We start from the raw sequence: 129168 nt of genomic DNA, 5'->3' as shown, positions 1-129168 counted from the left end.
TTCCCTCCCCGTCCCTTCAGCCTGGCCTCCATTCTTCAAGGAGGTGTTGTTGTGTCTGGAGATGCTGCCTTCTCAGAGGTCTTTACCCCTCTTCTCCTCCAGGCAACTCTGCTCAGTTTCTCCCTCATCCTCTCTAATTTTATTAATTTGGGCCTTCTCCCTGTTTCTTTAGATTCTTTGGTTAAGGGTTTGTCAATCTTGTCTTTTTAAAGAACCACCTTTTCATTTCATTGATTCTGTGTTTTTTTTTTCTTTTAGTCTCCATGTCATTAGTTTCTTTATTATTTCATTCCACCTACTAACCTTAGATTTGGCTTGCTCTTGTTTATCTAAGTTGCTGAGTGTTATTTATGAGAAATAAATTTTATTGCTTGACATAAAAACTGTATATGTTTCTGAGACACCATGTGATGGTTTGATATATGTGGCTAATCTCACTATTTGGACTTGTAGGACAATGGGATCCTCTCAGTTGATTATTTTTTCCACCAACCATGTGGAGAAAAAGTATACAATGCTCAGAAGACTAATGAAGAATTAGGGGAGTCAGGCCATGGACCAATAGTGGATCATGGAGCCAGTCAGGTATACACAGTCTTGGTAGCCAAACATAACACAACTTGCCAGCCTTTTCTTTTCAGTTTGCTCTTACTTTAACTTGGCAGTCTTTTATCCAATTTATCAAGCACATTAGCTAGAAATAATTGATACAAATCAAACTATGGCTTTAAACTGCTAGTGGTAGAATTTAGACCTGATAAGTTTTTAAAAAAAAAATAAGAGAAGATAACATGACCTAAGAAACTTGGAATTGCTAGAACTTATAACTGCAGAAGATAATGAAACTCAATTTGGAGAAAAAAAAACAGAAATGAGAGAAAGAGAAAAACCTATATTTGAAGATGACACGATCTTATATAGAGAAAGCTGTAAAGAATTTACACAAAATCTAAGAGAACTAATAAGCTCAGCAAGATTGCAGGAGACAAGATCATGATACAGAAATTAGTTGTGACAATAATTTGAAAATAAAATTAAGAAAACAATTCCATGTTCAATAACATGAAAAAGAATAAAATACTTTGGAATCTAATAAAAAGAAGTTTCCAACTTGTACACTGGAAATCTGAGAACATGCTTACGGAAGTTAAGGAGGACATAAATAACTGGAAAGGCATTGCAATAGTTTGCATGTGCTAGAAGCTTGGTCCCCAGTGTGGCCAGGTTGCAGTGCTGGATCTGTTAAGAGGTGGGACCTATCTGGGCGCCAGTGGCTCACACCTGTAAACCTAGCTTCTCACGAGGCAGAGATCAGAAAGATCACAGTTCAAAGCCAGCCCGGGCAAACTGTTGGCGAGACCCTATCTGGAAAACACCCTTCACAAAAATAGGCCCAGTGGAATGGTTCAAGGTGTAGGCCCTGAGTTCAAGCCCCAGTACTTGGAGGGGGGAAAAAAAGAAAGAGGTGGGACGTAGTGGCAGGTCATGGAGACATCTTGGGATTAACAGTGGTGTCAAGAGGTTAGTTTGCTAGGACATGCAAGAGTGGGTTATTAGGAAATGACATCATCCCATGTGCTTAGCCCCTTATACATGTGTCTGCTTCCGTTTCTGCTTCTCCACCATGCTGTCATGCAGCCAATGGGCACTGTGACAGTGCTTTTTGGACCCTCTTGCCATCAGAATCATGAGCCAAATAAACCTCTTTTCTCCCTAAGGTACCCAGCTTCAGGAGGTTATGTGTGTAGCTCAGTGGTGGAGCACTTGCTAACATCCATGAAGCTTGGATTTGATCCTTAGCACCACATACATAAAAAGTACCCAGCTGCAGATATTTTGTTATAGTAAAACATAGCTGCTACTTTAACCAATTGCGGCTGCAGCTCTTTCACCAAGTAAGCTGGATAAAGCATGCTTTTCCTTCTTGGATTTTACATTTCAGAAGTACTTGTTTCTGACGCTTTTTGCCATGATTTCATCTTGTAAACCTGAATTTTATTTGGAGTATGCCCAGTTCATGTTTAAATGACAGTTCCTTAACAAGAGAAAGAAAAATTCTGCTTCATTTTTCCTCTGTTACCAGAAACCACAATGGGTGTACATATGTTAAATATATTCTTACAAATGTCCAGGTCATGTTTACCAGCTGGAATTCTCTTACTTACTGTGTGGGTATTTTGCATTGAGATATTTGATCAAGACATTAATATGAGTGAAAGGTCGTTGACTGAAGACGAATTTGAGATCCACTAAAATTAATTATGTTTGTCCTTCTGGGGGCTGTGGAAGCTTCATATTTTCCTTGGACATCATTAGACGTCTTAGCTCTTGAAGTACAACTTTAATGCTATGTGAATTGTGCCACTTTGCTAACTTTGGTCCGTGCATCCACCCGAAAGAGGAGGAAGAGTATAATTAACTCCAAGTTTAAAGTACTGTGGAACCACAGCAGATGTAGTGGAACTCGCCTGTAATCCTGGAAGTCAGGAGGCAGAGGCAGGAGGATCACAAGTTTGAGGTCAGCCTGGGCTACAGGCAGTCTCAAAAACAAAAATGAAAAGAAAGTATTATGGAACCAACTATTAAAAAATACTTTAATAAGATTGTAATACTAGGAAATTACAAATTCAAAAAATATTCTATGAAATACAGGTTCATAATACTATAACACTTAGGAAAATATTCCTTCTTTAATAGAAATTTGCTAAAAATTGGGTTTTTTTTTGTGTGTATGTTTTTCTGTATTTTTCAACAAACATATGGTGAACTTTGGTCATCAGACCAATGGAATAAAATTGAAGACCCGTACAGCTCCAGCCATGTGAGTCTCTGCAAAGGAGCCAAACACGTACACTGGAGAAAAGAGAAGAAAGTACAGTGAAGGAAACCAAAAACTTGAATGTGGTTGATATGCTCACTGTAGAGGAGTGAATATAGTAATGTTAAATTGGCCAAGGCCACCATGGGAAGGGGACTAGGGAGTAGTGAAGGGATCTGGTAGAGATGAACCAATTTGGATTATAATACATATGTGCATGGAAACAACACAAGGAATCTCCCTGTATAGCTATCCTTATCTCAAACTAGCAAAAACACCATGTTTCTCTTATCTTTTACATTTTTTCTTCTACAAAATTGGAAAACAGGAAGGTGGAACAGGTTCTGCCAGGTGGCAGTGGGGGGTGGTGGGGGCTGGGGAGGGGCTGGGAGAGATAGGGGGTTTGCATTGGGGGTGGGGGGGAGGGGGGAGGTGGCACAAATAATATATACAGGTGTAAGTAAATGCAAAAATGGTATCTATTGAAACTGTTCCAGGAATTGGGGGAGGGTGAAAGAAGCACTGGAGGGGTGAATTCAAGTGTGATATAGTTGATAGATTGTAAGAACTTTTGTACATGCCACAATGTACCTCCACCCAGTTGTTTGTGAGTTCCATTTTGTCTGTCAACTCTAAATCTATTGATTTTTCTTCTGCTTTGGGTCATATTTTCCTTTCCCATGCAAAGCAATTTTTGTTGTATGGTAATGTTATGGATTTTTACATGTTAAAAAATGTGTTAGGTTTTGCTGCATAGCTTTAAAGATTACAGCAGTTCGTTCTGGCACACACAGTACAGCTGGATTCTTTTGAAAGTTGTTTTATATTTTTTCTTGGGAAAGTTCAGAGCAGCCTTAATTATAGGGCTAATTACTCTGTCCTAAAATTTCCAGTCACTTTAGCCTCTTTACACTCTTATATGTTTCTTCTCAACTCAGTCAAAATTTCATTTCTGTTTGATTCACACTCTGTCTGCTACAGCCTACAAACTGCCTAGAGAGTAAGCAGGTACAATCACCAGACTTCCTTGCCTCTTCTGTTTTCAGAGTCACTCTCAGGCTGCCTGTTGTCCAGTCTATGAACACTTGTTTCATATATTTTGTCTGCTTTTCTAATTCCTCTGGTATTTAATCTTTGGGGAGAGGAAGAGTGATATGTGGGGCTTTGGAAGGAGCTGATCTGTCTGGGCACTAACCAACAATAACAATTGTCTGTGCTGCAGCAGGGGTGGGAGGCCTCCTTTTGTGCCAGGCGGGGAAAATCTTGTGTTTCTGGTTTCCTTGAGAAAGATTTTTCTTTGAGCATATTTTGGAGCTCTCTCCTCACCTGTGGGGATGTCACTAAGCTGGGTTGATACTTTGGGTAAGAATAGCTGACTTTGCTCTGTTCTGTATTTTCTTTGAAGCGAGCTCAGAAGGTGCTATGCTGGCAAAAAAAGGAGGTATATCACCCCGTTCTGGGAATTCAGTGTGCTCTGAATTTGAAGTGCCTATGGGTCTTGCAGTCAGATGTCTTGTAGGCAATTGGATATGTGGTTGAGCATAGTGGGCAGGGTGGATGACTGATAAGAATGAAGCCCTTGAGGCAGAGTCTGGCATGAAGTTGAGATAATGAACAGATAAGTTAAGGGATTTCATTGGAAAATAATTCTAAACACTGGGACAAATTCACACACAAGCAAAATTAATTGCATTATGAGTTAATTGTTCCTTGGCTACCATTGCTTAATTTACTAATGAAATCTTGTATTGATTTTTGCATATAACAATGCTGTGAACTTCTTTTAAAATAAAAGGTATGCAGATCAAAGATGAGGAAGGTTGAAATAATTTTTCATAAGATGAGTAGCATTTTGTTGATTGGTTGCTAAGAAGTGGTTATACCTGTTATTATGGGTACAATTAATACTGCTTGTACTATTCAGCCAGAGAAATATCTAATTACCAAGAGGTTATATAAAGAAATATAAGTAGCATGAAAGATATTATACTAAGGAATAAAGAAATTGGTTTTGATATACAGGAAAGGAAAATTTGATGCTGATCTGACTTCATAACATTATGAATTTTATTATAGAAGATATTAGCAATTTCTATTAACATTTATACATGACCTTAATTTCAAAAAATGTTTTTTAAATAGATATAAAAGAACTAGTGTAAATTCATATAAATTTGGTATAATAGAGGCTTTCATCTGTTACCAAAAGAGAAGCAAATCAACATAATTTCTATTCATATTAAATCAGTTTGCCTCTGCACTTGAGAACTTCATGATGAAAAAGTGATCAATTGCCTTAGGGCCAACTCTACTTGCTATGAATGAACTGTATTGATTATGAAACAAACATTCAAAGAAGTTTCAAATGTCAGACTATTCCAGTGTGATTCTCACAGATAATTTAGAAGTCAGGTGGATAAACCAAGTTAAAAAAATCTGCTGAAAGGACATTTAGAATTTTATGGGAATGGAGCATATTCAAAGCTTGAAATGTTCTCTCTGGAGAAGGGAGAATGTTAGAAATCTAATTCATATGACAGGGCTACTTCTCTGTTATCTAATTGAATAGTGTGGATGACTTTTTTTCTTTAAAGATGAGTTAAGTTTTTAGTGCAGTATAAAAGATGTCAAGAAACTTGGATTTTAGCCTGCTTTGCCTTTAACCATGTATAGAACACTAGAGTATTTAATAACCTTTATGGATTTAGTTAGAAATGCTAAGAATAGCATTTACTTATACAATAAATCTCTATTGAACACCTAATACTTAATATAGACTGTTTGACTTCTGAGGATACAATGATGAGCAAGACAGATAAAACCTTGTTCCTTTAAAATGCTTACATTCTAGTTGGGAGGGGAGAGACAGAGAATAAACACATTAGCAAAAATTATAATATGAAATGATAAGTACTATGAGAAAATATAAGATGATGGCCAAGGAAGGCTTTTCTGAGGAAGTAATTTTTCTGCTGAGATGATAAAGAGGAAGCCATTCAAAAATTTGATAGAACAACTTTTCATATAGAACAAATCCGAAAGCTCTGCTGCAAGATCGAGTTTGCAGTGTGTGAATGAATATGGTAAGTAAAAGGGAGGGAAGGGAAGGAGAGAACAAGTAAGTAGGTCCTTTCTCCCCACTGGATTTTTAAGCAACAGCTCATTGAAGTATTATTGCTGAATGATAATTTTCCGGGGCCTGACTCCTAGCTTCTGGTTGTCCTTAGTTTGTGGTATTCTTTACATGGCATTCATCTCCAAGTGTCTGGGTCCAAATTTCCTCTTTTTTATCAGGACACCAATCACTGGACAGGGCCTACTCTACTCCAGTGTGACTTCCTCTTACCCAATTAACATCTGTGATAGCAGGGACTAGGACTACACGTGTGAATTTTTGGGTACATTGATACGATGTCCTGTGTCACAATCAAGATAACAGATTGTTCACCCCCAACGTTTGCTCTGCCCCTTGACAACCCCTCTCTCCTGCCCAGATGTACCTTTTTCCATCCCTAGACGATCATTAGTCTGCTTTCTGTTTTATGATTGATTTGTATTTTCTATGAATTGAATCATATGGTATGCACATGTCTTTTGGCTCTGGTTTTTCTTACATAGAATAATTTTCTGAAATTCATCCATGTCATTGCTGTTAATGGTTTACTTCTTTTTACTGAAGACAAATATCCTATTATATTATATGCTGTGATCTGTTGTTAATCACCCTGTTAATCACCTGTGAATGACTTTTAGATTTTTTCCAGTTTTAAAATCTATTAAAAATAAAGGTTCTATGAATGTGTACAATTACATAAGTGGACATATCCTTTTATTTCTCTTGGATGAATACTTAGGGGTGGAATGGCTGGGCTAAATGGTATGTGTATATTTAAACTTTTTAAGAGACTGGTTAACTGACAAACTGGTTTACCACTTTATAGTCTCATCTGCGGTAGGTGGAAATTTCAATGGTGCCACGTCCAAGCTAACACTCTGTATTGTCCATTTAAAAACCTTAGGCACTCTAATTTTTGTGCAGTTATGTCTTGAGTCTTTAATTTCAATATCCCTAAGACAAATGTTGAACATTTTTAATTTATTTACTTTCCATATATGGTTTGCTGAAATGTCTATTCAAATCTTTTGCTCACTTTTCAAATGGGATTTTTCTTTATTGAGTTTTAAGAGTTCTTTATTTATTCCATATACAAGTTATTTTCTATGTGGCTTGTGAATATTTTCTCCCAGTCTGTAGAATGTCTTTTTGTTCTCTTAAAACTGTCTTTGGAACCCAGTCTCTCTTGTGTTGTTCTTACTTTTCCTTTAGGTGATCCGTCCTTTCCTTGATTTCTGTATAGGACTCTGTATCTTGAGCTGTGGTGTTACTTTTGTTCATGTTTTCTTTCTTTTTTTTTAAATTAAGTCTCTGGTTGAATCCTTGCAATGCACATTGAATAAATAACATTTCGGTTGTTTTTATAAAAAAAAAAAAATCTCTTTAGAAGTTCTTAATTGTGATGAAGTCTAATTTATCATTTTTAAAGAAAGAAATTGTGCTTTTGGTATAGTTTCTAAGAAATTCTTGCCGTATCAAAGTTTTGACCAACAAAATTTTTACTCGATGCTTTTTTCAAGTCAATATTTAAAGATGTTGCAAGGAATGAATTAAAGTTCTGTCTATCTATCAATCTATCTACCTATCTATCCATCCATCTATCATCTGTCTATCTTCTATCTACTTATTTTTATACATGGCTAAGGGCTCCAGTACATTAGTTGAAAACACTCTTTATTCTCTACCTAATTGCATTTTCACCTTTGAAAACAGTTTGGCTTTAATGAATGGTTTTCTGACTCTATTCTGTTCCATCAATTGTCTTAACACTGTCTTGACACCATGTTAATTGCTATAGTTGTGTAATAAGTTTTGAAATCAGCGTCTTGAAAGCCCTCCAACTTTTACTTTTCTTTTCTTAAGATTTTTTGGCTGTTTTATGTCATTTGCATATGAGTATGAACCTTGAAAACAGCTTGTCAAACACTACATAAAAGCCTTCTAGAACTTTAACTGGGACTATCTGTGGATAAATTTGGGAAAAACTGAAATCTCAACAATGAGTGTTTTGATTCTTGAACTTGGTACATCTTCCCATTTATTTACCTATTCTTTAATTTCTCTTAGGAATATCTTATAATTTCCAGTGCAGTGTCTTACACATATTTTGCCAGACACATTCCTGAGTATTTCCTATTTACTATTGATATTATAAAGAAATCTTTTTTAAATTTCAAAATATGACTTTAAAAACCTGTGATGTTATATGTAGAAATACAGTCTACTTTTTTTCATCTTTTTTATACTTTTATTAGTATGTGTACTTTTTTTTCTTTTATTCATATGTACATGCAATGTTTGGGTCATTTCTCCCCCCTTCCCCCTAACCCTCCTTAGCCCCCCTAACCCTCCTTAGCCCCCCCAACCCCCTTTTTCTCCCCTGCCTACCCCACACTACCAGGCAGAAACTATTTTGCCCTTGTCTCTAATTTTGTTGAAGAGAGAGTATAAGCTATAATAGGAAGGACCAAGGGATTTTGCTAGTTGAGATAAGGATAGCTATATAGGGAGTTGACTCACATTAATTTCCTGTGCATGTGTGTTACCTTCTAAGTTAATTCTTCTCGAACTAACCTTTTCTCTAGTTCCTGGTCTCCTTCTCCTATTGCCCTCAGTTGCTTTAAAGTATCTGCTTTAGTTTTTCTATGTTGAGGGCAACAAATGCTATCTAGTTTTTTGGGTGTCTTACCTATCCTCATATCTCCCTTGTGTGCTCTCGCTTCATCATGTGATCAAAGTCCAATCCCATTGTTGTGTTTGCCCTTGATCTAATGTCCACATATGAGGGAGAACATACGATTTTTGGTCTTTTGGGCCAGGCTAACCTCACTCAGAATGATGTTCTCCAATTCCATCCATTTACCAGCGAATGATAACATTTCGTTCTTCTTCATGGGGATCTTATTGTGATAATTCCATACATGTGTACAGTGTACCTTGAATATGTTCATCCCCCATTATATTTCCATTCTCCCTTCTTCAAACAATGGTGAGTTTTGATCATAATGCTCTCTCTCTCTCTATGTATATATGCATTCATACATATACACACACATATATATATACACACATATATATACACACACATATATACACACATAGATATACACACACATAGATATACAAATGTATAGTGAACTTTGGCCCTCTTCATCCCTCAGCATGCTATCCTTTTTCCCTCCTCCTTTTGCTGATATCACCTTAGATAGTCCCTCATATGCATTCATATCCCACTACCATCATCATTGACATCATTTTAGGTCTAGGTTCCACAAATGTGTGATCACATGTGAGCTTGGCACATATAGATATACATACATGTATGTGCATGGTATCTCTATATCTCTATATCTATATCTGTACACACACCATATGTTCTTTGTTCATTTGTAGATTGTTGGGCACCTTCACTGTTTTTGCCATCTGTTTCTGAAGTCTGACTATCATGAAGAAAGCTGCAGTGAACATGGGCTTGCAGGTTCTCTCTTGTATATACATTTACACTCCTCTGTGCATTTACCCTAGTGGTATGGCAGGGTCATAAGATAAGTTTATTTTTAATTTTTTGAGGAACCTCCGTACTGACTTCCATAGTGGTTGCACAGTTTACAGGCTCATCAGCAATGGATGAGGGCTTCTCTGCAACCCCCCCAGCCACCACATCCTCACCAACATTTGCTTTTTAATCTCACTGATTTCCCTTTTGTCATTATTTCCTTTCCTGTGTTTATCATGGATTTAATTTTTTCTTTTCCAGTTTCGTTATTGGCACAAATTAATTGTATGAAGGGGTTTCACTGTGATATTTACATACATATATATGATGTACTTTGATCAAATTCACCCTGCTGTTACTTTTTCTTAACTGCCCTCTTTCCTGTTCCCATTTTAGTGGTTTTTAGTGGGTTTCTTTATGCCATTTTCACACATGTATGTGATGGACTTTGATCATACTCACCCCGTTACCCTCTTCTATACCCCTCCCTCCTCATGCTCTTTCTTCACCAAACGGACCCCCTTTTTCAATCATGTCATATGCTATTATTACTTCTCCCCCTCCTTCTCTCCCCCTTCTTCTCTCCCCCTCCTGCCTCTCCTCTTCCTTCTCCTCCCCCTCCCTCTTCTCCTTCTTCTTCTTCTTCTTCTTCTTCTTCTTCTGCTTCTTCTTCTTCTTCTTCTTCTTCTTCTTCTTCTTCTTCTTCTTCAGATCTAGACTCCACATGTGGGAGAAAACGATCAACACTTATCTCTCTGAGCTTGGCTTATCTTGTTCAGTGTGATGACCCGTTTCCTGCAAATGACATAATTTTATTCTTCCTTATAGCTGAATAACACTCCTTTGTGTCTATGTTGCACATTTTCATTATCTGTTCATTAGTTGACGAGCACCTAGGCTGAGTCCATAACTTGGCTATTATGAGTACTGCTGCCATAAGCCTGGGAGTACAGGTGTCTTGATTGTACGTTGCTTTACGTTTCTTCAGACATATGCCCAAGGGTGGTATAGCTGGGTCATATGCTAGTTCTATTTTTAGTTTATTTGGGGAACTTCCATACTAACTGCAATAGTGACTGGGCTAGTTCACATTGCCTCCAACAGTGTATAAGGGGGCCTCTGCATCCTAGCCATGATTTGTTGTTTGTTTTCTTGATGATAGCAATTTTGACTGGGATGAGATGGAATCTCAATGATGTCTTGATTTGCATTTCTTTTATGGCTATTTTTCTTTTTTTGCAGTGCTGGGGATTGAACCCAGGGCTTAGCTCATGCTAAGCAAGCTATGTGCCCAGCCCATGGCTAGTTTTCTTCATGTATTTTTTATTATCATATAATAGTTACACAAGGGATACATTGTGATATTTACATATGTGCTTACAATATATCTTAGTTATATTTGCCCCCTCCATTGTTCTCTCTTCTCCTTCTTAGAACAACTTCAACAGTTTTCATTATTCTATATATTTCTATATATAGAATATATGAATATATATGAATATATATTCATATATTCTATATGGTAGATATATATAAATATATATACCATATTTTATTGTCCATTTTTACTTCTTTTGAGGTCTGTTCATTTACCAATTTATTAATTGGATTATTAGTTATTTTGTTGTTCAATTTGTTAAGGGTTATCAGTGTAGTTTCTCACTACTGGACTTAGGCTATCTGATAGCCAGACTTTTCCCTGCATGCTCAGGACCCCAGCACCACTCAGAGGAAAACTAGCTGGAGTTTCTTATATCTCCTTGTTTATAGGTTGCTGTTATATGTGGGTCGAGGTTGGAGCTGGTCAGGGGTCATTTGTCCACTTCTGTGCTGCTTCCACCTTAGAAGCTTCCCTTGTTTCCATACTGGAAGCTACTGCTGAATACGTGGAGCTTTTTAGTCTATATGTCAGGCAGATTCCCACTTGCTGAAAGGCTCCCCACATGTGCCCCCAGGGGTGCATTTTAGTGTTCCACAAATGTACCTGAGAGTGGGGGAAATAAACAGAACACTGAACTCTGCACTGGTGGTAAAGAACTAAGGGACTCAGGTGCTCTGCCTCTAGGTCTAAGTTCTTTCAGACCCTTCCTAGCAGTTCAGCACTGGAAGGAGGTCCCTGGGGATATCATGTGGGTCCCATGTCCCGTGCACAGAGCTCCCAGCCCCACCTGGCAGCAAGCCTGCCCAGCCAACAGATAGCTCCTAAATGCTGAGCACTCTGCTAGCCATGGACTTGGTGATATTTCTTCAGTGATCCTCAGGCAATGGTACTCACTCTCACCAGAGAGGCAGGGCCACTGGTCACATGCCCTTCACTTCCCAGTGGGTCCATGTCAGATCTTCTCCGTCTCCACAACCCTCTCTCATTGAGGTTGTCTACCACCCTAACCCAGTGGCAGGTTTTTCCAAGAGTGCCCCAGAATAGCAGGGGCAAACCCCCACTGTCAGCAGGCAGCTCCTGGTGCTGGAGTATTCCACCAGTTGTGGCTTCGGTGCTCTGCTTCCACAGTGATCCTCAGACACTTAAATTTGTTCTAACCAAGGAGGGCAGTGCCACCGGCCACCAGCCCCTTTGCTTTCTGAGCTTCTGTGTGCTTAAACTTTTCTGTGGGCCCATATCAGACTCTCCCCCTCTCCACAACTACCTCTCATGGCTGTCTCTCTCCTAGACACCATAGCTAGGTGTCCTAAGACTGCCTGAGCTTCAATTATTTGTCATTTTTAGGTCCCCAGGGTTGGGTCCCATTTCAAATCCTACTGTCAGCAGGCTCTGCAGCTAGCCAGCAGCTCCTAGACCCTGAATTCTCTGCTCAGTGCTATTTCTGAAATAATCCTCAGGCAATGAAACTTGTTCTTATCAGGTAGGGCATGACCACCAACCAACAGGCCCCTTGTTCCCAAGCTCTTAGTGACTGCTTAAGCTTTGTAGCATGCTCACATCAAACCCTCTCCCTCTCCATGACTGCTTCTCGTGGCACTTCCCTCCTGAATACTGTGCTTGGGTGTTCCAGGATTCCCTGAGCTGTGATTATGTCTTGCTTTTTTTGTCAGTACTGGTTTTGAGCTCAGGGCCTTGTACTTTCTAGACAGATGCTGTATCTCTTGAGCCATGCTCCCAAGCCCTGTTCCTTGTTTTTCAAGTTCTCAGAGTATCTCAGTCTCAAACAGTAAGCCTCTTTCAAGATGGCACCTTGCCACAGCTTTCTGAGATACAGGGAGTGAAAGATTGTCTTGTCTGATGCTACCTAGGACTGGAAGAAGGTATGGGCTTGTCCTGTAGCTAGTTCTGCCAGTCTGTCATGAAGGCCACCTAGCTTACCTTGTGGTGGAGGGTTTGGCTTCGCTTCCCCACAGGAGAGTTGGGGCTGGACCTGCAAACTATTTCCTACTTTACACTATCTCTGTTCTATTTCACTGTACTTTTCAGCTGTCCTGTCTCTCTTTCCTAGTTTCAGCACCTTTTCTACCCAAACTGATAATGTTTTTTTATTTGCTTCATCTGACTTCCCCTTTCTTTTTCTGACTTCTTTTGATTGAGCATATTTTATAATTTTATTTCATCTATTACTGTTTGTTGTTATTTTAATAATTACTTTAAGGCTTATATTATATACTTTTGACTTAGTAATGGTCTACCTTTAGCTGATATTATATTACTTTACATAGAGTATAAGAACTTATAACAGCATACCTCCTTATCTTCCCTCTTGAGCATTGTGATTCAATAATTTACTTCTTCATATACTATAATCCCTATATTATTACTTTCTCTTTTAATATTCAATTTAATATTCAATAATTTTTAAAAGAAATTTAACTAATGATGCAGAAATATTTTATTTCCTCACATAATTACCACTTCCCCTTCATTCCTTTGTGTAGATTTGGATTTTCCACCTGGTACCATTTCTTCCTATTTGCAGAGAAGGTCCGTGGATGGTAAATTCTCTCAGATTTGTGCATGTTTGTATAACTCTACATTTTCTTTCATTTTTGGAAGATAATTTTTGCTGAGTGAAGAATTCTGGATTAACAGATTTTTCTTTCAGCACTTTAAATATGATGGTCCACTGTCGTCAGGCTTGTATTCAGATCCAGCTAGAAACCAGCTGTCATCTTTATCTTTTTTTTCCTAAATTATGCCTACTTTTTCTGGTTTCTTGTAAGAGTTTTTTCCTTCTTGCTGATGTTAAGCAATTTGATTATGACTTGTCTTGGCTTGGCTTACTTTGTAATTCTGATGCTTGAGTTTCATTGGGCTTTGAAGTCCTGATTTAGAATTTTCATAATGTTTGCAAACTTTTCTACCATTATGTCTTCAAATAGTTTTCTATGTTCCCTCAAATTTCTTATATATTTGGAATTTTGAAGTTCTTTAAAACTCACTGAGCTCAGTTCATTTTTTGGTTATTTTCCCTGTGCATTTCATTTATAATTATTTGTACTGCCATGTCTTCAACTTTGCTGATGTTTTCTTTGCAGTGTCTAATTTGTTCAATCTAACTGAACATTGTTGTTTTCATCTTTAGAAATTAAATTTGGTCTTTTATGTCCCCATGTCTGTACATGCTTAATTTTTTTCTCTAGGTCCTTGAATATATGGAAATCAGTTGTGGTACCTAATTGTTATTCTTATGCATTAGTTCTATTATCATTTGTGAATGACCCATTTTCTCTCCATGATGAATTGTATTTTCATGTTTCTTTGTATGCCCAAAGATTTTTTTATTGAGTGACACTTATTAGATTATACCTTGTTTGGGTTCTGGGTATTGCTGTAATCCTATAAATATTCTTCAGCTTTGTTATGTGATTCAGTTACATCACTTGGAAACAGTTGATGCTTTTAACTATTGCTTTTAAGCTTTGCTATAAAGGACTAGGAGGGCATTTAATCAGAGGCTATTTTCCTCACAATTGAAGCAAAAACCATTCTGAATACTATCTCATTTTCCATAAATTAAGAATTTTTCACTATTGTAGGCTGGAAAAGACCCCATGCCTTATCCTGTGTGAGTCTAAGATTGTTCTCTTTAATCTATTCAGGGATTTCTTTCCCTATTCTCAGATAGTTTCCTCACATGCATAAGTTGATCAGTTTTAGTTAAATACTCAGAGAGGTCTTCTGCAAATCTCTAGAATTTTCTCTCTGCACAACTCTGTCATCGCCAATATTATTCTATATGAGCTCTAGCTGCCTGGGTTCCATGGATTCCTGGGTCCATGTCCTCAGGCTGGCAGTAGTTCTGGCCTTTGCCTTAGTATCTCTCTTTTATCATGGCCAGGCTTTCTCCTGGCAGTAAAGAGGCACTCCCTTATTTGTTTTACATCTCTCTGGAATCACTTTTTACAAACTGATATCCAGTATGTATAGAATGATTATTTTATATTTGTCCTGCTTTATAGTTATTTTAGGTGGGAGAATAAATCTGGGTCAGATGTAAAAGCTCAATCTTTATGGATTCCTTTAATAGCAAGGATCATATACCTGAGTGCAAAAGCAGTGTGTTCTCAGGTAAATCATGAAAGACAAATAGGGCTTATGTGAGTTGAAGCATGCGCTGAGGGAGACACACATATCAGTGAGTGCTTATACTATATGTGCACATAAGTATACAGCTCACTGCTCTGTCTAACTCACTCACTCACTCTACCTATCGTCTACCTATGTGTGTCACCGGGTTATTCTAAGTCCACTAGAGATGAGTTCTTCAATTAATGCTGTAAGCAACAGAGGCATGAATTCCAGTATAAAGAAACACTTGACATTCCCCAAGTTATCATACTCTTGTGTTAAAATATCTTGCCTAACCTCTTAAAGCAAGGTTAAGCTTGACACCCTCTTTCCACTTTCCCTAGTTTCAGAATTCTCTTACTGCATACTAACTCATATTCCCAAGATTTAGGGGTCCCTGGATTGCCTATTCTTGGTTTATATCTGTTAAATTTTGCCTGAGGATGCCTCTGTACTATTTGTCCCTACTTAATGAATTATGATCTAATTTAGTATTCTTTTGTAACAAATTACTAAGTCTTAGCCTGTCACACCAGCCAAGCTTCAATCATGGCAGCCAACTGATCAGAACATATTCCTGCAGAGATACACTGAGCTGAGGCAATGGAGCTGTTTCTGTACCTTACTTCTACCTTTTGTCCATAAATGCTGCCTGCTTATGTTGTGTTGTTGAGTTGTCTGGACCTCTACTGGCTCTGAGGGCTGCCTGGTTTTGTGAATCATTCTTTGCTCACTACATATATTTTTTTACTAAAGTTTTTCTTTAACATATCCCAGACTGTGCCTTGACTTCTCCATCATTTTTCTCCAGGGAAACTCACTTATGCCAGGCATCATAAGTGTCATTAATAACCTGTAAGAATATCTATGATTTATTGAGCATTTACGATATGCCAGGGTTTCTGTATATTTTTTCCAATTCTCTTAAAACCACTGACCATGAGGAAAGCCTTGAGGAATCAGGGAAGGCTTTGCCAAAGTAGTGTTTTCCCAGGTGAGGCATGGCAAGAGGATCAGGCAAGCATTACAACAGAGGGAATGAAATATGGAGAAGCTTAGAGGCAAGAAACAATTGACTAATTTGAGATGCTCAGTTCAGTTTGGCCAAAAACACAAAGTGGAGAAAGGGTGTGGCTCAAAGACAGAGAGGGGGTGGGAAGTGGGGAAAGGTGAAACTGGAGAGGTAAACACATCACAAGGGGCTTTGCAAATGATATTAAGGAGTTGGAACTTTTTTCCTGAGGGCAATTTGGAAATGCCTATTACTTTAGTTTCAGTGAAAAGTGGTTTAAAGGAGCAAAATTGAAATATAGTTATGGAGATGGATAAAAGTATACATTGGTTCCAAAATTCAATAATTATGCATGTTCTCCCTCAATCATTTGTGCATTCAACCAATACATTGACTGCTAGATACCAGGCACTGTGAAAAATATTTGTTAAAAATATGTTGCAGTATTATAAATTAACTACCATTTATTGAATTCTTATTACATGTCAGCCACTTATATAAGTGCCTTAAATAGAAACATGGATAGTCCTTTTTTTTCTTTTGAGATAGGGTCTTGCTGAGATAGGGTCTTGAACTCATGATCCTTTTGCCTCAGTCTCCTGAGTGCTGGGAGTACAGGTATGCTCTACCGCCATTGGCTGATAGCACTGGTTAGTGGGAGAGAAAACTGAAGTAAACAGAGGCAAGGATGCCACTGGCATACAGCTAATTAATGGGAAAGCCAGAATTTGATCTCTAGTTAGTTTGACATCACGCTGGATTTAGCCATGCTATTTAAACAAGTGTTATTTCACTCATGTAAGTTGTACTTAATATATTTTAAAATCCGAAGAAAAAATAAAATATTTTGAGCTAATTAAAAAATTTTAATCAGCAACACATGGGCCAGTTGCCCTACATTTCCAGAAAGAAGTTACCTTGCTTTGTAGGTGAGGAATAATTTTATATATTTTTACAATAAACAATGAGATAAAATTTGGAGGATTCAAACTCCAAACAAATTTTCATTCCCAAGACTTACTTACATGACGTTAAGGTGGTTTTGTTTCTTGTTGTTTTTTTCCCCATTCTGTGTCTATCCTTTATTAATATTTGTTAATATTAATAAAAGAATATATTTTAAAGCATAATTTTATTTTGAAATAGGAGAGAGGAAAATGCATAGTGCAATAATGTCAGCGTTTCCAGGGGGAAGATATTGTGAACTTGTTTGTCTAAACACATTTTATTTGGGGTTTAGTATGAATTTTCAATAGATGTCTTCAGATAAGAAAGCAGCAATTCAATGCAATTATATAAACAAGAAGATCAGAGGGGAATTATCCTGAAGGGTATAAAATGAACCTCGATTCTGGGTCATCACAGCAGCAGCTCACCAATGCAAAGGAAGGTAGGTGTTTGGACTGAGACGGAGCTGTAAATGAAATGTGCTTATTTGAATTTACTTTCATTTACACAGTGTAGCGTTTATTTAAAATTGCAAATGCTGAGAGATACTTTTCTTTAATAGGCTATAAAATTTTAAATTATTGCTTCGACTTTTTCAGTAGTGGGAGAAGGTGAGTGAATCATGACCATCAGGCAAGAGACAGAGTCAACCAGATTCCTAACGGAGGGTGGTTGATGTGCATGGCTTTCTCCTGTTTGCATTTGCTTAAATGTTTTTAATCACTTCAATAATCTGTTTATTAAATATTCTCAATTATTAATGGCCATCCTTGATTTAATTATTCTTCTGGGAAATCTTACAGTAAATTCAGTTTTGAGTACCTACAGAGGTAATATACTCTGTATCAAAAGATGATTTTAGTTGTTTAATAGTGAAATCCACATACCCATTAAATACATTTTGCTGTCTAGAAAGACAGACTGATTTAGTGAGGTTCCAGGATTGCTCATAGGCAATTGATTCCTTTCATGATACAGTAAGGAATTTTGAGAGAGAAGACTGGTGCAGAAAATCAGCAGAACAGAGAGAAATATGTCCATTATGAATGAAAGTAGACTAAAAAGGAATGGAGAAAAAGTGGAGAAAGAGGCAGAACATATCTTGGGGTAAGGAAAAACACTGGATGTAGGGACATATATGGTCATGTTTCTGAAGAAGGCATCTCTCATTACTTATGTCCTGCCTGAAATCATGCCCTCTAAAATTATGATCTGAGAAGAGACAATTAAGTTGCAGAGATGAAAAAGTTAACAATAAAGAAGAAATTGTGACAGATAGCTGGGAATAGGGAGGTATTAACTAACACTGATTTATATAGTGTTATGTAGTTACATAATTTTTTTCCACAGAGTTCCAAGTGTTTCACATTTTTTTTGGTTTTTTAATGATTTTAGGACAGTAAAGTAAATATAGAAGAGTAAAGGTACAACGATTTAAAATTTCTCAGTTACAGCAACTACAATTAAATATAGAAACAGAATTCTAGATTAGTAATTTGTAGATGAGAGATCTAACACTGATTTAGCACACAGAATCACACACAAATCGTGCTGCAAAGAACTTCAAACGTCTTTTGGTTCTAAACCTTCCTTTTGTAGATGAAGGAATCAAGGTTCAGAAAGATTATGTGGGTGAAGTTTCACTATTTACAATGATGAAGTGAAGGAGAAAGGATAGTTCTTCGTGTCCACAGTTTTATAAGTACTATGGCTTGTAATATGCACTTTTTAAAGTTTTATTTTGTACCTTAAAGTTCTATATTTATGAGAACTTCAAAAAATAGTGTCCATAGCGAACAGAGTAACAATGGAAAAAATGTATAACATGGTTTTTCATCCTGTAGTTTTGTTTTTTTTTAAGATTCAGGTATAATTGTTTCTTTCTATTTTGCAGAGGGGGAAATAAGGCCCTGACAGATTTAATATTTTTGTCAATTACTCATAGCTCAATGGGAGAATTCTGCTCTTAAGACCTAGCCAATATTCTGACTACTAGGTACACATCTGCTTTATATAGAATTGTAGAGCTAAAAGTTAAAGTGTGGGAAGTTCATTGTTTCCTATGGTGAAAACTCAAGTGGATGGCTATCTAGACAGTCAAGAACTATATGACTATGAGGGGCTACAATTTTACATAATTTTTCTAGTTGACTTTTTGTGGGACTAGGATTTGAACTCAGGATTTTGTGCTCACAAAGAAGGTGCTCAACCGCTTGAGTCACACCTCCAGTCCATTTTGCTGTGGTTATTGTGGAGGTGGGGATCTTCTTAACTATTTGCCTGGGCTGGCCTCAAACCAGGATCCTCCCAATCTCACCCTCCCAAGTGGCTAGGATTACAGGTATAATCTATCAGCACCCAGCCTTTTAAAATATAACCTTTTTTTTTTTTTTTTTTTTTGGTGAGACTGGGGTTTGAACTCAGGGCTTCACACTTGCAAAGTGGGCACTCTACTGCTTGAGCCACACCTCTAGTCCCCTGGTTAGTTTTTTCAAGATCTTGCAGAGGATTCTTTACATCTGTGGCTCTAATATAATGGAACCAACTCTATCCTGTAGAGGGAGCTCACATATGTGAAACACTTGAGAAAACCAAATTCCATGAAATTCTTATGTCTTCAGGCTGGGATTGTAGCTTAGCAGTAGCCTGGGCTGAGGCTCTGTGTTCGATTCCCAGAACTACATAAAGCAACCTAATGAAGTCACAGTAATTCTTATGTGTTTGCTTCCTAACTCAAATACCAACAAAACAAAACAAAACAAAACAAAAACCTCCGAGGAATTGCTTGATTATGCAATAATTTATTTAACCCTTCTTTCTAAAATGGCTTAGTTTACTTCCCTATCTATGCACAAATAAATATAGTAAACATAAGGAAATCTTTGATAATTATGGGCCTCCAAGTCATAATTTGGGTTCTTTCAGAGTGCATGGAACAATCTGTACTTTTATTTTTCCTGTTCATACTTGGCTGTTCCATTGGGCCATCAGCCTTGTAGGTCATGGACTCGTCATATCTATTTTGTGTCTCTCAGCCTGACTAAGAGATGCTCAATATACATTTATCCAATTTAGCTGCAGTTCTCACTCTAGGAATAAAAATAGTTGGAATGACTGCTAATCTGTAGAAGTTGACATTTAAAATAAATCCCTGGTAACTTGTGTAATGTGGTTTTCATTTTTCCTTATAAGTTTATTGAAGACAAAAATTCTGGTTAACTAAGTCCAATTGTATGAGGTTTCAGTAAACAGAAGTTTTAGAGTCTGCAACTTAAATGCTGTTGGGATATAATTGACTTGAGAAAATATTGATACTTTTTTGATGACTGAATAAAAATGTTAAGGGAATAATAATTTAATAGAATGAACAAACAACTTTGTGTTTGAAGGTAACAGTATTGCTCCATTAAGGTGTGTATTTTCTTTACGGACAATGATACTTGAGATGAAAAAAGATCCAAACACTCCTAGCTAGTTGCACAATATTAACAAAATTAAAAAACTCTTCTTAATCTTGGAGGTGATCAACCTACATCCTAAAGTCTAAAATTTGATTACCCTCTCTCAGTAGCAGAACCAAAATAATTATGTCATAACATTACCCAGATCATTGCAATAACAAATCTCCATTAAACACGCTCTACTGAGGTGCATGTTCTGTTTATGTCTGGGGCAGAGTGGACCCTCTGTGGTCTCTCATGCAGCCAAAAATATTTAATATTCCTGGTTAACCCATAATAGACTGGTCATTCTTGATCATATTGTTCTCAATGAGTCAAACTATATTCTTAAGGTGATGACTTCCATACATCTTCTGTGTAAGATAAGGTTTTCTTTGCTCCAAATGTATGTTCAACCTTAAAAGAATATTCTAAGGGCTCAGAAGGGGGACCCTAGATTTCTGAATTAGTCCCTAACACCATTGGCAATTTTAGCTAAGATTTTCTGGACTTTCTCTAGCTTCATAGTATCTTCCTTCACTGGCAATGGGTGGGATTATATGCAAGGTTAATGCATTGAGATGGTATCAAAGTTTGGGTATGCTTTTTTCTTGATTTCTGTGCCATTTCTTATTATGACCAAGATGCTTGTTGGCCTTTAAACTATTGAACAAAAGTGTTTAGAAAATTACAGTTCAGTTTTGCCCTAAGACAAAGGAAGCATTCAGTAAATGGTAGTTGTACTTATTACTGGCTGTGTGCCTGTGTTCATATATATGTATAAACTTTTCCCAAGTGTGCTTTTGAATGTCCTGAACGGATACATGTACTAGCCTCTTTAATTTTTTTCTTTGATTTAGCATGAGTGCTCTCTTCCTGATGACCGTGCTGTTTGGTCTTGTATGTGGGCAAGTAACGTCTTTTTGCATCCCAACCGAGTATACAATGTACGTCGATAGGAGGGAGTGTGCTTATTGCTTAACCGTCAACACCACCATCTGTGCCGGGTATTGCATGACACGGGTATGTCGCTCATCGCACTTCTTTTACTTGTAAATTATGTAGACCTGGAAGCATGCATCCCTGTCTAGGAAGGAAATGAGATAAATCACAACCTCATTTTCCAAACTAATAGTAATTGGCTCATTAAGAAGCAGAGCACACAGTTTACATGATTACATAGATCTACTCAGAAAAATGGGGACAGATAAATTTACGATAGTTTTAGTCCCCAGATTTAAAACTTATCTTGTCCCCATGATCAAGAAAAAAATAGAGACACATGTCACTTTTGTCTCTGTAGGATTCAGTGTAGATGTGTTAATTTGGCATTGGGGAATAGGGCTAAAGAATCCTCCTCTAGTCATATTTGTGAGGAAGGAGTAGAATTAAGTTGGTTTTGATCTGTTTCCATTACCTGTGTGTTTTCTAAAGCTGTGTCACATTAGGCTCCCTTTTCTATTCTTTCCTAGGATATCAATGGCAAGCTGTTTCTTCCCAAATACGCGCTGTCCCAGGATGTGTGCACATACAGAGACTTCATCTACAGAACTGTAGAAATACCTGGATGCCCACACCACGTTGCTCCTTATTTCTCCTACCCCGTTGCTGTAAGCTGCAAGTGTGGCCAGTGTAACACTGACAACAGTGACTGTATATATGAGGCCACCAAGACTAACTACTGCACCAAACCGCAGAAGTCCTATCTGGTGGGATTTTCTGTCTAACTGTAGTGACAATATCATTTGCAATTTGATTAAATATATTTACCTGGAATAGAATTAATAAAATATCATTGTTTCCCAGTAACTTGTGTACACTGGAGTGCGATTTCATCCATACGCATACCCACAAAGGCATTAGAGCATGTAAGCGGCTTTAGAAGAAAATATGAAAGAGCTTTTCACGATTTTCACATGAAAGAGCAGGCCACAGGTAAAATGCAGAAAGAGACATGAAATGCTAGTAAAAGGCAGCCTTGAGTGGCTTCTTCTAACAGAGGGCCAGGAGCCTTGTATCCACCCAGAAATTGAATGTGGGACTACTACAGAGTTGTGGGAAAAGGTAATGTGGTCAGAAGCTGAAGGAACACATGGCATCCGGGTGCCAGACATGCGTCTTCCAAAGGCTGGAAGTAGGACTGGAGTGGAGTTGGGGAGAAAGAACTGTGAAATCTGCCATATAATACTTTATCCTAGTCATTCACTGGATAAAACTCCACCAAAAAGTCAGTAAAGACTATGAAAACTATTTTCTTTAATTACTCTAGTGGGCTAATTGAACTATGCAAGTTATATCCCAAAAGGTCAATTTACAAAGCCCAGAAAAGAGGCCATGATCATTTTACATGTGGACTTCTAAATCCTTCATAGTCCTTCAAGTAATAGGAGACACTTTCCAGCATTTATACCAAAGGCAACTTGTGCTATTTTGGTTTTTGATATCATGAAACATTAGCACAGTTATGAAAGATTTGAAGGACGGGGGAGAATGCTGCGGGATTGGATGGAGTAGCCATCTCAATTCCAATCTAACTCTTCATCAATACTGAGACACTCGGTTCTGCTGAACATGCTGGGTAAATGGCTATTTTTATTTACCTTCTTTACATATACTCCTTCTTAAGAGTTCGGCTTCAACAGCTGCTTGAAGTGAGACAGACCTAGTGCTCTATAGACTTGGCCTCACAAAGACTATTTATCCTCTACTTGTCTGTTACTCGCCATCCACACTGCCAACATAAAAGTGAACGCTGATTGTCAGCAGAGCCATTTGACTTTGCTGTATCCCACAGCTGCTGGTTAGTCAGCTGAGCATCTTGCAAATGCTCGCATGGTGACAGTGCCCACAGCCAAGAGGGAGGTAGTACACATAGATTAGTATCAAATCAGTGCTTTGCCAATGGGGAGAAAATAGTTGTGCATTGCATACAAAACAGCCAGGAACCTGTATTATTTTTATCTTAATACTTGAAGTTAATACTTGCATGATCTCCAAATACTAATCTGGGGCTTAGGGTTCTCTTATCAGTTGATAACATGAACACTTAAAGCTGCGTATCATATAGAACTTTATCAAATATAGATCTTTGATTAATGAGTAAAAAAGTCTACATTTCAAACCTACCTGGCACTAACCACAAATAATTTTCATGCATTCTGAAAATTTTTTCCCCAGGGACTTGAGGTTTAGGGGAGTCCTTTATAAACAGTCCAGCTCTGAGAGATTTTAATTCCATTCTTTTTTGTCTTTATTTACTTAAATAGGCTTCCTCAACCTGTAGGGAAGAGGCCAGGCTTCGACATGGGGCCTCCTCGCTCTAGGGAAATCCAACTGGAATAGCACATGTGAATACTGTTAACTATTCTTGAAAGTGGAGTTGTCTAAGACAGAAAATCCTGAGGTCAGAGCTCAGGAATTGGGTGACCAGCTACTTGCCTCAAGTGGATCCAGACATTTGGGGACATGGGAGTGCTACTTTGAAGGGTCTTGGGTGTCCTTTAGGTTTCAGACAGGGACAATGGATACAGAGAGCTTAGAAATGAGAAGAGGAAGAAGAATCACTGCTGACAAAATAGGAGAAAGATGGAAACTGGAACTTCTGAAGTGACCTTCAAATTCAATTTAAAGTTTAAAGGAGTCAGTTATTGGCAGAGGAAGTTTAAGACTCAGTGCTTCCAGGAAAAAGCTCTCTTTCTCACTGAACTAAAAAGAGTTTTTTAAACACACACACACACACACGTATGTATAAACATAGCTGGATAAGTTTAGGGTCAGTGCAGCAGCAACCTCTTTTTCTCATGGTCAAACCCTTTAGTGAATGGGCCAGCATGGATGTACTGGAAGGTAGTAACATGGTACTTCCTGGCAACAAGAAATTCTAATAATAGAATTTTATATAAGAAATTGTTTTCTTTGTTTAAGAGACCCAAGTCTGAGTCTAAACGCCACAAAAATTCTTTTATCAAGGTAATAGCCATTCTAACTCCATTGCTTGATGTTGTGTTTTTCTCCACCCTCTTTTAAGTCCTACATATTTTCCTTATTCTTTTAAGACAATTCTGTCTTACTCTCTTTACTTCTGCTATCCTCCTGCTACCTTCTCGCTCTGTCTACTTAGTGCCTATGTCCTTTCTTCTGTTTCATGTTGATTTTCCTTGGGAGTTTTTGGCACACCTGGTTTCCATTCAAGTGGTGTGAGTGGGGCTCTTGGGGTGGACATGTATGCAGGCTCTATCAAGCTTTACTAGTTAATGACCTGATCCCTTCCAACAGAAATCAATCCTAGAACGTTTAACTGTAGGAAAGAGGAGTGCTTGGCTTGTTGGAGTTCCTGAGTCTGTAGAATGTGAGTTTGGATCCACTTCTGGCCATCTTTGGCATCTCTTGCAAATGGCCATCTTGAGAAAAAAAAAAAGAGCCAAACTAGAAGACACCAAGAGAGACTGAGGAGAGGTAGACCTACTGATATCACTGGGGCCTCATCTGAAGCCAGCCTGATCCTCAAAGAAACCTCCACTTTATTTTTCTGACACACCTGAAAAATCCTAACAAATTCAGCATCTTTACCACTAGATTCAGAAGATATTCCTGATTCCACCCTTCATCTCCTCCAGAAGGTACTCATGTATCTTTCTCTACTTCCTCTTTCTTGACCTTCTCAGTATGAAGCATCCTTCCATCTCTTTCCATCCTAAAAAGAAAAACAAAACAACCAAAAAACCCAAAAGCAAACAACCCTCTTTTAACCCTGTGCAAACTTCTAGTTATTTTTCCCATCACTCCTTGTGTTCTTATTCCACGTTTATTTTTGTGAAGAAACCCATTATACCAGCTATCCTCATTTCTCTTTTCAGTCCACTACAATTTGGCTTTCACTCCTAACTTCCCTTGAAACTATTACAGTATGGGAAACAATGGGAGCTAGTGGTCCAATATACAAGGCACCTCTTGCCTTGACCTCTCTGCTTCCCAAGGGTCTCCCAGAAGTGAAGGCCACATATCTGCATGCACAACGCAGTAGTCATGAATTTATAATTAGTCCTAATGAGGATGAAATCAACCTTTTCTCATTTTCTTCATGCTTTTTCTTTCTACCCTTCTCCAAAATGACTCGAAATCTATGCCATGGTCTTCAGCTGGCAATGGTAAGAAAGGTCTGGACTGTATTTTTCTGGGTGGTTTTGCTTGATTCTGTAAAGTGAAGATTCCAAACTTTGAAAGAAGGTCTAGAGTTTTAATAGTTTTATTTGTCTTACTGACCCTTGGTCACTAAATACAGAACATCTAAAAAAAGTTGAGTTGGTATTAATTTGACCTCAGGTGTTCTAGGAATTACACTCATTTCAGTAATCTGCAGATGGTTTCACCCTTAAAGAAATCATAACTTTCCTTTTCTGCTTAAGGAGTTAAGAAATGGAAAGTTCTGAAGGAATGCAGGCAGCTAAGCGAGACTTTCTGAGGGCAAGAAACAGATGGGAGTAAATAATTGTGAGCTTTGAACTTGCTATCACAGAGGGTTCCAAGTTTTTAAACTTGAATTTCTCAGTGGAGATTTAATCATGAGAGGTAGTGTATCTTGTTGGAGCTGGGCGCTATCACTTTTATGTGGAAGATTTCTGAGTTAGTTTTAATCCAGATTCTTTCCTGAGCTTCAGGGCCATGTATCCAATATCTATTTACACTTCCTCTTGGACATCCTGTAGCCATCTGCTACTCACATCTTCATTTCCTCCTGGGTGTCATTCTGTCCCAGCTCCCAAGTCAGAACTTGCACAACCTGGCAATTAGTCCAGGTTCCTCCTTAGCTCATCCATCATATCTAACTTCTCTCATAGGCTTTCTATTACTTCAGTTAGAAATCCTTAGGACCCTGGTCTTTGCCATGTATTCGTTCCTCACACTGAAGCTGAGTGATCTTTAAAAGTTTCAATAGCTGAGTAAAAATTTTTCTTTGAAACTCACTGTTTAAAAATGTCCCCGTGACCTCAGGACAAAGATAAGACTTCTAAATACACTTTTACAAGGCCCTTTATCTCAATAGCTCATGACAGGCCCTCCTTGAATGAATTAATGCTGTCTCTGTTTGGGGGTCTTCTTGCAGGCTTGCCCCAGAAATCTCCTTTTCTTCCTCTACCTCTACCACTTTTTGACTAGGCTAATTTGTAAGGGTTCTTCTGGATTCAGTTTAGACACACTAACATTGAAGGAACCGCTCTCCTTTGCCACTTTCCCCATGTTCAAAAAGTTATCACAGAATTCATCTCACTGTAACACACCAGAAAAGACTGCTTTTCCTCAATGTAACCTTGTCTTGGCCACATTAGCATATCAGTATTCTCATAAAGACTTTTCTCAGCATGGGCACCAGTGGCTCCTGCCTGTAATTCCAGCTCCTAGGGAGGCAGAGATCAGGAGGATCATGGTTCGAGGCCACTGTGGACAAAAAGCAAGAACCTATCTCAAAAATACCCAACACACATAAAAAAGGGCTGTGGAATGCTCAAGAGGTAGAGCGCCTGTCTAGCAAGCATGAGGCCTTCAGGTCAAATCCCAATACTGCTATCAAAAAAAAAGTTGTCCTCAGGGAAACTATATGCATAGTGGTGCAAACCTATAATTTCAGGTAACTCAGGAGGCACAGGTGGGAGGATCTTGGAGATGAGCCTGGGCAAAAAGTTAGAGAGCTCCTATCACAACAAACAAGATGAGCATGGTGGCACGTGCCTATATTCCCAGCTACTTGAGAGGCAGAGGTAAGAGGATTGTGATCTGAGGCTGTCCTGAGGCAAAAGCATGAGACCCTTTCTAAAAACCAAAGCAAAAAAAGGTCTGGGAGTAGAGCGCTTGCCTACCAAGTGCAAGGCCCTGAGTTCAAGCCCTAGTACTATAAAAAATTTATTTTCTCAGAACACGTGATAGTAATCTCAACGTAAGAAAAAAAAGAGTAGGCCAAGAAAAAAGTATACAGACTCCAGTGTAACTAATGATATCAAGTTTTTGAATTAAGGTAAAATTGGGAAATGCATCAAAAGGTATTCATTAATTCAATCCAATAAATGAATAAGTTCATGCAGATAGTTGATATCATGCAGAAGAGTCTTCAGTTTTGTTTAATATAAAACCAATTTGTAAGTAATCAAACTATCAGAGTATTAACAAAACAATTGTAATAGCTAATATTCACCAGTTTCCAGGTATACTAAGCACTTTTAACTTATTAAATAAGTTAATAACCAATATTTAATTTAATTTCTATAATTTAAATGTTGCTATTTAATATAAGTAAAAATTAATAAATTATACAAAAACCCTCAAAAAACAAATACTAAAGCTTTGGAAGGGTTTCTGGTACATTTACTTTATGAAATCAGCATAGATTGTGCTCCTCAGCATACAGGACCTGCTACTTCTGTTCTTCATGCTTTCTTTCCCTGTTTCCAAGAGCATGGGCTAGCCATCTGAGCAGTGGATTCCTGGAATGGATTTATTTTGTTGTTATAAGGATACCAAAATTAATAACATTCTATAATGGTATAATCTTTTCACTTTTAAAAAGACACCTGTAAGTCAGGGTTGGCGACTCATGCCTATTAATCCTAGCTACTCAGGAGGTAGAGACTGGATCACGGTTCAAGGTCAGCCCAGGCCAAAAGTTTGAGAGACTCCATCCCAGCAAATAAAAGCTGGCTGTGGTGGTGTGCACCTGTCATCCCACCTACATGGGAAGTGTAAATAGGAGGATAGAGGTCCAGGCTGGCCAAAGCATAAATAAACTCAAGACTCTTTTCAAAAAAGAACTAAAGCAAAAAGGTGGCTCAAGTAGTAGAGCACCTGCCTAGAGAGCACAGGTTCTGGAGGTCAAACCCAGGTACCACACCAAAAAAAGGCTGCTTGTATATAACATAGTACAAAATGAAGAATCATGCCATAAGAAAGTAGAAAGTTTTAGCCCCTAAGGGTTGGGGATATAGCTCAGTGGTACAACTGGTTGCCTAGAAAATTTTTGTCCTTACAAACAAATGCAAATCTGATTTTGATGAACGCAAACTAATACGATGCAGCTAGTTTCCTAGCTTCAAGGGGCTGAGTGCTCCCTTCCGGGGTAGGAAATGAGCTTGCAGAAACTGAAGGGCTACTATCAAAGAGGATGTCAAGGCAGCTGTGAAACAGAGGGCTGGACTGTGGTGCACCCACTGAAGTCCCAGTGGCTGCCCCCTGGGCCATGAAAATTACCTTCTGTCTGGGAGGAGCTCTTCTTTATAATCATAAACTTACTTTGGAAAGGAAAACATGCTCTCCCCCTCACTGCCATCTTCCCACCAACCCTATTCTCACCCAGCCAAATCTGTTAGTACTGTTTGCAGGGAAAGGCCAGCTTCCACTATAGCTGATGTAGGGGGACTGTACTGGGCCCTGGATTAGTTTTACAGATTGAGCCACAGATAAGAAAGGAGATTTTCTGGAGAAAAGTGGTACAATTTGGGTAAAAATATTAATGGAAATAATGTGTATTTACATAGAAATGTCACAATGAAACTCCCTGTAAAGCAATCTTAAACAAAAATGTCTTTTTTCAAAAACAGAGGACAGGAAGGCAAAACGGGTCCTGTCTGGAGGTTGGCACCAGTGGGAGAGGGGAGGATATAAGGAAAGGGTGTAGGAGTGAATATGGTGGAAATATTTTGTACTCATGTATGAAAATGGAAAAATGAGACCTGTTGAAACTGTTCCAGGAATGTGGGAGGGGGGATAAAGGAGAATGATGGAGGGGGTGAATTCAAACATGATATATTATAATAACCTTTGTTAATGTCACAATGTATCCCCAGTATGACAAATGTGATAATAAATTTTTTTTAAAAAAGAAATATAACTGTATGCAAGGAAAGTCCTTAGGGTGTTGTCTTTAAGTCTAGCTCCAATAATAACATTATAAAAAGGTTACCAGTCTATTTCATATGTTACCATATTGTTTGGGTCAACTGATAGATGGACATCTAAGTAATTTGGGTGAAGATGTGTAAAAAGATATACTAAGATTTTAAGATAACTTCAACAAGCAGTTTTAGTACATAGAAAATTTAATTTGAAATAACTTGAAATATTTCATCATTAAAAAGTTTTAATTCGGTGCCTTGGCATTAGAGGCATAAAAATGTTTGGGTCTGACCTCAAATTAGTTAAGGTAAATAAAAATAACTGAAAATTTAGGTCTATAGGTGTGTACATGTATATGTATATGTACATATAGATATCCATACATACCTACGTTCGTGTATACAAATCATATATGTATATAAACTCTAGATGTGTATTCAAGATATATATCTAGATAGATTTAAGATATATAGGGATTATATAACTATATAGACATAGCTCTCTCTATATTCTATGTATATATATCTGTGACTATACATATATGCATCTGTGTGTGTGTGTGTGGTGGAATTCTCTAATTTTACTCATGCACTTACTTTGAATAGTTTAACCCCAAAGAGATACATACTTAGAACAGATCTCTAGTCTATCACTTAAATTTTTTAAAAAAAATTATTTCTATTCTTCCATGTTTAATTACTGTGGTCTTCTTTGTTAATTCAGATGGGGAACTGGAGAGAATTCTGTCCAGCACAGACCTGAGTACACACTTGGGGCTATTTCCTATCTTCAAGCAGATGAAGGAACTAAAGCTACCAAGAAAGATGGACCGTTCTTTGCTTAAAAGATACATTTATCAACTACTGGGTACAAACATATATTTCATGAAGTTTTCTTTTCTAAAAATAATCTTTTTAGTAACTAAGGACACAGTAAAGTAGCCATGTGCAGTGAAGTGTTTAGCTTATTTCTAATTTCTGGAAAAGTTTTCTCCAAAGTTAGGAGCAGTAGCAAGGATGGTAGAGAGAGAGGTGGTGCTGTATGGGAATGAGACTCTTTCAAGCAGGTCTATCTTTCAGCAAAACGTTTTGTAGCATGGGAACACGGCACCTTCCTTCAGTGCACACCCAAAGTCTTGTGTTCCTACATGTACAGAAGTTCACGTGGGGATTTCAAGGATCCCCCTTATTTTCACTTTTGTGTGGCCTTCTAAAATGCAATTTTTAAAAAGCCCATAATTTAGTAAGTCTAACAGATTATTAAAACTGCCAAGTACGGCGATTAAGATCCTAAGTTTGGTTCTACTTATTTAAAAGCAAGTATTAAAACCAAAAAGAACCTAAACACTTTATTTTTGTAGGGACTTGCAAAGAAAGGATCTATTCATGTTGTCTGCATGTGTTTTTGTTTTCTCAACTTGTCTCAACTTCGGTTTTCTTTTAGTTTGGCAAGGATGCTCTTAAGATATTATGTGAATCGTTGAGGACTCAGTTTATTTATTTTAAGTGGTGGAAACTATAGTTTTTAATCTGTGGTGAAGAATTCTTTAGGTAATAAATAAGATAAATACAAAAACTAGGAAAATATGTAAACTCAAGTAATGAGATATTTCACAGACACAGTGCCAGTAAAAATTCTTTCCCAAAATATGCAACTCCAGACCTCTTGCTTTCCTTCTGTCCTTACCGTTGGAGAAATACAGAAGAGTTTGAGATCAAAAGCCCTTTTGAGGATGTGAGGGTTGCAGTTAGTTTAGAACAGAGTCAGAAAATGGAAGAGATGAAGCAATACTCACATGCCTTTGTAAAAGAATGAATATGCTTTTTTAAGTCATTAAAAGTTTTTTTTAGCCACCCCCCAACACTCATTTTTATAGGGCATATGATTGTCTGGGTGACTACTCTTTTCAGAGGGAGATTTTTTGGTTTTTAAATACTAGGAAAGCATGACTTATTCAAATTAGATTTTCCATGCTATATTTAGTTTTAGAGATGTGTTTAGTTCTAAAACTCTGGTTTATTGCATTCTGGGGAGAGCACGTATATTAAAAAATCCCAAGAAACCCCTATACTCAACTCAGACACAGTCAGTTTTGATGCTGAGGTCTGATTCCCCGATTCTTCTACTTGCTGCTTCCATGAACTAGAAATCCTGCAATCATTGCATGTACCTCACATTCATGGCTGAAGTCTGAGGAAATGATTGATTACCACATTTTCTGACTAGCCAAATTTGAAACATTTCTCAAAGCTTTTTATCTTTTTCTAGTAGTTAAATAGATTGTTACTCTTACATCACAAGAAATAGGAATTCCCAGCAAACAGACCCCATGATGTACAATACATACACTAGAAACACGCAGATCGCACGTAAATACGTTCTCAGTCAACATCCACTGACATTCACTCAAGGGGCACACCAGTAATAAGCCAGACATCCATACATGTGCAAATGTACAACGGACAGGAAATTATTTTAGCTCCTGTTGTCCTCTGAATATTAAGAATGAGCTGAGGCCGCTCTTGTGACATTTAGTATGAAAGCTCTAGATTGCAGTTCTCACGATGAAGTAGTTTCAAATCACATCTCGTGAGTTTCGGATGGCACAGCAAAGGACCATGCTGAAAATCATGCCAAAAATCTGAAATAGAAGGAACCACTCGTTAGTGACTTTCAAATGTGCGCTAATTGATAAAAGGTTAGTACACTGCCGAGGTGCCTGTTAATAAGTAATTATAACCAATAGCAACTGGCTATAAATGGCAATTTCAAATGTTCCTTTAAAGATGACTACGGGGCAAAGACTGCCATATTTACTCGGTTTAGGATGCATTTTCGTGTGATTACTGTTAGCAAACAAAGCTCTGTCTTAAGAAACAGAGCCAGGCTCTGCTTCTGGCTCATAGAACAGTTCTTAATAGATTGGTACACCACTGGTTTCTAAATTAGATCTCTTTTGTACATTCATTTAGAAAAACACATTCATAAATTCATGTTGTTTAAAGGTACTTAGGGTCTCAATAGTTTTCTGCTGTTAGAAAAGTTTTAGATTCTACAGTAGTGACCACACATTAAAATGTGGCCATTTCTAAAGGCAGATGATACTTCCTGTTTTATAGTTTTAACATGGCAAAAGCTGACATGTTTGAACTACGATATTTCTGACTTTCTTCTACCTCTTGGATAGTTCTTTGAGCAGGCAAATATTTGACTGAAGTCAATATTCACTTCCATGGTTTGAACAGAAGAATGCCTGAAGAGCCTTCTTCTCCTTGACTTTGCCCTACGACCCCACCGACAGCCCATAGAACTCTGTCTGTGGGATACCCTTTTATAAATGACTGTCAATGTTTATTTTTAAAAATGGGCACCATAACTCTTTGACTCTCACTTCAATCCCATCCTAATTCAGACTAGGGTCTATAAATGTTGAAGGCAACAAGGTGTGAATGGTCAGTTGTTCTGGAAGGACAGGGGTAGACATAAGGACATAGCCGGGAACAATTTCAAGTTCTAGGTGACAGAACTCAGTACCAGTGTGTGGCAGGGAAGACACCTAACGGATACTTGGTTAACTGACTACAATCTTATTTTATAAAAAACGAACTAAAGAAGAAACTCTGGGAATGCATCTTAGGCTATTTCTTCTTTCCCGTGGTTGTAAGGTTGGATGGGACTCCTACCTCATCCTGGGTGTAGTTGGAAGGGGTCCCCTCAGACACTTCTTCAGTAAGCCTGTGCTGTCATAAGTCAGGGGTGACTGCATCCAGGCTGTTCATTTGAGATTGTATTTTTGTTAGGAGGGTCTATTTGATACCTCTACTATGTAAAATATTTTCAGAGTTTTCCTTGGGGAGTTTCTGAATTGCAAACCAGGCAAGCCCCACAGCAGGCGGGGAGGGCCTGAGAGATGTCCCTGGATTTGGAGGTCTTTGGGGTATTTCCAGCCACTGCCCCACTCCTCAGGGCTCCAAAGAGAAAAGGGCAAAAGTGCTCATTGCCCCCTAAGCACCACCAATTCTTAGATTTTCTCACTGTTCTTGCATAGCCCTTGGCATAAGCTATGAGTTAATTTATACAGACAGGAAAGCAGTGCTAGCTTAGCATTAGTTATCACCACCCAACCTCTGGACAATGGGAATCACCTCTTCACTGGCCTCCAACTGCAATTTTGCCTCTCTCCAACCGTTCCTCCATCCTGCACCTTCGAAGTTTCCCCTCTCCCTAAGGATGAAGCCCACCCTTTTGGAAGTTCACACGAAAACCTCAATTATGTGGACCTGACCCCCCTCCAGGGCTATCCCTCGCCACTCCTACGATACCTGTCCATGGCTATCAGTCCTTCCCGTACACTCTCCTTCTGAACTTTTGAAGTACTGAGCCAGCTACAGAACCTTCTCATATGGCTCTCCCTCTGCCGGGATTCTGGGTTTAGGAATGCACATTACATACACAGCTAGCATTATTGAATGCTCTATGTCCCAGGCACTTCATCCAGATTCATTTGTAATAATACTTTACATGTAGTATTCCATTTAATTTTCACAACAATCTCATGAAGTTGGTGTGTTAAAACCCCAGTTGACAGACAAGGAAATTGAGGCACAGGAAGATGCATTCCTACAATCCCAAGAGTTGAATCCAGACCTTGTGATGCCAAAACTTCCCTATTAATCACTATCCTATGCTGCTTCTTCAAAGCAGAGGTAAGAGAGTCACCTGATGCTATATCATTTTGAATTACAAACTACTCACCTAGGTTAAGATTGGTGACCTTAAAGTAGGAAACTTCTTGAAATGACAAACTCAAAGTCAAAGTTCAAGCAACATTGAGATTTGTATATTTTAGAGGACTACTCTTGATGTATTCATTAGTTTTGTTCTTAGAAGATGTACTGTAAACAAATGTCTTTGCCCTGCGTGAGAATTCAATCTTAACACACTGCCATGTCAAACTTGAGGAGCAATCTGATGCAAGCCTTCATGGAGGGCAAAAAAAAAAAAAAAAAGGTACGTTCTGGAACTTTCTCACCGTGAGGCCTGCGATTCCAATACCGACAATTCCGATGAGCTGGAGCTTCATGCTGATTATGCTTTCAATTTCATTAATGCAATTCTGTTTTGGAAAAACAGTCAGGAATGAAAACTCACTGTGTGAATCATCCCTTGACTCAATCACTTCCTTCTCTACAGATCGTGAGTTAATCCAGGTCGGCTTCTGCTCAGAGGCAAACCATTCCACAAGGGTAAATCTTCCTGACAACCTTCAAGGAAAGGTGTGGTTTGAGGGAAGGGCCACCCTCTCCGTTTGCCCAGATTTTCCCGTTAAGGCCAGTGGCTGCTTCAGAGCTCTGACATCTGGCTGGTGTAAGCTACTTCTCTGGGATCTGGGGCATTTTAAAAGTTGAGGCCTCCTCTTACTTTCAGGGAAGAAAAATAAGTAAAATATCCCTCAAAGAACCATCCCTCGTTTTTAATTAAATTATATTTTGCATTTTGTATTAACATTATGTCCATTTAAGCTGTCAGTTACAGCTACTGGCGAGGAAGAAGTTTATATTAGCAAGATAATCGATTTTGGAAAAATGGCTCTAAAAATCATTTATAGTGTAAAAGAGTTTTTATTTGATTGAATTTACTATGCAAGGCAGTCTATAGCTATTAAGGAATGAAATGGTCTGTACAGGTTTAAATTAAACAGAGGAAACCCACAAATTAGGAAAGGCAGGTGTTTGGAGTAGTGGCTGCGTTGGACTGTGGATTGTTGTCCGTCTAAGAGATTCTTTAAGCTTGAGTTCAAAGGACCTTTATGAGTAGAGGAAAATTGGACAGGGAACAGAATAGATGGCTCGTAACCATTACTAGCTTCCCTCAGCTTCAGAAGCTTCTTTTTGGAGTCCTCTCAAGAAGAGGTATGATCTCGAGTCATCTGCATCCATAGGCTACTCAGATCCTTATACCTGTCACTAGTCATCTCCCTGTGACACCCACAGGAAGCCCTCACCACTCTCCTCACATTCCCTTTCCTACTTCCTGATTCAACAACCATTTCCTGAGCACCTACTTTGAGTCAGCCACTGGAATGGATGGGTGGATTGTGGAGACAATAAGTCATGGCTTCTTTTGCTTTCAGTTTAGAGAAGGAGCACACTCACACACACAAAAATTATAATACATTCTGGTAAAAGTTAGAAGCACTGCCCTAAAGGATAGTTCCCTTACATACTGGAGAATATGGAAGTCAACCTACAACACTGCTTCCAGCCTTCCTCTCCTCCACGTGGATTCCGCTACCTGTTTCAGGTAGCAAGCACACAAAAGACAAATAATGTCTCCTGTCTTCTTTTCCCCTCATCAGAGCCAGAAAGGATACCTCTCTGGCTCTGAGTCTCATCGCCTCTCATCTCTTCGGAAAGCCTGTATTGCCAGCTGCCTTCTTTCCTTCTATACACTCAATCTAAGACAAAACAAAATGGTTCTTATAAAACTGCCCACGTCCCTCCGTTCCATCTTAGTTTCTTTTTGTGAAAAATAAACTAACAAAACATACATTGGAATACATGGTTATTGAAGAAATTTGGAAAATAGATGTTAATAGAAAAAAAAAAAGAAACATCTGTACTCCCACTAAGATAGTAACTCACATTGTCTGTGAGTTTTACACAAATACTCCCACACACCTACTTCATTCTTTTTATTAAACTGTGTGCTTTTTGAACTTAACATCATACTTCGAAGATGTATCATTTCACCAAAAATTTCTTGAAACTGATTCTTCATGGTTGCAAAATGTTTCATCATATGAAGGAAACATAATTTATTTAAACAACCCCCTATTGTCACACATTAAGGAACCTATGTTTTGTTCTAATGAATAACACTGAAATGAGTACCAAAACAAATATTTCTGCCCACATTTTTTTTTTTTGGTGGCACTGGGATTTGAACTCAGGGTCTACACCTTGAACCATTCCACCAACCCTGTTTTGTGTTGGGTATTTTTGAGATAGGATCCTTGCAAACTATTTGCTTGGGCTGGCTTTGAACTGTAATGCTCCTGATCTCTGCCTCCTGAGAAAGTAGGATTACAGTCCTGTCTTCTGTCTATTTTTTATTTCTTTTCCTTAGAATAAATTCTGGGTCAAAGGGCACAAACATACTTCACACTCTAGTTCTACATAATCATTCTAATGTCTAAGTCTACTGTACTATTTTTCTGAAAATGTTCCCTTCATATCATTCTTCCCCTAACTACATGTTATTACTAAAAGGGGGAAAAAAACTGCCAATCTCACAAGTTAAACAATGGCTTCTTTTCATTTAAATCTGGTAGTAATTTTTAAGATCACTTTTAATTGCCTACCTTTTCAATGTGTTTAAGGCAACTTGGATTTCATCTTTCATAAACTCTCTTTTCATACCCTTGGCACAAAGCCAAAGCAGTTTGCATAATTACCTCTCATTTTAGAAGATGTAGCTGAGATGTCATTACCACTAGACAGCCTTCACTTGGTCCTCCAACCTCTGTTCTTCTGATATCAGTAGGTAGTGATTAAACACTAACCTGACCTCTATGGCCACACCTGGCCCCAACAACCATTTCCTCTTCCTTCCATTGTGTCTTCTCACTTGCGTCTGGTTACTCCTCCCAGTTTCCTTGTTTAGCCACAGGGTCTTATCCCAGCCTTAAATGTTGCTCCCCAGGATTCTATCCTTGTTCTTCTTTTCTTCCAAATCTCATAGGTCAAATTTATATTTATAACTTTAAGATTCCATAAATCACTGACACTTCAATCTCTCCTAAGCCACAAACCAGATTTTCCAACTGCCTATTGTATATTTCCACATGGAAAATGCCCAGCCTCTTCAAATCACCATTTTAATCACTGAACTATTTTCTTTTCTTCATTATTGGCTCCTTCTCCAGAAACCCAGCAGTGGCTTCCTGCTCCTCTGATATCTGGTTGGTCCTTAGCCCTGCAGATTTTACCTCCTCTCCATTCCTGTTGCTCAGTCCAGTTAACATCTCTTAGCCGACAAGGGGCAAGCCTCCCAATTAGTCTCCTCAAGTTCAGACTATTCTTTTCCTATCAACACTCCCCATTGCCACCAGAACAAATCCAATAAAATACAAATCCTATCCCATGTTCCACCTTCTGTGGCTCTCTGAGCTAGCAGCATCACGGCTAGACTTTTGGCTTCACAAGAGTATCTAAGACCCTTCAGGAATGGATCCTTCTTCTTGGAAGAAGTAACCTCCCCCAGGCACCTGCAGCTTTCTGCTGCTCCTTGATGCTGGCCCTACCTGAACACAAGAATGTCCACTTGCCTCCACACTTTGCCCTAACCCCCTGGTTGGACTGTCCCCTTCTCTTTTGTTGCTCCCTGAAATCCTCCTAGACATCCTAGAAAATTCTTCCTGGCACTTGAGCTTCCCACGGGCACTGGGTGGGTTCTACGGCGTTCCCACTAATGTAGCCTCAACTGAGCTCATATGTTGTTAAATGGCTCTCTTCCATTGCTCCCCAGCCAGATGTGAGCTCTTCGACAGCAGCATCTCATTCATTTCACCCAACTCAGAAGGACCCAGTAAGTGTTCAGTGATGATTCATTGAACTTACATCTCATTCATTGGAACTTACATCTCATCATCCCTTTACTGCCAAATACCTTAAAAGCATCTATATCATTGCCTCCATATTCTCACATTTCCACCTGTCTTTCCCCTGTTGTACCTGTGCTTTCCCCGATGATGTCACTGAAACTCTGTGGCAAAGGTCACTAATGATCCTCTAAGCCACTAATCCAAGATGATTTTCAATCTTCATTTACTTGTGCTCTTCCCAGTATTAGACTATTTGACTCTATTGGCAAACCACTTCATCCCTTTCCTTCCCAGACACCAGTCTGGACTCAGTCTGGGCTGTGATTTCTTCACAGCCTCTTGTTCTAGCTTCTTGTCCTCAGCCTGCCTCTTAAATGACAGCATCCTTTCTCTTTCCTTACCCTATATCCTCTCTCACTCCCATGGCTTTGGTGATTGCTGGTGTGCTGAGATTCCTACTGTCATCCTTATATCACCCCTAAGGTACCTAAAGCACAGACTTGAGCAGAGGTGAAGTTGTCACCTGCCTTTAGAATCTGCTTTTTTCACTATATTCACCTTTTTCCATGAGTGGAGCCTCTATCCATCCAATCACACAACTGAAAAATCTAGAAACCTTCACCTCCTCCCTCTCACTCACCACTCACACCCAATAAGCCACCCAGTCCTATGGATTCCTCCTCATGACCATTTCTGGAATATCTCGCTCCCTCTTCTTCCCTGCTATCTGGGATTTGCTTTAGCCCCTCATTCTCTCTTATCAGGTGACCACAGATGCCACCTAAGTGGTTTCCCTCCATTAGTCTCCAGCCTTCACTCATCAGCCCAGGTAACTCTTCCTACACTGCAAAACTGATTACGTTTCATTCCCTGCTGAAACGAATGGTGTCCTTAAACCTCCAGGTATAAGATCATGGCTTTGTCTGCCTCTTCCAAAATGTCTCTCGCCGTTCCACCTGTGCTCCCTGTTCTGCAGAACTGGAGTTTTGCACCCCGCTCCCCCGGCTGCTGTTTCTGCTGCTTTCTGGGACTGGAAAGACCTTCCTTTGTCAAAAATCAGCTCAAGGGTCCCCTTCTACATGAAGCTTCCCTAACTCTGTACAGACTTACAGCACTACAGCCCTTGACTAGTCTGTGTGGCCACTGAGGACAGGGACCGTGTCTTTTTTATAGTGTTAGTGGCTCAGTAACTGACACAGCACTTCATAAATGTATCTAGCAGCCCTCTGTCTCCCCAAAAGAGATATGGGGCAACACTCTTGGGGTACCTACCTCTGGTGCTGGACAGCTTAATACCATAAGCACATGGCATCATCACTGGCAAGTGGACCCTACCATCATCCTCCAGGGTACCAAGAGACTTTGATATGGAAGAAAGTGAGGCCCAGAATCCTCTAGGAGAGGGCCTTGCGGGATCCCTTGAAGATAGGACCTGAGCCCCTTCCTTGATGGTGTTAACCATTTCACACTAGTGTGTGTGTCTGTGTGTGTGTAGGCAGGGGGTAGTGTGGGGTGGGAATCCTAGAAGAAGCTTACCTTGTGGCCTAGAAGCTCCTTTGGGCATGTGGGTTGCACCTGTTCAGAGCTTTCTTTTCCACAGCACTGAAACTAGAGAGCCAGAAAACAGAATTTAGAGGGCAGGGATATGATTCATGGTTCAGCACTTGCCTACCAAGCACAAGACCCTGAGTTCAAACCCCAGTTCCACCAGTACCAAAGAAAGAGAGAGAGAGAGAGAGAGAGAGAGAGAGAGATGGACAGAGGCACTTTAGGACATCAGAGGCAGAAACAACAGCTATGAGTCTCGGAACTGCTGCTAAGGACTGGTGGTACCAAAGCAGCAAAGCTACAAGGCCTAAACTGCGATTTCTGGCAAGACAGCAAAGAGTCACATCAGCATGCTAGCAAAGCAAGGAAAGGCCTTCCCTAAGGCTTTCCGAGTTTTATGATAGGAAGTGACTCAAGGCAATCCAAACAAGGGGAGAAGCTAATTGACAGTGTTGGTGTAAAGCACTGCTTTTCAGACAGGAGTTAGGGCCTTTGGAGTCCTTTCAGACTGGGGGTTCTATAATTTGCTGAGAAGATAAAGTTTTGTGAGCTTTGGGGAGGGCTTGTTAACTGGGGACTGCCTGGGACAGAGAGAAGTCGCTGCAGGAAAGTCCAGGGGCCAAAATACCAGGCTTGAAGTCTGGCTAGCAAACAGGTGTCCTGCCTAGGGCTAAGACAAAGGACTGTGTGTGTTGCTTGATGTCTCTGGGGCACCTTCCAAGACATTCTTGTCATAGAGAAGAATCAGGTACCTGAAAACACTTGGTCTAAAAGTTCATAGCCACTTCTCCATATCACAGGCTGCCAGGACTCTGGCCTGGCCCATCTCCTTTGTAAGCCTTCCTGATTAACTGCATGGAGCTCCAAGCAACCCACTGATAGCACAGTGCCATGGAATGTTCCAGAAGGGATTATCAATCTCTTGCACAGTACCAGTTTGCAAAGGAGAGAGCAGAGTGGGCATTAGGGAGGCCAAGTAACTTGCTCAGGATCACAGAGCTGCTTAGAGGCAGCGAGGAATTAATTCTTCTGGTTTGAAGCCCACACTTGCTTCCATCACACCACAATGCCATGTTTAAGCCACTTATTTAGGTGGCTTTCTCTGTGTTCTTGTTTGTGCTCTTTGGTCTCTTTTGGGCAAGCGCCCTGACTTCCTCTTGTGTGCTCTGTGGTAAGCCTCTTTCTAGTCTGGGGTTCTAGGCAGACCGCAAACTACGCTGTCATCAGGGCTAAAACAGGACACTGCTGCTTCCCTTAACTGAATTTATGCTTATTTTTAATGCAGGTGATTAGAGAGAACCTGGCTGATGCATGGTCTTTAGAAGATGTGCTGTCATGGAAGAAGCAAAGTTACTCACTGCTGAGTGGAAGGTGATGAGAGTCCCATTTCCCCTTGCTCTGTCTTTAAGGTAATCACTATACGCCTCTTCATACATGGTCTGTATGTGTCGGATAGCCTGAAAAAAAAAAAAAAGGCCAGGAAAGTTGAGGGCACAGTGAGTGGGAAGTTTCAAATGTCCTCTTTTAGCCAGAGAAAATCCTTTTTTCCATACCCTTCAAAACCACTGCCTTTCTACAAGTTTATCTGTATTTTAAGATGATTCTGCACATAGGAAACAGAACATAGATTCTAGAGTTCCTAAGATGCTTTTGAGGATAAACTAACTGAGAACAGCTTTTATAGACTGGAAAGATTTTCTTTTTTTCAGAGTGGAGGTTTCAAAACCTCAGAGGGCTTCAGCACCAACTGGACCCCAGACTCCTGGGCTCCACTCCAGAGTTCTGATGCATACCTGTGTTGTGACCTATGCAATCACAGTGCCCCGCTGGTTTAAAGGTCTCAGGTCTTCTCCTGGCATAGTTTGAAAAGGTGCTCACTACCAAGGAAGACTTTATGCAGTCAAATATCGTATACAGCTTAGAGAATGCTTTCTCTCGTATAAAGGCACGTGACCCAAAATCCACAGGAATTTCAAAAGGTCTTAAGATCTAGTTTCACTTCTATACGGACCTGAATTAAAACTAACCTATAAATTCAGCCAACTACTTTAGAAAAATTCCAAAGGTGACATTTACATATTTACTTTATTTTAGTCTAAGATAAGTTCAAAACACAGGGTTAATGGCACATGAACTAATCTGAAACACGTAAGTACACTTAAGGTTCCATTCTTCTTTCTTTTTCTTTCCATTTCTATCTAACAGTGTGTTTATCAGTCTAAAAGTTCTCTTCCTCTCTGAGTTCTTCTGATAACCTATTCCAGACACGAAGAGTTGGGTGACAATTCTAAACAGTTTCATTACTGGGACACAGCAGGTCAGGCTTTAGTGTTTGATGGTGACATGGACCCTGTTCAGGCCAAGCCTTAAAGACAAATGACAGTCTAGGTTCTTCCCCATTCCTCTTACTCATGTCTATGCTCAGTTCTGTGCATGTCTAAGCTGAAAAGTTCTGCTTAAGCTGTAATTTGGATGAGTATTTGGCTTCTTAATAACATTTTTGGTATGAAATTGTCACATCTTTTGCCATAATTTAGCCATCATAAAAACTTATAAATATTTTTTACTTACTACATCCTTGCCTATAAAAGCAAATACTCCAGTGGTTACTTCAGCAGCAAATATCACCAGTAGGCAGGTAAAAAACTGTCAAGGAGAGAAAATACTAATTTCATTAATTTAATATCTTTTAAATTTATTTAGTCTCTTTGAATCTAGTTCCATTGGAAAGAAATTATGCAAGGTTGCCAGTTTGAACTGGTCTGGTAGGAAGCATTTGCCCCCTTCCTTTCCTTTCTGCAACAGCTGAGGCACTTTCATTCAGTTTGTTCATTTGTTCATTCATTCATTTACTCATTCACATATTCATTTATTAATTCATTCACTCATTCATTCATTCACCCACCCACTCACTCATTCATCCATTCACTCACTCACTCATTCATTCTTGTTTGTCCATTCATTCAGCCCTTATTTATTCTGCACCAGGTTCTGTCCTTGGTGCTGGGAATATATTGGTGAACAAGATCTCAAAATCTTTGCTATTGTATTGGGCGGGGAAAATAAAATAAATGAGTAAAAGATTAAAAAAATGAATACGGGAATTTCAGACAGTGATCTAGAAATCCCACCATGTAAGACAGTGCCTCACACCTACATGCTCTATAAGTATTTCAAGAGCAAAAATAGTTCTATAAAGAGAAAATAAGGTCAGGAGACAGAGTCACCAACAACGCCTGGGCTTGGGGAAAAGGTGTGACGAAAGCATCATGGCTGAAAGGCTTCTCTGAGGAGAGGGAGTAGATGGGAGGGGGTGTGCAGAGTCTTCTGCTGGATGGATTTCTGTTCAGGTCTTGGGTTTGTAATGATCAAACTTAGTTTAGTGGTAAGACAGAGAGATGCTTGGCCATTAAAGGAAAGAGAGAGGAATGGATGGGTGAAGAAACAAATTAGACATTTTACATAGTGAGAGATCAGGAGCAACCAGAGATTAAAAACAATCCCAAGACTGCAGTGAGTAATAAGGAATGAGAGTAATAAAACAGCTGCTTCCCACCTCCCCATGGAGAAACACAAACACTCGCTCTTTTCCTGCCCATCTCCTGCCTTCTTGTTTCTCTTAAGCTACATCAGCACTGGCTGGATAGCAGTTAACTGAAATTATTTCATTTCTTTTTAAATGGAGGCTGCTGGTTAAAATAAGTCTCAAGAGGGATGTTTGGTTAAGTTATTGGTCTTAACCAGATGTGCTTTCCTTGCAGATAGCAATTCCCTAGCTATGGGAGGGAAGCTTTCAGCTGCCTCACCCACAGTGAAATATTATTTTTGAAAGAACTATCATAATCACCCTCTACAATTGCTAGACACGTCTCTCCTTAGACATGTTTATACTAATGACTTAATTTTTATTTTCCACTTTCCACAGGAGGCAGGGACCAGTAACAAGGTAACTCTTACTCTTACGCAGGAGAGACAGCAAGGCTCAGGGAGTCCTAGAGAAGCTGGTGCTGCCGGCCAAGTGTCCTGACTCCCTGAAAACCACTTCCCCCTACCCCCACCCCACGTCCATGCCCAAGCCCAGCCCCTGAGCCCACTTACTGATCCGAGCACACACTGGGACTCCCTCATGGCTCCACAGCAACCGAAGAACCCCAGGACCATCATCAGGACCCCAGCTCCAACCAGCACATAGAGCCCTGTGGATGAGAGGCCATGGGCGGACCATTCACTCAAGAGCCCCGCCAGCACAGCGCCAGAGCCAGCAGCATGGCTTCCTCCCACCTACCTGCCTGGATCTGGCACTGCAGGGCACCCAGTTGTCAATACTGCAATGGGAAACTTGTTGAAGTCTGGCAGGGTACTTCCTATATGTCGTCTCATAAACCCGTGCAACCACTCCCAGTGACCACAGAAGGAAGCAAAGCTTAAGGAGGTGAAGGATGCTGGTCAGGACACATAGCCAGAAAGGGGGGAGGGTACATCTCCCTATCTCCCATCTCCCAGAGCTTGTGGGCTGAGTGGTCTCCACATCTGGCCCCTGTACAGGCCAGCCACTACATGTCAGGCTTCTATCCCTTTGTGCAGAGAGAGTACTACCATACACATGAGATGGGTGACACTGAGTCCAGGGGTGATCAGATGCTGTGCCAGAACTGAACATACACCCACAAACCTAGGCCTCACCTGAGCTCCTGGGCTTCTGGTCCTCTGGGTGTAATGACTGCCTTCATTTCTGAAAGACCCAAGGCCAAGTGTTTGGAAGGGCAGAGTGGTTTCCCAGGCACAGAGGACGAAGCTGCTGGGGGTAGGAGTGGGGATGGGGCAGAGGAGGGCTTTTGGTTGACGACAAAAGCTTGGGACACGGCGATAAGGAACTGGTTTTGTGTGAATTTTTTCCTGTAGAGGGCAATACCGTAGTCACTGGGCAAGCAGGAGGCTGTATCAGAAGAAACCAGCCAATGAGGGAGGACGTAAGGCAATAGACACCCACAATATTATTGCATCTGACTCTAACCAGTGGAGATAACTGTCCACTTAACACTGTAATCACTACATTAGCCATGTATATGAAGGGCTTACTTCCTCAGGCCCTGTGGCAGGCACTTCATGTAGATTTAACAAAGTAACCTTCATGGCAACCCTGAGAAGCAAGTATTATTATTACCTCCATTCTTGACACAGAGGAACTGGGCGCCAGAAAGGTAAGCTGTTTGCAAAGACTACAGAACTGGTGTTTGGCAGAGGCTGGAGGCCAAAGGCCGGCTCCTCTCCAAGGCCCCATCCTGCCTCTCTAGCAACAGTAGCAAGCTCTACGCCAGGTGGAGACTTCACTTCCTACCCAAGTCAAGCCCAAGTCAAGAACAGTTGTTCTTACAAAGAAAAGGGCAGAACAGAACTGCCTGGGTTCTGGGAGAACTCAGCCAAGCCTTCCTGACTTCCTTCTTTGATCCTGAGATAAGGCAGAACACAATGAGGGGCTGGCTTACTTGGAGTAATGCTATCAACCTCTGTTTTCTTTATTGCATTTTACTCAGATGAGTCACCTGGAAACCACTCCCATTCACCAGAGGTGGGGGCTGGTGTGTCCTCCCCACTCCCGTCTGTGGGGAACCCCTAAGCCTGGTGTTTGGGTGCTTCCTGGGGCTCCTCTGTGTCGCTGAAGGTGGTTTGTGGGCAGGCCTATCTGTTTACAGATCAAGATGGGCCCTGATGCTGTGACTGCTCGGCTTCCTGCACCACCCAGCCAGTCCTCTGGGTGCTCCTCAGGCTGCAGAGGCCCTGCTGCCCTGCAGTCCTGATGGAGGCACACATTTCCTGCTGTTCAGGCTCTGCGGTGTCCTCTTACTCGCTTTCTCCTTAAGAGTAATTTCAAGGGGAATGGATGTAGTAACAAGAGATTTGCTACAATATTAAAAATAACAATATTGTTCGGCCCACTGCCCACACACCTTCTTGTTTTTAATAATGACTTCATTTTTCAAAGCGTTTCCACACCCATGATTTTAATGGCTTCTCAAAACATTCTGGTTAGGATAGGAGAACATTCCTGTTGTTTTACAAATGCAAGTCAGAGAGGCAGGATGGCGGAAGGCTTGGAGCGCTGATTCCCACCCTGCACTGCTCGCTTACCAGGCTGAAAGAGGGGCAGCTACAGGAACACTGTACTGAGTTCACTTCTAGAATGTCTCAAGGGTGGGCCGTCTTAGTATACCGACTTATTGCTTAAAGTGTTCAGAGCCTCTCCACTGCTACTGCTGCAACTGCCACACCATATGGTGTGCAGACTAAGCTTGGAGTTGGAGTCACAACCTAGGGACCAGTCTCCCTAAATCCCCATCCATGCCACACTTCAGCCATAAGGCAATCACCATGGTCTGACTATGTCCTGTTCTTTTCTGATTTGGGCCTTTGCAGGTTCCCACATTTGTCTCTCTGTCAATTTCAAGTCCACAAATAAACCTTATTCATCCTACCTAGAATACAGCAGCACAAGGCAGAATTCTCAATCAGTATTTGTTGGCTGAGTGGATAAAGAGAGCAAACCAAATTGAAAGTTCTAGACTGGCTGTCTCATTGCACATCTGTAGAGATATGTGCTGCAAACCCATGGTGGCAAACCATGCATGAAGTCACCACAGGGCAGGACTCTCCAATGCAAGAAAAGAGGCCCAGGCCACAGGAACCTCCCGGGCTCCTGAGAAGGCCCAGGGTCTGCAGTGGACAGAGGTGCTCACCACTGAGCAGACAGCTTGGTCTCTCTGGCAATAGCCCTTGCCCTCCAAAACAAAGAGCTCTCCCTGAAATATACTGGCTTAGCGGGGAGAGAAACCAGAAGAAATTCTGCAAGAGGCAAAATTCCTTGGGCCTGCTGAACCCTGTACCAAATCTGCTTGTAAGATTCTGCACAGTGTAAGGTCCCCTGTGGCTTCCAAGGATACCTCATGCTTTATATGGTATGGTCTGCTCCTTGCAAAATAACTGCTGAATGAATAAATTAATTTGCAACCACATTTTAATTCTAAGATGATTTCTGTAGAGCCCTATGTCTCCCAGGCAGCATGTGGGACAGATGCATGACCTATTTACCAAATCCCTCATGCTTTCCAAGCCCTATTTTCTTTGATTTGAAAAGAGAAAACACTTTGAAATTGCATTTTTATCATTAATAACTGGGCTTTGCAATGCAGGTGATATGCTACCAACAAGAGCTTGCTCTAGGGGAATCTTCTTTCCTGACAATTCTATCCCTTCTTTCTCAGATTTCAGATACTTCTTTTAAAGTGAGTAGCATCATTTCAGTGAAGGAAATGAGAGAGCTTCTTAAGGGCCTCTGGCAAGAATTCATTTTAAAATGGCTCTCCCTTGTTGGCACTGGATACTGGCCTGGTCATCAACTCCAGTGGCTTTTGGCTACAGACGGTTTTACATAACCTACTAGTGACCATTTTTCATCTAAAAATTTTTTTTATACTTCCACATAAAAAGTCTCCCTCCCTTCCAGCTTCCCTTGAATACAGGTAATCACCATATTCTCTCAATAGTCGTGGGGATTGGCTCTAGGATCTGCATCTAAATCAGGGGGTGCTCAAATCCCTGTATAAGATGATACAGTATTTGCACAGAACCTACACATACCATCCTGCATATTTAAGTCATCTGTGGATTACTTACACTATCTCATACAATGTAAACCCTATGCAGTTGGTATGCTGTATTGCTTAGGCAATAGTGACGCGAAAAAATCCTCATTCATTCTCAATACAGATGCAATTTTTTAAGAATTTTTTTTTTTGATGGTACTGTAGTTTTCCTAGGCACTTGAGTCACACCCCCAAATAGAACATTTTTGCTCCATGATTGGCTGAATCTGTGTATGCAGGACCGACAGATGTAGAATGCACAGATTCCCGGGGTAGACTATATATAAATATCTAGAGCATTAAGGAAGTCTTCCTTCATGGGAAATGGAAGGGCTTGGACTCTCTAAGTAACAGCATTTGCAGCTTTCAGTTATCCAGTACGATTCTAGTGTCTCCCATGTTTCACTCAACGCTATTGGTCAGAACCACCACCTGTAGCTAGTGAGGGGTAAAACTGGAAATGAGTCAAAGTGCAAACCCTCAATTGCCCTGCCACAACTCTCAGAAGGAATTCTGGGGCTCTTAGCTAGAAATTGGCTCATTTATTAATAGCAAGAGGGTTCTTCTTACATAGACCTGCCATACGATCCAGCAATCCCACTCCTGGGGATATACCCAAAGGAATGCAACATAGGTAACTCCAGAGGCACCTGCACACCCATGTTTATTGCAGCACTATTCACAACAGCCAAGTTATGGAAACAACAAAGATGCCCCACCACTGACGAATGGATCAATAAAATGTGGTACTTGTACACAATGGAATCTTACTCAGTCATGAAGAAAAATGAAATCTTATCATTTGCAGGTAAATGGATGGAACTAGAGAACATCATTCTGAGTGAGGTCAGCCAAGCTCAGAAGACCAAAAATCGTATGTTCTCCCTCATGTGCAGACTTTAGATCTAGGGCAAATGCAGCAATGTGGTCAGACTGGGATCACATGATAAGGGGAGAGCACATATGGGTGATATAGAAATAGGTAGAAAATCCAAAACATGAAAGCGTTTGATGTCCCCACTCCAGAGGAGCTAATACAGAAACCTTAAAACAACAGAGGTTATCATGAGAAGGGGATCAGTAACCAGGGTAAAGATCAGTTAGAGATGAATCAACATTGGTCATAACACGTGTACACGAAAGCAATGCTAGCAATATTTCTGGATAGCTATCCTTAACTCAACTAGCAAAAACACTTTGTCTTCCTTATTAGCTATGTCTCTTTTCTTCAACAAAACTAGTGATAAAGGCAGAACAGGACCTGCCTGGAACTGAGGGGAGGGAGGGGGGAAGAGGGTGGGTGAGGGGGGCAGGGGGGAAAAATGACCCAAACAATGTATGCACATGTGAATAAATGAATTTTTAAAAAGTGGGGAAAAAAAGAGAGGATTTCTCTTGACAAAAGTTCTTGAGATGTCTAGAATTGATGACTGTTGAAACTATAGGGCTGAAACCCAGAAATCTAGGCCTGCCAAGCTTACCTTATTATTATTATTATTCAGTGTAGCCATCTGTGATATGAAAGTGATTATCAATTCCAAACTGTTGCAAAAATACTTTGGTCTCAACCGTGTAAGCTCTAAGTATCCCTCTGCTGTTCAGCTACCATGGCTGTCAAGTACAACTGAAAACCCAGGTTAAATAATATTACCAGAGTGAGTCAGAGTGTTTAAAAAGGAAGCTAGCCCCTGACTGTTCAGCCCTGGAATGCTCTCCTTCCACACAACCTCCATCCAGGCTCCAAGACTCTGAATTTGACATGGAGAGATAGCTGCAGCCAGGCGGTGACTCTGGAGAACCTGTTTGTGGGCAACCCCTCTATGGGGAAACCTGCTCACACCCTCTGCTCCCAGACATGACCTCACACACTCCAGGACTGGCTCCAGCTCCCTTGGCTGAGGGCATGGTTCCCCACTCTGCACTCCTAGAAAGAAGACCCTGGGGTGTATGCCCATCCAAAGGCCCACCAGACAGGAGCTGGAACAGGAAGTGGGTCTGGCAGGTTGCTAGAACATGGAAGATGTGGGGGCTTTTCCCAGAAGTTTGCTGAAAGAGGTCTAGGAAATCTGAGCCCTCTTCTTGCCAGCTCCACTCTTGTTAGGTTCTTCCTTCCCAACCTTAGCAAACAAGGGACACACAGATACCCTGGACCAGCCTCTAGGCCTTGGACTGGACCCAGGGGATCTCCAGAGAAAGTAGCAGGCAGCAGTCAGTCTGGCTACCCTCTGTCGCTGTCCCTGTCCTGGTTTCCCACAGCTGGGTTCTCCTGCCCTGGTCTTAGATGTGCCAGGCTTGGAAGCCATGTCCAGATCTTTACTGTAGAGTGGAAAACTGTCACCATGGAGGGAGAACAAAACAAAGATGTCAGAAAGGAAAGTATCTCCCCAAAGATGGGCGCTAGACAATGGGTCTTCCTGGGGTTCCTCTCAGAGATAGGACTGTAGGCTGGACAGTGGCCTTCTTTTCTCTTCTCTTCCTTCCCTCTTTTCCCCCCTCTCCTTCCCTCTTTTCTTTCCCCCTTCCTTCCTCCTTCTCTTCCTTTCCTTCTTATTTTCTATTTTTTATTTGTTTGAGACAGGGTCTTGCTAGGTTGCCCAGCAACCTAGCTAGCTGGCCCTGAACTCATGATACGCTTGTCTTTGCCTCCTAAGTAGCTAGGACTATAGGCTTGTACCACTGTACCTGGCTAAGGCCTTACTTTCTTAAGAATCACTTGAGTGTGCCAGTCCTGTTTAGGACACTCTACAAAGGGCTGACGACAGTTTAATGAGCCGAATGGTCTGGAATCTATTCTGAAAACAAAATACACAGATCAGTGAATGGAGACATTTTCCAAAAAGTGGGCTTGCTTCTCTTTTAAAGCCCTGTTAACCTCATTCTGGATGCTTTGAGGTGGCATAAAGGGTATCTTAGTGTTTTTGTTCTTGTTTTACTGTTAGAGAGCAGGTGTCTCTCTTGTTTGGAAAATTATTTATTGAGGAAAACAATCAATTTCTATAAACATATACATTGCTTTTCCTAGTTATACTATAAGAAATATTTGAAGCCGGGCACCAGTAGCTCGAGCCTGTAATCCTCGCTCCTCAGGAGGCAGAGGTCAGGAGGATCGCAGTTTGATGCCAGCCTGGGCAAATAGTTCATGAGTCTCTATCTTGAAAAAACCCAACAAAAATAGGGCTGGCAGTGTGGGCTCAAGTGGTAGAGAACCTGCCTAGCGAGCGTGAGGCCTTGAGTTCAAATCCCAATGCTGTCAAAAGAAAAGAAAGAAAGAAAAAAAAAAAAAGAAATATTTGAAGTGAAGAAGCGATCCTTGATTTCCCAAGAAGTTTCTGTGGACACTGCCCAGAGAGGCAGCACTGGGAAATGAATAAGAACAGGCCTGAGTGTCAGCTGTTCTGAGTTCTGGGTTACCAGCAAAAGCTGAGGAACCATGGTTGACTGCCAGCTTCAGTTGCTTAACCTCTAGGGGTTCCTTACTTCCTTATTCTGCCTGGTGCTAAGTTTCGATGACAACTCACCTTCCTAACCTTTGAGCACCTCCTCACCATCAGTCTCTCTGGGGTGACATAGAGAGTCTCTTTGTGGCTAAGGACCAAAGGAAGGAGGGTAAACCCACATTCATGATCCACACCACCAAGGCAGGCAAGAAGGATGCAGGCTCTGTTGGTGGACTGTTGTTTTCCCTGCCCAGAATTCACCCTTCCTAGAATTCAATTTTTTTCTCTATTAGATAAACAATGCCCTTCTGTTCTCAATCAATGTGGTGAGTGTTGGTGAACCTCAAGTTCCAAGGTGGGCTTATGCTCACAAGCAACTGGCCACGATGACTAGTTTGGGGATGGGCACCAGAGTTAGGCCGGAGACTTTAGGTGCATCTGTTGGAATGAAAGAAGCAAGTTCTTCTGGGGTCAGGAGCCTAGGGCACCGACAGCCATTTGAACACATGAAGAGGTTGCTAAAGGAAATCAAAGCCAAGAGGTGGCTACAGGCTACATTCTGGTCACATCACTTGAGTCCCTGAAACAAGTACTAATCCTGGACTTTGTATTTTGCTCAAGTCCATTTGAGTAGGTCTCTGTGCTTTGTCATAGAAAGAGTCTTGACAGATGTGCCCAAACAGATGTGACATGATAACTCATTCCTTGTATCTCGGGTTCTATGCACACTGCTTTGGCTTAGTTTAGAAAACAGAATCAGGAATGTGTAGTGCTAATCCCCCCTCCTGCTCACCAGGCTCAGAAAACACCTGAGCTGATAAACACTCACTTCTGATTTTTGTCACATTCATGACTAAATACACACACAAAAGAGCTCACTTTCATCTGGGGACGTCTGTTCAACTGTTTGGAGTTATCAAATTCTTCGATGGTGTTTTTAGGCTGAATGTAAATCTGTACCTGTGACACTGCTGCCAGCCCTCTGCTTCTATAGAGCTGCTCCCAGGACCACCTCTAGGCTGCCCCTCACTCATTCTGCACTCTGTAGCTCATGTTCCATCTGAAAATCATAAATTTCCACTGCTCTGCTCAGTTCTCTCTCACTGATATCTGCTGCCATCGTGTTTCCTTCTGTCTCTGAATTAGATTACTTAGGCTTAATAATGTTTAATGGCATTCTTGTCTTTCTGTCTCTTTCTTTATAATTCTGACTGCAGCCATTTTTTCAGGCCTAATGATATTACTAATTTACTATGTTTTTTTTTTAGTTCTATGACTCCCCTCCCATTCCATTGCTGCCAGAATAGTCTATTTAAAAGACAGTGCATGTCAAGTATAGGGACTCGTGCCTGTAATTCTAGCTACTTGGGAGGTTGAGATCAGGAGGATCACAGTTCTAGGCTAGCCTGAGCATAAACAGTTTGTGAGACACTACCCTCATCCCCATCTCAACAGAAAAAAGCTGAGTGTGGTGGCACACATCTGTCATTCCAGAGACAGTGGAAAGCTTAAAATATGAGGATCACAGTCCAGGCTGGCCTGGGCGAAAAGCAAGACCTTATCTCCAAAATAACCAGAGCAAAAATTGCTGGGGGCATGGCTCCAGCAGTAGAGCACCTGCCTAGCAAGTGCAAAGCCCTGTGTTCAAATCCCAGTACTGCCAAAAAGGAAAACAAAAGGCAGTGCAGATTCTACTCTGCCCCAAGTCCCAAAATATCCTTCTGTTGCTTACCAAATTAACCAAGATTCAGGGCCCTTTGTACTACTAACCCTCCCTCTCGATCATACCCCACTCCTCACTCTAGGAAGAGCCCTCTCCAGTCTGGGCTTGCTCAAGTCCTTCTTGCCTTTTCTGCTTAGAACAATCTCTCATTTACCACTTCATGGCTGACATCTCTTACACACTAGCTCTTATTGCCACTTAAAGTGTCAAGAATGTGAGTCTTTTCAAATATACTGCAAGTAACTGGGGGAAGTTACAACACTCTTAGACATTTTTGTGTGGCCTCAGAGCCTGGGATTATAATATTAGCTGGTGGACTTAGATTCTATTGATAGGTTATATATATTTTTTCTTAAGTAGAGGAGCCTACAAAACCTGGAAAGAATAAAGGCAATCCTGCTTGAATACTTAACAATGTTGACATAAACCAAATATTTAGTGAGATTCAAAGAATTAAAATAACAAGAAGAGGTTGTTCTTTTTTTTTTTTTTTTTTTGCAGTACTAGGGTTTGAATGCAGGGCCTCTCCACTTGGGTCATGCCCCAGCCCTTATTGCTTTAGGTATTTTTCAAATAGGGCCTCTCATTTATGCCTGGGGTCAGTCTGTGCAGTGATCCTTCTATTTACACTGCTTTTTGCATAGCTGGGATGACCACACCTAGATTTTATTAATTGAACTGGGCTGGTCTTGAAAGGTTATCCTCCCAATTTCTGCTTCTTGAGAAGGTAGGATTATAGGCGTGAGCCACCACACCTGGCCCATGAAAAGATTTTCAAAGGCAAACAGATGTTTATTGAGAGGGTTTCAGCTTTTCTAGAGGTTTTTACATAAGCCTGATTTCCATGATCTTTCAGAATGGTTTGTCGGGGGAGCAGCTCAAAGTGGTATGGGGTTTGGGAGCAAACCCAAGGTCCTGAGTTCAAACCCAAGTACTACAAAAAATAAAAAGCTTTTATTTGTTTTTGATGAAAAATGGACAGTTCATTCTCAAAAAATTATACTTTAGAGATTTAAATTCCTCACCCTCAAACTTGGCAGTGAGGGTGGGTGGGTGGTTGGGTGTAGGCCGTTGGTCATTGAAGGTGGGATTGTGAATGTCACTGAACTGCTTGGTGTTTTTCCCAGATGCTGGTTCTCTGGGCAGACTCCTCCCCATTGGCCTAACAGCACACATGCAGCTTTTGCTGGAAAGTCCTAGGATTACATTTGGGGAAGATGAGAAAAATAGGGTTCCAGTGCAAACCCAGCAGCATGTAAGAGTACACAGTCAAATGCTGTACCCCCCCAACAAGCCTGAATTTCAGGAGCAAACACTTAGACTATTCTACTGGGATTGAGCTCACATTAGGGTGTCAAGTGACGACTGATCTCAGAGCAGGGAGAGCAAATAAGGTTCACCCTGAGGAGCCACTGGAGATGGCTGGGGAGAGCAAGAGCTGGGCTAAGAAGACTTCTTGGAAGATTATCCTAACAACTAGCTGTATCTCCATAGATGAGGGAAATAATGGCAGCTGACTGCTTTGTACTTATCAATCTCAATCCAGAGTCATGATAGATTCAGTTCCCAGTACCACAAAGAAGAGCTATGAAGAGGGCTCTCCCTAACTCAATCAATCCCAAACCTCCCCGTCCTTCTAAGCCCCATGTGAGTACCCTGCGCCCTGAGGACTGTCCTGCAGCCCTCAGTGCTGTCTCTCTGTTCTTAACTCAGAGCTTATGTCTGCAGTACACATGTAGTATCTCCCATGTGCTTGTGACTGCGGTCTGCTGTTGGCTATTGAACACTTTCTCTTTGGAGAGGCAAGAATCCCACAAGCGTGGGCTCAGATGGGACTTAGCTAAGACTGAGTTAGAAATTGTGCTGAAGCTGTGCAGTCAGCAGCTCTTGGAGTATCAGGGGCATGAACAAAGACACATTCCTTCCCTGCCCTGCCCTCTGTATGTTCCTGGGGTCCCTGGGGTGGGCTCACCTACTTTTGGAGTTCCAAGAAAGAATATGCTAAGTGTGTGTTAGCTTTTGGAAGGAAGCGTGTTTTTACTGGGAAACTGTGGATTAAAAGAGCATTTCTTGGTGAAGACTATGGCAGAGTTTCTCCTTTTTCCTTGTCACTAAATCCCCGTCTTGTACAAGAGTCAGAAGCCCTCTGGGGGTTCTATGTCGCACCCCAGGCCCAAGCATGAATATCAGTTGGTCAGAGAGACAGCCGTGGACATTCACTTCTTGGCCATGGTTGGTTTAGGCGTGAGTTTATCATACAGTGCCAACCAATAAGCCAAAAGGGGAAGTGTGTTCTTTGGGAGACTCCTAACAAAGGTGTTTTTATGGTGGTACTGGGGTTTGAACTCTGGGCCTCACGCTTGCTAGGCAGGTATTCTAGCGCTTGAGCCACTCTGTCAGCCCTGAAAAAGGTTTTATTCATTCCTGAGAAGGGCCATCTGAAATGAAGCTTCTTTTTTCCTCCTTTGGATAGTGGTGTGAGTGCAGGATGCTTGCAGCCAGGGCGCTCTCTCTGACATCTGGGGCCATGCTGGCGAGGGTGGCCAGGTAGAGAGAAGTTCTCTGATGGGAAATTCCCTATCTCCGGCCTTTTTTTTTTTTTTTTTTTAATCACACTTCATCAATTTTGTTTTGGCCTTGAACATTTTTTTTAAACAATTCTGAAATTAGGATGTATCTTTTGTGGCATGTCAAAGTTAAATTTGTGCCATTTTTTCTTAATGAAGCCTAAAATAGTTGAGTGTTTTACAAAAAGCTGCATCTAAGATTTCATCAATGTGAAACCTTATTGTTTTTCATATTTACTAGGTTTTCTGCTATTTTCCTTTTTTAAAATAGTAATCTATATAACCGATTAATTTTTAAAAACGTATTATATTATTGTTGTACTGGAGGTACATTGTGACATCTACAAAAGTGCTTACAATATATCTTAGTTAAATTCATCCCCTCCATCATTCTCCTTTACCCCTTCCCCCCTTCTTAGAATCATTCCAACAGGTCTCATTTTTCCATTTTTATACATGAGTACTGCTGTTTTCCTTTTAAAGTATCCTACCTGAGGGCTGGGTGTGGTGGTGCACATCTGCAGGTCCAGCCACGCAGGAGGGGAAGACAGGACAATTGTGGTTTGAGGTCAGCTTGGGCAGTTAGAGTAAGACCCCACCTCACAAAGAAACAGGGCTGGGGGCAAGGCTCAAGTGGCAGAGCTCCTGCTTAGCAAAAGCAAAGCCCAGTACCTCCCAAAACAACAACAACAAAACACCCTAAAAACACAAAAGGACTGGGAGTGTGGCTCAAGTAGCAGAGTGCTCGCCTAGCAAGTAAATAAGCAAACAAACAAACAAATAAACATAAAATGAAAGTAGTCTAACTGATAAAGCTTTGTCCTTACACAAGGATGCTGTGCAGGTGGGGTGTTTGGAGGAGGTGACCCAGCTGTGAGCTGGACTGTCATAAGGACATCAAGGCCTCTAGTGGCCTGGATTCTCTCTCTTGTGGGAAAAAGAATCTTCTTTTGTTGGGATGTGGAGCATCTCCACTCTCCAGGCGCAGAGGCCACTCAAACAGGAGACGCCTACTCTGTGGCCCTTGCAGTTCTTAAAACAGTCAGACAGGAGTGTTGTGACACTGGCAATGGCCTTGGGCTTTTTGAAATCTAGAGTCCAGGTGTACTTGGCTGGAGAACAAGAAAAGGCCACAGGAGAGGGCTGTATACTCAGAGGGAACTGAACCCAGTTCCTACCAATAGCAGTGCCTCAGCAGGTGGTTCAATCCTTGCTCTTTCTCTTCTGGCCCTCCCCCTTCCCTCTTCTCCACAGGCAGCCCTCCAGGTCCCTCCCTCAGATCATTCCCTTCTCCTCCTCCCTCGTCCCCTCCTTTCCGTAGTCCCTGGCCACGACACACACACACACACACACACACACACACACACACACACACTCACGATTGCTGAGCACCTCCAAACCTGGAGGTGACTCTTCATCTTAAGTTACATTGATCTCTTACACAATTTTAAAAATACAAGATCACAAAAGAAATGCTTTACTGAGCAGGGGCCTATGTCACCCTAGATGAACTAGAGAATGACAGACTTGTGGGTATCCACTTTACTTAGGGGACAAAAGTTTTTTCTGCTTCTTTGGAATGAATCTTAGTTGCATCTCCTTGTGACTTTTCTCTTTGACACAAGAAGTCAATGTTGCCACCACTGGCCTTCCTTGATCTTGGCGAGTAGGAATGGGCCACGTGTGGGGCAAGGCCCTCTCCACCAGAGTGCCTGTGAACATCACCCCTCTGCCCCTGCCCCAGGGCTGGAATAAGTGTGCAGGGCTCAGAGTGGAGGTTCCTTCCTCTCCCTTTCTCTTTCCCCCTCCCAGTCCTAGCAGATTTCTGCACTAAGCTTTAACCTTCCACAGCTACAGCTTAGGGACGCTGAAGTCACTCACCCACATAGAAATACTCTGGGGACTTGTCCTCTGATGATAAATCCTTTATGGTGCCTCCAAACCGAAACCATAGTCCAAATGCAATGACGGCTGACCCGGCCAGCTGGAAGGTAAAGAACACAGTACTGATGAGGAGAGGAGTGTATGCACAGACCACGGCTGGGAGGGTCATCCCTGTATAATCACCTGATCGCCCTTCCCAGCTCACAGGAGAAGAAACGGGGATAAGAGAGGTGAAAGCCTGTGCTTAAAGGCCCTCGGGGCCCTGGGATCTGCACTGGGCTTTTTTGGTTTCAAGTGTAGAGCTCAGGCTGGGTCAACCCTGACATCAGGCTGCCCCATGGTTATGGGAAAGATATGGCATGGCTGAGGGGCATCTCAAAAACACTGTTCCGAGCTGGGTGCTAGTGGCTCACATCTGTAATTCCTAGATACTTGAGAGGTTGACATCGGGAGGATCATGATTTGTAGGCCAGGCCAGGCATATAGTTCTGGAGACCCCATCTTCAAAATCACTAGAGCAAAATGGACTGGAGGTGTGGCTCAAGCTGTAGAGAGTCTGCTTTGCAAGAATGAAGCCTTGAGTCCAAATCCCAGGCCCACCAAAAACAAAACAAAACAAAAAAACAATGACAACAGTAACAAAAAACCCTACCAGCAGGCAAGCCCCCTGCCTTATTGTCCCTGGCTAGGCATGCTGAACCTCCTCACCAGCACCACAGTAAGTAGCAACTGTGTCTTAGGTGCCAGGTCACCAAGAGCAAGATGAACTCCAAGACCTGGGGGAATCCACTTTTCTAAATTAGAAGAAAATACACCAGCCTCAGAGCCCACCCACACGTCATGATGCACAGTCTCCAATTAGAAGGCTGTTCAGAGACATGGGCAGCCCTCTTTCCCCAATTCTGCATAGCAGCCACTGCCCTGCTCTGCTGGAGATGGTTTTGCAGGCAGGAACAGAGCCTGGCCTCTCTTTCTTTTCTTTTTTTGGTTGCTATTTTGAGTTTCCATGGAAAGTGAGAAAGGAAAAACTAATTTTCTGAAAAAGTGTGGTCTGTGTGCTGTGTGGCTCATGGAGAGGGTGAGTGGCTGGCATAGCCAGTGGCTGGGCAGGCTGGCAGCTGGTAGAGTCATCACTGGGCTGTGTCTCTGCTCTGATGGCCACTGTGGGGATTGGCTTTGACCCTGGCAGCACTTTCTGCCATCACAGGACTGCCACAACCACATGCCAGCAGGCTCCAGTCACGGTGTTCTCTCTGCAAACACAATTCTCCTATTTCACTGTATCGATCAATCAATCAACAGATATTTACAGGGCACCTTCTAGGTGCAAGGCACTATGGGAAAATAAGCGAGATGTAAAAATAGCCTCCTGCCTCTGCCAATCCAGTCACTGTCACTGTTGGGCTGCTTCAGCCTCTCACCAGACGAGCAAGGGAGAGTATGCCTCTGTCCCCCACAGCAGAGTGCCCAAAGGTGCAACAGGAAGACAGAAGGGGAAATCAGAGAAGAGGTTTAATAAGGAAAAATTCCCAGGAGGCTTTCACAAAGGGTCTTCTACCTTATGGGGCAGTTTGTAAGGGACACAGCACTGCCCTCTAGGGCTATCTGGCTGGATTTATATAAGACCTCTGTCTCCCAAGGCCAAGTTCCTCTGGTTTCTTCAGAAACACAGCAGCCTTCAGTGAAGAATCAGTGTTGGGGGGGTGAGTTTTACCGGCTGGCCTCTCCCATGGAGAGGAACTAAGAGTTTCCAGCCCTCAGAGGAAGGAACTAGTTGGAGACTCTGAGAACTGGGCTCAACCAGCTCTCCAAGGACTTTTGCAGGTTTTAAAAGGGCAGCATGACGTGGAGATGTAAAAAGAAACCATGCTAGCATATTAACAATATTTGTCTTTGAAAGGCGGGATTACAGGTGACTTTTTTCTTCTGTTTTCTAAGTGTGCTGCGTTAAGTATGAACTACTCTGCTAAGCGTAAAAATGGCTTTTTAAGAAAGCATTGAACAGTAGTTTTATGTTCAGTCTAAAAACATGGGTAGTCTTCTTGGGCTGTGCTTAACTTGGAAGGACACCAACTTTGGGGTCCTCGCTCTTGCCATGCAGAAAAGAGAGTGATGGTCCTGATCAAGCCCTGTCCCTGGAAGATCCCAGAGTGCTTGGGACAAAATTGCCCAGCAGAGCCCCGTGGCAACCCTGTAACCCTCCTCTCTGCAGTGCCTTGATGGAAACACAAAGTTTCCAAATGCAAAGTACAATCTATTGACAGAGGCACCAGGCCAAAGCCAGCAGCCACCAAGCAGACTGTGGAGGAGGTGACTGGTCCCAGGGACACCCTACCATGAGGCCACATTTTTGGAATCTCTCTGTCCACAAACTCTAATTTCTAGCTGTCTGGGATCATCCTCCCAGACGGAATCCATTCGTCCGGTTCTGGCACAGATGTGTTTGATGCATAATGGAAAATGAAAAGAGACGTTGCAATTTAAAGCCATCAGGCAACAGGAAAAAATCTGCGCTGGCTCATCCACACCCTCAACCCCAAACCACACGGGTTTCCTTCTGGGTCAGGGAAACTGCGGCATAGCTGAAAGTCATCACTGTGTGGAAGGGAATCCTCCTGGCATGCTGCTGGCCGTGTCAGGGGCCTGTGGGTGAGGACCCGGTCACTGCATTGGAAAAAGGCACAGTAGAGACCACGTAGCCCTTTGGGTCTTTGGAACTCATCGATCCTGTAAAGCTCCGGAAATGGTCAGTGTTCATCGAACTTAGTTCGGTCTACGACACAGTAGAAATGGCTCAAAAAGAATTCATACCAATTTCAGCCTAGTAAGGAACAAAGCAAGTAAGTCCTGTGTCTCAAGGCTCTGTGTCCCACACAGCTAGAAGAGACGGTTCCCCAATGCCCAGAGGGACTCTTTAAGCATCTCTAATCCTAAATGTTAGCCCTACCAAAATTCCTCTAGGCCCTAATTCTCTCTTCTTTTCATTTCAGCCCCTCTTTTGCATTCAGACAGGGCTGTTCCTCCACCAGGTTAAAACATATAAGAGAGGCTGCTCCCTTTTTCTTCCTCTCCTCCTGTCCCCAGCCTCATCAACCTTCACTTCCTCCCTGATTTTCTTCCTTGCATGTTTACTAAGAATGAGCCAAGGTCCAGGCCAGGCTCATGTACTGTGCTGGACATTAGAGGAATGACACCAAAAACAGCAGGTCTCAGGTCCAATATGGAGGACAGCAGGTAAAGTAAGAAATACAGTAGAATGCAGGGAGCAGTGTGCACCCTGGCAAGGGGGAGAGCAAAGTGCAACTACCAGGGGCCTGCAGCAGTCATCCAAGTCTGAGTTACACCTTGAAGAATGAGCTAGAAGTCATTGAGCAAGGAAGACCTGGAGGGAGGAGCGAGCTCCAGGCAGAGGGCCCAGCATAGGGAAGGGTATGGTTTCCTTACCTAATGCTGTGTTGAGGAAAAGAGGAGTCTGGGAGAGGTCAGAGGCCAGGCTTGGAAGAGAAGTAGGGGTAGCCGGGGTTCATGGCTGCTGCTTAGCCCTGAGGGGGAAGAGGAGATGGGAACCCTTCTTTTGATGGGAATCATCAGGCACATAAATGTTGCCTGGCTGCCAAACACAGTGAGGAGTCAAAGATAAAGGCCCGATTGACTGAGGACCAGAGAGGGGACCAAGGAGTGAAGTAGAGAGTCCTGAGAACCAGTGACATGGTACCAACCAAAGAACTCTGCTTCCAGGGCCAGCCCTTCTCCCTGTACCTCTGGCAGAACTGCAGCCTGAAATTCTATTTTCACAAGAATGGACTTCTTCACACAACTGCATGAGTTGGGCCTCGATGTTTACCACTGAAAAGCACTTATTGAGCATGCGTTGTGAGCCACGAGCCAAGGACTGAGAGATGAGGAAGAACCAGCCATTCTCCTTGAGGTTCTCAAGGGCCTGTGGTAAAACACCAGATGTGAATTTTGTCCTGCTGGTGAGGATTCAATCAGAGTCAGCCTGCTAGAGTGCACATAAGACACTTAGGACATCATTCCTTCCATCACCATTCTTTTTTCTGAAGACCACTTGTGCACAAGGCCTTCAGAAAATGTGATGAGACAAGGCTGGGTGGTGGTGGTAAAAGTATGTCCATTACTTAAGAAGAGATGTAAAATAGGAAAAAAAAAAGGTGAGAAGAATGTGGAAGGTACAGACAGCGACACATAAATCCACGTCATTATAAAGGGGACTACCATATGTAGTTACATATTTTCATGGGCAAGTTATTTCAGTAGCTAACCATATTCTAGAGAGTTTATAGGACACAGAATTGCCAATTGTAAGCATATGTCTCTAGAGAAGACAGTTGTGTTGTAAAACTAAAGAAACAGGAGAGAGAACGGAAGACCTGCTTTAAAGCATTTTAAAGCAAAATGGACGGGTGGTTTCTTGTAAGGGCTACCTGCCAACACAAGTCATTTAGCATGAAGCAGAACTTGTTTTTGGGTTTCAATTTTATTTTATGGAACTTATTTCCACTTTCCTAGGATTGCTGGTGAAATGTCTTATCATTTTTTTCACTTACAAAAAATAAAAAATAGAGAGAGACTTTATGAACTGCAAACATGGTCCCCAGGAAGGCACCAGTTCAGCTGGAGGGGGCAGTGCCAGATGTGAAAGTGTGGAGACCACTTTCCTCCAGCTGGCCCTACCTCCCTTCCTGGTTGCCAGCCAATAGGTCACAAGGAGCAAACACCGGGAAGGAAATCCAGCAGAGAGCCCCTTTTCAGGGTCAAATGCATTCCCACTGTGGGGGGAGGTTTGAGACTGTGTGCTTATACCTGGGTGTGAGACAAAGGAATAGCTGTCACCTTCCCCAGCCAGTTTTCTTCCTTCTCCCAGTTGGTGGTCACTGCTCTTTCTGTTTCCTGGGCCAGTACACTGTCCTCCCCTTATCAGGGTGACACCAGCTCACAGCTCTCAGTTCTAATGTCACCTCCTTGGGGAAGCCTACTCTAGCCTAGATAGGTACCTTCCTTCCTTCATAGTTCATGTGAACATAGCTGTTGAAATATTTTTGATTTTTTTTAAACACGTGAGCTCAGTGAGCACAGGGAAGGTCTGTTTGTCTCCCGTAGACGTTTGTTAAGTGAGGGACTAGAGAACAAAGGCACCATTAGGCCAAGCAAGGGACTGAATTGTGTCCTTCCAAAATCCAAATGCTGATGCCTACCTGCAGAGTCACAGTATTTGGAGATGGAACCTTTACAGGGGTGACCTGTAAGTCATGAAGGTCATGAAGGTGTGGCCCTCACGATGGGACACTGCTTCTTCTAAGAGACACCAGACAGTTTGCTTGCTTGCTTTCTACCATTGAGGATGGGATGACAAGGTACTGTCTGCCAGCCAGAAAAAGCTGGTGTCTTGGCCTCAGATTTTCAGCCTCCATAACTGTGAGAAAGAAATTTCTGTTGCTTAAGCCATCCAGTCCATGGCATGTCTTTCTGTGTGCAGTGTGAGTGTATCTATGTGTGTTGGGGATTAAACCCAGGGCTAGGTATTTCTTTTTTTTATGTCAGCATGAGCTGACTAAGACAGGCTAATAGGAGCAATTGCAAACCACAACCCTCACAGCTTTCCAAGGGACTTCACCAAGTACTGTTTCAAATCCATCTGCACCTGGGAAAAACTGTAGTCACTGTGTGAACACAATGTTGAATGTATTCAGCAAAACACTCGCCCACAGAAAACGAAAACAATACAAACAATATCAGTTCTGTGTTTTCCTAAGCCTATGTACTGTGAATCTTGCATGGACACAAAAATACACCCGTGGGTGCCTTTTTCTCGTAGGGGCTCTGAGCACATCACAGGAGTACAGCAACACAAACACACTGCATGCAAATGAAAGAATGAACAAAATCAATCCTTATTCCTGCTTCTCCAGGGTGAATGCCATGTGTACACACAACCCATTCATCTGCTCCTCTCTTCTTTGGGATAAAGTAACACAAAGTTGGAAATGATGCTTCTGCCCTAGAATTTTCTTTAGGTGCTTTCAAGCTAATACTTTCTCTTGGTGGCAATTCTTATCCTAGATGGAATGGTAATGAGTCCTCACAATGCTTGATCTGATTGAAGCCCCATTATGCTACCACAAGGGGAATGCAGTCTCTGCCTTTTAGGAGGCAGATGGCAGGAGCACTTTTGCTTTGGAAGCTGATACTAATTTTCTCCAAGTGGAAAATAAGCTCCCAAGACCTTCATCCCCATTATGCACTGAGAGCCATGCCAGGATTCAGAGGGCACTTTCACAAAATCAAGGGTTTTATCAGAAAAAATACAAGAGAGCTGAACACCTTACAACATTCATACCAAAAGCCCTCGAAAGGACCTTGCTGCTCTGACCTCTTCATCAGGACAGGGGAGGAAGACCTGAAGACAGGAAGGAGGCAGCGTGTGATGGGAAGGCTGGGTGTTTGGAGATCCGTGGCGGCTCCTTAAGATCCCAGTGTTTCTTCATAGAATTTCCTAAGAATAAGCTCATGCTAAGAAAGATATTGTTCAGGTAAGAGCATACTTTACGATCAATCAATGCTTAATTCTCAGCGCTGATGGAAGGGTGCCAGGCTCTGCAGTATTCTGTTGATCTCTGGAATGAACACTGGTGATATATTTGTGCCAATACTTCTGTTGATTGAGGTTGCCATAAAATTACAGGCATGGAACAGCCGATCTTACTGGAAGGCTGTTTATAAGTGCTAGGGAGAGGGGAGTGGATGGAAGTCTGGGGGAAGGAAATAACCTGGAATGAAAGCTTGTTGTGAATGTTAAGCGATATCCTACCTATAGACATGTGTATAACGGCTTCTCTCTTAAATACAGGGGGAAGGAGAGGAGAGCAGGGAACAGCAAGAATTAGGAGAAAGATGGTGGTTGTGCAGTTTTCTCTCTGCTAAAAACAAATGTCACAGACTACTGACTAATGATGCCAGGGGACAAATGGCTTCATCAAGTGAAGGTCAGATAGACACTGAATTAAAATCTAATTCATTCACAGAAGTGAATTAAACTCAATGTCTGCCTTATCTCACCTAAGGGATAAGCTGGGGGAAGGGGACAAAAATGGCTTTTGTAAGTTCTCTGGACTTCCTCCTGAAGCATCCTGCTGGGACTTACCCTAGGCTTACCCTCTGAGTACACTAATACTTATCTTGGGGGCCACAATGACTACTGTGACAACTCATCTATATTGAACTGTATACAAGCAAAGACAGGACATTAAATGGTATTTATGTTTCAGCCAAATACTCTTCAAGGTGGTTGAGAGGATGATTTGGGAGCAGAAAAATAAGATTCTTAAATATTAATCAATAACAATAATCATATCCAATTTTAATTGTTACAGAGAGTCAATGGTGGCAGATAAATGATTCAGATAAAAGTCAGATTGGAACAAGGTAAAACACTAGAAGTTAGCTTCGATAGGCTCTAGTAGAAATCATGAATGCCTATATGGGTATTTTATAGTTTGCTCTTAGCATCAATTTCATTAGAACCTGCTTGAGGTCAGGAAGATGCAGCACTGGTCCATTCTCAGAGGCCTGGGTTGATTCAGAGATGTGTAGGCCCAAGTCAGCTTCCATGATGTAGCTCATATGCACCCCACTCGCTCCCTCCCCCCACCTCGCCCCTAGACTCTGGGCTTTGCCCTGTCCTGTCGGGGGTCTCTGCTATTCTTGGTTAAGTCCCTTGCCCTCTGTTTATAAACTGACTCCTTCCCAATTATCATTAAGAGGTGAGCTTGTCACACACTGTAGAACATTTTCAACCTGCTCTTCTAGAACTGTTACTTTTGAGTATCAGATTGCATAGCGATACCTTTAGACAGGCTAACAAGAAACCCACATGCATGTACAGCACTGGGGTGTGGAGGAGTGACAGTGCTAAAAACGGGGTTCCAAGCAACTGGGTTTGAATCAGGCTCTTCCACAGGCCTGAACTGTGACCTCGGGCAAGATGCTTAAACTCTGCACCCCTCATTTACTTGTCTGCAAAGTGGAGGGAAGAAGTGCATTTTAAGAGATTAAACAAATTTGCATTTCACACTTAGAACAGTGAGTGCCCAGTACTTAGGATGTCTTAGGTTGGAAGATGCTCGAATGTTACACTCAAACTAAAAGCTTAATCTTCAAGATAAGAAACACCACTCTTGTGCCACCAATAACCTAGCTCTCTGCTGCTGCCTTCTAGTAGTTTTTGTGGGCTCTACATCGCCACTTTCCATAAATTTCCTTGAACCATATTAGAACTATTTTCTGAACTATACTAGAAAGCCAGTGGCCTTCATAGAAGCTATGTCCCCCTTTCTTTAATTTTAGCTTATTTAAAATTATTTTTCTTTTGGCGGCCCTGGAGTTTGAACTCAGGACCTCACACTTGGTAGACAGGCACTCTTACCGCTTCAGCCACTCTGCCAGTCTTAATTTTAACTTCCTTAAGACTCAGGAAAAATGTGAAGAAGTATTTATAAGTGAAAGAATAATTATAGTTAAGCTAGATCTGTCCATAGACATTTCTCCAATGAGTCAGTGCTCTATATCTCTGCCCCCCAGTACCACAGCCACTAGTTCACCTAGAGCTACTGAGCATGTGAAATGTGGCTGGGGGCGTGAACACTACATTTAATTATTTTAATTAATTTCAATTTAAATAGCCACATGTGCTCAGTAGGGTAGTCACCATGTCACATGCTTGTCACATCTCCAACCTTCTCTTTCTGTTAGTCTGGGGACTTCAAATGGTTAAGAGCAAAGAGCCCATCTCTGTCACTAACCAGCTAAGTCTCCCATGCCTGTTTCCCCAGATGTAATCTGGAGATGATTATAGTGACTGTTTCATAGGATTGTGGTGAGGACTGGAGGAGTTAATATAAAATTATGCCCAGGAAAGCAGCCAGCACATAGCTTATATTCGTATAGTGTTTACTATTCTTCTCCAAGTTTTTTAAACTTGCCTTGATGCATATCCCTCCTCAATTCTTACCTTGCTTTTCTTCTGTCTTAAACTGATCAGCTGGTGTTCATACACTTCTCCTGTTTCTGACACATGCTGGAGTACTTTACTCATCTCCCTACACCTGTACTTATAGAATGCTTCAAGTCTAACTTAATACTGAGTATCATCACCCTGGTCACAGACTTCACATTTTCCAAGTAGTAGCTTTTCTTTTGTTGTTGTTCTGAGACAGGCTTTTGCTATGTTGCTTAGGTTACATAGCATATAAGTGAACTTGAGAACCCCAACATGTTCATACAGTGAAAAAAATAGAGTTTAAAATTAGAATATCTGGGACATACCTACCTACTGTGTCTGACTTTCAGCTTCCATGTCTGTACAATGGGAATAATGAGGCTGTAGATGGGAGAATTATTGTAACTATTACCTTGCTTGTGGGGGATGATTTGCTCTTTGGAAAGCAGATTTTCAAAAAATTTAAGGGCAGGGAAACACCCAGCAGCTCACACAATGATTTTAGCACAACTGACGATAACAGGAGACTGACAGAACCGCTCCGCATCCACTGAGCTGTGGAATGTGGCAGTGGGAATTAAAATTATTTTTTGCAATTTCTTTTTTAAAAATTATTATTATTTTCACTGCGCTTGGTCAAAACCACATGAAATATGTCTGCAAATAGGTGGCCTTACGTTATTTCACGTGATTGCTGTGATTCGTTATCAGATGGAATGATAATGCATGAGAAAGCATTTGTAAGTTAGAATAGCATATAAATGTCAACTAGCAGGCCAAAGAGGGCGAGAGAGCCAGGTCAGGCTCATCTTTAATGTGCTCCGCCCATTGGACTTTCCCACGGGGAGTCTCACCCTCTTTCTACCCCTTGTCATGACGTGGTTTACTTCAGTGGGTCGGTATAATGTTGCTTGCTTTGAAAAGTAGAATGACCCTGCTGTGATATTAACTGTCAACATGAAGTTTGGGAGATGGAGCTTATGTTCTCTTTTGTCACACATGGTTGGAGAGGGGACCTAAAGGATGTTCTAAAATAACAGTGAAATGCAACGGACGATAGTAATTGTAGAAGTCATTACGTGTTAGTGTAAAAAAGAATCTCAAAACAATAATGGTAAACATGAGTAACTGGGATTAAGAAAACTGCCAAGCCAAGTGAGCAAGTCAAGAGGAAGGGTCTCCTTGCTCCATCCAGAAACAAGTGCCTCTGGTGGGCTTCCGACCTCTTCCAGCCACATCTGCAACAGTGGTTCTCAAAGTGTGTCCATAGGGCAGCATCAAGTTGGGGTGGACAGAGCTGCAGAGCTGCTGAACAACCTCTCTAGGCCACCCGTGCGCACTGCAGCTTCTCCATTGCCTTCCCTCGCCTGCACCTGGCAGGGCAGGGACCAGACACCTCTGCTCTAGGGTCAGTACACAAAACCCTGTCAACTGGAGCCACACTGACTCTCTGCTAGGTGCTGTGGGACTGGAAGAAGGGAATGTTGGCATGACACAGTCCCTACCCTCCAGGAGCAAAGACCAGAGAAGGAATAAACTACAATCAGAGGCCAAATGGAGGCTAAAGACACATGTGCTTCCTGATCTAGGGCTGGGTCCTCATCATCTCTGACTCACCAGCGCTTAGCAGGGTGCCACGCTCATTGCAGGTGCTCAGTGCGCACTTGCTGAGTGAGCTGACTGTGGAGGAAGGGAGTCTCTCCTCTTGACACCATGCCCCTGATGAGCTGTCAGACTCCTGGCACTTCGGTTGGATGTAGAATACTTGCTTGCTTCTTCTTACTTGCATGAGCCTCCTGGATTATAGATTTTCTCTCCTCTGGTATTTCAATTTAACTATTACTCATATTTTATGTTTCTGAATATTTACTATGGGTGTGTACTAACTAATTTCCTTCCTTCCTTCCTTCCTTCCCTAATTCCCTCCCTTCCTCCTTCCTACTTTCTTTCTTTTTTAACCTGTCTTTTGGATAGGTTATTGCTTTAAAGTTACTGTTAGAAATGTTTGAGCAAGAGGGGGAGACTTGTTTGAGCCAAACTTCTTTCACTCCCAAGCTAACTAGACACTCTTTCCACTAGCACCTGCTAGGCACCTCCAAGTGAAAACCTAAAGCTGCATTAGTCACAGTGAGGAAAGGACAGCCACTTCAAACTTGCCATATATGGCATGTGTCTTTCAACAAAGAACAGCCCTGCTTCCTGTGGGACAGTGCCACTGAGCAGCTCAGAGCAGTACAATGATAGGAAAACGCTGAGCGGACAACAATAAACCAAGGGATAAACAGTGCCCAGGGTTTTCTTTAAACCAACATATGTGGCTGGGTGGGTTGTGGTGTTTTATTTATATTGCTATGCAACGGAGGGGAAAAAATGAAGGTGACTTCAATGAAAGCCACAGGAATATACTGAGCTATCTGATTGCAGTGCCTGAATCCAGAGCTGACAGACTCTGGGAGGGGTTTCATGGTACACACCAACCACATCAGAGATTAATTTAGAAGGGTAAATGGGTAGTGTTACTTTTGTTTTTAAAAATTCAGTAGTGAATACAGTTGGCAACCTGGGTCAGGGTGCACCATGCAGTTCTGGCAGGTCTATTTGATGTTCAGAAAACCAGGAGCTGCCAAGAAGAAGCTGCAAGTCCATCTGTCAAATTGCAGATCACAAAACACACCCGCAGCCTCTGCACCTGCCTTCTGGCCAATTTCAGACAAGGAAGGAAGTGCTGTCACCCAGGGAGACCTTAAACCTCAGAAAGACAGACATCCAAGGGTGTGTGTAAATGCTACACTCTAAGTCACAGCTGCAGCCTGTCCTTCTAGGAAAAATCCCTCCAACCAGAAAAAACTTCAGAAACTAGGGGTGTCTCTGGAATCAGGTTCCTTTGAGGACCATGAAGGTAGACATCTAACTAATTTAGATGAGTTCCCCAAAGTCCTTAGGCACATGATTCAGTTTGCCACTTTCTCTTTAATTGTGTAGGTACCTGTACCTACTGCCGTGCCCTCCTCTGTCCCTCTGTCCCCATGGAGGAGAGGAAGCTCCCCATGTCTCCTTCACACCAAAAGAAGAATCTTGCTCAAATCTAAGCAAGCAAAAAAGAAGGAGGTAATGAACAGGTGGACATAGGTCAGTCTCCAGATAAAGTTCCCAACGATTATCTGTGCCAATCATGAAGGCCATTCACACCTGGTTTTTTAACCTACAGATTCATTAATTCACTCTGCAGATATTACTGAGGCCCTACTATGTGCTGGACACCATTCTAGGTGCTGGGGATATAGCTGTGAACAAAACAGAAAAAAGATTTTCCCGGTTTGTAAGTTCCAATGGGGGAAATCCACACGTCGAAATTAAGAAGATAATGTGTTGTTATTCTCCAAAGAAGACAAGCTGTAAGCCACTAGGCATACATCTATAGTATTTGTCATCGTTGAGGGAATCAGGAGAAAGAGAGCTGCATTTATTGGCTTCCTGTGGGCCAAGCACTTAATAGTGAAAATCATATCTGGACACTGGTGGCTCATGCCTGTAATCCTTTTACTAGTTACTCAGGAAGCAGAGATCAGGAGGAACTCGGTTCGAAGCCAGCTTGGGCAAATAGGTGGCAAGATCCTATCTTGAAAAAACTCATCACAAGAAAAGGGCTGATGGAATAGCTCAAGGTGCAGGCCCTGAGTTCAAGCCCCAGTAAAAACAACAACAACAAAAAAAGTAAAAATAATAAGTTTTGAGCACTTACTATGGATGAGGCTTATAGGAAGGTGAGGTCAGATAGTTTACATAGGTGCGTTTAATTCTCTCAACAACTCTATCACTCCAGTTGTACAGATGAGAAGCCAAGTTCAGAAGTAAGAATAACTTGTTCAAGTATAGCCCCCCTGTCTAAGCAGATCCCACTTAGGATGGCTATACTCCAGCCTGAGACTTTGTCACCCGATGGTGGGCTCACATTCCTCTTGCTCTGCTCTCCAGCTGGTGGACACTGGTGACTCACCTGTGCCCACCTCCCTTCCACGCCTCCCTCCAGGGTCAGCCTGAATGCCCATCTTCAGGAGAAATTTTCAGGCATTGTTTACTGTGATGCCTGCTCTGAGCTCCACACCTCCATCACCTATTGGATAGGTCACTTCTAACCTCAGTGGCTAACACACATGGAGGCGCTCAAACTTCCTTTCTTTATTGTGTTCATGGTCAACAGGGTGAAATTTGTCACTTGATTGTATATGATGTTATTTTTTGTTGTCCTAGATGCATTGGTCTTGTGTCCTCAACTAGATTAGCAGCTTAAGGGACAATTTTTATTGTTTGTTTGCAGTGCTAGGGTTTTGAACTCAGGGCCTTGTGCTTGCCAGGCATGAACTCTACCACCCGAGCCATGCTCCCAGCTCTTTTTACTTTTGTTATTTTTCCAATAGGTCTTGCTGTTATGTTGGGGTGGTCTGGACTGCAATCTCCCTATTTATGCTCCCAGGTAGCTGGGACGACACGCATGCACCACTGCTTTTTCTCGGCTGAGATGGGGTGCGGGGTGTCTTATGGACTTTCTTGTCTGGGCTGGCTTCAAACTGTGATCCTCCTGATCTCTGCTTCCTGAGTAGCTAGGATTATAGATGTGAGCCACTGCACTCAGCTGAGAACAGTGCAGTTGTGATTGTTTTGTAATTGTTTAATAGTGGTTCTTGAACTTGACCATGGATCAGAATTACCTGGATGGCCTGTTAAAATAGATTGCTTAGTCCCTCTCCCAGAGTGTTTGATTCAGCAGCTCTGGGGTAGGCCAAGAATGTGCATTTCTGACAAATTCCTAGGGAACGCTGATGCTGCTGATCCAGGAGCCACACTTCTGGGAGGTAGGGTTAACTTAACGTACCACAGCGTTTAAGAGAAAGTAGGCAGAGTCTGAGTCCCATCTCACTAGCTGTGTGACCTTGGGCAAGTTAAATTATTTGAGCCTGCTTCCTCTTCTGCAAAAATGGGGATAACAGGGTGCACATCAGAACTGTTGTGAGGATGAAGTGTAATAATAAATAGGATGTGGTTGGCACATTGGAAACTCTAGATAAATGCTTTTAATTGTCCCTGGAAAGACTGCCATGACATCAGGCTCAGCCTAAGACTTCCTTCTCAAGCTGATATGACGCTTCTTTTGAATTTTAAGCAGTGAGAGTGAGGGGTGTCACCTCAGCATGACATCTATAATTAACAGCCTTTGAAACAGAGCCAGACTACTAATAATTACATCAGGGCCTTCAGAAATGTCTCTCCCTAAAGTGTGCTGGCTATAAATGCCCAGGGGGGTGTACAAAAGCCATTTGTAGTTTTAAAATGCAGGTGCTGCCCCCAGGATAGGGGGATACCTCCTCTACACAAATCCCCTTAGGGGAAGGAACTGAAGATGACCACTTGGCTTCTGAAATGCTTGGAGATGCTGGAGTCACCCAGGCGTCTGGGCTAATGGCTTGGCAGACACAAGAGGAGACCATCCTTGAATAATTAATTACTTGCAGTCACAGAGAGAAAAAGTCTCCAGAGCAGATAGGACAACCACCTCTTCCAGCCCTGTAATTTCAAAGCATCCAGGCCCCTGCTGTTCTCTCCTCCTCCCGCAAGAACCTCTTCACCCAAAGCAGGATCCCTCAGGGTCTATCTGAGCAGTTTACACTGGCTGGCATTCTTTTAAACCCAAGAAGGGGTGTGCAAAGAAGATCGCTTTCAGACCTTTCCACAGTTGTCCAGGACGGAGAATTCAGGGAGCTGGGGATGGTCGAGCCCTAGCTATGCCCTAATATTATAGGAGTCAAGGACCAAAGCCCCATCCTGCGAACCGCTGACCCCCCGGAATGCTGTCCTGTAATACTCTGTGAAGTTGAATGAGCTCATCTGGGACGCATTAGTATTTAGCAGAGGCTGTGGGCGGGGAGATACCGGGAGAGGCTGCTGCCCCTTGGAAGCCCCTCTGTTCCTCACCCCCCCCTTCATAGAACAGCACCCCTGTTTTCTCATCCAGGGGTACTCTCCCTTGATGCCCAGAAAAAACGCAATTGCCCCCAATTTCCTAAACAAACCATCAGAGCCAGGTGGTGTGTCCACACACTCGGGATGGGGCGCCACCCGAGGCAGCCCCGGGGTAGGGTTTCCCTCCCAGCACCCGGGCCAGGCCGCCGGCACCCGCGGGAAAGAAGAGAGCGAAGGGGGCGTGTGTGCCCGGGCGGCTGGAGCGCAGCGCGGGCCACCAGGGCCCCAGCCCTCGGGATGGCGGGCGAGGAGACGCTGGGTCCCCGCACCTGGCGTCACCGGCCGGGAGAAAAAAACCAAGACACGGGCTCCTCCCGGGCAAGAGGCGCACTGTGCCTCCCCGCGTCTCCCCGTCTCTTTCTAGGCGCTCCCCCTCCATCCGTCCCCTCCCTTTGTCGCCTCCGCCTTTTGAACACCCAAAGCCCAGCTGGATCGCTGCAGCGGTCAGGTCCCCGGAGACCCCAACCCCGAGCCCGCCACCCTGCCCGGCCCTGCCCTGCGCGGCCCGGCCAGCTCGGGGCTCACCCAGAAGAGCAGGTTGAAGCCGAGCAGCAGGTACTTGATGCACCGCAGGCCCCCGCGGAAGCGCCCCATGCTGCGGCCCCGGCGGCGGGCTCCCGAGTCCCCAGGCCCGCGTCGCGAGCCCAGGGCGCCGGAGGGCGGGGCGTGGGCGGGGCCTGCGGGGGCGGGGTCACTTGGGGCGGGGCCAACGGGGACCCGAGCGGCCCTCTGGCGAGGGATGGGGGCGCCGCGGAGGGGATGGAGATCCGGGTACCCCCCCACCGTGGGGTCTCTCTTGATGCGGTGACCACCTTCCCTCCCGCGGACGCCCTGTCCCCGTTGGCTATCCGAGCATCTGCAAGGAAGGAGCATCCACTGGCGACATGGGACCCATTTAATCAGCGCTCTGTGCCTGGATTCCTTTGAGGCCCACGGGGATGGGTGAAGTTGTCCTCGGTGGCTTTGGACACCTAGGAAGGTGACCGGGTAGACACGATTAGTAGGAGTCCTGAGGCTGGCGCTTGGCTGATTGAGTGTCCAGGGCTGTGTTTCCGCACAGCCCTGCAAGCTTGCAGGCCGCGGAGGCCTCTGGAGGGGACCTTTCCTCTCTCCCTCCCTCCCTCTGCGTCCTCCGAGGTCGCTTACCTTAATAGGCAAGAACTGGGAGAAGGCGAGGGAGGCGGCCGCTCTGCGCCTGGACACTGTTCCCACCCTGCTTGGTGCGTCACGGGCGGGCTTGAAAGGAATCCAAATGATCGGGGTCTTGATTGTGATGTGGAGAGGGAAGAGAAGGGGACTTTTTTTTTTTTTTTCTCGCTTTGTTTTTATTAAGTTAGGCTGCTGGCGGGGGAAACCAGGCTCCCACTCCCTAAGCGTCTAGAACACGTCGTGTCAGACACTATGGGGAGGCAGGAAAGTGTAAAATTCAGAGAGCTTATGCACTAGTTTAGCGACACTCTGGCAGTTGTAGGCCAGCCATAGTAGCAAGTCCCAACAAGGAGCAGACGACCAGGTCTGGTACTATGTGTGTGGTAGTGGAGTCAGATCTGTAAGCAAGTAGTCCCAAAGGAGAGTGGGCCTGATCAGACTTTGAAGAATGAGTCTCAGCAGAGAGGAAGAATAGTCCAGACAGATTGCATGTGCAAAAAAGCCCAGGGGCAGAGAGCAAGGCTTCCTGGGGAATGCGAGACCTGTACTTAGCCCAAGTGGAGCAGGAGCCCATGTGAGGGCAGCGGGCAGAGGAGTCAGAAAGACATCAAGGTCAAATCACCGCTTGCCAGCAGCTGAGCAAGGTGCAACAGTATCTGCTGTTATTCGTGGGCCTTGGTTTCCTCATCTCTAACATGGATGCGAGCACCTGCTTCAAAGAATTGTAGTGAAGATTAATGAGTTAATATTTGTAAAGTGCCCAGAGAAGTGCCTGGCACAGAGGTCAGTGTGATACAAGACTTAGCTCTTCCAGTATAGCACTCTGTCAGCCACCCATCAGTTCCCACACCATCGTCTTGGCCTACATCTGCGTCTTTGGATATGTTTGAGTATCTAGTGAGTTTTGTTTATGAAAATGAGTAGAAGAAAGAAAAATAACAAAAGTGCTGATTGTGGTAGTATGTGTCTCATGCAGTGAACCAGAGACAAAGAAAGAGCTTGTTAGGTATGCAGAGGCAAAACCTTAGTTTCAAACAGGTGTAGTTACAAATCTGTCACCTCTGCTTTGCTGTAAGGAAGATTTGAATGAAGGAGTAGCATCTGACACCTAACAGGCATTCACCGGATCAACTGAATGAACAGCAATGATACACTTTAGATGTGTTGTTGAATTTTATGTCAGAAGACAAAGTAGATTTAGAGATTATATATCCTACACTTTCTGGAAACAGAACCCCTATTATGATGTGTGAATCTATTGCTCTTTCACACTGCAATTTTAGTACACATGCATTGGAGACAGATTATTGCCTACCTAACATAACGGTTTTAGATTTTGCGTCCTGGCTTGCCTGGTCCTCGTTTCACAAAGTTATATGTTTTAGGAGACTTGGCAGGACTAGGCTAAGCTAACCCTACGTCCCCAGTAATGAGTTCAGAAAACAGACTGATAGGTGTTCCACCAGCTGGGATGGGAGCGGTGTCTACTGGGGTCCAGAGGGTCTTTCTTCTTCTTTTTCTCAAAGTTGTTGCATCTGGCTGTTACACTTGAAGTTACTGCATCCACCTTGGTACCAGCCTTGGGACAGATCTGACACTGAAGACAACAAAGCAGAAAAACCAGAAACCCCAGGCTGTTAATGACAGTACTCCACCATCAAGTCAGTCGACTCTGAAATCAGTTGTAGTCTAGGTTTTTATATGTATTATGTATGTATGATGTATATGTTTTTGTGGCCGAGAGGCATCTTGGCTGATAATGCATTTTCAATAGACATTATTGGGCTGGGGGCATAGAGGTAGAGCGATTGTGTAAACAACCTCCAAATTCCTTGTTATGCAAGAAGAATATCCCCCTTTGTGTTTGACCTTGTTGTGTAGTGTTACTTGTTGCTGAGGATACCCCTAACCAATAGAGGGAAAAACATAAATTCATTTTTTGATCGGCTGAGTTAGATCTGGTGGGAAATCCAGATGGAGTAGGAATATAATTGGGATTCTGGAGAGAGGTCTGGGCTATAAATTTCTGATGTATCTTAAAATGGTGAAAAATGGAAGCCAGGGGTCTTCAAACTTTTCCCATATATGCACTAAAAGAATTATGAAAAAAATTGACCCGTGTACTTTTTCTCCAACATTTTAAGATGAATATTTTTAAACATGCAGCAAAATCTAATTAGGTAACAAATATTATTTACTCACCACCTAGATTCTGCAATAACCATTTTGCTTTAACCAAATGGCTTCATACATATGTTCATTTGTCAATCTACCTTACTTATTATGTATTTCCAAATAATATGTTTCGCCTCTCATCTCTTTAGCATGCATGACATTTTAGAATTCAGATATTTGTTTCCAGGTTTTTTTTCAGATAATATTTACCTCAACAAGATGTGCACATTTTAAGTATACTATATGATTGTTTTAACAAGTGCCTAAACTCCATTACTGTTGTCCTCAAAGGTTCCCTTGTGCCCTTCCCAGCAATCGATGCCCCCATCTCTCTCCTAGAGGCAAACACAGCTCTGATTTTCTTGCACTGTAGATTAATTTTGTCTGTTCTAGAACTTCATATAAATAGAATTATACAGGACTTACCCTCATACATTTAAATAGATATATGAAATTATGTTATAACTTTGAATATTTAAAACTATGTTATTCTGATCTATCTTAACTATTAACATTTTAAGAGAAAATTGTCACATCATTCATTTCAATACATCCAATAGAAACTAAATGCTAGAGTGACCTGCTACCTACTGTCATCCATCTTAAAAATACATTAGCAAGCTCTTCTTTAGTAGGGTGGAAATTTTACATCTTTCTTTTTTCTCCTTGAATTTATATTTTCATCCCACAAATGTATCCTAAAGTATTCATGTTTTTGCTTGCAAGATTTTTCATGAATGCCTTTTTATACTTGTTTGGACAAAAATTACTGTATGGTGATTAAAACAAATTAAATATGTTCTCCTGAGAACCATAAGGATCTAAGTGTTAATTAATTTCTTCTCCATTGAGTTATTGTTAAGATTATTTTTAGTACACAATTGATTAAACAACAAATATAGTTTAAATGAACAATCATTAAACATAAAGGTAAACTATTACTGGAAATGACTCTTAATGAGATTGATGAGGGTGGGTATTTTTCTGCTAGTTTATGCATATATGAATGCAAATTACTTATTTCAAGGGTAACACAGAGCTCAGCATAAAATCTCTTAATATTTTTTATTGCTTTACTTTTTTTTTTTTTTTGAGACAGTTTCCTCACTATGTATTCTAGGCTGACCTGGAACTCCGATCTTCCTGCCTCAGCCTCTTGACTGGGATTATAGGTGTGCATCTCCACATCTGGCTCATTGCTTTTGACATTAATGATGAGAAACTTGGTTTAGACAAACAAGAAGATGAGAATGGAAGAGGTTGTTGCAGCAGTGACAATCAAACACCTTCTGAATTAAATGCCCCATTCACATACTGGTCTGTCATCAAAAACTATTTTTAATTATCAACCCATTTGGTTCATAATTCATTTTGGTCTTTTTTATTGAAAGCATAGAATTATAACCCTTCTAACTTATAAGAATATTTATTGTTCATAATATCGGTATTTACTTTGTCAGCCTCTAAAGTATTTTGCAAGTTGGTGGTCCAGGGCCTTTTCCACTCTGGGAAAATGTACCATAAGCAGGTTCCGGGTGGGTGAGGAGTAGCTGGAGAAGGAAGACACCTTCCTCACAGACATAATCTCAGAAAGACTGATTCTAGGAAGGACTGCGAATGAAAACTGAGGACTGGAACACCCATCTTCTCAAAACTATTCATGTTGGTGTACCCTGTAGAATGATTCCCTACAGCCCCAGGGGGAGAGAGCTGTTTTAAGCCAGGAGAAAGAAGTGCAAAAGTACTGAGAACAGAAACTCTAGGACTATGTCATAAGTGGGCAGAGGGAATTTAATACTGGGCTACTCAGCTTTGTGTCACTATAACAAATACCTCAGGAAAATCAACTTATAAAGAGAAAAGGTTTATTGTGCCTCACAGTTTTGAAGGGTCAGTCCATGATTTATTGGCCCTGTTGCTTTGGGCCTGTGGCGAGGCAGCACATCATGGTGGAAACACCGTGGATCAAAACCTTAGGGAAGCCAAAGAGAAAGGAAGAGGAAAGGGCTGGGTCCCATTGTCCCCTTCCAAGGCACTCCCCAGTGACCTGAAGATCTCCCACCCAGTTCCACCTCTTAAAGTTTCCACCACTTCCCAATAGCACCACTCTGAAGACCAAGCCTTTACATATGAATCCTTGGGGGACCCTCATCCAAACCATAGCAATCACTCTAAGGATGCTGGGAGAAATGACCAGAGGGACAAGAGAAAAATCACAACAAAGTGGTGTCACAGAGGCAGACAAAGAGAAGTTTCTGGAAGGAGGGAGAAGCCACAGTGCTCATGCCTGAGCAATAGCAGGTAGGACAGTAGTTTATTGGGTTTGGTGACCTCAGGACACTGACAACTGGGTAAGGGCCACTTCAGAAGGGTGGGGGTGGGGCAGTGGAGGAGGGAATGGGTGGTGGGAAGTCACAGTAATTGCTCTTTCAAGAGATTTAGCTAGGAGAATGGTGGAGCAAGATGACTGAAGCAAGTTTTCACTTCTTTTTCCTTTATTTCTTAATGAGAAAGGCTGTACACAGTCTTGGAAAGGTGCTTACAGGGGAGACGCAGGTTGAAAAAGAAGAAAAGCAAGAGCAGGGTCCCTAAAGAACTGGAAAGGGACTGAGAAGCAGACACTCAGGGCTTACATGAGGAAACGGGAAGAGAGGCAAGAATGGAGCTGCATCCTGTGTCCCCTACACCGAACACCTGAGTGCTGTGATTTGATTTTGCTACCTGCAGAATTTTCTCCTGTTGTTTTAGAGTCTCAGGCCATGTATTTTTTTTTTTTTTTTAAGATCTGTAAAGCTGCTCATTTTCTTAGAAAAACTGTGGGAGGTGTTTGAGTCCTCAGTGGAAGTTTTGCTCCTGTAGGTAGGAAATACTTTTCTCCTGCACATCATCACAGAGTGCTTCCAAGGTGTGGACTCAGACCATAAACCCACTGGAAAGCAGGCCTGGTTACGTCGTCCCAGGGGAGATCCCCCACCCAGACGCTAAGATCAACACGTGCATTTCCTAGTCCTCTTTCATACAGTGGGTTTATTTCTTGAGTGTGGTTCCTGAGAGGGGGCGCCCCAGGTTTGATGGGGGCTCCTAAGGCTATTTGAGAGGCATTTCAGGCTTAACTTCACAAATGCCGTGCCCCTGCAGCTGTCAAAACAGAAACTTGAGACAAAAGGTGGCTTTGTCACCTGTTCACGTCAATAGGTTCTTGCTTTCAGTTCATTTTGGCCGTGGTAGATTCTCTTCCTTTTGTGATAGCTCAGCAGTGTGTGTGTGTTTTAAACACTTCCATATTTCATCCAGTGTTTTGGTTTTAATCAAGAATATCAGATCTGCCCGTCTGCTCGAGAGGAAGCCTGGTGTGCCTGCTATGGTAAGTTTGGTTTTGATAAGCAGGACATGAGCAGTGTTTGCCTGCTGAGTTTTCAGTGTATGAATCTTGTTGCTATGCAGTTGTTGCTTTGGCCCAGGGTTTGTAAACCAGCCATTTCTTGGATGCCCAGCGAACGAAGGAAAGCGAGGGCTTTGGTTTGCTGATTACAAACCATCTCCATGGTCACTGGGCTCTAACGATGTTTTCCTAGCAGCGTTCAGACAGTAATGACTTTCTTTTGTCACTTTTCGGCTTCTCGTATTTCATGGTGAGAGGAAGGACTGCAGACCTGCTTGGGAAGACATGCAACACACAGAACAGAGCAAGCTTAAAGCATAAGGACTTTTTCTGTAGGACCCTTGGAAACAACTAGTCTATTTTTGCTTTCACTTTGATTGGTGGGGAAAGAAAAGAATATAGCTCATCCATTTCTGAGTTCCAAGTGTGAATATTTATTCTGCCTCATAGAAGATCCCTATTTGAATCACCCGAATCAGAAAGTCTGTTTAAAAATTACAGAAAAATAATCTGGCATAATTCCAGTGTGACTTTCTTTTTGTCTTTAAGTGCCAACAGGCTCCAAAGGCTAAAAGCAAAATTATAGGTATTCAAGTCTCTTTACATTCTTTTTCTGTTTTTGGCAGTACTGGGATTTGAACTCAGGGTCTCATGCTTGCTAGGCACACATTTTACCACTTGAGGCACACCCTATCCGTTTTCTTCTAGTTTGTTTTTCAAATAGGGTCTTGTATGTTTTCCTGAGCCAGGCTTGGACTATCATTTTCCTATCTCTGCTGCTTGAGTAGTTGGGATTACAGGTATGGGCCACATGCCTGGTCCCAGGTGCCTTTACATTATAAAGCAAGATACAAGATTGTCTGCATTAGTCACTGTTTGTGTAAGAGATCTGTTATAAAGAATTGGCATGTGATTATAGAGGATGGGAAGTCCCAAGATTTGTAGTCTGTAAGCTGGAGACCCACGAAAGTTCTAGTTTGGGTCTAATAGTTTGAGAACCAGGAGAGCTGATGATATAAATCAAATCTGGGAGGCTTGAGGCCCCCAAAGAACTGATGTTTCAGATCCTGTACAGAGAAAAAAAAAAATGATGTCTGAGCAGTCAGGCAGAAGGAGTTCACCATTATTCACTGGAGGGTCAGCATTTTGTTGACCTACCTCTAGAAAGGCAATCTACTTTATTCAGTCTTATGATTTGAATGTTAATGTAATCCAAGAATAGCATCACAGATATCCCAGAATGATGTTTGACTAAATGTCTGAACACCAATTAGTTGATGGCTAAATGAAATTAACCATTGGAGAACACAAAAGAAACCCAGGACAGGCAGGATAAATTGAAAGTAGACGGTAAGACGGTGATCAGCCAGGTCACCGTGGCTCACACCTGTAATTCTAGTTACCTGAGAGGCTGAGAATGGGAGGATTGTGATTTGAGGCCAGCCCAGGCCAAAAGTTAGCAAGACCCCATCTCAACCAATAGGTGAGCATGGTGGTGTGCGCCTGTCATCCCAAGCTATGAGGGAAGCTGAGATTGGGAGGATCATGGTTCCTGGTCAACCTGGGCAGAAGAGTTGGCAAGACCCCACCTCAATGGAAAACAGCTTGGCATAGTACACGTGTCATCCAGTGACAGTGGGAGGTTTGAAGTAGGAGGACTGAGATCTGGGCTGATCTAGGTAGAAAGAAGACCTTATTTACAAAGTAACTGGAGCAAAAAGGTTAGGGGTATGGCTTAAGCAAGTAGAGCGCAAGTGCGAGGCTCTGAGTTCCAGTACTGTCAAAATGAAGAGATGGTGGATTGAAAACAGAGAAAAAAAATTATGTATCTCTTATGGTTGATTGATAATGGCCACAAATTTCCTCCCAACAAGAAGTGGAGTCGATTTCTCTACCCTATGAATACAGGCTGCAAAATCTTCTCTTATTATGACAGTAGCGTATCACAAAAGTGACAAAGAATGATCCTGGGATCCAGGCCTTAGCTGACTGGAGAAAACCAAGCCAGCTAGAGAAAGGGAATTCAGACTGCCGGATGCTTGCCAGATGTGAGGAAGTCTGGTGATGACCAGCGAGCCTCGAGCCAACCTAGCAAATGCAAATGCAGAGTGAGTCCGGCCAGCATTCACAGAAAAACTGTAAGCCAGTAAGCCTCGTCATAGTTTTAAGCCACTAAGTTTTGGGCATGGTTTGGCATGCATGAATAAGTAATGGACAGCAGCATACTCTAGAGCTTCAGAATATACAGCCTTTGCAAGCTTGTTTACAAAAGGCCATTTACAAAAATAACCGTTCACTGCGCCATTAACACACCTCTACCAACTGCAAAGGCTAGAAATTACAGACAGATACAAAACCAAAAATGAAATTAGGCAAAGACCATTAGAAAAATCTCAATGTATTTGGAAATTAAGAAATATACTTTTAAGTAATGGAAAGAATATACTAGTGCATACTTTAAAAGTATGTATATTTATTTTTGGCAGTACTAGGGTTTGAACCCCGGGCCTTGACCTTCTACACAGGTGCTCTGCCATTTGAGCCATGCCCCCTTGTATTGCTTTAGTTATTTTTAAGGGAAAAAACTTTTTTTTGAGACAGAGCCTTGCCAAATAGCCCAGGCTCAGTATCCTAAGTGCTGGGATTACAGGCATGTCACCAACTCCGAGTTTTTTTTCAAGAAAATTACAAGTCAATTTAATTTACAAACCAATGCAACAATCTTCTACAAAATAATAACAAGCAAATAAATAAGCAAACAAAAATCAAAGCAGTAATACATAAAAAGCTTATTAATACCACACAAGTACGATGTTGGTTAACAGCTTAAAATTAATCAATATGATCAAGCACATTCATAGATTAAAGAAGAAATGCTATGACCGTTCAGCAGATACAGAAAAAATTTGATAAAATTCAACATCTACTTGTAGTAAAAAAGAATTCTTAGGAACTAGGTATAGAAGGGAGTTCATTAATGTTAGGTAAACATTGAGGAACAAGACAGATTTGTGTTACCACTTCATTATTGCACCAGATAGACCAATAGATCAAAAGAAAGAAATTTAATGTGTAAGGTTTAGAATGAAAGAAATAAAATTGTTATTACTTGTAGGTAATCATATTGTTTGTTCATTTTGATTTTCTACAGACAATGATAAATTATTAGAATTAATAAGGGTGTTTATGAATTTGCTAGAAATAAAAATAAATGTAAGAATGTGTTTTCCTTATAACAACAATAAATAAAAACTAAAATTTGAAAGGTTATAGTTTAAAATAGTATAAACTACCTAGTATGTCGAAATCATATGTAAAGCCTTTACAGGAAAGATTTAAAATCTGTATTAAGTAATGAGTGGATAGATACATTATACTCACAGTGTAGAATCCATGTTTTAAGAATATCACTTCCTTCTGATTTATGCATAGATTTAATGCATTTCCAGTAAAAAATTTCTACAAAGGTTTCGCTTTTAGATTTTTTTGGTGGCATGTGATAGCTGATTCTGAAATTTTTACACAGACATGCAAAGGATCCAGGACAGCCAAGACAGTACTTGAAGAAGAAGGCGATGGAAAGACTTAATCTACTAAACATTGAGGTTTATTTGTAGCTACAGCATTTAAGACAGTGCAGTCTGGGCTCTGAGAGAGACAATTGAATCAAGAGAGAAGAGAACCCAGTATGTAGTTCCTTAATTCATGATGGAAATACCCCTTCTGTGTAATGAGGGGAAATGTTTTAAAAAAAAAAAAAAAGGCATTCAGCTATCCACAGGGGAAGAAATTAATCCCAACCTCACACCACACACAAAATCACCCCATGTGAAGTGTTGCCTTACAATGAAAGTGAAACTGTAAAGCTCGTAATAATACGGATTATTGCTTTATTGGCCCCAGTTCTCTCTGTGCTCATGTCTTTTCCTATGTGACTTTGAAGTATCACTCACAAAAGGGAAGTGTACATCTTTCCTCTCTTGACTTAAGTTTTGGCTCTGAGACTTGCTTTTGTGAAAATGACAGCATGCCAATATGAGCCTAGGTCTCCATGGGCTTTGCACAGCTCTTCATGTCCTCTTCCTCTCTGCCCTTACCATCAGAAGGAAGATGAGAGGTGAGGAGATAAGTGTCCTAGTTAGGCTGTGAGCCAAACCCAGCCTGGGGTGGAGCCCAGCCAGATTAAGTGAGCTCAATTTGATAAGCCAGCCTGAGCTGTGAGGGAGAATACTAAATGGTTTTTGTTTTCAGTCACTGAGTTGGGTGGCTTTGTTAGATGATAATGGCCAACTTATCAGAAGGCAATACAGGAAAGTGGATATCCCATCTGGATATGACTTCCAGATGGGAAAATTTTCTTAAGTTAGTTCCTAAAATTCCCATTCACCTTAAAGAGTTATGTGAAAATGAAGAACCTTTGTCCATCGGAAGATACCAAGAAACTTACCATAGGGTGAAAGGAGTTATCTACAATCATTTAACCAACAAAACAAACAAACAGAAACAACCAGTACAGTTCACCCTCTGTATCCATGGGTTCTGCATCTGCAGGTTCAACCAACAACAGATCAAAAACATTTTTTAAGAGATTGTATCTGTGTTAACATTTTTATGTCACTCCCTGAGAAAACACAGTATAACAGTTATTTGTATAGCATTTACTTGCATGGGGTATTATAAGTAGTTTAAAGATGAGCTAAAGTAGCCAGGAAGATTGCATAGATTGTATGCTGACACTATGCCATTTTACTAGGGACTTGACACATCTGTGGAGTTTGGTATTTGCAAGGGTTGATGGATCCTGGAACCAAATGACACTAAACTTGAACTTATGATGTTGTATCTGGAAGTTTAGTGAAATTTAGGGGTGATGCCTTGAAGGAACTAACTAGAAAAACTTTTAAGACTTTTTTTTGGCACTACTGGGCCTTGGAGTCAGGGCTTACATGCTTGCTAGGTAGGCACTCTACTTCTTTTTTTTTTTTTCATTTTTCTTTTATTATTCATATGTGCGTACAAGGCTTGGTTCATTTCTCCCCCCTGCCCCCCACCCCCTCCCTTACCACCCACTCCATCCCCTCCCCCCCCTCAATACCCAGCAGAAACTATTTTGCCCTTATTTCTAATTTTGTTGTAGAGAGAGTATAAGAAATAATAGGAAGGAACAAGGGGTTTTGCTGGTTGAGATAAGGATAGCTATACAGGGCATTGACTCACATTGATTTCCTGTGCGTGGGTGTTACCTTCTAGGTTAATTCTTTTTGATCTAACCTTTTCTCTAGTATCTGTTCCCCTTTTCCTATTGGCCTCAGTTGCTTTAAGGTATCTGCTTTAGTTTCTCTGCGTTAAGGGCAACAAATGCTAGCTAATTTTTTAGGTGTCTTACCTATCCTCACCCCTCCCTTGTGTGCTCTCGCTTTTATCATGTGCTCATAGTCCAATCCCCTTGTTGTGTTTGCCCTTGATCTAATGTCCACATAGGAGGGAGAACATACGATTTTTGGTCTTTTGGGCCAGGCTAACCTCACTCAGAATGATGTTCTCCAATTCCATCCATTTACCAGCAAATGATAACATTTCGTTCTTCTTCATGGCTGCATAAAATTCCATTGTGTATAGATACCACATTTTCTTAATCCATTCGTCAGTGCTGGGGCATCTTGGCTTGTTTCCATAACTTGGTTATTGTGAATGGCACTCTACTTCTTGAGCCCCTCCACCAGTTCTTTTTTATGATGGGTATTTTTGAGATTAGTGTCTTAAGAACTATTTGCCTTGGCTGGCTTCAAACCTCAATCCTCCTGATCTCTGCCTCCTGAGTAGCTAGCATTACAGGTGTGAGACACCAGTGCTCAGCTTTAAGACTCTTTTAAGGGCTGGAAGTGACCCCAAAGGTCAAGCATTCCAATCTCACATGGAATAGCTGGAGAGACTGAAACCCCAGGACATCAGGGGCCGTCTGGCAGTGAAGACAGGGCCAGCACCCTGGAGCCCAGATTTCTCACTGAGCTTCTTCCAACTTGTTCGAGCTCAACCTGTGAGGTGGGAACACGAAACACTCCCATTTACTCACACTGATGGTATTTCTTCTTTCTCATCTAGCCTCGAAAGACCTTTAGTTTTGCAGAAACCAATTTATTGTCACTCAAGTTTGTTATCATTTACAAGCAGGGAGAATTCATGGAGCACCCCACCTCAGGTGAGATTTGCCCTGTCACAGTGCTTGTGACTCTGCTCATTGCCTCCTTAGCTCCTTGTGGTTTGGAAGCTCCCCTTGGATTTGACCAGGTTTTGGCAGTACTGGAGTTTGAACTTAGGGCTTTGCACTTGCTAGGCCGGTGTTCTACCTCTTGAGTCATGTCTCCAGTCCTTTTGGCTCTGGGTATTTCTGAGATAGGATCTCACTTTTTGCCCCGGTGGACCTGGGTCATGATCCCCATAAGTTTGAGGATGACACACCTGTGATACCATGCCCACCTTTTTCTATGGAGGTAGGATTTCTTGAACTTTTTCCTCCTGGTTGGCCTCAAACACTAATCCTCCTGCTCTCTGTCTTCTGAGTACCTAAGATTGCAGGTATGAGCCACTGGCACCTGACTTGTCGTTGGTTCTTGCTTCTGCACTCTTTGAGGCTCAGCCTCTTTTCCTGGATTTTGAGCACTGCTAATCAACTCCCTGATTTCTGATGCAGCTTTGAGCTGATCTGGCAGTGGTCTTGAACTCTGAGACACTCCAGTTCCCCCATGTGGACTTGATCCTCCTTGACTCTTGTGTCTCTCCCATCTCTTCAGATATCGGGCCTATGATGCTAAGCTGGTATCTATCACATGTCTGCAAGCCTCACTCATTATCTTTTGCCTGGACCATTACAATAGTCATTAGAGGCCCAGAAAGGTCAAAATAACTGTGTGTACTTTTTTGACAGGAATAATGGAATTCATTGAGCACTGAATTGTGAAGGACTTTGGTTTAAGCTCATTTCAGTTATTAATTAATTTAATACTCAAAACATCCCCATGGGCGAGTACCATTTTAAAATAGGGAGACTGATAAATAGAGGAATTGAGTAAGTTGCCCAAGACAGACGATAATGCTTGATTTAAAAATCCCAGAGGTCTGGCTTCATTAGATCGTGAGTACCTACTACTATGAGCCAGGCATTGTACTAGGCATCAAGGATACTGAAGAAGACATCTGCTCATGCAGAGTGTGTGGGCTAATGAAAGCCACCGTCACTGTCACTTAAATAATAACACAAAAATTACAATGTCATTGACAAGTGCTTCACTAAAAGAAAGTAGAGAATGAAGTGGGAATAAGAGAGGTTGTTTTAGCAGGCTCACGTGTGATTCCTGAAGTGCAGAATTGCCAGGGGCCATACAAGATGATTTTGGGTGGTCCATGATTAATATATTAAAGTTTGTCAGTTAGGTGTTTATATTAGCAAACACAGAAAATATTTGGGCAGTATCGGTAATATTTCTTACAATGTGGTAAAGAAAATAAGGCAATTTAATTATGCCCAGATAAGATTAAAAAAATCATCAAGGAAATATGGAAGTAACTAAAAATTGAGGGAACTTGGGCCAAGGAGTTTGGATGATGCAGGAAGGTGGGGATCTAGTTCAAAGGCTGTGCTTCTGTAGATTGGTCCCAGAGCTGGTGTGAGATGGTTTTAAATGGAAAAGTGAGGACCTGAGCCCCACAGTGAGGAAGCTACTGTGCTTGGTCTCTTTAAGGAACCTGTGCAGTTTTTCCTGCACTTGCTCTTACACTCAGGTTCTCACTGTAAATTCACCAGCTTGCTTCCCATGGAAATGACGTGTTTGTAAATAGCTGGCTTTCTGCAAAATAGACATTTCTTGATTTTGGCAGTGGTGTTTTGAAGATTTGACACATCTCCCATCATCTCTGGGCTCTTATCCTTACAATCAATGATGCTCATTGCATCCAACAGTTTTTCATCTAAGCGCAGTGGAAGAAATTTTCCATGAAAAGGAAAGAAAATGTCAGAAACAGTTGAGCTAGGGCTCAGAACTGCATTAAGCAACTTGAGGTCTGTTCTACTGAAAGTAATTAGTAAGGAGGCAGATGAAGGCTCCTTGTCCTACCCCAAAGTCTAGCACTGGGCAATTTTTCTTTTTTATAAGGCAGGGTCTCCTATGTAGCCCAGGCTAGCCTCAAACTTGAAATCTTCCTGCCTCTGCCTTCCAACTACTGGGATTACACGTGTGTGTACCAGCACACCCTGCTTTCTTGTGCAATTTTGCTTTGCTGCTTTTGCAATGTGTACTTGATTTAACAACTATGGATTTCTTAAGATAATGCAACCCACAATTGAAATGTTCTTCCTGTGAGAAATTATGTGTTGAATCAGCATTTTTTTGAGCTAAGTTTGCCAGTCAAGGAGGGAAGCCACCATGCTATTTGAACAGACAGATCTTTTCAAAGAAAAGGTCCTATAGTCCTGTCTGCAGACTCCATGACTCATTTTTCTGGTATTTTGTTCTGCATACCCAGAAACCCATTTATATGTAATATGCATCCCTTTATTTATCCTCCCTAGGGAGGGGAATGCTCCAGGTCAGCCTTCATCCTTGGAGGTGTAAGTCTCTGCATTATTTTTATGGAATGCACAAATTCCTGTTCAGTTTCCTCTGCCACCTCTTACTACTTTTGGTGGCTTGTGTATTTAGTGTTGCTTTCTCTCTCTCTGAGAGCTACAGATGAGTCAGACAATGAGGTCGGGGTGGAGGTAGGGTTTTATGACATGTGACTTCATTTGAGGTACCATCTGGTAGGTAAGTTCTTTGTCTGTTTCCCAACTCCCAAACCTCCACATGGCTTGCCAGCTTTGACAAGTTGCAGCCCAAAATAATTTGCTGCCTGGGTAAAACCACAGGTCTACCCAGTTTGTACCCAATGACCCTAGCTTTGCTTCAGAGTCTACAGTAGACACTTCATGGTTTTTTTTTTTTCTTGCCATGTTGGGGATAGAACTCAAGACCTTTGGGCATCTGAGGCAAGTACTCCACCACTGAGCTATACTTCCAGCCCCTGATGGATTATTCTCTGTCTGTCTACCCAGAACTTCTTTCCACTTTTTTTGGGACTGTCAGTCAACTCCTTTATTGATTTCCCTTTGAGGGAAAATCCCTTCCCTTGCAAGCTATCTTACTAAGATACTGTCAGTTTGGCTGTGTTGCCTTCTGGCTGTAGTGAATTGGACCAGTGAGACAAGCTGAGCCCATCAGGTTCATCTCTGGGGAAACTGAATCTTGGGAGGAGTGACCTAGATATGGAGTATACTTGGAGCCAATTCATTCTGATGTGGCAAGTCAGTCCTGGCTATTGTGTCTTTGGCCCTGCCTTTGTTCCTGCCTTTCTTAAGGCCTTGCTTCTGGTGCTATGACATCTAATAAATTAGTTTTTTCCTGAAGTAAACCAGACCCTGTTACTGTTGCTTATAACCAAAGCATCCCAGGAAAGCTGTCTCATCTCTCTTTCCTTAGTCTTATTCTTGGCTTCTTCCCCCATTTAAGGCTCTTTAATGGCATCTCAGCCCATTTGATGGCCATAACAAAATGCCATAAACTGTGTGCACAACAGACATTTATTTCTCACAGTTGTAGAGACTGGAAGTCCACGATCAACAGTTGGTGTCAGATGAGGGTCCTGTTTCCTGGTTTATAGATGGTGCCTCCTACCTGTGTCCCCACATGCTGGGTCTCAGGGACCTCTTTTAGAAGGGTACTAAGCCCATTCATGAGGGCTCCTCACTCATAACCCAACTACCTCCTACAATCTCTACCTCTTCATATGACCACACTGGTAATTAGGTTTTAGCATATGAATTTTGAGGGATACAAACATTTAACCATAGCAAATGGTTTCCCATTTCTCTTAGACTAAGACCCCAAAGCCAACCACAGTCTTCAAGGCCCAGGCTGGATTGGCCATTGGTGGACTCTTATGCCACCTTCCTACCCACCTTCTCTATGACTCTTGAAGCTCACTTGCTTCTTTTCCCTTCCTGAGGCATTCCATGCTCACCAGGGATTTCACACATTGTCCCTTAGTCTGCAGTGTTCCATTCCTTGAGTTGCCCTTCAGGTGCCCTTGCCAACTCTTGGGGCTCTCCACGTACACATCACAACACCACCTCAGTTTTCCATCAATTACCATCAGCCTTCTATGTACATAGATCTCACATCATGGATTCAACCATGGATTGAAAATACCTGAAAACAGTTGTGTCTATACTGGATACACGTAGATTTTCGTTCCTTCTCATTTCCCTACCCCCCCAAAAACAGTACACAACAGTATGTTGTGTTAGGTATAAATACTCCAAAGATGATTTAAAGTATATGACAGGATGTGTAGTTATATGCAAATGCAATGCCACTGTACATTAGGGGCCTGAGCATCTGCACATTTTTGTATTCCCAGGGATCCTGGAACTAATTTCCCATAGATACTGAGGGACAACTCTATATACCTATACCTATGTGTGGGTTACTTGATCATTGTTTCCCTTGCTTGATGATAAGCTCCATGAGTGAAGGAGGTAGGCTTTTGTCTATGACTGCATTCTAACACAGAACTTGATGTTAGTACAAACATTTTGGTGGAATGAATACATTTTGGAAAAAGTGGTCGGAACTTGTCATATGAGCTTGTGTTCCTCGCCTTCCTCTTTCATGATTTCTGTGTTTCCTCTATTTTCTTTAGGGTTCTGTAGTATGATGGCTGATGGTTCAATCAAACATACAATCATGGATTTTGCTAACATGATTTCCTATTGTATCCTTATCTGATTTCCATATTATACCACTGGATAATATTCCCCCAATGACATCACTCAATGATTAGGATTATTATATCCTTGCAGGCAAGAATTAGGGTTATGAAGAGTAATTCTTTTACTGTTTCTTCTCCTAAGTAGCTGGGTGAACATTAGCTGATTCATTTAATGTCTTTAAAACTTAGTTTTCTCATCTTTATTATTATTATTTTTTTTCCAGTACTGGGATTTGAACTCAGGGCCAACACCTTGAGCCACTCCACCAGCCCTTTTTTTTTGTGTGATTTTTTTTTTTTTTTTGGCCAGGGCTGGCTTTGAACCTTGATCCTTCTGATCTCTGCCTCCCGAGTAGCTAGGATTATACGTGTGAGCCACCTGCATCCAGCGCCTCATCTTTAAAATGGGGAGAAAATATGTTCTGCTAAATATTGCCTGGTGGTGGAGGATATAGAGATAATGACTGTCAAAACAATTGGGAAAATACTAAATGGATGTAAAAATCTAAGAAACCTTTATCAATATTCATAACTTTTTGATATTCATTATAATATTTGGTCATTTATAGGCATTCTCCAAATGCTATAATCCCTTAATGTACCTTCCTTTATTTCAAATAGTACATAAAATGTGATGTGCTATTAATTATCACTAAGTACTTATCAAGAGCCAAGCTCAGAGGTAAGATAGGACGTTATGTCACTTCATCCTCATACTTCTCATTGGAGGAGGACACTGAGGCTAGGAGAGGCTAAGCAACTCATTCAAAGTCTGGCTGGAATTCTAATTTGAGCAACTGATGGAGGTCAGCACTCTCAGCCGGGTCCACATGGCCTCCCGTCCCTGCATGTCCCTTCAGAGGTAGACAAAAGCCACGCTTTACTATGTGCCCCCTGTGTCCTCCTCTTCATTTAATGTTTACATAATCTTCATCCTTTCACAAATGTGGAAAGGGAAGTGTAACCTGGATTTTCATTTCCGGGTGATTACAGAAAGTTGCAACAGGTCACCACCATGTTACTGCAATAACAGAAGAAAGCAATACATTGTAACAATGGAGTTCTTAAAGACGGGGAGAACAGTGTAAGAAACAAGCAAGAGAGGGCTGAACAGGAGGCCTGAGCCCACCCCTTCTCACTTCCTTCCCTGGGGTATTTGACTCTTCTGATGGAAAGAGGAAACAGAGGTTGTGGCCATCCCATGCAGTTAGTGTGACACACTAGAAACCAGAGGAGTCCCCAAGGCAAGCCTGGTTTTCCCCATGGGACATTTGTTGAGTTCTGGGACTGCAGATAAGGAGGCTCAAACAGCTGGGATCTAACATTCACTAAATCTAGGTCTGAGCTGCCTGCATTATGACCAGGTTAATTTTGAGTTCCTTTCCGAAGCTATAAGGCACAAGGGATCATTTGCTGGCTTTGGCATTTATGTTCCCTTGCACCAATTGTATCTGGGTTTGCTGTGGCAAGAAGCTTTTCCTAGACATTGGCGCCCTCTGCTGTCAAAAATCAATTCTGCATGGACTCGGAGCCCGCCCTGACCGTTTTCCCAAAGCCAGGCAGGGCTGAGAACCACAGTCTGAGTTTATATTCACTGACCTCCTCTGTGTGCTGTTGACTGCTTGCAGCTACAAGTCTGTTGTAAAACAGAGTCACTGGTGCTCACAGCACAGGGTGTAAACATTAAATGAATCATTGTACAAAGCCCTTAATATTGCCTGGTACGCAGTGAGTGCTCTATAGTTATGATGGCAGTGACCATTGTGGTTAGGACCACTCTGGTCCTCCTCAGGCTCCTCAGAGCAGATGCACTGTGAGCTGGCTCTGACCTAGATGTTTTGGGTGTTCACATGTCTCAGTCTCCCTACAGCAGGGGACCAGGGAAGGCAGCCTGGAGCTCAGTGTCCAGGAAGAGGAAGGCCTGAGCTGGGAGAGGATGTCAGTCTCCTGTCTGTTAACAAGTTGGCACCTGCTGCGCTCCAACCTCAGGCCTGTGGAAGCTGAGCTGTCCTCTCACTCAGGCTGCTGAAACTATCTCTGAACAGCACCTTTTTGAGGACTGCGTCATGATCCATCTTACAAGATGCCCTCTCTGGTCTCCTTAGACGAGGCACTCTGAGCTCATGGAAAAATGGAGAACCAGTTAGATAACACATGATAGTTCTTGACTTGGCTGACTGCTTTTTTGACTGTTTTGTGTGTATCCCCTGGGTGGGTGCTGGGAATTCTAAGGTTGGGGGATAGAAAGCTGCCCTGGAGCCTCCTGGTGAGGTACGTAGGAAGAGGGAGCCTGGCTCAGGGTCTCAGCCCTTCAGAGCCTGTGGCTTTGACTCTGGATCACAGTCATTTCCTGTCTTCCAGTTTCCTAACCTTTCAGGTTCCAGTTTTCCCAGCAACCACAGGCTTGCTGAGGTTTATTTCCTCAGGTGGCTCACACCTGTAATCCTAGCTACTGGGGAGGCTGAGATTGGGAGGGTCATGGTTCAAGGTCAGCCTAGGGCCTAATTAGCAATGCTCCATCTCAACAATTGCTGGGCATAGTGGTGTGCACCTGTCATCCCAAGCTACATGGGAGGCTGAGATCAGGAGGATGGTGGTTGGAGGCCATCCATGGCAAAAAAGTTTGCAAGACCCCATTCTCAATGGAAACAAGCTAGATGTGGTGGCCTGTAACTGTCATGACAGTGGGAAGCTTAAAAAAGAAGATCATGGTCCAGTCTGGGCTGGGCAAATTTGAGACCGTACTGGTGGACACTTGTGGCTTATGCCTGTAATCCTAGCTACTCAGGAGGCAGATATAAGGAGGATTGTGGTTCAAATCCAGCCCGGGGAAATAGTCCGTGAGACCCTGTCTCAAAAGTACCCATCACAAAAAAAAAAAAAAAAAAAGCTGGTAGAGTGACTCAAGCAGTAAGAGCACCTGCCTAGCAAGTGTTGAGGTCCTGAGTTTAAACTCCAGTACTGCCAAAAGGTCTGAGTTTACTTACCTGACTGAACTTGAAGATCTTAGCTGAGTATTCCTGGGTAGAAAGGTTCTGGATAGCCTCCTTCCATCATACCTTTCCCATGGCCACTTTATGCTGTCATGGCTGCTGTGGGTTGCTGCCCAGCTCGCTTACCTCCAGGACTGAAATACTCATGTCCCCAGTTTCCCCCAAAGGTGGACAGCTGGGAACTCAGCTCCATCCCTGCCCACTTTACCAAGAGTAGCACAGGCCCAGTGGCTGTTTGATGGGGTTTGCAAAGGCCCAGTCTCCCCACTCCAGTTCAGAATAACTCCAAAGTGTCATTCCAGCCCCAGGCTGCTTTGGGGATCCGAGAGGCCTTTCTCGGCTCTCCCACTGGTCCCAAGGGCACCCCAAATAAACTTCCTGCATTCTAGTCTCCATCTGTTTGTTTCCTAAGAACCAGATTGCAACACTCATGATTAACGACAGTTTTCACTCAACCTCTTACTGATGCTACTTAATGATTTCACTCTAGAAAAATGTTTTATTAAAATTCTTTATTAGAATATATTTGTTGTACAAGGGGGATTCATTGTGACAGTTCCAAATAGGCTTGCATTGTACATTGGTTAGATCACCCCCACCATCTCTCCTCCTCAACCCCCTCCCTGCTGCACTTAAAGCAATTGCAAGAGGTTTCTTTTTAGTTCCATGTAGTACCATTTGTCAATCCTTTCTCTTAGTTTCTGAGCCACTTGAGTTCTATTTAGGAAGTCATTGCCTATGCCTCTAAGTTCCAGTGTGTTCCCTGCTCTTTCCTACCCTAGCTTGAAAGTTTCAGGTCTTATATTAAGGTCCTTAATCCACTTTGAGTTGATATTTGTACAGGGTGAAAGGCATGGATCTACTGTCAGTTTTCTGCATACAGATATCCAGTTTTCCCAGCAACATTTGTGGAAGAGGACGTCATTTTTCATTGTATGTTTTGGGCATCTTTGTCAAAAATCAGGTGGGTGTAGCTGCATAGATTCATATCCAAGTTTTCTTTTAATCCAGCTTCTGCAGATGAGAAAAATCACTATTGTCTTTCCAAGTCTGGCTTATTTCACTTCCCATAATAATCTCCAACAAGTTCCATCCATTTTCCTGCAAATGACATAATTTAGTTCTGTTTTATGGTTGAATTGTGTATATATATCACATTTTCTTTATCCATTCATCCATTTATGGGCATCTAGGCTGATTCTAAAACTTGGTTGTTGTGATTATTCTGAATATTTCTTTCTATGTACATATCTCTTTTTATGCTGAGTATATACCAGGGATGGCTTAGTGAGATCTATATTTGGCAGTTCTGTATTTGTTTTTTTCAGGTAACCTTCATACTGATTTCTACAGTGGCTGCACTAATTTACATTTCTACCAGTGGTATATGAGGGCCACCGCTCCCAGTGCTTGCCAGCTTTGTCGTTTGTTTCTTCATTATGAACACCACTGTGAATGAGGTAACATGGTGTGTACCTCTCATTTGCATTTCTCTGACAGCTAAGGATGCTGAGCATTTTCTCATGTATTTATTGACCATTTGCACTTCTTTTAGAACAGTCCATTCACTTCATCTGCCTATTTGTTGATTGATTGGATTATTTGTTTTTTTTGGTTTTTAACTTTTGTGTTCTTTATGTTTTCTGGATACTAGTCCCCTGTCAAGTAAGTGGTAAAGATTTTCTTTCATATGTAGGCTATCTCTTCATTCTGTTGTTTCCTTTGCTATGCAGAAGTTTTTTAATTTTATGCAGTCCCATTTGCAAGTTCTCACTCCTATTTCCTGGGCTATTGGAGTCCTATTTCATTGCCTCTACCTAGTGTTTTCCCCAAGCTTTACTGTAGTAGTTTCAGAGTTTCAAGTTTTACATTAAATTCTTTGATACATTTTGTATTGATTTTTGTGCAGGGTGAGAGAAAAGGATGTAGTTTTCTCTTCTACATGTGGATATCCAGTTTTTCCACCATGAGTTGTCAAAGAGGCTGTCTTTTCTCCATAGTATGTGTTTTGGCTCCTTTGTAGAGAATCAGATGGCTGGAGCTGTGTGCAGCTCTAGTGGTAGATTGCCTGCCTAGCAAGTGCAAGGCCCGGATGTTTAAAACCTAATGCCACTGTCACCACCAAAAAAATGTTTGTCATTGAGAATCAGATGGCTTAGCTATGTGGGTCTTTTATTCTATTCCATTGGTCTGATGACCAAAGTTCACTACATGTTTATTGGAAAATACAGAAAAGTTCACATACAACACCCCCCCCCCAAGATTTTTAGCAAATTCCTATTAAAGAAGGAATATTTTCCTAAGTGTTATAGTATTATGAACCTGTATTTCATAGAATATTTTTTGAATTTGTAATTTCCTAGTATTACAATCTTATTAAAGTATTTTTTAAGAGTTGGTTCCATAATACTTTCTTTTCATTTTTGTTTTTGAGACTGCCTGTAGCCCAGGCTGACCTCAAACTTGTGATCCTCCTGCCTCTGCCTCCTGACTTCCAGGATTACAGGCGAGTTCCACTACATCTGCTGTGGTTCCACAGTACTTTAAACTTGGAAGTTAATTATACTCTTCCTCCTCTTTCAGGTGGATGCACGGAGCAAAGTTAGCAAAGTGGCACAATTCACATAGCATTAAAGTTGTACTTCAAGAGCTAAGACGTCTAATGATATCCAAGGATAATATGAAGCTTCCACAGCCCCCAGAAGGACAAACATAATTAATTTTAGTGGATCTCAAATTCGTCTTCAGTCAACGACCTTTCACTCATATTAATGTCTTGATCAAATATCTCAATGCAAAACACCCACACAGTAAGTAAGAGAATTCCAGCTGGTAAACATGACCTGGACATTTGTAAGAATATATTTAACATATGTACACCCATTGTGGTTTCTGGTAACAGAGGAAAAATGAAGCAGAATTTTTCTTTCTCTTGTTAAGGAACTGTCATTTAAACATGAACTGGGCGTACTCCAAATAAAATTCAGGTTTGCAAGATGAAATCATGGCAAAAAGCGTCAGAAACAAGTACTTCTGAAATGTAAAATCTCAAGAAGGAAAAGCATGCTTTATCCAGCTTACTTGGTGAAAGAGCTGCAGCCGCAATTGGTTAAAGTAGCAGCTATGTTTTACTATAACAAAATACCTGCAGCTGGGTACTTTTTATGTATGTGGTGCTAAGGATCAAATCCAAGCTTCATGGATGTTAGCAAGTGCTCCACCACTGAGCTACACACATAACCTCCTGAGGCTGGGTACCTTAGGGGGAAAAGAGGTTTATTTGGCTCATGATTCTGGTGGCAAGAGGGTCCAAAAAGAGGGTCCAATGGTCACAGTGCCCATTGGCTGCATGACAGCATGGTGGAGAAGCAGAAACGGAAGCAGACACATGTATAAGGGGCTAAGCACATGGGATGATGTCATTTCCTAATAACCCACTCTCGCATGTCCTAGCAAACTAACCTCTTGACACCACTGTTAATCCCAAGATGTCTCCATGACCTAATCACCTGCCACTACGTCCCAACTCTTTCTTTTTTTTCCCCCCCCTCCGAGTACTGGGGCTTGAACTCAGGGCCTACACCTTGAACCATTCCACTGGCCCTATTTTTGTGAAGGGTGTTTTCCAGATAGGGTCTCACTAACAGTTTGCCCGGGCTGGCTTTGAACTGTGATATTTCTGATCTCTGCCTCGTGAGAAGCTAGGATTACAGGCGTGAGCCACTGGTGTCCAGATAGGTCCCACCTCTTAATGGATCCAGCACTGCAACCTGGCCACACTGGGGACCAAGCTTCTAGCACATGCAAACTATTGCAATGCCTTTCCAGTTATTTATGTCCTCCTTAACTTCCGTAAGCATGTTCTCAGATTTCAGTGTACAAGTTGGAAACTTCTTTTTATTAGATTCCAAAGTATTTTATTCTTTCTCATGCTATTGAACATGGAATTGTTTTCTTAATTTTATTTTCAAATTATTGTCACAACTAATTTCTGTATCATGATCTTGTCTCCTGCAATCTTGCTGAGCTTATTAGTTCTCTTAGATTTTGTGTAAATTCTTTACAGCTTTCTCTATATAAGATCGTGTCATCTTCAAATATAGGTTTTTCTCTTTCTCTCTTTTTTTTTTTTCCAAATTGAGTTCCATTATCTTCTGCAGTTATAGTTCCAGCAATTCCAAGTTTCCTAGGTCACTTTATCTTCTTTTCTTTATTTTTTTTAAAAAAACTTATCATGTCTAAATTCTACCACTAGCAGTTTAAAGCCATAGTTTGATTTGTATCAATTATTTCTAGCTAATGTGCTTGATGAATTGGATAAAAGACTGCCAAGTTGAAGTAAGAAGAAATTGAAAAAAAAAAGGCTGGCAAGTTGTGTTATGTTTGGCTACCAAGGCTGTGTATACCTGACTGGCTCCATGATCCACTATTGGTCCATGGCCTGACTCCCCTAATTCTTCATTAGTCTTCTGAGCATTGTATACTTTTTCTCCACATGGTTGGTGGAAAAAATAATCAACTGAGAGGATCCAATTGTCCTACGAGTCCAAACAGTGAGATTAGCCACATATATCAAACCATCACACGGTGTCCCAGAAATATATACACTTTTTATATGAAGAAATAAAATTTATTGTTTGGCCTCGTAAATAACACTCAGCAACTTAGATAAACAAGAGCAAGCCAAATCTAAGATTAGCAGGTGGAACGAAATAATAAACTTATGAAATGGAGACTAAAAAAAAGAAACAAAACACAGAATGGATGAAATGAAAAAGTTGTTCTTTGAAAAGATAGATGAGATTGACAAACCCATTAACAAAGAAATAAAGAAAGAGGGAGAAGATCCAAATTAATAAAATTCAAATGATGAGGGAGAAACTGAGCAGAGTTGGCTGGACGAGGAGAGGGGTAAAGACCTCTGAGAAGGCAGCATCTCCAGACACAACACCTCCTTGAAGAATGGAGGCCAGGATGAAGGGAAGGGAAGGAAAGGGATCAAGAAATGTCATGGAGTTTCTCAGAACAGGTCTGCTGAGGAAAGACCTTAAAGAGCTGAAGTGGGTGAGCTGTTCTTGGGTTGGAGAGGGAGGAATGGGGAGGGACACAGATGTACTCACAGGGGATCAGAAGGCCCCATTGCAACTTTGGTGCTGTCCTGGTTTGGTCCTGGAAAAGAATCCAAGGAGAAGAGCTGACCGGACCAAGAGCCACTCTGAGTGGAGAGCAGTACCTTGGAGGTGTGTGAAGAGCAGTAGCTGGGAAGTGGGAGACCAGGCCTGGGTCCATCTAGGTGGGGTCATATACACTACTGAGATCAGGGACCCTCAGGTGTATGTGATAAAGGGGACTGTGCAGGACTGGATGGGGGATACCCTGGATGTGATTTCTAAAACCTGGACGTACAAGACATAGCTGAGGACTCAGGAAAGGGACTGTAAAGTGATGTACTGTCACCTTCTGTCCATTGTCACCCATCTCCTGAGGACTGAGGTCTGAGGCCTGGTCAGGTGTCTGCAGTGGCCAAAGAGCATCCTCTAAGGTGCCTCAGTTAACTAGAACTCTGTGAAGGATGTCATGAGTCATTGCCTTGAAAACTGTGCAGAGACACCCAGGGAGACCTGCCTCACCCCCACCCTCAGTGGGTGGGTGGGGTTGGGGCAGGGGCTGCACCTGCTCTCATTTTAACCCTGCCCAGCCCTCACAAAGTCTTTCTCCTGCATCTTACTCACCCACCAATGGCGTGCGAGGATTCAGGCCACGCCCACATTCTACATTCCATGCTGCCTAGCATCCCCTGCATCTGCCTCTTCTGGCTCACACCGCTGCGAGCTGTTGGAGTAGAGGACGCGGTGCTGGCTAGAGGCGGAGGAACGTGGTGCGCTGAGTGTTTCTAGTGATTGTGGTGTGTGTGTGTGTGGGACAAGACAGTTTCTGTGTGTGGGAGTTGATTGTGGTGTGTGTGGGAGTTGATTGTGGCGTGTGTGGGAGGAAGATTGGGGTTTTGTGCTTGGGACGAAAGATTTTGTGTGAAGAACGTGTTGTGTGTTAGAGGAAGATTGTTGTGAATATTCAAGAAACATCGTGATAAGACGTGGAGGAGGATTGTGGAGAGTGGAAGAGAGATCGTGATAAGTGGAGGAGGAAGACTGTCGATTGTGGTAGAGATATATCGTGATAACTGGTGGAGGAAGACGGTTGTGTGTGGTGGACAAAGATCTTGAGTGTTTGAGAAAGAGCTGGTAGATTGTGTGGTCATGTGGACCCGCCACCTTCCTCCTCCTAGACCAGCTATTTCTGAAGAAGTCAAACTTCAGAAACGGGCCTCGGGCAAGAAAATGCCGAGAGCCTTCCAGCTCAGGAACAACCTTAGTGTGCCTGTAGGGGGAAAGAAAAAGCAAAAGATAAAAAATGGTAACCCTGAGCTCCCCACTATTTGTGAGGATGTGCCCCCAAACCGCAGTGCTCCTGCACCAACAGCTTGTGAGGGTGCATTACCTGCCAGTGTCCCTTCACCAGACACTGGCATCAAGAGTAGCAAAAAGCTTGCATATGAGGATTTTCCCGTCATAAACTGGGAGGCCGTCATCACATCCAGGAAGAATGATGTGAAGCGAGATGCCCTCGATGTGTGCAACCACAAAACCGAAGACCTGAAAGAGAAGGACTTGCAGCTGGAGAAGAAGCTTCAAATCCTCTTGGCAGAAAAAGAAGCCATGCAGCTGAGCCGGGAGGAGCTTGAGAAGAAGCTGGCGCTGTCTGAGGCCAGGCTGCTGGAGTCCTCCAGCCAGCTGCAGCAGACCTCAGCAGCCATGCGTATCCTGCAGGAAGAGTTGGAGAGCAGTGCCCAAGAGGTTCTTCAACTGAAAAGTACCCTGGAGGAACTGAGGAGCCTGTTGGAAGAGCCGTCACCTCCACAGCCCCCAGCCGGGCCCAGTGCAGCAGAACAGCGACTGGAGGAGGAGGCTCGGCAGCTGAGAAAAGCGCTAGAGTGCCTGGAGGGTCAATTAGAGGCCCAAGTGAGGGAGAATGACAGGCTGAGTAGCCTCAAAGAGGACCAGGAGCGGCAGCTCCTGGCACTGGAGCAGGCAGCCAGAATCCCGGGCGAGCAGGCAGTGGATGGAAAGGAGGATATGAAGAGCATGGAGAACCAGGAGACCTTGACTGACCTGAGCGCGGTGCTGAAGGAGCAACTGGCCCAGCTTCAGCATGACAATATGAAGTTGACCTCCGCCCTGCTGGAGGAGCAGAATGTGAAGAAGAAGCTTGTCAAGAAGCTGGGCCATCTGCAAGAAAACCTAGACGACCTCAAGGTTATCATGGAGGTGAATAGCCAGGAGGCTCCCAGCTGGCAGGAGGAGGGAGTCCAGTGCCTGTGCCACCAGCAGGAAGACATGGTGGCCCATCGAGATCAGGTGGCTGCCAACCAGAAGCCAACTGGCAAGACAGAGGCACCAAAAGACTGCCTCCTGGAGGTGATGGCAGAAGACCTGGAGCCTCAAGGGGTACCAGTGGGTGCAATTGGAGAATGCACTGCCCTCAGTGCACTGCTGAAGGAGATTGAAGACAAGAAGGCGGAGACCATCTGCATGCTGCCCAGACAGAACGGGGAATTAACCTGGGAGCTTCAGGATCTGAAGTTCCAGCTTGATGACCAGTGCAAAATGTGGCAAGGCAAGTTCTGGCAGTCACCCACAGCTGTGCTGCTGGGTCCACCTCAGCGCCCCATGGCCCCCAGAGGAAATGTTTTTTGTTTTTTAAATTTTATTGTTCTTTTTAAGATCATATTACTGGTGTACTTGGTGTTTATTGTGACAGTTACAAAAATTCTTACAGTGTTTCATAGTTGAATTCACCCCCTCCATAATTATCCTTTTATCCACCCTCCCCCACTCCTGGAACAGTTTCAACAGGTCTCATTCCATTTTCATACATAAGTACAAAATATTTCCACCATATTCACCTTCCTAAACCCTTTCCTTATATCTTCCCCCCTCCCACTAGTACCAGCCGCCCAGACAAGACCTGTTTTACCTTCCTGTTCTCTGTTTTTGAAAAAAAAAAAAAAACCAATTTTGTTTGTTTAATAGAGCTATAAGAGGGAGTTTCGCTGTGACATTTCTATGTATATGTGTGTTACAATCCAAATTGGTTCATCTCTATTTTTCTCTTTCTATCTTATACCCCTCCTTATGGTGATTTCAAAGGTTTAAAAATTCTATATTCATTCTTGTATACAAAGTACATCAGCCATATTCACCTTCTTAACTTCCTTCTATTAGTCTCCCTGTCCCCTTAGCGTGACCTGTTTTATAATATTGCTTGTGTTTGTATTGGATCTGTTTTCCACACATGAGAGAAAACATGTGGCCTTTGGCTTTCTGAACCTGGCTAATTTCATTTTTGATGATGTTCTCCAGTTCCCCAGGATGACCGTAAAGTTGCGTGTGATGAGGGGGAGTTTGAAGATGTCAGCCTCACTGATGACGTGCATTTTGAGGAACGAGACATTGGAGCAACTTCCCCACTCCAAATGCAGCAGAACCTGCACTTGTGGTTCAACATCTCAAACCAGCAGGAGTGTGTAGAATTGAAGGATGACCTCTGCCTCCCCTTTTTTTACAGGGCTGATAGAAATGGTCAAGTGACCATTATGTGTGTTTAAAGTGGGGCCGGGGCTCTGCCCCACCCGAGTCCCTGCCACCCCAGCCCCTGCCACCCTGTCCCTGCCACTCCTTCCCAATCACCCTTTTGTATTAAGATTAGACCTATTTGAAAAGGGGCCACAAAAACATGCAAAGACATTGCTGTCTTTGTAAGTTGAGAAAATACAAGAAAATGTAACAAACAGCAATATTTTATTAAAGTTGAAAACTTGATTAAAATTTGATGTACTCTTTTCTTTCCACCAATCTTCCAAAATGGTCCAGCCGACCACCATAGTGATGAAGGGAGGTGTCATTAGATGCATGTGTGATGTGAATCTATCACTAAAGAAGACTATTTCTGCCTGTAAGACACAAATTAGTGGGCACCGGTGGCTCATGCCTGTAATCCTAGCAACTCAGGAGGCAGAGATCAGGAAGATCGTGGTTTGAAGCCAGTCCCAGACCAATTGTTCATGAGACCTTACCTTGAAAACACCTATCACAAGGGCTGCTGGAGTGGCTCAAGGTGTAGGCCCCAAGTTCAAGCCCCAGTACCACACACACACACACACACCAAAAACTACACGTAGGATGCCTACATGACTGGTCATTCACCAAGCTTACATTTTTACCTAAACTGAAAGTATTGAGGGGCTAATATAAATTGAACTTTTCTCCTACAGGAAAGCCTAATGAGTAGAAGAGGTGTTAACAGATTAAAGTTTTAGACATATCTGACTTTCTAAGGCTGAAAGATCGCTTTGATGTGCAATACCCTGGGTTCATCCCCCAGTGCCACCAAACCAAGACCAAAGGGAGATAGGCTAGGACTGAGCCCTGCAGCTGGACCTGCTCTGTGTCCCAGGCTGTCTTTGAAAAGCCCAGTAGGTGCATCCGTCAGTGAATTCTTCCCAGTGCTCCCACACTCACCTGTGTCATCCAACTTCCAGGAAGGCTGAGGGGGCTGTTTCTGAGCTAAAATTCCTTAGCCTTTTTTTTTCTAAATGGAAAATGGGAAGGACAACTTAAAAGCTAAGAAATGGCTTTCAGCCTGATTGGGAATGAAGTTGGGCCTTTTCAGTCTTTTTTTTCTAGACTACTGAATGAAAATAAATGATCTGGTTCCCCCACCAGCCTTAGCAACCCTAGGCATTCTCAATTACACTCATTTGTATCAGACATTTTGGGTGGGGTTGGCTAAAGTATCCTACAATAATTTTTAACAGTATTCACCAGTTTGAGTTTGTGTGAGTTCTGATTTAGGCAAAACAGAAATGTGCATTTCTGCCAGTCATTCTGCTAGCCCCCAAACAGGTTAGAGCAGACAGACACAGCAACTTGTGAGCAAGTTGTACTTTGTTCCCTCCAGAATATGTGACCAGGGTCTCACACTAGAAGACATCTTCTAATGATGCTTTTCAGCTGGGGAGAATACAGGGCACAGGCATAGAAAATGTCACAACATCGATCGATCTACCATTTGATCCAGCAATACCACTCTTGGGGATATACCCAAAAGACTGTTACTCCAGAGGCACCTGCACACCCATGTTTATTGCGGCACTATTCACAATAGCCAAGTTATGGAAACAGCCAAGATGCCCCAGCACTGACGAATGGATTAAGAAAATGTGGTACCTATACACAATGGAATTTTATGCAGCCATGAAGAAGAACGAAATGTTATCATTCGCTGGTAAATGGATGGAATTGGAGAACATCATTCTGAGTGAGGTTAGCCTGGCCCAAAAGGCCAAAAATCGTATGTTCTCCCTAATATGTGGACATGAAATCAAGGGCAAACACCACAAGGGGATTGGACTATGAGCACATGATAAAAGCGAGAGCACACAAGGGAGGGGTGAGGATAGGTAAGACGCCTAAAAAACTAGCTAGCATTTGTTGCCCTTAACGCAGAGAAACTAAAGCAGATACCTTAAAGCAACTGAGGCCAATAGGAAAAGGGGAACAGGTACTAGAGAAAAGGTTAGATCAAGAAGAATTAACCTAGAAGGTAACACCCATGCACAGGAAATCAATGTGAGTCAATGCCCTGTATAGCTATCCTTATCTCAACGAGCAAAAACCCTTGTTCTTTCCTATTATTGCTTATACTCTCTCTACAACAAAATTAGAAATAAGGGCAAAATAGTTTCTGCTGGGTATTGAGGGGGGGAGAGGGAGGGGGCGGAGTGGGTGGTAAGGGAGGGGGTGGGGGCAGAGGGGAGAAATGAACCAAGCCTTGTATGCACATATGAATAATAAAAGAAAAATGAAAAAAAAAAAAGAAAATGTCACAAAATTTTATTTAAATTTAAAGTTTTCTTTCTCTTGATTTATATAGTTGCTAGAAGCATTTATATATATTCTAGGCTCTGAAGAAGGTGCTTCTAAAAGTTGTTGCAGGATTTTTGGAGCTCCTATAGGAAAGAGGAGCTTGGAGATGTCTAGTACACCATTTTGTTGGTGTCACTGCAGAAAATATTTACCAAACATAATAAAGGAGGCAGTAAGGGAGGAAAATAATAAGCAAAATGATAGAAGACATAGAACTCAAATAGCAAACTAACAGACGTAAATCTAGTATCACTAATGTGTTATATACAGTGTTTGTACATTCCAAGTAAAAGAAAGATTAGCAAAAGAGATCTAAAGCTTGTCCTATACACAAAGACTAAAAGACACACATGTTATATTCAGTGACAGAAGCAGATTGTAAATAATGTGAGAGTGAAGACATAACATAAAAAGATAAATAAAAGAGAGTTGAACAGGCTGTGTGAACTTGAGAAAAAGTATACTTTACAACACAAGCAGATAGATAATGAAAGTCATTTATCATGGTTCTGGTGCTAGTCCATCCAGAATATGTAACAAGGGCTGGCAGAGTGGCTCAAGTGGTAGAGTGCCTGCTTAGGAAACATGAGGCCTTGAGTTCAAACCCCTGTGCTGCCCCCCAAATATAAAATAAAATAAAATAAAATAAATAAATAAATAAATATATATATATATACACATACATACATTTACCAAAAAAAAACCCAATCCCAGATTCATTTTTAAAAACTAGTAGGTTTAAAGGAAGAAAGACATATTTAAAAATAGAATGTTGTGATGCAATATTTCTCTTCCAGTAACAGACAGAAAATGATACAGAAGACCAAGGAAGTAGAACAAAGAAGCATGGAAAAATGAGCAGATTCATCCATCTACAACACAATCCACAAAACATCCAACAACAACAGAACTGGCATTCTTCTCAAGTGTTCATGGAATACCTTTCAGGAGAAACTTTCAGTTAGACATAAAATATCAATAAATTTAATAAGAATTGAGATCAAAGTATCCTCTCTGCCCATGATGAGATGAAATTGGAAGTGAATTACTGAAAAATCTGAAAATATGTGGTAATAAATCATGATACTTCTAAATACTCAAAATCAAAGAAGAAATCTCCAGTAAAATTAGAAAATAATATGAAATAAAGAACTAAAAATGTAACTGTGGCTAAAGCAATGGCTATGGTGAAATTTCTGGTAGTAAAATATGTATTTAAAAGCTAAAGGTCTTTAATCAATACACTAAAATTCTACCTTGAAACTAGACAAATAATAATAAAATTAGATTGAACACAATCAGAAAGTAAGATATGATAAATGTTACATTTAAATAACAGAAATTGAAAAGACTGAAATTACTATAATGATGAATGAAAGAAGGTCTCCACAACTGATGTTACAAAAATCAAAGGAATTATAAAGGATCCCAATTAACAATTTTATACCAACATGTAAAACAGCCTAAATGATGCAAAGAGTACAACCTACAAAAATACAAACTGACCAGAGGAGAACATAAATGCAGATGAACCTATAACAAGAAAAAAGAACTAATAAAAGTGGTATCACTGGATCATATGGCAGGTCTATTTTTAGTTTGAGGAGCCCTCCCTACTGCTTTCCATAGTGGTTGTGCTAACAACCACTACCAGCATACATTCCCACCAGCAGTGTATGAGGGTTCCTTTTCTCCCCGCATCCTCACCAACATTTGTTGTCATGTGTGTTCTTGATGGTAGCTATTCCAACAGGAGTGAGGTGAAATCTGATTTGCATTTCCTTTATGGCCAGGGATGGTAAGCATTTCTTCATGTGTTTTTTGGCCATTACGACTTTTTCCTTTGTAAAAGCACTGTTCAGTGCCTTTGCGCATTTCTTCATTGGACGTTGATTTTTTGGAGAGTTTAGTTTTTGAGCTCCGTGTATATTCTGGTTCTCAGTCCTTTGTCAGATGTATAGCTGGCAGAGATTTCTCCCATTCTGTGGCAGCCTAGCCTCTTCCATTTAGAAACCTTTTCTTTTGTTGTGCAGAAGCTTTTCAGTTTCATGTAGTCCCCTTTGGAAAAGAATCTTTGTCTAGTGTGAGGTCATGAAACTATTCTATATTATCTCCCAAGTTTTTTTCAGTAGTGGGATTTTGAAGTCATGGTCTACACCTGAGCAACTACACTGGCCCTTTTTTGTGTTTTTTTTTTTTTTTTTGAGTTAGGCTCTCACAGAACTATTTGCCTGGGCTGGCTTTGAACTGTGATCCTCCCAATCTCTTCCTCCTGAGTAGCTAGGATTACAGGTGTGAGCCACTGGCGCCTGTCTTAAATTATTTTATTGCATGAATTCATAGTGATCTCAAAAAGAGAGGGAAAAGCAAGGGCACTGGTACCCTGTTGTAAATCCCCTCCACCCTCATGGATTTCTTACAGCTGTCAATAGTTCCCATCCTGGACAGATTCCCATTTGAGTGCCCACATTTGTCTCCTCCTTTGAGATCTTTCTCAGGATCCTTTTTTTCTGAACAGGATCCCAACAGGACAGAGCCCTCTTGCCCACAGCAGAAAAGTTTATCAACACACCCTTTGTGGATTTTCCTCCCTGCCCCATCTCTCTCTCCCTGGCCTGCTTTCTGGTCTGTTTTCTCATATAACCTACCTACACACAGCCTCTAGCAGCAGGCTTTGCTTGGGGAGCAGAGAACACCAAAACTAAGGAAGTAGAGACAAACAGCTCTTTATAGAAAAATGCAAGCTAACGTGCACAAAGGGACAACCGAATTAAGAAAATCACCATTTTACAGACCCAATGTAAAAACTGATCCAGGAGTGGGAATCTGGGTTTGATCTTTAAAAAAAGAAAAAGAAAAAAAATGGATTCAGGCAAAGGTCATTAATTTATGCTAAAACCACTGAGTGAAAGGTCAGTGTGGAACAAGATATGCTATGCTCTCAACACACTGCTTGCTGACGTGAGAAATATGCTCTCCTGTCTACACTGAAAGAATGGACGCAACACATGGAGAAGAGTGAAGGGGAGTCTTTCATGGCAACCTTGCAAGGCTGGGTACCTGAAGAGCAGAGCCCCCGGGAGCTGTTACAGTAAGCATGGCATTGTCCAGTGCGCGTCTCTTCCCCACGTCCTCATTGACTGAATACTTTGGGGTGTACATTCTTTTCACAGATGTTGCCTATTCCTATTGGGTTTATTTAAAATACGCCTCTTGGCATTGGTTAAATTTCCGAGGTGGGCTTTAAGTGGTTATCTGCCTTTGTGGCGGGAAGGTCTCCATGTGATATGTGGTTTCTGGCACATTCCCTCACTCTATCATGATTTATCCCACCCTGCTTAAGGTCCCTTATCAGTTGCCCCTCCCTCAACATCTACAAGCTGATGTGCAAATAAGGGGCTACGTTTAAATGCCTTGAAAATGGACCTCCACTGACTTTATTTCTAACAGTGATCAGCAGAGAGAGATGAAGTCACCACCTTTGCCCAATCCAGCTTGTCAGTTTATACTTCCCTGACAACATGCCAGGGACTGGAGGGCTTAAATAACAGGAATCTACTTCACAGTTCTAGAAAAGGGTGAGCAAGGTGTCAGCTGTAGGTTTAATCCCCAGTGGAAGGAAGGAAGGGATGGACGAAGGAAGAAAGGAGGGAGATTGGGAGGAAGGGAGGAGGAGAGGGAGAAGGGAAAAAGAAAAAAGCAAAGTTTAAGAGTTAAAAAAAGGAACGAGGTTGAGCGAAGTGGCTCTCTCCTATAATCCCTGTTGGTGGAGATCACGAGGACTGAGGTTTGAGGCCAGCCCGGGAGAGGAGCTAGCAAGACGCCATTTCATTAACAGGTTGAGTGTGATGACACATGCTTATGATCCCAGCTACTCAGGAGGCTGTAGGTAGGAGGATTCGAGTCTAAGCCTGGCCCAGGGTGGGGGGGTGCCAGGACATATCTGTAAAAAACCACAGCAAAAAAAGCACTGGGGGTGTGGGAGACCGTGGCTAAAGTGAGAGCACCTACCTAGCAAGTGTGAGGTCCTGAGTTCAAATCCCACAACCACCAAAAAAAATTGGCTGGGAGGCTGCTGGCGTAGCTCAGTGTTTTTTTTTTTTAATTTTATTATTCATATGTGCATACAAGACTTGGGTCATTTCTCCCCCCTGCCCCCACCCCTCCCTTACCACCCACTCCACCCCCTCCATCTCCCCCCCACCCCCTCAATACCCAGCAGAAACTATTTTGCCCTTAGTTCTAATTTTGTTGTAGAGAGAGTATAAGCAATAATAGGAAGGAACAAGGGTTTTTGCTGGTTGAGATAAGGATAGCTATACAGGGCATTGACTCACATTGATTTCCTGTGCGTGTGTTACCTTCTAAGTTAATTCTTCTTGATCTCACCTTTTCTCCAGTACCTGTTCCCCTTTTCCTATTGGCCTCAGTTGCTTTAAGGTATCTGCTTTAGTTTCTCTGCGTTAAGGGCAACAAATGCTAGCTAGTTTTTTAGGTGTCTTACCTATCCTCACCCCTCCCTTGGGTGCTCTCGCTTTTATCATGTGCTCAAAGTCCAATCCCATTGTTGTGTTTGCCCTTGATCTAATGTCCACATAGGAGGGAGAACATACGATTTTTGGTCTTTTGGGCCAGGCTAACCTCACTCAGAATGATGTTCTCCAATTCCATCCATTTACCAGTGAATGATAACATTTCGTTCTTCTTCATGGCTGCATAGAATTCCATTGTGTATAGATACCACATTTTCTTAATCCATTCATCAATGGTGGGGCATCTTGGCTGTTTCCATAACTTGGCTATTGTGAATAGTGCTGCAGTAAACATGGGTGTGCAGGTCCCTCTGGAGTAACCTGTGTCACATTCCTTTGGGTATATCCCCAAGAGTGGTATTGCTGGATCAAATGGTAGATCAATGTTTAGTAGCTCAGTGTTAGAGTTATTTTTATTTTCCACAATGAAACACCCTACTGATGTGTTACAGCTTTTGTCTAGCAGGCACAAGGTCCTGGGTTCAATCCCCAGCACCAAAAAATAAAAAATAATAATGAAGACAGCAGCTGGTTCAGTTCCCTGGTGAGGGCCTCCTCCTGGCTAGCAAAGACCCACCTTCTTGCTGAGCCTTCATAAGAGAGAGACAGACACACGTTGCACACAAACGCTTCTCCCATGAGGCAGGCTCTTTGGTGTCCCTTCTTATAAGCGATGCCATCTTGTAATAGAGGGCACTAATCCTGTCAGGAAGACCCCACCCTCATGACCTCATCCAAAGCTAATTTCCCCATGTCCTGTCCAACCCATCATGCTGAGAGTTAGGGCACAGTCAGCCCACACTTAGAGCACAGCAGAGGAACCATCTGCTAACATGTGCCTTCTGGTTTTTCTGTGGTACGGGGTTTAATTCAGAGCCTGTGCTTGCTGGGCAGGAATTCCACCACTTAACCACTGCCCACATCCCCATCCTTTCTCCTCCTCCTCCTTTGTTTTATGTTATTTTTCAGGTAGGATCTCAGTTTTGCCCCAGGCCACCCCCAACTGCAGTCCTACTTATGCTTCCCTGATAGCTGGAATCACAGGCACCACCAATCCCAGCTTATTCATTGATATGGGCTCTTGCTAACTTTTTGCCCAGGCTGGTCTCAAACCCTGATCTTGCAGATCTCCCCCTCCCAAGTAGCTGTGATTACAGGGTGAGCCACCGGGCCCCTTAATGTATATTCTTGTGAAAATACTTAGTTTGACTGCACTAGTGGAGAAATAATCAAAAATATCCTGGCCGTTAGACATTCTGCAAGGAAACTGTCCACACTCTTCAGTATAAATGGTTTTAGATTATTTGTTTGTTGGTTTATTTCTTTGTTTATTTTGGTTTTGTTTGAGACAGGTCCTGGCTGGCCTCAAAGTCAAGATCCTTCTGCCTCAGTCTCCCGAGTGCTGGGATTACAGATGTGCACCACCTTGCCTGTCCTGCTACTTGTCTATATGTTTGAAATTATTTCAAAATAAAAGAACACTTTTTTTTAAGGAATGAGTATTTCTGTTCAAAGGAAATAGCACAAAGTCAAATGAATGGCTGAAAGAGTTAAGATGCTAGCCTGTCTCTAAACTCAACGAGGGCTTAACATCTAGCATAGAAGCACCTATTGAAGTCAGCACCCAACAGAAAAGTGAGCAAAGGGCAGGAACACATCATTTTTAGAGAAGAGGAAACTCAAAATCTAACAGGTGGAGTGTGGCTGCAGTGGTAGTATTGTGAGGCCCTGAGTTTAAACCTCAGTACAAAAAGAGAAATCTGTCAAACCTGTGAACAGATTCATTGGCAATCTGAAACAAAAGCGATAGGTCACTTTATAGCAAAATACTGTTAAAACTTAGACTCTGGGTAATGTTAAGACAGGGTGGGCCCATGTGACTATGGGAACATCCGTGCACTGTGGGTGGAGAGTGTAGTCTGTGTAAGCCTTCTGGAGACGTCTCGTTTAAGTTAGTCAAATTAAAGGTAAACATAACATCATTTATCTCCCGACTGGATTTCCCAAAGAAAACTTCACATTGACTCATAAAAGGAAACAAATAAGGATATTCACTGAAGTGTTATTTGTGGTCACGCATAAACTCACTAATACAATAATCTATTGTAATACTATTATAATGTAATAATAAGATTGGAGCCTGTGGGTACATATGGTTGGGAGAAGACAGGGTCACCATGGTGCTCCATGCACAATTAAGTAGCACTATGATAGATGCATAGCTACCAACAAGGATTTTTTTGTTTGGTTTTGTTTTTTGCACCACTGGGGTTTGAACTCAGGGTCTCATGTGTGCTAGGCAAGTGCTCCTAAGGCTTGAGCCACTCCACCAGCCTTTTTGTGTGTGTGATTTTTTTTCTATTTTTTTTTTTTTTTGAGTTAGGGTCTCATGAACTATTTGCTCAAGGCTGGCTTTGAACCACGATTCTCCTGATCTCTGCTTCCCGAGTATCTAGGATGACAGGCGTGAGTCACTGGTGCCCAGTGCAACATGGTTCTCAAAACCATGGTTTTGAGGCAGGCTAGTAACCCGGAAAGGAGAAATCACAATGGGAACTTTCCTTGGTGTTGGAATGTGGAGAAACAGTGAAACAATGTAAATGCTGGAAGGTAGAGAAAACAACACGCATACCTGCCCAACCCCAGGGACCTTCCCACTGATGTCCAGCACCTCCCCCATCCTCCTTCCCAACCATCTTACCTAATGCCCACCGCCCTCCAACCTCCCTTTTTCCACCACAGGATGTTAAAAAACCCCAGCCCGTAAGAAAGGTGTGCTCTCGCCCCTTGCAGAGTGGTATTCTGGTGGCTGAGGGACCCTCTCAGGTCCTCTCTCGCCAATAAAGACCTGCTGCTTGAGAAGGTCACAGATTCTTTCTCACTATGTCTCTTTTCTGCTTCTTCACCTTCCTTTCAGTTGGCATCATGGAACTCTCCTTAGTGCATTTTGCTGAACTCCTTATCTCAGGCCAATGCGGTTCTTTGCCGGTATAAATTTCTTTTCAATTGTAAAATATCCTTTGTAAGTTTGTAAGTTGTAAGTTATAAGACAAGAAGCCTTGGGGGAATTCCGCCCTTGTTTACCTCTTAGGGAAAAGCCCTCTGCTTAAAACATGAACATTGGTCACACCCTATACATGCAATTAAAATCCCTGAGAAAGACAAAAAGAATAAAATAAAATACCTGGGAGCTGGCATGCATACAGTATCCCATGTTATAGAACAAGAACCTGTCAATCAAAACTGTCAGTCACCCTAGCCCACCTTTCAAAGACTGCCCAGATTTTTCCTGCCCTTTGCCCTTTCCATTTGTAAAGGCCCTTTAAGAAAAAGACCAGGGCTTCTCAGCCATGTGGCCAGAGCCACAGCTTTCTCTTGTGGCGCCTTCCCTTTACCTCCAATAAACTTTACTGTCACGTCCACTACATTTTGTGTCCTGTCTGAAGTCTTCCTTCGCAGGACGCAAGCATCTAAAAATCTTCTGGTCAGGATCTTCAGAGAACATCCACTGAAAACATTTTTGCTCAAACTGGCGGTACCCCCCTATAATTCTAGCACTTGGAAATGAGGCAGAAGGGTCATTCAAGGCCAGCTTGGACTACATACTGTCTCAAAGAAAGCCAAGAATAAGTAAGAATCATAACATGTAGTTCCCCAAGACGTAGGTCAGTGCCAGACTGCTTGCCTGGCATGTGCAAGGCTGTGGATTTGAACCCCAGCACAGGAAAAAAAACAAAACAAAACACATGGTTTCAAGTAAAAAGAGAGGAAACAACTACATCGTACACTTAAAAATGGTTAAGATAGCTGGGTGTGGTTGACCATACCTGTAATCCCAGCTACTCAGGAGGCAGAGCTAGGAGGATTGTGGTCTGAGGCTGTCTCGAGCATAAGTGGAGAGCCAGCTGTGCATAGGTGATTCCTACCTGTAATCCTTGCTACGTGGGAGGCTGAGATTGGGAGGATCAAAGTTTGAGGCCAGCTCAGGCAAGTACATCATGAGACCCCCATCTCTAAAATAACAAGAGCAAAGTGGACTGTGTGGTTCAAGTGGTCGAGTATCCGGTACAAAGCCTTGAGTGTTGCAGAAATCTCAAGCTGAGAAACGGGACACTGAGGCAGTTTAGCAGGAAGCAACATTTTATTGTGCTGGCCCAGACTCAGTGGACTCGTGTCCAAAGGCTGAGCCCTGAGAACAAAGGGGTCTCACCTTACATACCCTTGCAAGCAGGTTACAGAAGCAGAAAGCAAAGCTCAACCTACATATGGCTGCATGTGACTCCATTGGCTATTTCATCTCCCCAGTGCTCTGGGACCTTCATGGTTCAGTTCTTTATCTCTCTGCTTTGCCATCCCTTCCCCCTGCCTCAATATCAGAACACAGCCTGTCTGTTTCTCTTCTGGTCCTGCTCCCTGCTACAGCATTCCCCCCTTTGATGCTCGGACCCACCTAGGGTCAAAGGGCATCATCTCAATTTAGGGGGTTGTATTTTCATAGCATCATTACATGGGCAGCTGTTTTTCTCTCTGCAATGGCCTTTCTACGGTCCTGATGGACTGCAATACCAAGGGACCCAGGCAGGGTGACGTCAAACATGATCCCAAGACAAGACCCATTGCCCTGCTTTCCATGACATATGTAGCCAGCATTGTTTTTAATCTGGGACTTTTAGAATCAGAGTAGCCAGTAACCTCACAAACCTGGGGACTACATGAGCCCATGTAACACCTGACCTGTTGCTGGATGCAAGATACAAAGCATGGCTGTGTGGAGGTCCCAGCAATGGCTCTCTGATAACATTCAGTACATGGGGGAAACCTTGCAAGGCCAACCTGTGAGAAAAATGATCCTTTCTATCAAAGCATATGTCACCCTCTTAGATTACTTAAAATTCCTCAGGTTGCCATCTTAGGTGACCTGCATTGTTTAAAGGGTTTCTGTTTCTTCCCGATTCTTGTACAGTCCCATTGCCTGTGAAAATTACAAGCCAGATTACATGCCCTAACTCTTCCCCTAAGCCACTCGAGAAAGTTTGTGAACCTTTGACCTGGACAAACCCCAGGTTCAACTGCATCAGGGATGTAAGGTGGAGCCACTGTCAGTCATTTTGTGCTTGTGTGTCTGCTCAGCTGGAGTGAGTACATGCTTGCACACTTTTGATCAAAAGAAATTGCCTTGTCAAGATTTTCTGTCTCTAGTGTGTCTGTTTTTGGCACCAGAGGGTCTTTCATTCATTCCAACACACCCAAAAGGTAGAGGAGAGCAGAGGTGCATCCCACGATCGAGCTTCTGCCACGCGCATATGGATCAGTCAGCTTTCCGAGTGACTAGAGCAGGGCTGTCATCCTGTTGCAGTGGGGATAGACAAGATAACCACAGAAGGACCCTCCAATGGGCTTTTAATGGTTGGACATTTTATTCTTTTACCCAGACAGCACCTTTTGGCTTTGTTTTTTTACTCAGTACAATTACTGTGGCAACAATATTCTATCAGTATATATGTCCAAGAAAATGTGTTGTTTCAAAAAAGTTAAAACCACCATCTTTAAGTATCAAAGGACATGTTTAGAGCCAGGAAAAATAGTCACTTTGTCTCTTTTTAAGTTGAAGACCCTGTCTAAGAAAATATGAGTTTGTGTCTGGAAGGCTTTAATGCCTGATGGTCACACAAGCATAGGAAGCATTTCCTGAATCCTCTCAAGCTTGGTTTTTTTGAGTCGTGTGGCTCCAGTGACTCCATTGGAACTTTGATGGCATTCCCCCTTTTGTCTCCAAATGCTTGTCTCTGAGCAGTCTCCTCTGAAGATCTTTCTCCCATCCAAGTACTAACCAGGCCCAACCCAGCTTAGCTTCTGAGACCAGACGAGATCGGAGATCGGGTGTATTCAGGATGGTATGCTGTAGACTGAAGATCTTTTTTGATTGGTCATTTTTTTTCCTTTATCATGAGGATTTGTTTTTTCCTGGATTTTGTTTTGTTTGTTTGGTTGTGGTCCCACGTTGGGGTGGGGTGGGGGAACATAATGAGCAGATCAGGTGGGAGTCAGTGCCAACTAGGCCCTTTTGGCCAAATTTAAGCAACAATGAAGCTTAGAAGGAGTGGCTCTTAGGCACTGGGCTCTAGACAAGGACAATACAAAAAAAAATTTAACTCAAGCAGATGTCTACAAAGCTAACCTGGTTGACACATTTTTTATGGACTTGATTGTAAATGCCCCTGAAGGATCAGAACTATAATGACAAAGACATAAAAGAACCATTGTTAAAATACTGATGGACAATTTACCAACTAACAGAACAGTGTATCAGTACCACTAACTTTTTTTTAAACATGTTTATCTAAATTTTGTGTTTTAGAAAGCTTAATATACTTGAAAAACATATATTTAGTATACAGGAACCAGAAATAGCATCACAGCTCTATAGAGGTTATATATACGTATTAGTTTAGTTGTCATTCTTGAAGTAAAACCTTAAATGTTCTAATGAGTTGGTAGGGGGAACAGTGTCAGTGACCCCAAATAACTCAGGCACAGACACTTATAGGGTACAAACTGCACTAGAATCACTCAAGACAACAGTTGTTTAACCATGAGGTCATCTAGAAAATTTTACATTAACCAACTCTTCAATGAACTTTTATTTAGTTATGACTCGGTTACCTTAGCAGTCTAAACCCCAACAAAAATCACCAGAGAACACAGGTAAATATTCATGGGGACTGAGTGTGGAGTTAGGAAACATAGTGGCCAAGAATCATGGCTCAGATGTTGATAAGGGCTCACATCCCAGACTCTTGACATTAACACGTGATTCACGACATACTGCAGGATCCCACCAACCTGTAGTCAATGGAGCCCCCCTAAAATAACAGGCCAATCCGGACATCCCAGGGAAAAATTCCCTCTGCCTGCCATGTGGAAGGAGTAGGACTAACACCTTGACCTCCAGTGTAGTGCTCCTTTTTAAGTTTTTTTTTTTATCCTATCTGGAGGGTGCTCTTTTGCTTCATTTGTTTTTTTTACTTTGCTTTATATAATTAAACCTGCCCCATAACAGTGCAGCAGCACTCCCTGTGTTCAGCTGCCTCTTGCCACTCTGTGTTTTATTAAACTCTTGTTGTCTTGATAAATCGTGGATTACCCTATAGCACCAAAAGTTCCTGACAGTTATCTTGACAAAACAAAAACCATTTTTAAGACAGTTTTTTGTAAATGTTATCAAGAATAATACAATATTTTTTAAGATAGCTTGGTTGTTATGAGCTTAGAGAGTTAAGTTTTAGTTTAACATCAGTACATTAAATTTTGACCTTACAAAACCTTTAATGTAACTGGATTTTAGTTAACTTAATCACCTACATAAGCATTTATAAGCTCCAACTTTTATGACAACTTACTGTGTACCTTTATGACAACTTATTTTGTATCCTCTCGGGGAGCTTGTTTTTATTCTTTTCTTTTTTAACCTTTTAGTTTAAAAAAACTATACTTAATACCTTATGTATATTTTTGTTCCTTGTTGAAAATAATTCATAAATTCTTTTAATTTAGAGCCTTATGTGTGTATGAAAACAAAAACCAGAAAGAAAGCAATCTTAAACTTTTTTTTTTTCAGGACTGAGGCTTGAACTTAGGGCCTTAACCTTGAGCCACTTCTCTAGCCCTATTTTTTTGTGAAAGGTTTTTGTGTTTTTGAGATAGGGTCTTGCAAACTATTTGCTTGGGCTGGCTTTGAACCGTGATCCTCCTGATCTCTGCCTCCTAAATATCTAGGATTACAGACATGAACCACCAGTGCCCGGCTAAAATCATTTTTGTATAAAAACAATTTATAGAAAGCCCATTTGTTATAGACCCATGTATTATAAGAGAGAATTAAATCCCAGATTTTATTCATGACACAATGAAACAGGCTAAGGTCATTTTTTTTAACTACCCGAATTTTAAGATTCCTACAGCAGACTGTGCCAGCCCTTTTCTTTTTTCTTTCTTTTTTTCCTTCTTTCCTTTTTTCTTTCTTTCTTTCTTTCTTTCTTTCTTGCTTGCTTGCTTTCTGTCTCTTTCTCTCTCATTTGCTTTCTCGCTTTCTTTCTTGCTTGCTTTCTTTCCTTCTCTGGTCTGAGCTAGAGTGTTAACCCCTAAATGCCTGTATCCTACTGAGACCTAATTGAAAGAAGTTTGAAAACTGGTTTCTTGACAGTAGCAGTAGAACAGAGTAACAATGATTTACATTGACTCTATAATGAGAACCATCGTCAAGATGTTTACATATTCATATGTAAAAACCTTAAGCAGTTTAGCAGTTTATGACAGAGATCTTTAAAACAAAGAGACTGGTTTTTTTGTTACCTTGAATATCACATTAAACTTATAACAGCAGTTTAAGAGTGATTTTGATGATGCTTACACACACATATACACAAAAGTTATATAAATTAAGCATGCCAGAAAAAAATGTCGACTTAAGTGCACATAAGATGAGTTGAAATTCCAGGAAAAAATTAAATTTTGCCCAACATTGTAAACAAATTGGCACACATACAATTAGAGTGCATGCTCAGAAAAACCTTTTCAAACCACAACCAGAGGGCTATCCAGTGGAATGGTGGATGATGCATCTGTTCTTTTGTGAATCTACCTCTTTGGAACTGAATTTTTGTTATTCATCCCTTGACCTCAGTTGTGGCTATTTTCAGGGAAGAGCTCAAACTACCCCTGACCCCCCCTGTACTGGAGGTTTCTTGCATTTTACCCAAAGTGCTTTCTTTTTATTTGTATTGTTTCTCATCCTGGTCTATCTTGCTGGTGAGAAAACCCAGAAGGTGTTCAACCTTCCTACCTCCCGAGGAGTCTCACACACTTTCGCTTTGCTTCCTAAACCTAAGAGACCTGGTTTCACCCCAGACATTGCTATTCAGGGGTCTCTGGGAGGTGATCGGTCTCCCCTTCTGCCTCCTAAGAGCCCAGGTTCTTACCAGTCTGAGGAGCAGTGCTCCCCTCCCTTGCTGGTACCTGTGTTTCACCGATTGCGTTGTGTGCCTGAGGCCTTCACCACGACTGGAGAATGAGTCCCTCCTCGAGATCAAACTGTCCCTTGGCACCTGGTGGGATCACTTCTCCCTGCGGTCTGGGGGATGCACCCTGGCAACAAGGGAGGTGACAAATCACTGTCTCCGCAATCCTGGCAGTGAGCCTCCAAGAAATGTTGCAGGATATCAAGCTGAGATACGGGACACTGAGGCAGTTTAGCAGGTAGCAACATTTCATTGTGCTGGCACAGACTAAGCAGACTCCTGTCCAAAGGCTGAGCTCCAAGAACAAAGGGGTCTCACCTTATGTAGCCTTGCAAGCAGATTACAAAGCAACAAAGCAAACCTCAACCCACATACATACAGCTGCATGTGACTTCATTGGCTGTTTCATCTCCCTAGTGCTATGTGACCTTCTTCCTGTTTCAATTCTTTAAGTTTTATCTCTCTGCTATGCCATCCCTTCCTGCTGCTACAGTATCAGAACACAAACTTGTCTGTTTCTTTTCTGGTCCCCCTCCCTGCTACATGAGTTCAAACCTCAGATCCCCTATCCCCCCAAAAAAGTACAAGACCCTACCTGAAAACACACAAATAAAAAGGACTGTGGTCATGACTCAAGTGATAGCAAGCACAAGGTCCTAAGTTCAATTCCCAGTCCAGCCAGAAAAACTGATTATGTCCAACTTACCTCTCACAACCAATTCTCCCAAGCCTGTTCTAGAATGCATTCGCCAACACCACCTCAACTCCTCAGCTCTCCCAACACACACACACACACACACACACACACACACACACGTACACACACGTACCCACACACACATACACACACGTACACACGTACACACACGCACACACACACACACGCACACACACACATACACACACGTACACACACGCACACACACACATACACACACATACACACACACATGCACGCACACACGTACACACACACACACACACACGCACATGCGTACTAGTTCAAGACAATCCTTTATGTGCCTAGGAGGTTCTTGCATGTTTTTTTTGCTTGTTTGTTACTTCCTGGAAACTTGTAGTTTCTCCAAGTTTGAGCTCAGGAGAAGGAGCCAACAGCCTATCTATCTCCCCATATTCATCAAAAGATGCCATTACACAAATTATAATGGTGCTCTAACAAAGGAGAGAGGTTGGGACTGGGATATGATGTTAAAGGAGAATGAATGAATAACTGAGTCAAACAAGGAGAGAAACTTTGCATGGGGCAAAAAGTCTGAGCGCATTCAGAGTTTTCTACAGTAAACAGCAATACACTCCACCCAGGTGTCTTCAACCTTAACACTCAGCTCTCAGCTTTTCCTTTTGGTACTCACCTTGTATTTCTAAATAAATTCCTTAAACTGTTTGTTTGTTTGTTTCTGGTACTGGAGATTGAACCCAGAGCCTAGGAATACTAAACATATGCTGTACTACTGAGGTAGCCTCTGGCTTTAAATTCTTGTTTTTGGAGATGTAGCTCAGTGGTAAAGCACCTGCCTAGTGTAGAGCAAAAGGCCCCAGGCTTGATGCCAGCACTGCAAAATACAAAAACAACAAACAAGCAAAAAACAAAACCAAAAAAACCACTTTTACTTCTGACTTTTCAATTTTAGATGTGTTCCACTGTTTGTAGAGGGATATTTTTTCCACACGTTACTAGCATACATTAACAGTACAAGTAGTTTCACTGGGAAATGCACAAGGTGCACTCTGAACAAGTTCATCCCTTCTATTTCCTATCTCCCCCCAACCCCGTTTTGTTACCGCATGGGTATCTCTAAAGGCTCTGGTCAGAAGACTCCAAGGCCCCTGAATCCTATATGAGAAGAATCCAGGCAAGGGCATGAAAATGTAGTAAAGTTTATGGAAGGTGAGGGGAGGGCACCATAGAGAAAGCAGTGGTGGCCCTGGCCAGGTGGGATAGAAGCAAGCACACTGGTCTTTGTTCAAAGGACCTTTATAAAATGAGAGGAAGCCAGGTGCTGGAGGCTCATGCCTGTAATCCCAGCCATTCAGAGGCAAAGATCAGGAAGACCAAGGTTCAAAGCCAGTCAGACCAATAGTTTACAAAACCCTATACAAAAAAAACCATCACAAAATAAATTCAGGACTGGTAGAGTGGCTTAAGGTGTAGGCCCTGAGTTTAAATGACCTCAACACACACACACACACACACACACACACCCAAAATTGAAAGGGTAAAGGGCAGGGAAAAATCTGTGTGGTCTTTGCAGCATGAGCTAAGGTGGTTGACAGGTTTGATTGACAAGGTCTTGTCATGCAACACAGAGCACTCTGCACATGCACTTAAGCTAGCTCTCAGGTATCTTAATTACATGTTTGAGTTGTGATCAATATTCATGTTTTAAGCAAAGGACTTTTACCTGAGAGGTAATTGAGGGCAGGGCTGAATTGCCTAAGGCTTCCTATCTTGCAACTGCAGTGGATTTACAATTGAAAAGACATTTGCAACTGTGAAGGATATCACTGGGATGAGATAAGGGGTTTAGCATGAAATGCACGGAAAAGACATGACCCCTCCAGTCTGCCAGCTTCAGTACCCAAGTGGTCTCTGCCGGACTGTCTATTGAATTGTTGGAAGGACCTTGACCCTACTAATCTCAAGAAAAAACACCCTCATCTTTCTTTGTACTGAGGCCTGGCCTCAAGATCCCTTGGGTGATCAAGAGAAGGGGCCTTCAGAGGGTTTCTTAAATTATAATATGATACTCCAATTAGACCTTTTCTGTAAAAGGGAGGAAAAGTGGATTGAGGTCCTCTGTGTACAACTTGTCTTTTATCTCCAAGACCACCCAGAATGGCTTCAGAATTGCTATCTAGATACAAGAACACTGGCCATTCTTCGTAAGCCACAGGATAAACATGGGGAAGGAGGACCAGAAAAGCCCCTAACCAATGACAAGGCCCTCATCCGTTCTCCACCCTACCTTCTAAGACACCCCAATATTCAAAACGTTCTAATGCATGTTTCTCTGCATCAGGCACTGTTAGGAAGAGGGTGAGACTATGACCCCTTCTAATTACCAGATCTAAGGGAGATTAAAAAAGATCTGGGTAGCTATACTGATGCCCCAGACCAATATATCCAGGCCTGTATCTCGTGATCCAAACCTTTGAATTGGCATGGAAGGACATTATGCTTCTCCTGGACCAGAACCTTTCCTCATTAGGAAAGCAACAGGTCCTGTTCCGGGCCACTCAGTTTAGAGATGATTTCCATCTACAATGAGACACAATACCTGTGGCACCTGGAAATAAGGGAATGAATATGCCAACGCCCACAGGCACACAGGCAGTCCCCTTGACAGGTCCACATTGGGATCAAAATGGTCCCAAAGTGGGAGGGTGAATGGTGTTAATGCCACTTCATCCATCTTATAGTGGAAGGGCTAAAAAGGGCCAAAGTTAAACCTCTAAACTATTCCCAGGTGGCTGTAGTACAATAAGGCCCGGGTAAAACCCCCCTTAGCTTTCTACAGCATCTTAAGGACGCGATCAGAAGCATACCACAGTGAACTCAGAGTCACAGGTGAGACAGGCTCTCCCCAAAGATAATTTCTAACTCAATCAGCCCCAGATATCTGTAGAAAACTCCAAAAGTCTGTGACTGAAGTAGAAAAATCATTGGACAACTAATGCAACTAGCCATGCCTGTATACTGTAGCTAGGACCTCACTAAAAGAGAGAAAAGGATAAAAAGCATCATGACCTAATCACAGCTCTCACGCAGTGCCCCACCTGACAGGGGCCTACATCCTGAGCTTGCTACCATTGTGGACAGGAGGGGCACTTCTGCAGAGAATGCCCAAAAGGGGGACAGCCCGGGAGACAGCCCTGGCCCCCTGGGACCCTGCCCTCTCTGCAAAGGTGACCACAGGAGGTCTAAGTGCCCCATCTCCAGGCGGAAGGTGGGGTGCCACCTCCTATGGACTGATGGGTCCTAGGGCCTCCCGTCCAGGCTCCACTTCTTGACATCAATGTTGAGGAGCCTCGGGTAACCATGATATAGTAGAGACGTGAAAGGTCATCTTCCTCCTAGACAGTGGAGCCTGTGTCACTGTCTTACCATTCTCTCCTTGGTCCCCAGTCCAATAACAAGGTTATCATTTCCACATCAAAAGCAGTAGCCCCTCAAGCCTGATGGATGATGAGGCCTCTTACCTATCATAAATTCCTTAAAAAACAAGTGTTACTAATCAGTTACTCCAGCCCCTACAATACTCCTATTCTTGCTGTCCAAAAAGAACCAAATAAATGGAGACTTGTTCAAGATCTCAGGCTCATTAATGAAGCAGTCATTCCCCTCCACCCAATTGTTCCCAATCCCTATACTCTATTGGCTCAAATTCCCTCAAAAGCCCAATATTACTCAGTACTAGATTTAAAGGACACTTTCTTTTGCCTTCCTCTGCATCCTGACAGTCAGCCTCTGTTTGCCTTTAAAGACCCCACAAACTCCCCACAACATCAAGCTAGCCAATTCATGGTCCTTCTGGAACAACATATGGAGCTGATCTCCTTGGGCACTGCCTCTGGCTGGATCCTTTTTTATGCTCCTACTAATATTACTATTATATAGTGTAATAAATGCTTTCTCCAGATTCATCTGTTCAGGTCCAACAGGTCAAACTCCAGCTCTTAGTCAAGGAATACTCACCTCTGACTACGCATGAGCCCTCCATCCAGTTCTATCGGGGCCTCTGGAGACTACACGGGTCGACCCCTGAGACAAGTGCCACCACCCTACACCCCATTGTCCCATTGCCAACATGAAGCTGTTAGATGAGTCATCGCCTCTCTCTATTAGTGCTTCAAAACTCCCCCCATCACCAATCAATTCTTTTTATTAGCAGGTTTTTTCCCCATTAGAACTGGGGATTGAATCTGGGTCCTCACATATGCTAGTCATTAGTAGATTTTTATTACAAAAAATTGCACGCAATTGTCAATAAAAGTTCAGTGGAGACTGGGGGAGTAGTTCAGTGGTGCTACACTTGTCCAGTTTCTCTAAGGCTGGGGATTCCATCCCCACTAGCAGAAAAAAGTGGAAATTTGATTGCCTTTTATTATACAAAATACCTACATAATATTCATGAAAAGGTTACACAGTCTCAAAGGCCTAATATATGGCCTTATATGGAAGGCTTGGGCAATGACCTATCCACAATGATGCAATCATGAACCTAGTGTGGTGGCACACACCTGTAATCTCAGCACTTGGGAGGCTGAGACAAGAGGATTGCAAATTCGAGTCCAGCCTGGGCTACATAGTGAGACCCTGTCTCTAAAAAAAAGACAAAGGAAAAAGAATGGAATCATGTTTGAAGTTAAAGGGGTTCTTGACAAGACCTAATTATTTGTGACAAGTGGACTACTGATGGAAAAGTAGCTGATGGTGGCAGATAGATGGGTAGCAATGTGTGAAGTTTTGACATAATTGCCATGGGAACTGCCTTATGATAAAGTGACGGTTCAACTCACGGGGAAAATTATATTGTTCAGTAAATAATTATGCAACTGGCTTATCACCCAGCAAAATGATTATTAACTCATTCCTTTGCCAAATAAAGTCTGGAGAAATGACAAAGTTTAAAGCAAAAGAATGGAGGTGACCTTGAGGTGTGGCTCAAGTGATAGAGCGCCTGCCTAGCAAGTGCAAAGCCCTGAGTTCAAAGCCTAGTTCTGCCAAAAGAAAAACAAAAAAAAAAAGGAAAGAAAAGAAAAGTGAAAGAACGGCTCTGGATATGGTGGAGCCCACCTGTAATATCAGTACTTACAAGGCTGAAGCAGGAGGGTCTTGATTCAGAGTCCGTCTGGGCTCCATCGTGAGATCACGTTTCACTCCCAAAACAATAATAAAAAAATGAAACGTTAAAATACCAAAAGTTTATGTAATACTTTTTTGTAAACTCAGTTTGGGAAATGTCTTTCTAAACTTGAAGTTACCATGGGAATCACCTTCCCTCTTTAAAAAGTGGGGGAAGGGGTGTAGCTCAGGGACACACACACCCACCGCCCACCACACATAGAGCAAGACTGAACAATCCACAGAAGGGGAAAAATTGACACTACATGATAACGAAGTCGGATTGCAACTCTAACATAATAGTGGAAATTTTTCAGTTTATCTTTATGTTTTTCAACGGATGAAGTGACATTCTTTGTTCTGTGAATAGTCAGTTGATTGAAACTGTCTTGGCAACACAGATAGAATTTGTGAAGTTGCCCAGTGTCCTGCAAGAAGCCTCCAACAAAACCTTAAGTAGCATGTGTTGCCCTTGATTAGCAAAAACTGCCTGACCCTTGGGCCTGGCCTCGTCCCTCAGGAGGGGTGGGTATTTTTGCCTTGTACCTTATAATAAAAAGGGAGCAAGACCTTGGTTTCTGCTCATGAAGATAAAGTTCAGAGACTTAATCTGGGTGTGCAAAGGCCCAGTGGTGAAGGAGGACGGAGTAAACACCAGTTTTGGTTCTCTCTGTTTCTTTTGGGCTGAATAAATCCCCCTCAGGACGCTTGGACAATCGCTAGAAAGCAGGGAAAACCACAGAGGAAGAAATGATCTCTTACTGGCACATGGGAGGCGTAGACTACAATGTGGAAAATGAACAGAGCTGTAACTGACCACATCTGTCTTTCAAGTTCACGGAGCCAATCAGCACATCAGCAAGAGATTTCAGGCAAGCCTCGAAAATGTACTGAAAATGATAGGAAAGTCAGGAAAGTAGGGCACCTGATCCCCTGCAAGCGCTGCCTCTGCAGTTAGAACAGCACTCATCAGTATTTGGAGCTGGAGCATTCACTGAGCTTGCCTTCAGGAATTCCCAGTCCCAGGTCCATCCAAACCCTAGGCTGCAGCTTGTGGGCCTGGGTCTTCTCTCGCTAATTAAAGAGATTACCTGTGTGAAATTTCCAGCCCCAGGTCCATCTGATGCCTAGGGTGGCTTATGGGCCTGGATGTTTGTTTTGTTAAATTAAAGATTCTTTTGTCCCAGGAAGTGTGATTCCGTCTTGATTTGGCTTAGTCTTGAAGTAAAGAAAGGATTAAGCTTTAGGTGAGTGACTGATTTAAAAGCAACCTGTGGCAGCCCATGGCCTTGATGGGCTGCTTGGATCTTAACAGAAATTGGTCACCCGTGAAGGTGGGAAGATTAATTGCAATGTTTTCACCTCAGAATCCACGTGCTTTCTTCTTGTGGCATCCTCTTAAGTCTACACTCTATTACTTACACTAGTATAGAAAGAACTCTTCTAAAAATAAAGAAGAGCCTGGCACCGGTGATTCACGCCTGTAATCCTAGCTACTCAGGGACAGAGATCAGGAGGATCAAGGTTTGAAGCCAGCCCCGGGTAAATAGCTCATGAGACCCTATCTTGAAAACACCCTTCACAAAAAAGGGTTGCTGGAGTGGCTCAGGCAGTAAGAGCACCTACCTAGCAAGCAGGAGGCCTTGACTTTAAACTCCAGTACTACCAAAACAAACAAACAGACAAACAAAAACAATCAAGAAGACAAAGAGCATGACTAACCAAATAGACGAAAGTAAAAATCAATGACCATAAAATATACAGAAAATATTCGAGGCACACCAGTAATCAAAACACCACATAAAGAACATGTGCTCTCATTTATTATTGATCGGTGTAGATGTAAGAAAACACCATTTCCATATATTAGAAGTCGAGAACTAGAGTACTGACGTTACATATAGACATTAGTGTGCTACTTGTTTAGAAATTCAGTTGGCAAGCACCCAAAGATACGAGAGCATTCATTGCAGAATTGTTAGACAGTGTGAATGATTCATGCATAAAATAGATTAATTGTGCCTTAGAGTAGAGTTCAATAAAAGATTGGGGAAAGACCTTCCAGATTTGGGAACTCTTAAAATTTCTTCTCTGTTTTAGTGTCTCTCTTTTGGAAAGTCATTCACTGCTCCTTGACATTCACTCCCATTCCCAGTTCCACCTGAATCACAGGAAGTTCAGCAAGTTGTTTCTAACAAGGATGAAAGCAAGTAGCATCTAAGTTGAATGATGGTGCAGATGCCTGTAATCCCAGCACTCAGAAGGCTGAGGCAGGAGGAGTGTGAGTTCCAAGTCAGCCTGGGCTACATGGTGAGACCCTGCCTCAAAGAAAAGAAAAAAATTGAATGAGCAGGAAAGAGAAAGGAAGAGTTAGAATTTCCCAATCTGCAGAAATTTTGACTTTTTTTTATGGTTATAAGGATGGCTAGAAATGAAGCCCGCCTGCTGGGCTCTGTAATAACACAAGGGGAATCCCAGTGAGTGCAAATGCAATTTACTCTTTTAGGGAAAGTGGACTCTTCCCTTTCCTTTCCTTTTTTTTTTTGATGGGGGGGGGGTTGTGATGGGGTCTTGCTGTGTTGCCCAAACTGGGCCTAAACTCCAAGTGATCCTCCCTTTCAGTCTTCACAGTGGCTGAATTACAGATGCATGCCACCACTCCCAGCTGACAAAGTACACTCTTGATCCTTTTCTGCTCATCACCAAAAGCTCCAAAATCTTTGAGTCTCAATGGGGATGTGATTACTAGTCACCCTAGGATTGCCCTGGAAAATCCAGAGCATCCAATCGTCCTGTCTATACCAGATGATTTTGGCCTTACCTGAGGGGGAAGAACAGAGACCTTTTCTTCAGATATTGGCTGCTATAAATTGAATCATGAGGTATGATGGCTCAAGCCTGTGATCCCAGTTACTAGAGAGGCAGCCCAGGCTAAAAAAAAAAGGTTACCTAGACCCCATCTCACACTTATAATCCAGCTTACCAGGGAGGCTTAGGAAGGAGGATTGCCGACTGAGGCCAGACCCCAGGTTAAAAAAAAAAAAAACTTGAGACCCCACATCAAAATATCTAAAGCAAACAAGTATGTTTCTAGACTATCTTTTAGCAAAGAATGAATATATGAGTCAATTCTGACTAATGAGACTTAAGTGAAAGTGAGCCTTTTGCTTGGAATGAATAAAATATTCCAAACACAGCATTCATTAGCATGAAAACGGAAGGACCCTGGTTTGTTGATGACATCTTTCAACTCTCACACCCAGTCCTGGACTAGAATGAACATATGAAACATAAACTTCTTTCTTTTTAAGAAAGTTTTCTGGCTGGACACTGGTGGCTCACGCTTATAATCCTAGCTACTCTGGACGCAGAGATCAGGAGGATAGCAATTTGAAGCCACCCCAGGCAAATAGTTCACAAGACTCCATCTTTAAAAAAAAAATCCATCACAAAAAAGCCACTGGCAGAGTGGCTCAAGAGATAGACCTTGACTTCAAAACCCAGAACTGCAAAAAACAAATAAACAAACAAGAAAACAAAATGAAAAATATATACAAAAAGAAAGTTTTCTGGTAACTCTAGTTAAATGTGATTTTAACTAATATAAAAGTCATAACAAATCAAAGTTACATTGAGCTTTCTTAAAAATAGAGATGAGGCCACGAGTCAGTGGCTCACACCTATAATTCCAGCTACTCAGGAAGCAGAGATCAGGAGGATCATGGTTTGAAGCTAGCCCACAGAAATAGTTCATGTGATCCTATCTTGAAAAAAACCCATCACAAAAAAGGGCTGGTGCAGTGGCTCAAGGTTCAGGCCCTGAGTTCAAACCTCAGTATTGCATGAAAAAAAAAACTAAATTAATAAGGACTTAATTCACTAGTGGCTTTATGAACTGTATCTTGGTAACTGAGTAGGGTTTTTTGCAGTGCTAGGGACCAAACCCAGGGCTACACACTAGGCAAGCCCTCTACCACTGAGCCATATGCCCGGGCTCATCCCCCCACCCCTTTTCTTTTTCTTGAAACAGAATCTCATTGCATAGCCCAGGCTGGCCTCAAACTCTCAATCCTCCTGGATCAGGTGCTGGGATTACAGCTATATTCCAGAACACCCAGCTCTTTCTTTTTTTTTAAGAGAGGAGTCTCTTTATGTTGCCCAGACTAGTCTCAAACTTTGTGAACCTTCTACCTCAGCCTCCCAAGTAGCTGAGACTCCAGGCATATGCCACCATGTTCCATGTTTTCTTACAATATAGGAACGACTCCCAAATCTTGCTATTTGGATCTTTGTTTAAATACACTTCAATGTCTTAGCAGTTTCTATCTCAATCACTACAGTATGTATCTATTGACTATTTCCAGCATATGTCTGTATCAGTTTCCTACGGCTATTGTAACAAACAACCCCACACTTAGTGTCTTAAAACAACACAAATGTGCTATCTTACAATCTGGAGGTCATCCTTCTCAATGGACCTCACTTGGCTCAAATCAAGGTGTCGGCAGGGCCGTGCTTTTGTTCTTGTTGTTGTTTGCTTTTATTTTTTGCAGTACTGGGGTTTGAACTCAGGGCCTCATGCTTGCTAGGCAGGTGCTCTACCAGTTCAGCCACACTACCAGCAGGGCTATGTTCTTTATGGGAACTTTGGGAAAGGTACCAGTTCTCACCTCTTTCAGATAATAGTGCTCCTTGCAACCCTTGACTGCTAAGCCCTTCCTCCACATGCAAAGTCAGCAGTAGAGTGTCTACAAGTCCCTCTGTCCCTGACCTTGACCTTTGCCTCCTCCTTCCATATTTAACAGATTCTTGTGATTACACTGTGCCCATCAGATAATCCAAGACAATGTCCCTCCAGCATCTTTAATTCCATCTGTGACCTTAATTCCCCCTTGCTAGACACTATAACATATTCATTTGTTCTGGGGATTCATTTCTGGATCCTTTGGGGATCATTACTCTGACTACCACAATGTCATAACATTGTGACTCTAAGTAAAATAGGCTTAGTATAGAAAATGGTTACAAAGCTGGCTGTGGTGGTGTATGACTGTACTATCAGCACTCAGGATCAGGAGGCTAAGAAGGAGATACAGTTTGAGGTCGGCCTGGGTTACATACTGAAACTATGTCTCAAAACAACAACAGCTACAACAAGTCAGTCATTGTGGTATATACCTGTAATCCCGGCACAAGAGAGGCAGAGCCAGGAGGATTGAAAGTTTGAAGCTAGTGTGGTCAACATAGTGAGTCCCAGCTCAACCTGAGTTACATAGCAAGACCATGTCTCAAAACACAAGAAAAAGTTAGGTACTGGTGGCTCATGTGTGTAATTCTACCTACTTGGGATGCAGAAATCAGGATAGCAGTTCAAGGCTAGCCTGGGCCAAATGGTTTATAAGACCCTATCTCTAAAATACCCAACAGAAAAAAGAGCTGGCAGAATGGCTCAAGTGGTAGCGTGCCTGCCTAGCAAGTAAGCATGAGACACTAGTTCAAACCCCAGTACAACCAAAAAAAAAAAGCAAAAGGAAAAGAAAATCTGTATTACATACAGAATAAAACAAAGAATAAAAATTTAAATAATTAAGGATTCTGTCACTAGAGATTACCACTAGTAATATTTTGGTATGCACTTTTCCAAGATATGCATATATGCATATACATAAACAAGTGTGTGTGTGTGTGTGTGTGTGTGTGTGTGTGTGTGTGTGTGTACTTATCGTGCATAAGGTGCTAGGGATCAAACCCAGGGCCTTGTGCATGCTAGGGAAGTGACTGATGTATCACTGAGCTTCAGCCAGCCCCAAATACATCACATATTTATACACACACATATGGATGTATGTTGAAATATAATGTGTCTTCTTTTTATTTGATATAAAAATTTTCCCAAGTCAATAAATATGACTCAATATTATTTTATCTTTTTTCACTTTATTTTTAAAACATTCATCATGGGTGAGCTATGCCATTAACATAGACTGATACATTTGTGTCTTTTCACAGTATCAGAATTTATTCACTGTCAATTGATTTGCAAACATCATCAGTTGCATTGTCTTTACTTCAATGAGTACTCCTAGTTTCACTTGACATCATGGTCACAGCAATCCTAAGTCTATTATTCCATTCCAGTTTTTGTTTGTTTGTTTGTTTTGTTTTGAGACAAGGTCTTGCAATTCAACCCAGATTGGCCTTCAACTCACTATGTAGCCCAGGCTGACCTCAGTTTCCCAAGTGTTTCATTCCAGTCTTAATTATAGTACTTATAATACTCAAGTCATATTTTACACAATTATATATAGGTTACCAAAAATTTAATGTGGCCATAGGATTTTAAAAGGCAATGCAAGCTGGGTGCTGTTGGCTCACACCTGTCATCCTACTCAGGAGGTGAAAATCAGGAAGATCATGCATGGTTCAAGGCAAACCTGGGCCAATTATAGTTCACAGGGCCCTACCTCAAAAAACATCCAACCAAAAAAGGGCTGGCAGAGTGGCTTAAGTTATTGTGTGCCTGCTTAGCAAGCACGAGGCCCTGAGTTCAAAACCCCAGTACTGCCAAAATAAGGCAATCAAACAGTCACCTCAGGTGGTCAGG

General features: G+C 42.2%; 2 protein-coding genes and 2 long non-coding RNA genes across 7 annotated transcripts; 3 read left to right on the top strand and 1 right to left on the bottom strand.

Annotated features, from left to right (window-relative positions):
* Window positions 1–18716: 18716 nt before the first annotated feature.
* Window positions 18717–72323, bottom strand: Tspan2 (tetraspanin 2). 3 transcript variants are annotated; one of them, XR_012439904.1, is made up of 8 exons: window positions 72188–72323; window positions 56626–56728; window positions 43476–43573; window positions 41949–42023; window positions 40736–40834; window positions 39366–39437; window positions 34376–34488; window positions 18717–31865 (listed from the first exon to the last, which is right to left on the bottom strand). XR_012439904.1 is itself a non-coding variant. In XM_020157369.2 (8 exons), the coding sequence occupies exons 1-8, from the start codon at window positions 72254–72256 to the stop codon at window positions 31800–31802; spliced, it is 666 nt and encodes a 221-aa protein (XP_020012958.1). In that variant the 5' UTR covers window positions 72257–72323; the 3' UTR covers window positions 18717–31799. The 3 variants fall into 3 exon arrangements, 2 of the variants coding, with proteins under 2 accessions (XP_020012958.1, XP_073906789.1); XM_020157369.2 differs by lacking the exon at window positions 34376–34488 and adding an exon at window positions 34257–34340; XM_074050688.1 differs by lacking the exon at window positions 34376–34488.
* On the top strand, window positions 21206–22071 carry Tshb (thyroid stimulating hormone subunit beta). The gene is made up of 2 exons (XM_020157368.2): window positions 21206–21367; window positions 21817–22071. The coding sequence occupies exons 1-2, from the start codon at window positions 21206–21208 to the stop codon at window positions 22069–22071; spliced, it is 417 nt and encodes a 138-aa protein (XP_020012957.2).
* A 178-nt stretch (window positions 72324–72501) lies between the features above and the next one.
* On the top strand, window positions 72502–75126 carry LOC141414918 (uncharacterized). Its single transcript, XR_012439907.1, has 2 exons — window positions 72502–72641; window positions 74338–75126. It is a non-coding gene; the product is annotated as an uncharacterized lncRNA (long non-coding RNA).
* A 2688-nt stretch (window positions 75127–77814) lies between these two features.
* On the top strand, window positions 77815–94968 carry LOC141414917 (uncharacterized). Of its 2 annotated transcripts, none has more exons than XR_012439905.1 (3): window positions 77815–78350; window positions 93493–93632; window positions 94748–94968. It is a non-coding gene; the product is annotated as an uncharacterized lncRNA (long non-coding RNA). The 2 variants fall into 2 exon arrangements; XR_012439906.1 differs by lacking the exon at window positions 77815–78350 and adding an exon at window positions 92262–93128.
* The last annotated feature ends 34200 nt before the right edge of the window (window positions 94969–129168 follow it).

Source organism: Castor canadensis, chromosome 12 (assembly GCF_047511655.1).
Source record: "Castor canadensis chromosome 12, mCasCan1.hap1v2, whole genome shotgun sequence".
Taxonomy (NCBI): domain Eukaryota; kingdom Metazoa; phylum Chordata; class Mammalia; order Rodentia; family Castoridae; genus Castor; species Castor canadensis.
Note: the sequence above shows the minus strand (reverse complement) of the source record. Positions and strands in the feature narration are given on the sequence as shown.

What these genes read in the sequence shown, in the direction of transcription:
- Tshb (XM_020157368.2), top strand. Translation starts at nt 21,206, where the DNA reads ATGAGTGCTCTCTTCCTGATGACCGTGCTGTTTGGTCTTGTATGTGGG. An exon ending in CCGGGTATTGCATGACACGG is followed by an intron (nt 21,368 to 21,816) that starts GTATGTCGCTCA and finishes ATTCTTTCCTAG; the next exon opens with GATATCAATGGCAAGCTGTT.
- Tspan2 (XM_020157369.2), bottom strand. Translation starts at nt 72,256, where the DNA reads ATGGGGCGCTTCCGCGGGGGCCTGCGGTGCATCAAGTACCTGCTGCTC. An exon ending in CTTTTATAGGCAAGGATGTA is followed by an intron (nt 40,835 to 41,948) that starts GTAAGTAAAAAA and finishes TTTTTTTTTCAG; the next exon opens with GCTATCCGACACATACAGAC. An exon ending in TTGGAATCGCAGGCCTCACG is followed by an intron (nt 31,866 to 34,256) that starts GTGAGAAAGTTC and finishes CTTCTATTTCAG; the next exon opens with ATTTTTGGCATGATTTTCAG.